The sequence below is a fragment of the Schistocerca serialis genome, chromosome 9 (genome assembly GCF_023864345.2).
Source record: "Schistocerca serialis cubense isolate TAMUIC-IGC-003099 chromosome 9, iqSchSeri2.2, whole genome shotgun sequence".
Lineage (NCBI taxonomy): Eukaryota > Metazoa > Arthropoda > Insecta > Orthoptera > Acrididae > Schistocerca > Schistocerca serialis.
Window position 1 is genome coordinate 95,406,767 of NC_064646.1, and position 144,179 is coordinate 95,550,945.

Sequence of the window (144,179 nt, forward strand, 5' to 3'; positions counted from 1 at the left end):
GCCGTTCCGCTCTTTTCGTTTTTCAAAACACTCGAAACCGCTTACTTCACTGCGGCGTCAGACCGCTTCCTTCGACCCTCACTGACAGACTTCTTTCTCAAACTTCGCATCATGCCCTAAAAACAAAGAACCCTTATCAGTCTCCCTTGAACACTATTCAAGAATCTGTCGAAACGTTGTTTTGTAAACTATTTCCTACATGCATGAATGACATTTTCGTGATATTTGCCCAGGAAAAATCTACCTGGCCTCTGCTTGTCTTAGAATTAGTTTTAAATGACCAATGAAGACTGCTCGTACTTATTACCTCCAGGTATTTTACTGTTTTTACATTTTACAGTTATTTATCGCCAGCAGTATAACCGAATTCTAATGGATATTTGCTCACGTTAAGGTTAAAGCTCACATCTGTAAACATGATTGTTCACAAAGGAATTTATTTTTGGATACGTTTCGGCTTCAGCGAGCACAGTTTTTCCTTTTCTTCACGCAGACACATTTCACAGAAATTAGAGAATCGTCAGGGGGTCTTTTATTCTCTTTCTGTTAAATGACAGGTAAACTGCTCTCTACTATCAGTATACATAGAATTTTTAGTTTCTAAGAAACGTATTCACAAATTAGCTAACATGCAAAAGTTTTTATTATATACTTTCCAGTCGATGTAAAAAGTTACTACATTAAGTTGCCTAAGACTCCAGATGAGAAACAGTGACAGGAAAACAGCTGTAATGCAAAGTACAGAAAATCATGGAATCTGCAGCACGTTGTAACAAAGTACACTGCCGTGTAAAACTTGAGGACAAAGTTAACTTTTGAATTATGTATCATTACCAGTTAACACATTACGTGCCCGCCCTATCGCCACCTGATTGTCGTCCAGTATCGTCGAACACGTTCGTATTTGTGGTCCAAGTGTTACAATGTGGACGCTCATAATGTTGCATAGGCGCACTGACCTCGAAATTTTTGAACATGGTACACTCACAGGTCAACATTATTGTGGCACTGTACTCTTTTCATACGTGTGTCTTTGCCGGGTTGCATTCGGCCCTGACCTCATTCTTGTGGATCAGAATGCGTGACTGCATCGAACTGTGCAGGTCTAGGCGCACTTGTACCGGATGGTATGCGGTGAATGGACTGGTCCATCCGTGTAGGGTCCGTTGTGGAAACGTATTGCACCACTTCAACATTACTCAACGATCATTCATCAGCTGTTAACCTCTTTGAGGGGGGGAATGGAAGAAGCTACCACAAGAACTCGGTACTAACCTTGTTACCAGCATGGGAGCACGTTCCATAGGATACACTGCCGTCTGTGGTAATCTATTAACAACCATGTCTCGTCTTCTGTAACGTCCAGGGAGCCATCATAAATCGCAGTGATTTAACTGTAATAATTGTCTTTGAATAAAAGATTCATTTCTATTCGTCTCATTGCGTATTTTTTTCAGTTACTTTCTGTACTATGCCGTAGCTGTAGTTTCTACGTATTGTTCAGGTTTCGTCGAGCTATGTCACTCGTTAGTGCCACATCATGCGAAAGTTACTTTCGTCCTTGAGATCTGCACTTCAGTATAAATTTTTGAATACGTTTAGGGTCGTAAGTTCAAAACTCACCTGGATAGCACAATTTTAATTTCTATATTCGGTTCGAGAACATTTTAGAAGCATCCACAAATGTCAAGCATCATTGTACTGGAATGTTGTGTAGCTGTATATATGTTGTATGTGTGCTGGCCAGAGGCAGTTCGCTCCGCGATCTTGTATGTGCAAGTGCTGAATAAACCTCCGTTAAGTGAAGTTAGTATTCGTCATTCATTTAATTACCCCTTCTTCTACGTGACATTATTCTGGTGGAGACGCTGGGTATTGGAACTTGTGATAGCGCACATTATCTACGACACAGTGGTTCCCATCAGGCCACGACAGAGCCGCCGTTTACGTGGCGAGAAACCCGAGATCGAGCCATATACAACGGATCGCAATCTACCGGAGACAGAAGAAGAAGAGGGCGTTACGATGACAGCAACGGTGTGCCACCACATGAGACATCCTTCCGGGTTCTCTGGTGACGATGGCCAAGATACAAACAGGTGGCTGAAGGTATATGACCGTATAGCCAAATTTAACAGATGGGATGACACCGTGTGTTTGGCTAACGTGTTTTTCTACTTGGAGGGCACTGCTAAGCAATGGTATGAGAACAATCAAGAGAAGTTCACAAGCTTGGAAGTATTCCAGGCGGAACTGCGCAAGTATTTCGGTGACACATAACGATAGAAGAGCAAGGCTGAAAATAAATTAAAGTGCAGGGCACAGCTTTCAGAAGAAACTACAGCATTCTACATTCAAGACATCTTGGAGCTGTGTAAAATAGTGGATCCTAGAATGGAGGAGGAAAATAAGGCTGCACATCTCATGAATGGTGTTGCTGAGAACATGTATCAAGCCCTACTCCTGAAGGAAGTTTCGACAGCAGACGACTTCATAAAATATTGTCAGTATATCGAGAAAATGCATCAAAAAAGAATTACACGCAAGAAGTTGGAATGGTTTCCAAACGTCGTATCGATGTCTGTGATGGAGGAAACAACTGATTTCACAAGTGTTCTTCGTCAGATAGTGAGAGAGGAAGTGCAGAAGGCACTTGGATGACACGGCGAACAAAAAACCGAGACGCTTCAAGAGGTCATAAGGGAGGAAGTGGAACAGACATTGAACCCAATCTCTCATCCTTCATTTCCCTTTAAAACGGTGAAAAAGTCGAGAACCAGCGAAGTTACGTTCCTACAATGCCGCATGAGTAACCTGTTTCGCCACCAAGGAAGACTGACGTCTGGAGGACCCTGGATAACCAGCCAGTGTGTTTCCACTGCGGACGAAAGGGACATGTGGTGCGCTATTTTCGAGAAAGGCGGCGAATACTTGATGACGCCCGCGCCAGAAGACAGAAGACCGATCTCAGCCGACCCCAACTCCGGGACGCCCCGCGGGATTAGCCGTGCGGTCTGGGGCGCTGCAGTCATGGACTGTGCGGCTGGTCCCAGCGGAGGTTCGAGTTCTCCCTCGGCCATGGGTGTGTGTGTTTGTCCTTAGGATAATTTAGGTTAAGTAGCGTGTAAGCTTAGGTAGGGATTGATGACCTTACAGTTAAGTCCCATAAGATTTCACACTCATTTGAACATTTTTTGAACTCTGGGACGACGAAGATGAACAAGGTGCAGGACGACGTAGGTCACCATCGCCGCAAGATAGCCTCTGGAGGGGATGCTCCCCAACACGCCGAGCAAGGTCTCCATCGCCGTTTAGAAGCTCCAGCCGATCACCTAGCCGCCGTAACCTGGAAAACTAAAGGGTGCGTCCATCCTTGGAGGTGAGGTCGCTAAAGAGAAAAATCCTCCGCCGTCGATCACTACAAAAATGATAGGAAACTTCGTCGATATCCTTATGAATGGCCGACCAGCCCAAGATCTTGTGGACTCTGGAGCATCATATTCAGTCATTTCGGAGAGGTACCGTCGCCAGTTGCAGAAAACCGTATTCGTCGACAGCAAAACATCTCTGCTGAATGCGCTAATGGGAAATATGTGAAATCTACAAGAAGATGTACCATTCGTGTGGGTATAAGTGGCCTTAGAATTCATCGTCTTAAGAGAGAGAGGGTGTAGTCATGACGTCATTCTCGGATGGGACTTTTTGAAAGCTTCTCAGGCAATTATAGATTGTGGTCACTCGAAGATTATGCTAGACGGGATGAGATACTGTGGGCAGGAGGATGTGCATCCGAGTGTCTGGAGACTATGTGTGCTGGATGAAGTGATCATTCCTGCAGTCTGCGCTAGAAAGGTAGCTGTCACGTGTCATGCCATGCATCAACCTATGGATTTTGTAGTGGAATGTAAGAGAAGCATACCACTGAAGAATAACTTGGACATTCCAGCCTCTGTCGTCTCGTTTAAGAACGGATACGGTGAATTGTGGATAGTTAACTGTCGCCGAGAACCGTAGATCGTTCCAAGACGCATGTGCGTAGCAAACGCTGAGCCGTTACTTGAAGAATAACTGAGCGTCACAGAAACCTCCCATGCCGAGTCTGTGGGCAAAATTAGCGCTACCACTACGAGACCAGATCTTATAGCTCGACTATCACCAGACCTCACTAAGGAACAACAGAAGAAGCTACTTGCGATTCTTCAAGAGTTCTCTGAATGTTTCAATCCACAGGTGAAGAGCAAATTAGACAAATCGACAGTGAAGCACCGGATTTGCATTGGAGATGGCTTAAATGGCTCTGAGCACTATGGGACTTAACTTCCAAGGTCATCAGTCCCCTAGAACTTATAACTAATTAAACCTAACTAACCTAAGGACATCACACACATCCATGCCCGAGGCAGGATTCGAACCTGCTACCGTAGCTGTCGCACGGTTCTAGACTGTAGCGCCTAGAACCGCTCGGTCACCCTGGCCGGCTGCATTGGAGACCATCAACCAATAAGCCAGAGAGCATACTGTGTGTCAGCAACGGAACGTCGAATAATTCGCGACGAGGTAGAGAAAATTATGAAGAATGACATCATTCCGCCTTCTCAAAGCCTATGGTTGTCACCAGTGGTCCTCGTCAGGAAAAAGGATGGCAGTTGGCGCTTTTGTGCTGATTACAGTAAGTTTAATAAGATAACTAAAAAGGACGTTCAACCTCTTCCACGAATGGATGATACACTAGATTGTCTGAAAGGGGCTAAGTTTTCTCAACCATGGACATGTACTCGTGACAGTGGCAAATCGAAGTAGATGATGTTGATCGTGAGAAAACTGCATTCACACGTCTGTGGGCCAGTATGAGTTTAAGGTAATGCCGTTTGGTTTGTGTAATGCACCAGAAACTTTTGAACAGATGATGGATCATCTTCTACGTCACCTGAAGTGGACGATGTGGCTTTGCTATTTAGATGATATAGTGTTGTCAGAGACATTTGATGAATATATGAAAAGACTGAGGGCCGTTCTTAAGTGTCTCCAACAAGGCGGACTGAAACTTAATCCAAGAAAGTGTCTCTTTGGAGCCAAAGAAATCAAAATACTTGGACACCTGGTGTCAAACGAAGGTGTGCGGCCAGACCCAGAAAAGGTGAGGTCTATAAAGGAATTTCCCATTCCTAAAAGTATCAGCCACTCCAAGAGTCGTTAAAGGCTGATGCTAAATTTATCTGGGGTGTTGCTGAACAAGATTCGTTCGATGTGCTGCGGAAAGCTCTGACGAATGACCCTATACTTGGTCTGTGAGATCTATAAAGGAATTTCCTGTTCCTAAAAGTATCAGAGATGTGAGAGGCTTCCTCGGATTATGCTCTTACTGCCGTCGCTTTATCAAAGACTTTTGTATCAAAGTCAGCCAGTCCAAGAGTTGTTAAAAGCTGATGCTAAATTTATCTGGGGTGTTGCTCAACAAGATTCTTTCGATGTGCTGCGGAAAGCTCTGACGACTGACCCTATACTTGGTCTGTATGATGAGAGAGCACCTACAGAACTATACACAGATCCCAGTGGGTATGGAATGTGCATAGGTTATAGCCTATGCTTCTAGGACACTTACAAAAGCCGAAAGAAACTACTCAACTACAGAAAGAGAACGTCTTGCTGCGATCTGGGCCATGTGCAGATTTAAACATCATCTCTATGAAAGGCCATTCACAGTTGTTACAGACAATCATTCACTGTGTTGGCTCACAGGTCTTAAGGATCCAACAGGATGACTCACCAGGTGGGCACTACGTCTTCGAGAGTATGACATTACCATAGCGTACAAAAGTGGAAGAAAATACCAAGATGCCGACTGTCTCTTAAGAAACCCTGTGCAAGACCATCAAGACTTCGATGAAGATAGTGACTGTCTCGTTGCACTCCAGGATCTCTCTGCTGAGCAGAAGAAGGGCGCCAAGATAAATTATGCTTGCCTTAAATCGGTCAGAGGATTTGAAAGGAAAATTTAAGGTAGTTAATGGATTACTTTGCAAGAAAAACTTTGATGCCTTTGGGAAGCGGTGGGTACCAGTGATTCCTAAACACATGCGCTTAGATGTTCTAAAGAAATTGCATGACACACCTGAGGCCGGACATTTAGGATTTATTAAGACATACGATGGAATCAGCAAGAGATTTTTCTGGCCAGGTTTATTTAGGAGTGTCCGTCACTATGTGTCGCACTGTCGAGAGTGCCAGAGGAGAAAGGCAGTTCCTCAGAAACCACCTGGCCGACTCATACCAATTCCACCAGCTGAAAGGCCTTTCCAGCGAGTTGGGATTGACCTCCTCAGACGATTTTCAACAGATGGATTATTGTTTGCACTGATTATCTAACACGCTATACCATTACAAAAGCCATGAATATAGCCGAAGCATTCTAGGTAGCCAAATTCATCGTGGAATACATTGTATTATAACACGGTGCCCAAGGTCGTTAATTACGGATCGGGGGAAAGTTTTGCAATCGAATCTTGTGACAGAGATAAACCATCGGTGCAACATTACTCATCACATGACGACTGCCTACCATCCGCAAACTAACGGTCTTACTGAACGCCTTAATAAGACCTTGGCAGACATGTTATCAATGTTCGTCAATGTTAACCAGAGCTGAGGAAGCTCGGCAGTTAGCACGACTCCGCACACTGCAACCTCAAGAAAACGATCGCCGAAGGTCTGACGCGAGTCACCGCCCTGTTGTTTACCAGCCTGGTGACCTCGTCTGGATCTTCACTCCTGTTCAGAAGATCGGTCTCTTTGAGAAGCTCCTCAGGCGCTACTTTGGACCTTATAAGGTTGTAAGACAGTTATCTGTTGTTACTTATGAAGTTGAAGATTTCGACCCCGACACAAGACGACGAAAGATCAGAGATACGGTCCACGTCCTTCGAATGAAGTCCTGCAAGTATCTTGCAACCCAGGGTATATTCGTAGCGACAGGCAACAAGCGGAAAGGTGACGAAGAGCGTTGCGGTAAAAGTGTTTCTAAGAGGATCACCGCCAGGGCGAGCATCAGTCATCGGGAGTCGGAGTATGCAGGACCGATGACTCGTTCCCGGACTAGGACGACGTAACACCGAGACGCTGCCATCTCAAGGAGGGAGCAATGTCGCAGTACCATGGTGTAGTGGTTATGATACTAAACTGTGGTATAGAGGGTCGTAAGTTCAAAACTCACCTGGACTGCACAATTTAATTTCTATAATTGGTTCGAGTACATTGTAGAAGCGTCCACAAATGTCAAGCATCATTGTACTGGAATGTTCTGTAGCTGTATATATACCGTAAGTGTTCCGGCCGGAGGCAGTTTGCTCCGCGCTCTTGTATGTGCTAGTGTTGAATAAACCTTCGTTAAGTGAAGTTAGTGTTTGTCATTTATCTAATTACACCGTAGCCTACGTGACAATATTCATACGCAAATATTGCTAGCTACGACAATCGTACAGTACCGCTAATAAAATTTTATATACCAACTAGCTCTACAAGTGATCTAGAGATTGAAGAAATATTTCACCAGACAAAAGAAATTATTCAGACAGTTACTTGAGACGAAAATTTAATTTTCGATGGAGCTGGACAGATAGCAGGGAAGGAAAGAGAAAGAAAAACGTTATGTGAATATAGACTGCCGAAAAGGAATGAAACAAGAAGCCGCTGGTACAATTTTGCACACAGCATTGCTAATGCTCGGTTTAGAAATCATGGAAGAAGGTTCTATAGGTGGAAGAGACCTAGAGACACCAGTTGGTTTCGGACTGCTTATATAATGGTAAGACAGAGAATTCGGAACAATATTTTAAATTATAAGACATTTTCAGCGGCATATGTGGACTCTGACCACAATTTTTTGGTTATGAACTGCAGACTAAAGCTGAAGAAATTGAAAAAAGGTAGAAAATTGAGGAGATGGGACCTGGATAATACGAATGAATCAGAGGTGCTCTTGAGTTTTAGAGGGAATATTAGGCAGCTGTTGACAAAAGTGGTAGGGAATACAGCAGAGGACGAGTGCGTAGCTTTGAGAGATGAAATACTGAATATGGCACAGGTAAAAAGACAAGGGGTAGTAAAAATCCACGGGTAACTCAGGAGATATTGAATTTAATGGATGAAAGGAGAAAATGTAAAAAAGCAGCAAGTGAAGCAGGTGAAAGGAGATAGAAACGTCTAAATATGACATTGACAAGAAGCGCAAAATGGCTAAGCAGGAGTGGCTAGAAGGCAAAAGTGAGGATTTATATGCGTAGTTCAATAGGGGGAAAAATTGATACCGCCTACAGTAAAATTAAAGAGATTTTTGCTGATAAGAGAAGCAGCTGTATGAATATCAAGAGCTCAGATTGAAAACCAGTATCAAGCAAATAAAAGAAAATCTGAAAGGTAGAAGTATGTACAGGGTCTACACAAGTGCGATGAAATTGAAGGCAATATTATAGCAGCTGAAGAGGACGTAGATGAAGATGAGATGAGAGATATGATATTGTGACAAGAATTTGACAGTGCACTGAAAAACATAAGCGGAAACAAGGCCCTTGTAGTAGACGACATTTCGTCAGAGCTGCAGACAGTCTTAGGAGAGTCTTGCATCAGGTGAGTCAGATGCATGAGATAGGCGGAATACCTTCAGACTTCAAGGAAAAATGTAATAACTGCAATTAGAAAGAAAAAGTTGGTGACAGGTGTGAAAATAGCATAACTGTCAGTTTGCAAAATACTAACACGAATCCTGTACTGAAGAATGGGAAAACTAGCAGAAGCGGACAGATTGGATTCCAGAGGAATGTAGGAATACGAGAGGTGGTACGACTAGTAAGTGGGCCCGATCGGTGCACTTGGACACAAATTACTGAACAAACAATATCGTCTACATAAAAATCAACAGCATTCACGTATAGCATGCACTAGTATAATTTAACAAAAAAATTAATTATTGAACAAAAAAGTTAAAAATCGATAACCAGGTGGCGGCAGCCAGTTTCAATAAAACCAAAAGTTCTAGATCATGAGTTTGAGTATCATTATTTTGAAATTCCTTCATACCCATATATCTCATTTTAATATTTCCATATTCAAATAAATGAAATTCCTAATCACTAATTAATTTACTGAGTCCTTTGGCAAAATACTTCTAAATTTATTATCAAGTTCCATACTAATTTTTTCACCATATCTGGTTTTCAAATATTCACAGTCAATAATGTAATATAAATTATTTACTTGTAATGCACTAATCTTTTTGAAAATATCAGAACTGTTTGCGTTATTGAGCTTCTTCAGTGTAGCCTCTGTTTATATAGATTAAAATTTTATTAAGATTAAAAATGTTCACTCAAAATTCTATGCTGGACATTATATGTTAAATTTTGCTTGTCATACATGACTATATAGGCAAGTGTATCATGCGGAGTTTTATCAATGAATGTAGGACACAGCTTCATTGTTGTTGCCTGAATAGTTCAAATGGCTCTGAGCACTATGGGACTTAACATCTGTGGTTATCAGTCCCATAGAACTTAGAACTACTTACACCTACCTAACCTAAGGACATCACACACATCGATTCCCGAGGAAGGATTCGAACCTGCGACCGCAGGGTCACGCGGTTCCAGGCTGAATCGCCTAGAACCGCACTGCCACACTGGCCGGCCTCTGAATAGTTAACATATTCACTTTGCTCGTCATGTTTATGACACAGATAGGATAATTATCAATAAAATTGAAGGGAGTTAAATGGACATCACTATTCAACAACGTGACTCTCTTAAAACATGGCTAGATTTCATATACTTTCAGATAATTATTTGGTGGATTGAGGTTCCACATTTCTTGAGGAGAAACTTCTTTTCTTCCATTCTTTAGATAGACATTCTGTAATGCAATGTGTTCGAACAAGGAAGAGTCTATCTATTTATTATTCCTTCTTCTTGTCTGTAAAACAACAATAATTAAATAAGGCGTAAAAAATTCTCCAGGATTCTAGTAACCAACATCTATGGTTTGTGGTTCAAAGAAAGATATGGGATGCTTCGAATTTATTAGTCTCTCTTGCTCTAGCTCGTGTGATTATACTGGTTCATACCTAAACACAGGAACTCGAATTTCCATCGATTCTACAACGATTTTGCCTTCCTTAGGAAGTGTAGTCACATCTTCAACGCCAGTCTGATTATGGTCAGTCCACGGAAAAATAGCATCTCTAGCACTTGAAGACCATGTAAAAATTTCAGTTAAATCTCCTTCCCATACTGTTTCTTTATAATCTTTGAAAAATCCACCAAATATTTCTAAAGGATATTTCATTTTTCTTAGTTTTTATCTCTCTTTTTATGGAGAATATGCCCCCCCCCAATTGTTAATTCATTGGCTAGAGATCAGAACAATTGCATAAGGACCGATGAAGAAATAAAAGGATGTTCCATTCTAGACAAAATATTATTTCCTTTCCCTTCGCTTCTAACCTCCAACAGCTTGGCCACATAGCTGTCTATCAATTTTTTATTGGATTTTCCATCATATGTTGCATAATCTGCACCATGAGCTCCAATAATACTGAAACTCATGTGTAGCTGAGCATGTTTAAGATGAATCCAACCATCTCCAACATTTATGTAAATCTCTGTGGTCTTGTTGGGAGTGTTTAGGTTGATTTTAGTGTTCGCTTCACGGGGAAAGAATAAAACTGGTGGCTCTCTGTTTTGTGCATTATTTGTTAAAGATAAAGTACAACACAGCACCCAATCCATGAGGAGAGAAAATCTCCGACCGAGCCATCAATCTAGCCTGTGCATCTTCTGTTCACAATCCGTTGCGATGAATGCGTAGCTGCCGAAACGGACATACTGGCAGGTATGTTCTGATTGGCTATTACACCTGCAGTGAATATTACTTTCCCTAGAACAATTGGGAACAAGTTACCAGTTGAATTTTCGGCACTTTCTATTACTCGTGTCATTATATCTGTTGTTCTTGGTAGAAAGGTTAACGCTCTGTCAGGTTTACATACATCACTCTAACATGAAGATCACTGATTTCAGGTGCTAGGGGTGGCCCTGTATTGGAAGGCACAGAATTATGTGGAATATTCATGTCTCTCACAGGTACACTCGTAGCATTGGGGGTAGTTTCAACGCGAATCCATTTTACTTGCATATCTGATTCAACATTTCTCGTTAATATGATAGCAGAGACATGTTTCATTTAGTGTAACACCCCAGTAGACGGTGGAATGGAGGCCATTCTGTTCAGTTTTTCTGCTGTATGTAGGGGAGACGGGGGCCACGTTTAATCAGAGCGCTTTTCTCGGGAACCTTCCTTGCTACAGCGCTGCCAAGAATGGAAGATTACTCGCAGTCCTGCCATCTACTGAGGGCTTTTACAAACTTCACGGTACCAGTTGCGTAAATGTCTTAGCACGAAGAATATATTTTCCTTTTTGTGCAAGGTGAGTAAATTTTGTTTCTCAAACATCGCAGCTCCTAGGGAGCATACCTTTAAGAATTGGCAATAGATAAGTATATGTTGTATATGTTCGTTTAGAGAAGCGTATTTTACTTTAAAAGGTACATTTGTGTAATATGCAAGCCTGAAAGTTACCACCGTAGCTTCGAAACTCATTCAAACAAGGCGATTGGGAACACATACGCCGTTCTGTTAGGAGATGTTCACGCACTATTTTGCAGTACCCTCCTAACCAACAACCCAGTCAACGAAACATTAAGTGAACACCAGTTGGGAACGAAATCTAAAAGTATGAAGGTACATGAGAGTAAAATGTAGAAGTTACTAAAAAATCAATTTGAACGTAATGAATCCCAAGCAGAAATAATGAGAGCAATAATGTGGCGAGGCCTTTTCTGATGTCATCATTACAGTTTTTCTAAAATTCAGCTCTGCATGGTCTCGTGTGATCCTGTTTGGGTCCGCGTACTTTCCGCTTCCCTTTACCATCTTGTATCTTCTCCCCCTTCTTAACCTCCTCTCACAAACGTCCATCCAAGGTGTCCGTTAGCAGGTACTCCCGTCTTAACGAATATCTCATCCAGTTCGTCTTCCTTTCTGTTACGACCTCCACCAGCCTCATGCAGAGTATGAAAACAGCCTTTATATTTACTGCTTGAAACTATGCAACTAAACAAAAGGAAATAAAGAATAGGTGGTTTTTGATTACGCATTTTATGTTCTGTGATATTCGTAAACGTGCCCCCTTGGGTACGTAAAAATGCCCCAGACCCGGGGCACGTTGCCGGCCGGAGTGGCCGTGCGGTTCTAGGCGCTACACTCTAGAACCGAGCGACCGCTATGGTCGCAGGTTCGAATCCTGCCTCGGGCATGGATGTGTGTGATGTCCTTAGGTTAGTTAGGTTTAATTAGTTCTAAGTTCTAGGCGACTGATGACCTCAGAAGTTAAGTCGCATAGTGCTCAGAGCCATTTGAACCATTTGAACCAGGGCACGTTAATGGACTCGACGGAGCATCAGTAAAATTCTTTTCCTCTCTTAGATGTAATGTTAAGTTATAAGTATGTACTTCAAGTTATACTACAATAACCATGTTATACGACTAAACAATTTGAAACACGAAAATATAACCAAAAATTTACAAAAATTTCGAAAAGGTATCCCCGTAAATGTGTCCACGTCTCCCTTACATCCTCTGGTACTGGTGTAACTCGTATGTGGTACTGAAGCATGTCGCCTATCACTGCCAAATCTGAGTGACACACGCGAACGACGGTGTTAATGAACTGCCAGGTGTCCGGGAGATCATTCACAGCAAGAGAAATAAACTATCACATCGTTATTTTGAACGCTAATAGACGCTTGAAAGAATAGGAAGGACCGCAAACGTCAGCTAAACGTAAACAATTCTCGACCCCTTGGAGAACACTGGCTAATACGTCGTATTTCGCAACGGACGGATGTAAAGAATGTATCTGTAGTGTGATTGACAGGAGCTAGTGCGGGCCCGTTGGATGCAGAGCTGAGTAGGGGGTCGAAGTCAGAGGCGCAGACGGTTCAGCGACCTTTTTGATTGCGCTTTCTTTGAGCTATCTTGCAGCAGTGCATAGCTCTAAGCGAAGCGGTTTTTATCCCCTTGCCGTGACCTTGCCCTAAGGTCGTGATATCCTCTGACAGCAGTTATTACGTGAGCCGATAAAGACCTCTTTTATACACGAATGGCGGATGGGAAGAACGACTATAGGAAATTCCACCTTATGGGCTCAAATTTTTCTGAAGTTTTCGTCGTGGTTATTTTGCGTGACGTACGTTGGAGTTAGGAACATGTAGCGTCTCTCTTCTTGGTACGTAAGCTCTCGAAATTTCATCCTAAAACGTCCCCGTGACGAACGACGTCACTGTTAGAGCGTCTCCCATTGAAGTTAATTCAGTAAGCATGTCAAGTGTTTTGACAGCTACGGATTTGCGCTGCGATCAGCATGAGGACAGGAAACATATACGATTTATTGAGGGACGGCTTCTAGCTAGAAAAGTCCATGGACATTCTTTTGTTATTCATAATGTAATTAAGAATTTTATCATATAGTCTACCCTACGTAGGTTAACAAAAGGGTTAAGTGCTTTTGGGTCTTCTGTATGTTAATTGTCTGGCACCTGGGGAAGTGAATTTATATTCACGAAACTAGTTGAGAACAATGAATCTTCTTACGGATAGTAAGAACAATAAAAGCTAAGAACTCAGTGTAGAACTGACAAAGTAATCACCACGTATTGCAAAAATAAAAATATTTAATGAATATGTTCTCCAAAGTGGTTATATACCTGAAGAAAGGATTGCACCGTAGGCATTTTCTGTCTGTAAGAAAGAAAACAGATATGGCTGTCTCAACCATGGAGGTATTAGCCTTCTAAATGCAAGTTATACACTATACGCTAGAACTGTAAAGAAACGACTGTTGCCAGTCCTTGGGACTATTTTATCAGATGCCCAACATGGTACTCGCAAAAGAAGATAATGCACGGACCGTATCTTCACTGTGAAACAACTAATAGAAAAGCAGCACGAATTCTGTGGTGTCACCGCCAGACACCACACTTGCTAGGTGGTAGCCTGTAAATCGGCCGTGGTCCGTTAGTATACGTCGGACCCGCGTGTCGGCACTTGCAGACCGAGCGCCGCCACACGGCAGGTCTAGTCTAGAGAGACTCCCTAGCACTCGCCCCAGTTGTACAGCCGACTTTGCTAGCGATGGTTCACTGTCTACATACGCTCTCATTTGCAGAGACGACAGTTTAGCATAGCTTTCAGCTACGTCATTTGCTACGACCTAGCAAGGCGCCCCATTCAGTTACTATAAGAACTATCTTCAAGAATGTATTCTGTTCAGATAATATTGTGAATCATGTACCGTCAAGAGCGACGTTCATCATTAATGGATTAAAGTTAAGTATCAAACTAATTACGTCCGTTTTCTGAGTTCTCATTCCTTGTCATGTTCCAGACCTCACGTCAGTATAGTTCTTCCCTCCTCACGCTAGCCTGCTTGAGCTAAAACGCGTGCATTTCGGCCTCCACTCGTAACACGGTGTTGGCTCTTCTGCTAACACAAAAAATTCAGTTTACCAACTTTTCTTGCCTCCATTGACTACGAAATGGGATTTCATAAAGTAAATCGAAATAAAAAGTATGGAAAATCGTAAGAAACAGAGAGATCCCATCTCATGTTATAATAACTGTATTAGATATATACACTCCTGGAAATGGAAAAAAGAACACATTGACACCGGTGTGTCAGACCCACCATACTTGCTCCGGACACTGCGAGAGGGCTGTACAAGCAATGATCACACGCACGGCACAGCGGACACACCAGGAACCGTGGTGTTGGCCGTCGAATGGCGCTAGCTGCGCAGCATTTGTGCACCGCCGCCGTCAGTGTCAGCCAGTTTGCCGTGGCATACGGAGCTCCATCGCAGTCTTTAACACTGGTAGCATGCCGCGACAGCGTGGACGTGAACCGTATGTGCAGTTGACGGACTTTGAGCGAGGGCGTATAGTGGGCATGCGGGAGGCCGGGTGGACGTACCGCCGAATTGCTCAACACGTGGGGCGTGAGGTCTCCACAGTACATCGATGTTGTCGCCAGTGGTCGGCGGAAGGTGCACGTGCCCGTCGACCTGGGACCGGACCGCAGCGACGCACAGATGCACGCCAAGACCGTAGGATCCTACGCAGTGCCGTAGGGGACCGCACCGCCACTTCCCAGCAAATTAGGGACACTGTTGCTCCTGGGGTATCGGCGAGGACCATTCGCAACCGTCTCCATGAAGCTGGGCTATGGTCCCGCACACCGTTAGGTCGTCTTCCGCTCACGCCCCAACATCGTGCAGCCCGCCTCCAGTGGTGTCGCGACAGGCGTGAATGGAGGGACGAATGGAGACGTGTCGTCTTCAGCGATGAGAGTCGCTTCTGCCTTGGTGCCAATGATGGTCGTATGCGTGTTTGGCGCCGTGCAGGTGAGCGCCACAATCAGGACTGCATACGACCGAGGCACACAGGGCCAACACCCGGCATCATGGTGTGGGGAGCGATCTCCTACACTGGCCGTACACCACTGGTGATCGTCGAGGGGACACTGAATAGTGCACGGTACATCCAAACCGTCATCGAACCCATCGTTCTACCATTCCTAGACCGGCAAGGGAACTTGCTGTTCCAACAGGAAAATGCACGTCCGCATGTATCCCGTGCCACCCAACGTGCTCTAGAAGGTGTAAGTCAACTACCCTGGCCAGCAAGATCTCCGGATCTGTCCCCCATTGAGCATGTTTGGGACTGGATGAAGCGTCGTCTTACGCGGTCTGCACGTCCAGCACGAACGCTGGTCCAACTGAGGCGCCAGGTGGAAATGGCATGGCAAGCCGTTCCACAGGACTACATCCAGCATCTCTACGATCGTCTCCATGGGAGAATAGCAGCCTGCATTGCTGCGAAAGGTGGATATACACTGTACTAGTGCCAACATTGTGCATGCTCTGTTGCCTGTGTCTATGTGCCTGTGGTTCTGTCAGTGTGATCATGTGATGTATCTGACCCCAGGAATGTGTCAATAAAGTTTCCCCTTCCTGGGACAATGAATTCACGGTGTTCTTATTTCAATTTCCAGGAGTGTATATGAATAACAAAATGCAAATAAAAGGAATGAGCAGTGAGTATAACATGGCGGAAATAAGGCCAGAAGTTGGACGAGGATGATCCCTTTCAACTACACTTTTTAATATAGAAGGTGGTTGAGCTACCCGGGTTTTTGCAACCTGCAACGCCTTCAGAAAGCACGCGTGAAATTTCCATATTCTCTCAACCGCTACGCGCAAACTATTTATCCCACACAAAAAATAAACAGAAAGTTTTTGTAGGAAACAATTTTCATGTTACTCAAGAAATACGCGTTTGAAGGTTACTTTCGTTGGTTTTTCTTGAATAATTCGTAAACTGCGGTCTCTAACGAAAACATATCCCCCGTACAAAATTTAACTACCTCAAATTTCCTACAAGATATACTTTTTATATAGGACTAATAGTTTGCACCTTGGGTATAGACAATAAAACATATTAAAGCTAAAAATGGTGACGTCAACACACTACTTTCTGGCATTGTGTAGAACATTATGCGACTTAAGATCGAAATTAATAAGCAGATCGCTGAGCAATTTAATACATTTAAGTACTTCGGGTGTGGAATCACATATGGCGTAAATAGTGAAATACGAAATGAGTTAGACCTACTCAACTATTACGGTGGAACTATACGCAGAACGCTGGGGAAGAAAGCCCAGAGTGATACTGTGATAAAGTTCTATAAGGTTATAGCTATACCAACACTACTCAATGGATGCGACAGCTAGAAGCTTATGCAAGCAGATGAAAACAGAACAGAATCATTTGAAATGAACATATTTAGATACGTGGCCGGATATAATTTAGTGCATAAAAAGAGAAAAGGCGACATTCGAGCAGAACTGAATATGCAAAACGTAACAGACACAACAGAGCACATAAGCTGTGTGTGCATGTAATAAAATGATAGTAAAATATAAATCAAGAGGTGAAAGATCTTTAGGAAGACCAATAAAGAGACGGTTTCACCAATTTTGAACTCAAAATAGCAGATATATATATATATATATATATATATATATATATATATATATATATATATATATATATATATATATATATGTGTGTGTGTGTGTGTGTGTGTACATATTGCTACTCACTATATTCGGTGTCCCATTTATCTTGACCACCCTAAATAACTGTCTGTCCAGACGCAAATTATAAAATGTTTCAAGCAAATGTTCTTTAGCCGTCAGGGTGACATCAATCAGCATGACTGCCTTCGTTGTAGCTTTGTTTTTTTCAAAAATATGAACACCGGTATGACATCTTTAATGGCCCCCTGCATTTTTTATTCGGTAATTCATTTCCTCTCCCAAAAACCTATTCAAAAATATGACACAGTGTACCATTCACAGAAATACAACGTTATTAATTACATAACACAACATTCACTTTGAGCCCGGGATCAGTCGTCCACCTGCTGGAGTTGTCAGAAAAGGAATGAAAACCAAGTAAAAACATTACACAAAATTGGCTTTCACTCTCCTGTAGAATTGCCCAGGAGTAGAACATTCAAAGTTGCTCCCAGTGGTGATCCTGGACACCGATACACTGATGCACACGTTGAATGAAAGAATTATTTACTGCTTCCAGTGTTGCCTGTTGAAGAGAATTAAAAGTAAGCACGATAGGTTTCTGCATGTCCTCTGGAGTTGTTGGAATATCGCTATAGACAACATCTTTAATGCACCCCCAAAGAAAAAAGTTAAGATGATTTAAACCAGGAGACCTAGCAGGCCATTAACTGTTCCTCCTCGACCAATCCATCTAGCAGGATACCTTCGGTTCAGAGAACACGACGTGCACGAAAGGCATTATGTGCTGGACATCCATCGTGTTGATACCACATAAACATTCTGACTCTTAGCGGCACTTCATCTAGAAGAGCAGGAAGAATTCGTCTCAGGAAGTTGGCATTCGCTGTGCCGTTTAGACTACCATTGATGAAATAAGGGCTAATAATTGTAGTACCAAGCATCCCACACCAGACGTTAACTCACCATTGACGCTGATGTTCCACCTGTCTAAGCCATGATGGATTGTCGCTGGCAAGAAATGCGTGTTCCTTGTATTTACCTGTCCTTTGTTTGAGAAGGAACATTCGTCGGTAAATAGAACATCGGAGAAGAAGATCGGGTTGGCTAGGATTTGCTGCTGTGCCCACTGACAGAATTGTACACCATTCTGGAAATCATTCCGCGCAGTTCTTGATGTAGGTGTACATGGTAAGGATAGATCCGGTGACGTGTGACGCGTGAGAATACGATGTACACTGGTTTTAGGAATTCCAATCTTGTGTTCAAGCTGTCGTGTGCCCACATGTGGATTCATAGCAACGGAAGCGAGAACAGTATCTTCGGCAGCTTCGTCTGTGCGAGTGTTACGACGATTGCGTTGTCGTGGGTTGAAACTTCCCGTATCCTGAAGCATCGCATCAAGACGAGAAAACATCTGTCGGGAAGGTAGGTTCTTGTCAGCATATCGTTCTCTGTACAGTTCGGCTGCCTGCGTAGCATTTCACCTACTTTCAACAACAACAACAATAACAACAACTATAAAAGGAACGTCATGTCGATGCAGTTTGTAGAAAGGACAGTCTTTACTGTATGCCTATTCTACACACCAGCGTTTAAAAGAACTAAGCTACTGTACTAAATGTACCCATATATAAGAAAACTGTGTTGCAATTACTGTTCTGCTAAGTTACATTCTACCTGGTTTTCGTTGGTGTACATTCTATTCATACAACTCTCCAACTGACGATGGTTGACAGAATGACGGGTGTGCATTCTACTTATGTTTACACTTGCCCTCTGTCAACGTCAGCACGTGGATGTGTTCCATTACCCCGAGTACCTGCACTAAGCGCTGGGACCGCAACGTCAATGCTGTGTTAAGTAATTAACAATGGTTGTGTTTCAGTGAGTGGTAAACTGTGATACGTTTTTGAATAGGTCTTTAGGAAAGGACGAATAAAAAATACAGGGTGCATTTTATAAAATCATACCGCTGTTCATATCTTTGTAAAAAACAAAGCTACAACGAAGGCAATCATGCTGATTGATGTCACCCTGACGGCTGAAGAACATTTGCTTGAAACGTTTTGTAATTTGCATCTGAACAGACAGTTATTTAGGGTGGTAAAGATAAATGGGGCAACCTGTATATATACACTACTGGCCATTAAAATTGCTACACCACGAAGATGACGTGCTACAGACGCGAAATTTAACCGACAGGAAGAAGATGCTGCGATATGCAAATGATTAGCTTTTCAGAGCATTCACACGAGGTTGGCGACGGTGGCGACACCTACAACGTGCTGACATGAGGAAAGTTTCCAACCGATTTCTCACACACAAACAGCAGTTAACCGGCGTTGCCTGGTGAAGCGTTGTTGTGATGCCTCGTGTAAGGAGGAGAAATGCATACCATCACGATTCCGACTTTGATAAAGGTCGGATTGTACCCTATCGCGATTGCAGTTTATCGTATCGCGACATTGCTGCTCGCGTTGGTCGAGATCCCATGACTGTTAGCAGAATATGGAATCGGTGGGTTCAGGAGTGTGATACGGAACGCCGTGCTGGATCCCAACTGCCTCGTATCACTAGCAGTCGAGATGACAGGCATATTACCCACATGGCTGTAACGGATCGTGCAGCCACGTCTCGATCCCTGAGTCAATAGATGCGGACGTTTGCAAGACAACAACCATCTGCACGAACAGTTCGACGACGTTTGCAGCAGCAAGGACTATCAGCTCGGTGCCCATGGCTGCGGTTACCCTTGACGCTGCAACACAGACAAGAGCGCCTGCGATGGTGTACTCAACGACGAACCTGGGTGCACGAATGGAAAAACGTCATTTTTTCGGATGAATCCAGGTTCTGTTTACAGCATCATGATGGTCGCATCCGTGTTTGGCTACATCGCGGTGAACACACATTGGAAGCGTGTATTCGTCATCGCCATACTGGCATATCATCTGGCGTGATGGCATGGGGTGCCATTGGTTACACGTCTCGGTCACCTCTTGTTCGCAATGACGGCACTTTGAACAGTGGACGTTACATTTCAAATGTGTTACGACCCGTGGCTCTACCCCTCATTCGATCCCTGCGAAACCCTACATTTCAGCAGCATAATGCACGACCGGGCCTTTCTGGATACCGAAAATGTTCGACTGCTGCCCTGGCCAGCACATTCTCAAGATCTCTCACCAACTGAAAACGTCTGGTCAATGGTGGCCGAGCAACTGGCTCGTCACAATACGCCAGTCACTACTCTTGATGAACTGTGGTATTGTGTTGAAGCTGCATGGGCAACTGTACCTGTATACGCCATTCAAGCTCTGTTTCACTCAATGCGCACGCGTATCATGGCCGTTGTCACGGCCAGAGGTGGTTGTTCTGGGTACTGATTTCTCAGGATCTGTGCACCCAAATTGCGTGAAAATGTAATCACATGTCAGTTCTAGTATGGTATATTTGTCCATTGAATACCCGTTTATCATCTGCATTTCTTCTTTGTGTAGCAATTTTAATGGCCACTAGTATATGTACATACTCACAAAATTACGTTTTGATTTCTCCATTACATCCTCGAAAAAACAAACTGTTTTTAATCGGCTACGAAATACTGAATGTAGTCACCGTCTGATACGCAGCAAGCTCCTGTTTTGTTCTCTAAATGACAGAGCAGAGCCAGCAAATGATCCTAAGTAATGACGTCCGAACTCTGTAGTATTTCTAAAACGGAAGTGTAGTAACTCAAAATCTTCAACAGCTTTTACTTTCTGGTGGCCCCTGATTAGTACTCCGACACTCATCTAAATCGGGCCGTTTCGGTCTTAGTGTTCACACTATGCCTGTTTATAGGCAGGTATAGCAAGCGTTTGATCGCGTATAGAACTGGCACACGAGAACGCCTTAGAGAAGGATATCGTGATGCGATCTGAATGGCAGTTTGCTCTTGTTGACGTTCAGCCTGCGTGATAACACGAGGAAACTGTGCCGCGCGTGACAAATTGCTGCATCTGTACTCTCCACGCCTGCGGGGAAGCACACATGCCCCATGCACTTGTTTTGTGTATTTCCCTGCGTGCAATATGTAGCGTGCTGGGTCACAGTCCCGCGTATATAAGACGGCGACAGGGGACCGCTGAAGTATCATTCGCACAGCGCGACATGGCGAAACTACTGGCCCTCTTCCTGGTGCTGCTGATTGCTGCCCTGGTCTGCGAGCAGGCTTTAGGTGAGTGGTGTTTGAACAGAGCTCTCAGTCAACTCGACTTTGGGATTCGGTATTTAGCTAGGGAAGTGAGTTGTTACAAAACGTTTTTGAATACCATATATAACGTAGAGTTTGCTAAATATGGACAAACTGAACGAATGATAGGATAAGGGACAAAAACAGGCGATAAGGACAGTACATGGGCGGAAATGCGTCCCAAGGTACGGCCACTTGAAGGTGGAGGTAAAAGATTTTTGAAAATGACCGCTGCGTCAGCTTCAGACAGGTGGCCCGCCAGCGTGGGATTAGCCAGACGACGGTGTGGGGCAGCTGCCACTGTCTGTATGACTTACGACGTGTGCAGGCATTATTGGATTTACACTTGCATCTGGTGCGACGGTTTTGTAGCTGGTTTACTGCCCGCGCCATCATGGGTCTGGGATTTCTGTTAACCGCCCTATTAGCAGATGAGGCAGTATTTACAAGGAGTGACTTCGTCAGTCCCTCCACAAACACCTTTGGGCTGCGGAGAATCCGCGTGGTATGCTGGCAGCGAACTAACACCACAGGTTTAACTTCAATGAGTGGGCGGAGCTACTGTCGACCACCGTGTGGAACAAGCAATCCTCCCACAAAGCCCCTCACAAGCGTGGTATGGACAATAATGCAGATGCCACACGACGGTGCTCCACCTCCCTGCTCTCTTGAGTGCTTAGCTAACAAACAAAACATTCCTACTTAAATCTTGTGTAGCCAGCCGCGGTGGACGTGCGGTTCTAGCGCTGCAGTCCGGAACCGCGGGGCTGCTACGGTCGCAGGTTCGAATCCTGCCTCGGGCATGGATGTGTGATGTCCTTAGGTTAGTTAGGTTTAAGTAGTTCTAAGTTCTAGAGGACCGATGACCTAAGATGTTAAGTCCCATAGTGCTCAGAGCCATTTGAATCATTTTTTTAAATCTTGTGTCATCTATTTTCAGTAACTAAAACCTACAGTGTCAAAGATCTACATCTACATGTACATAAATACTTCGAAATCCACCATACGGTGCGTGGCGGAGGGTACCTCGTACCACAACTAGCATCTTCTCTCCCAGTTCCACTCCCTAACAAAACGGGGGAAAAATGACTGCCTATATGCCTCTGTACGAGCCCTAATCTCTCTTATCTTATCTTTGTGGTCTTTCCGCGAAATGTAAGTTGGTGGCAGTAAAATTGTACTGCAGTCAGCCTCAAATGCTGGTTCTCTAAAATTCCTCAGTAGCGATTCACGAAAAGAACGACTCCTTTCCTCTAGAGACTCCCACCCGAGTTCCTGAAGCATTTCCGTGACACTTGCATGATGATCAAACCTACCAGTAACAAATCTAGCTGCCCGCCCCTGAATTGCTTCTATGTCCTCCCTCAATCCGACCTGGTAGGGATCCCAAACGCTCGAGCAGTACTCAAGAATAGGTCGTATTAGTGTTTTATAAGCGGTCTCCTTTACAGATGAACCACATCTTCCTAAAATTCTACCAATGAACCGAAGGCGACCATCCGCCTTCCCCACAACTGCCATTACATGCTTGTCCCACTTCACATCGCTCTGCAATATTGCGTCCAAATATTTAATCGACGTCACTGTGTGAAGCGCTACACTACTAATGGAGTATTCAAACATTACAGGATTCTTTTTCCTATTCATCTGCATTAATTTACATTTATCTATAGTTATAGTTAGCTGCCATTCTTTACACCAAACACAAATCCTGTCCAAGTCATCTTGTATCCTCCTACAGTCACTCAACGACGACACCTTCCCGTACACCACAGCATCATCAGCAAACAGCCGCACATTGCTATCCACCCTATCCAAAAGATCTTTTATCTCCACCCCTATATGGTTGTACCTCCCACGCAAGCAGGTCTGGCCATTCGCTCACGAAATCTTTCTTGCTGCTTATTCTCTAAGGAACTGTTCCTGTAGAAGGTCACAAACTAACACAAAGCTGACTTTGAATGTCCTGTGGCAGCTCGCAGTGATGGCACCTGGGGATAACGATGCTCATACACTTGCTGGAGCTCAGAGTAAACAAATAGAAGTACAAGGAAAATGCACACTGGTGATTCGGTCAACCGCCTTCAGCTGAAAGTTTGTCAGAGTACAGCGTGCAGCAACGAAAAGTAAGTGGAAGGGCTACTAATCTGTGGACAGTGCAGGTTAATAGAACAGTAACTGCAGTAATGTTTTGCTAACTTACAAGAGACGTTCAGTAACCAGTGGAACACGTTTCTTTTTCGGACAGTATCGGTTGAGATAATGCGGAATGTGGGACGACGTGGAATATTTACGCTTCAGCTACTAGAAAGTTCCGATAGGTGGTGCCGCTATCCGTAGCCTCAAAATGGCGTCTGTAACGGAGGCACGTTCCAGGCAGAGAACTGTGACTGATTTTCTTTTGGTGGAAAACCAGAGCATCGTAGCTGTTCACAGGCGCCTTCAGTACGTCTATGGAGTCCTGGCAGTGATAAAAACCGCGGAACGTCGTTGGGCGAGGCGTCCGCCATAATCGCAACAAGGTCGCCCAAACCTGCCACATCGTCCGCACCGTGGCCGGTTGCATACAGTTGTGACTCCTGCAATATTAGAACGTGCGAACACTCGCATTCGACATGATCGACGAATCATAATCAAATAGCTCTCCTCTCAACTGGGACTTCTGTGTTGGTAGTGCTGACTCCAGTTGGGTTACACGAAGCTGTCTGCCCGATGAGTTCCGCGCCGCTTAATAGAAGAACACGAAGACCATCTGGATGGAATTCCTTATGCGTTAGAAGACGAATGGAGAAAATCGTCGCGGCGATGAAACATGGGTTCATCCCTTGAAAACGGAAATAAAATGGTAATCCATGGAGTGGAACCACACAACCTCCCCTCCGAAGAAAGAGTTCAAAGCCGCTCCCTCAGATGGTAAAGTCGGGGCGACAGTCTTCTGGGACTGTGAGGGGGTAATTCTGTTTTCTGTTCTTCCTCATGGTGCAACGCTCAACTCTGAAATGTGTTGTGCTAGCACCAGGAAACTGAAGAAACGACATCAGTGTGTTCGTCGCCACAGAAACACAAACGAACTTCTCCTTCTCCATGAGAACGCAAGGCCTCGCACAAGTCTGGCCACCCGAGAAAAGCTCACTAAACTTCGCTGGACTGTTTGTGGTCTTCGACCATACAGCCCGAATTTCGCATCTTCCCACTTCCATCTGTTCGGCCCAATGAAGCATGCTCTTCGCAGGCTACTGATGCGGCAAGACGGTGCTTTCGACGTCGACCAGTAGAGTAGAACCGTGCGAGCTCACAGGCCTTCAGAGTAAGGTGGCGTAAGCTCGTAGCACTGAACGTAGATTATGTTGAAAGATGGCGTTTTTTAACTATAAAAGAGGGGAGTGATATTGTTTATTGGAATGCTGAAGAAAACCAACCTGCTTTCAGAAGAAAAATATGTTTTATTAGTTATTGGACACACTCGTACATTCGGCGAAACTACATTCTCCACAGATCAGTCTTATTTCTACCTTTTCTTCACTTGTGTACATACTACTCACATAAACCTTCAGTAGAGGATCATGTATTTTCCTTGTGTGTACAACTGTTTTTTGTCAACTCCAGCAAGTGAACGAATTACGCTACCTTGGTTAGCTACATTGTATACTGATACAGCAGACTCAAGGTCACTTCGGCACTACGTTTCTAAAGTCAAGAAAAATGGGGCCACCCGGTATTATTTTGCTGACAAACTGCTAGCGATCCAAGGCAACTTATTCCAAAATTATTAAGGCTTTCGTGGCCACTTGTTGACAAACTGCCTATTGGCTACTGTCTTGGGTTCTTCGGCCGACGTTCATCTTGATTTTACTGACGTTTCGCCAGCACGAGTGGCTGGCATTGTGAAAGTTTCACCCTCCATTGCCGGTGGCGACTGGAGCCGAGCTCGCGGCCGCTGAATGATGAACGTCGGCCGAAGAACCCGAGACAGAAGCGAATAGGCAGTTTGTCAACTTATTCCATTTCCAATTTAAAATTCGATGTATGATGCGGAAAATGGACTGTCGAAAACAAAAGGTCTCCTGTGAAGTCTAGCTATTGCTATAAAACTTTCTGACACGATTGAAGTGGCCTGCAACGTATTCCTCTTTTGTGCTAACCTTTTCATCTCGAAGTACCAGTTGCAGCCTACATCCTCAATTCTTTACTGGATATATTCCAGTCTCTGGCTCCCTCTACAACTTACCATCCATAGCCACCTCTAGTACATTGGAAGTTATTCCCTGACGTCTTAACAAATCATGTTATCGTCATGTCCCTCCTTTTTTCCAGCGTTTTTTTCGTATATTTTATTTTCATCACCGATTCTGCATAGGATCTTGTCATTCCTTATCAATCCACCTATTTTTCAACATTCTTCTTCAACGTTCTTCTGTGGCACCACATCTCAAATGCTTCGATCCTCTTCTGTTCCAGTTCTGCCAAAGAAGATGTTTTATTACCATACAACGCTCTGCTCCAAACGTACATTATCAGAAATTTCTTTCTCAAATTAAGATCTATGTTTGATACTTCTTTATGCCGGGAACGCCAGTGATAGTCTACTTTTTATGTCATCCTTGCTGCGTCCAACATGGGCTAATTTCCTGCATAGGTAGCACAATTCCTTCGTGATCAGCAATTTTGATGTTAAGTTTCTCGCTGTTATCATTTTTTCCATTTCATATTACTTTCATTTCTCTTAGTTTTGCTATCAACTCATCTTCTCTATTCATTAGACTGTTCGTTCCACTCAACAGGTCTTGTAATTTTCCTTCACTTTCTCTGAGGATAGCAATGTCCTCAGCGAATCTTACCATTGATACCCTTTCACCTTAAATTTTAATCCCAGTTTTCACCCCCCGTTTTCTTTCCATCATAGGGGCGAAAGCCTACACTCTCTCTTGCACCATTTCTACCCCAGGCACTCACTCATGCTACCGTAGACCACGGGTGGATCATCCTGACCACATAAAAGCACCTTTACTCGTAAGTGAACAAAAGTGTTTACGTAATATTTTATCATAGTCTATACCCAGTAAGTTTACATACACTACTGGCCATTACAATTGCTATACCACGAAGATAACGTGCTACAGACGCGAAATTTAAGCGACAGGAAGAAGATGCTGTTTTATGCAGATGATTAGCTTTCCAGGGCATTCACACAAGGTTGGCGCCAGTGGCGACACCTACAACGTACTGACATGAGGAAAGTTTCCAACCGATCTCTCATACACAAACAGCAGCTGACCGGCGTTGCCTGGTGAAACGTTGTTGTGATGCCTCGTGTAAGGAGGAGACATGCATACCATTACGTTTCAGACTTTGATAAAAGTCGGATTGTAGCCTATCGCGATTGCGGATTATCGTATCGCGACATTGCTGCTTGCATTGGTCGAGATCCAATGACTGTTAGCAGAATATGGAATCGATGGGTTTAGGTTGGTAATACGGAACGCCGTGCTGGATCCCAACGGCCTCGTATCACTAGCTGTCGAGATGACAGGCATCTTATCCACATGGCTGTAACGGATCGTGCAGCCACGTCTCGATCCCTGAGTCAACAGTTGCGGACGTTTGCAAGACAACTATCATCTGCACGAGCAGTTCGACGACGTTTGCAGCAGCATGGACTATGAGCTCGGAGACCATAGCTGCGGTTACCCTTGACGCTGCATCACAGACAGGAGCGCCTGCGATGGTGTACTCAACGACGAACCTGGGTGCACGAATGGCAAAACGTCATTTTTTTCGGATGAATCCAGGTTCTGTTTACAGCATCATGATGGTCGCATCCGTGTTTGGCGACATCGCGGTGAACGCACATTGGAGATATACTGGCGTAACACCCGGCCTGATGGTATGGGGTGCCATTGGGTACACGTCTCAGTCACCTCTTGTTCCCATTGACGGCACTTTGAACAGTGGACGTTACATTTCAGATGTGTTACGACCCGTGGCTCTACGCTTCATTCGATCCCTGCAAAACCTGACATTTCGGCAGGATAATGCACGACCGCATGTTGCAGGTCCCGTACGGGCCTCTCTGGATACAGAAAATGTTTGACTGCTGCCCTGGCAAGCACATTCTCCAGCTCTCTCACCAACTGAAAACGTCTGGGCAATGGTGGCCGAGCAATTGGCTCGTCACAATACGCCAGTCACTACTCCTGATGAACTGTGGTATCGCGTTGAAGCTGCATGGGCAGCTGTACCTGTACACGCCATCCAAGCTCTGTTTGACTCAATGCGCACGCGTATCAAGGCCGTTATCACGGCCAAATGTGGTTGTTCTGGGTACTGATTTCTCAGGATCGATGCCCCCAAATTGCGTGAAAATGTAATCACAGGTCAGTTCTAGTATAATATACACTCCTGGAAATGGAAAAAAGAACACATTGACACCGGTGTGTCAGACCCACCATACTTGCTCCGGACACTGCGAGAGGGCTGTACAAGCAATGATCACACGCACGGCACAGCGGACACACCAGGAACCGCGGTGTTGGCCGTCGAATGGCGCTAGCTGCGCAGCATTTGTGCACCGCCGCCGTCAGTGTCAGCCAGTTTGCCGTGGCATACGGAGCTCCATCGCAGTCTTTAACACTGGTAGCATGCCGCGACAGCGTGGACGTGAACCGTATGTGCAGTTGACGGACTTTGAGCGAGGGCGTATAGTGGGCATGCGGGAGGCCGGGTGGACGTACCGCCGAATTGCTCAACACGTGGGGCGTGAGGTCTCCACAGTACATCGATGTTGTCGCCAGTGGTCGGCGGAAGGTGCACGTGCCCGTCGACCTGGGACCGGACCGCAGCGACGCACGGATGCACGCCAAGACCGTAGGATCCTACGCAGTGCCGTAGGGGACCGCACCGCCACTTCCCAGCAAATTAGGGACACTGTTGCTCCTGGGGTATCGGCGAGGACCATTCGCAACCGTCTCCATGAAGCTGGGCTACGGTCCCGCACACCGTTAGGCCGTCTTCCGCTCACGCCCCAACATCGTGCAGCCCGCCTCCAGTGGTGTCGCGACAGGTGTGAATGGAGGGACGAATGGAGACGTGTCGTCTTCAGCGATGAGAGTCGCTTCTGCCTTGGTGCCAATGATGGTCGTATGCGTGTTTGGCGCCGTGCAGGTGAGCGCCACAATCAGGACTGCATACGACCGAGGCACACAGGGCCAACACCCGGCATCATGGTGTGGGGAGCGATCTCCTACACTGGCCGTACACCACTGGTGATCGTCGAGGGGACACTGAATAGTGCACGGTACATCCAAACCGTCATCGAACCCATCGTTCTACCATTCCTAGACCGGCAAGGGAACTTGCTGTTCCAACAGGACAATGCACGTCCGCATGTATCCCGTGCCACCCAACGTGCTCTAGAAGGTGTAAGTCAACTACCCTGGCCAGCAAGATCTCCGGATCTGTCCCCCATTGAGCATGTTTGGGACTGAATGAAGCGTCGTCTCACGCGGTCTGCACGTCCAGCACGAACGCTGGTCCAACTGAGCCGCCAGGTGGAAATGGCATGGCAAGCCGTTCCACAGGACTACATCCAGCATCTCTACGATCGTCTCCATGGGAGAATAGCAGCCTGCATTGCTGCGAAAGGTGGATATACACTGTACTAGTGCCGACATTGTGCATGCTCTGTTGCCTGTGTCTATGTGCCTGTGGTTCTGTCAGTGTGATCATGTGATGTATCTGACCCCAGGAATGTGTCAATAAAGTTTCCCCTTCCTGGGACAATGAATTCACGGTGTTCTTATTTCAATTTCCAGGAGTGTACTTGTCCAATGAATACCCGTTTATCATTTGCATTTCTTTTTGGTGTAACAATTTTAATGGCCAGTAGTGTAGTTATTGGGAAGTTTCTGTAATTATCTCATGTAAGTGGACTGACACGAAAGAATAGTTCGTGTAGCGAGTGCCGGGGAACGGGTCCATCAACATTACGGCACGTTTAGTACGCGAGCCGTGTATTAGATTACATGAGCTGCTGTGTGTGTGTGTGTGTGTGTGTGTGAGGTGCCAAGTGGCGGAGAAGTGTGACAGCAGTGCTGTGTGTGCTGTTGCAGCCTGCACGCCGGGCTCCCGGAAGTACGACGGCTGCAACTGGTGCACGTGCTCCAGTGGCGGCGCCTGGATCTGCACGCTCAAGTACTGCCCGCCCTCCAGCGGTGAGTGCCCAACACGACTTGATACGATATCGCAATGCCTGTGTTATTCCGATTACGATGCTAAGTTTCTTTCGACATGCACGCATATTTACGACATATGGAAGTTTGGGTCTGGCAGAGGGTGGTACACGGATAGCCAAATGGTGGGGCGACCGCTTGCGATAAGCTGAAAATCCGGGTTCTAGCTCTGGCCGGATACAAGTTTTCATTGTCGTCATTCCATTCTACAGCTGATGAATTCATTTAATGTATAACACCACTCAAGGGCTGCATTCCAAACTCTTTCTCATTCAGCATTAAGGTTCCATTTTGTTGTGTCTCTGCAAACGTTTGTACCCTATTCTCGATACTGCAACTAAAGTGTGTTGCTCATGAGTTCGCATGTTTCTTAGTCAGAGAAGCAACGTTAATTATTCTGCAAATCACACACAGTTACATAATAGACTTTAGAAGGCCTGATTTTCAACTGACATCTCTGTCTCTCGACCCGACATCAGCAAGTGGAAAAAATTGATGCGTAAATCTTTTCGTGCAGGCTAAATATTTCCGATTTTACGTCAATAGTCATTCCAACCTAGCACTTATCTTATTTATCCTAACATGATTAATGTCACCAGGACCTGTCTTACATCTAACCAGACAATTTACGTTAAACTCACACAATGACACAGCTCTTAGAAAGAGAATTAAAATTAGAGTTGTAGCACACACAAGTGTCTAAGAGTTTCGCTTAAGTATACAGTGCTTAACTAAATTTGATTATTATATGTTTCACATTCGTATTGTGTGACGAAGTTCTTTCATTTATATTTCTGATATATAAGAGCAGATATATATCGCTTAACAATTGTCAAATGGTATAGTAAATTATGGGAAATAGCGACGAGAAACACCAGTAATAAACTGACGAAACTAGAAAACTATGTAATTATTGTATCACTGATATGCAGTCTGAATCTAACACTTTCATGTTCCAGGTGGTGGTCTTACATTCGCGTGACCTGTATCCCGTGGCCAGGTCAGCTGCCGCTGAAGACTTGACCCGGAGAAATGGTCTGCTGCTTCATAAATGTTGATATTTGAATGTATGTGCAGCGAATATACTCAAAATGGCTACGAATAAAGCTTGAAATACTCAAGTTCATTTATAAAAAACTTCCACGAAATGCTGATAGTAGCTAATACCTTCATCCTTTTTCTCTAATTCCGCTTGTAGAGCCTTCCATCTTCCACGTCTACACCTATAGTCTGCGAACTCACGTGAAGTGCTTGGCGTAGGGATAGAAATTACTGTTGGCTACATAACAACTGTTCTTTGTAAAGCTTCCTGAAAAATCAAGCTTATCCGTTACAGATGTTGTAGATCATGTGACTACGAACTGAATATAAATACAGAAACCTGCAATCATCCAGTTTTTTGAAATGTTCATTTATTCCATCAATTAATTAGTTTACTAACTTTTCGAGTCTCATCTTCCAATGGTACTCTTGGTACTTACGTGTTTGTTTCCACAGCGTACCCAGCATCACACACTAGAAATAAACATGTGATTTCCATATACACCATCTGAAGATGAGGCTGAATGGGTTAGAAAATTAATTAATGAAATAAACTAACATTTTATAAAACTGACTGACGTTTTCTTAATTTATATGTATCACAGGCAGTGATGTACTATAAATAAGACTCATTTTCTTTGAAATATACCATTGTGATGCAGTAATATTAAGCTACCAATAACATATAGACAGAACGTGTGTGATATAAGTGCAGCGGCAGCAGATTTTTTTTAAAGCACCAGCCGTGCCACTTTATTAAATTTAGCTGCCATAAGAATGAATAACATTAAGCTGTATATTAGCACTGTGCTTTGGGAGAAAAGTTTCTGTTACATTCTCTAGTCGACGAAACAAGTTACACTACTACTCTAAATACACACTCGATGCCCCCTGTTAATCCAGCCATATGATGGCCACATGGCATGTGGATGGTATTCAACAGTGGTTGGTGTAATACGTAAAGACACACACAATCAAACAGTTGCAGTGAAATCAGTCGTGGATATGGACAGCAGAACTAATACCGAAAAATTTAACAAAATTTGATGTGGATTACAACGAGTCTACGGGTTCAGTGGATAAATACGACACGATACTTAGCTCAGCGCAATGTGTACACAACCACTGAAATGGTACAAAAAGCTCTTTATTTACCACTTGGACATTTGCGTGCTAAATACCCATGTCATTTACAAGCCGCATTCCGGAAAGAATAATTCTGTCACCGATTTTCTTCTCAGCTTCATTCGAGAGACTTAGAGACATCATCATCATCATAAACTAAAGGCTATGACTTGTCGATTTAGCCACGTCCCTCTCTCCCTTGTCATCCTCTTCAATTCTTCATACGATTTTATCCCCATATCTTCTTTGATGTTATTAAAATACGTATCACTTGACCTGCTTCTTGGTTTTTTCCCTAAAACTTTTCCTTTAAATACATTCTTTAGGAACTGGTTGCGTTTCAATATGTGCCCTTTCATTTTTGATTTTCTTCTTCCGATGTGATTTAGCAGCGTTCTGTTCGCATTCACTTCTCTTAAGACTTGTTCATTACTTTTTCTGTGTACCCCGCTTGTTTCCGTCATCCTTCTCCACATCCACATTTCCATTGCTTGCAGTCTCTTTTTCTCTGCCTTTCCCAGAGTCCACGCTTCACATCCGTATGTTAAGACACTGCAGACAAAAGTTTTCGCAAACTTTTTCCTACTTTCTATGCTTATATAATTGCCTGTTAGTAAATTCCTTTTATTTTGGAAGGCTTGCTTTGCCAAGGCTATTCTTGTCTTTATATCTGTGATACATTTATTGTCGTCAGTGGTTCTGCTCCCCAAATAACAGAAGTTCTCAACCTGCTCTAGAAGATCATTTTCTAGTTTTATATTAAGTTTACCATTTTCTTTTGTCTTCCCTACTATCATAGTTTTTGTTTTATTCTTATTTATTTTTAGATTGTATTCTCTTAGAATTTTGGCAGATTTTAGCAACTTAAACTCCATTTCCTTTACTGAGTCAGCAAGTACTACTATATCATCTGCCATGCGAATACAGTGTATTCGTTCCCCGTTAATTTTAATTCCTTTGGTTATTCTTTTCAGTTTTTCAGTGGTTTTTTCAATAAATAAGTTGAACAAATATGGTGACAATGGGCATCCTTGCCTTACTCCCCTCCTTATTTTTGCGTTCTTCTTCACACCATTCACTTCTATCTCTGCTTCCTGCCTTTCATACAGGTTCCAGATTAATCTTCTGTCCCTCCAATCAAGATTTATTTCCTACATTGTTCGGAGTAACAATTTCCGATTAACCATGTCAAATGCTTTTTGTAAATCTATAAAGCTCAAGTAGGTTTTTCTATTAACTCCAATTCGTCTTTCTAATCTTTCGCATACATCCTCTAATTCGAAAAGTAGGTCACCGTTTTTATTCTTGACCATATTTGTTTTTGTTCTTGGATTTATCTGCATTGATCAAATTTTAGAGAAAGATCTATCAATTTGACCTCTACTTAGATCTTGTTGAATTTCCTTATGTTTGTCGTGCATCCACTTTTCTTTTTCAAATCTACATTTCTCTGTAATTGCATTTTTTACACTTTTGTACTTATCGAAATCTTTTTTCTTTGGCCTGTTTCGTTCTTCAGTAAGGTCTAGTATTTCCTTGGTCATCCATGGTTTCCTCGGTTCTAGTTTCCTTAATCCTAATAGTCTTTTAGCCTTTACTTCTACGGTCTCTTTGAATCCTTCCCCTTCCCTGTTACCTATCACGTTATCGGTCAATTCTTTCATGTCCGCAGTTACTTGCTTTTCCGTAAGTTTTTCTACAAACCATCTGTGTTGCTTAGTTCCTAAATCTGTTACTATAGTCTTTTATTAGTAGAACATGGTCACTGTCTATGTCATATCCAGGGTATGAGTGGATAGACTTTATTTGATTCATAAATTTCTTCTTGACTAGGATATAATCTATCTGATACCTCGTGTCATCTGCTAGACTTTTTCATGTATATCTTCTTCTCTTGGGCATTTCAAAACACGTTTTGGTGACTGTCATCTCATACTGTTCACAGAAATCTAGCAACCTTTGTCCTCTAGCATTCATTTTTCCTAGCCCGAACTTGCCATTCTATAATCCTTTGTTATCTTCACCAATCGATGCATTGAAAGCACCAATTATGGTAAGATTGTCGGTTTCTTTAACCAGTTTCATTAAGTCATCAATTTGCTCATATACTACTTCTACTTCCTTATCCTTGCTTTTTGTTGTTGGTAAGTAAATTGCAATTACACACAAATCCGTGGGTTGTGCTTTAATTTGAATCATCATTATCCTATCACTGCAGTGGTATGTGTTCAGCACGCTGTTCTTCCATTTTCCTCTCAAAATTATAGCGACGCCATTGCTTCCTGTTCGAGCACAACCACTGCGAATGATCCTGAAATCCCCCGACATAAAATCACCGTTGCCGCCCCATCTAGTTTCACGGACTCCTAGTATGTCCAGCTGTGACTTTTCCATTAGCATCTTAACCTCTTCTAGTTTCCCAGCTTTTAATAGGGTTCTGACCTTCCATGTTCCAATTTTCATCTGTTCTTTTATTCCAGAATGAAATTTTCACTTTTCATTTTAGAGCACTTGCCCGCGAAAGGCATAGTTCGAGTCTCGGTCCGGCACACAGTTTTAATCTGCCAGGAAGTGTTCCTTCATTCCTTTACTCCTTGCAGCCTTTCGCAAGACATTCCCCCCACCCACCACCTCCCCCCCACCCCCCGGAGATCCGAGATCCGAATGTGGGAATTGAAACTCCGGAAAATTTTGAATTGGATATACCCATATTTCTATTTGGGAATCCTGTATGGGATCGTTAATGCAGTAGTTTCCCGTTGCCTTCTGCATCCTCCTGCTGTTTACCATGTTAATGGTTCCTCCGCCTTTAGGGACAATTGCTCATCCCTGGGACAAGGGGGCGCCCCTTCCTTACCCGCTCATCCGCCCCTTACTGGCTGTTGGTTCTTGGTAAGGTCGGTCTCCTTGTACGGGGAGTCATTCGGTTATAGCCAGAAAAGAAAATGAAAATGAAAGACACTCTCGAGTCTCGCAACCTAATAGCGTCGGGGTCGAAGAAGCAAGAGTTGACCAAGAGAGGCCGACAGGAAAGATGAAAGCAGAAGTCTGACACAAGTAAGTGGAAGCAATGCCAGACTTAGCTAAAGCCGTCGGCACACGGACTGTCCATCCGAACGTTGAGCGTTGAGCGTGCCGAGTTTCTGACGTCATAGCGTGGAATAGCATGTTAGGGAGTCTTTCCGAACGTGCAGAGCAATATCTGGCATGTCAGATATTCTGAGCGTGCGTCTGAGCGTTGACCAATGAGATGGCACAACGCCACCTACGTCACACGCACGCCATCTCCCTTCAGTACAGAGTTGTGAGGCGCTATATTGGCATTCATTTCAAGCCTATATGTATATATGCCGTTTCTGACCACCAGCAAATTGAGAATCACTGGAGAACTCGTTGTTAGTTGTGTGATTCGATCCAATAAATTAATGAGAAACATCATATTCGAAGCCAAAGAATTATTGTAACTTGCGTATTATGAGAGTAAGCTATTTGAAGGCAGCGACACATTGAAGATCCACCCAAAATGCATTGTTCTTGGTACAATTTGTTATAATTAAATTTCAATTAGTAACATAATTACCTACGATTAACGCTTTTACCAATGGCTAAGATAACATGACGCAGTGCAGGGCTATTGTAGGTTGAGCGTAGTGAGTAGCGTCTCTGGCCAATAATGAGTTTTTGATGGGGCGGTGGTTCGCGTCGTAACACTTCCAAATTTTTTTTCCTAACATTCGCGTTTTTATTAGGTTCTGATACTTTATTATTAGTTTGATATAAGTATATACTATAATATTTGATGTTATGTAAATATAAGTTCACCTTTTTTTTTGAGGGGTGACTTTGTCCGATTGGCTTAATCTACGGGACACCTTGCGCTACTTGTATAAAGATATTTTGCTCCTTTTACGCTTCGTAATTCACATGTCGCAAAGATTCTGCTACTGGGTAGGAACAGTGATCAAGTAAGACTGACCCTGGGGTTTTACTAAAATGTGGGAATGACGAAACCACGTTGGGGCCCACGTACCGTATGCACAAGTCGCATCGTTTCTGAGCGTTCAGCAGCACGTTGAACTTGGCACGCTCAACGTTGACGTTCGACAGCACGGTCCGTGTGCCGACGGCTTAAGGGCCGGTGTGGTTGCCACCCACATACTGCCAAGAAGGGAGCCCCCTGCGGTAGTTAGAGACATAGAAGCAAGAAAGGAAAGCATCTGGAGGTCGTTAATCTGGTGGGGAACGCCCATTGCGGAACGGCAGTTTCCAAGAAACGCTGAAACGTCAGCAAACCGACACGGACTAGTAGGGAGACGCGTAACGTGCATCAAGAACAAATGAGGGAAGCAGTCGCGTAAGTGACGTGAACACTGCGATGTGGGATTGCGTGTTGTTCCTTCTTTCAGAATATGTCAAGCAACAGTTCATTCTGAAATCTACATCTGCATCTATATACATACTACGCAATCCTCCATACGGTACGAAGCGGAGGGTACCTCGAACCACAACTAGGATCTTCTCTCCCCGTTCCACTCCCAAACAGAACGAGGGAAAAAACGACTGCCTATATGCCTCTGTACGAGCCCTGATCTCTCTTATCTTATCTTTGTGGTCTTTCCGCGAAATGTAAGTTGGCGGCAGTAAAATTGTACTGCAGTCAGCCTCAAATGCTGGTTCTCTAGAGACTCCCACCCGAGTTTCTGAAGCATTTCCGTAACACTCGCGTGATGAACAAACCTACCAGTAACAAATCTAGCAGCCCGCCTCTGAATTGCATCTACGTACTCCCTCAATCCGACCTGATAGGGATCTCAAACGCTCGAGCAGTACTCAAGAATAGGTCGTATTAGTGTTTTATAAGCGGTCTCCTTTACAGATGAACCACATCTTTCCAAAATTCTACCAATGAACCGAAGACGACTATCCGCCTTCCTCACAACTGCCATTACATGCTTGTCCCACTTCATATCGTTCTGTAATGTTATGCCCAAATATTTCATCGACGTGACTGTGTGAAGCGCTACACTACTAATGGAATATTCAAACATTACAGGATTCTTTTTCCTATCCATCTGAATTAATTTACATTTATCTATATTTAGAGTTAGCTGCCATTCTTTACACCAATCACAAATCCTGTCCAAATCGTCTTGTATCCTCCTACAGTCAATCAACGACGACACCTTCCCGTACACCACAGCATCATCAGCAAACAGCCGCACATTGCTATCCACCCTATCCAAAACATCATTTATGTAGATAGAAAACAACAGCGGACCTACCACACTTCCCTGCGGCACTCCAGATGATACCCTCACCTCTGATGAACACTCACCATCGAGGACAACGTACTGGGTTGTATTACTTAAGAAGTCTTCGAGCCACTCACATACTTGGGAACCAATCCCATATGCTCTTACCTTAGTTAGCAGTCTGCAGTGGGGCACCGAGTCACACGCTTTCCGGAAGTCAAGGAATATGGCATCCGTCTGATACCCTTCATCCATGGTTCGCAAGATATCATGTGAAAAAAGGGCGAGTTGCGTTTCGCAGGAGCGATGCTTTCTGAAGCCGTGCTGATGCATGGACGGCAACTTCTCTGTGTCAAGGAAATTCATTATATTCGAACTGAGAATATGCTCGAGAATCCTGCAACAAACCGATGTTAAGGATATTGGTCTGTAATTTTGAGGATCCGTCCTTCTACCCTTCTTATATATGTTATATTATGTGCTTCTTTGTCATGTTAACTAGTTACGGGAGCTCCAAAAATACACAATATTCAGAACTGTATTTAATTTGAGGGTTTATTGGTGAGAATAAATATAGAAATGTTTGCGCGGTGCTCAGAGCCGTGTCGTGTCCAGCACGGCGTGCGCTGCCGTGTGGAGCGTCCCGACAGCACACACATGTGGGCACCGCTGTAGAGCAGTTCTCAGCTGCGAAACGGATGATCCAGAGTGTGATGAGAATAATTTTTTGCCCCTGAAAGTGAGGCTGCAGCAAGGGTCTATGCTGGCAACTTATTAACTACTTCATACACTAAAGAAAAAGCAATAATAAAGCACCTGCTACACAGGAAATAAAACAGAATCCCACTGTTTGCATGCTACTCGAAGGCAAACTCTCCTAGAGAATACCAAACGATTTTAGGCTGCACAATATTAATGGAAAAATAATAGATGATTATAGACTTGCGGAAAGGAATGAAACAGGAAGCCACAAGAAAGAATTTTGCACAGAGCATAATTTAATCGTCGCTAACACTTGATTTAAGAATCATGAAAGAAGTTTCTATACATGGAAGAGACCTGGACACACCATAAGGTTTCGGGCATTATATAATCATAAGACAGAGGTTTTGGAACGGTATTTTTCATTGTAAGACATTTCCAGGGGCAGATGTCGACTCTGATCACAATTTATTGGTTATGAACTCTAGATTAAAACCGACGAAATTCCAAAAAGGTATGAAATTAAGTAATTTGTGCGTGAATACGTTGAAAGAACCAGAGGTTGTGGAGAGTTTCAGAGCGTGCATTAGACAACATGACTAGAGGAGGGAAAAGGAATGCAGTACAAAACGAATGGGAAACTTTAACAGATGATATAGTGAAGTCAGTAGAGGATCAAACAGGTAAAAAGACTAGGGCTGGTAGAAATCTGTGTATAACACAAGAAATAGCGAATTTAACTGATGAAAGACGAAAATTTAAAAATGTATCAAATGAAGCAGGAAAAGGGAATAAAAACGTTTAAAAAATGAGACTGACATGAAATACAAGGTGTTAAGCGGGAATGGCTAGGGGCGAGATGTAGGTATTTAGAAGTATTTTCACTAGAATAAGGTAGACACCGCCTACAGGAAAATTAAACAGACCTTTGGTGAAGAGAGAAGCAGCTGTATGAACACCAGCAGCTCAGATGGTAAAACAGTCTTAAGCAAAGAAGAGAAAGTTGAAAGTTGGAAGGGGTGTATAGAGGGTCTATACAAGGGAGATGAACTTTAATGCAATATTACAGAAAACGAAGTGGATGTAGATGGAGATGAGATGGGGGATATGATAAGTCGAGGAGAATTTGACAGAGATCTGAGGGACCTACGTCGAAACAAGGCTCTGGGAATAGATGACATCCCCTAGAACTACTGATAGCCTTGGGAGAGTCAGTCATGACAAAACTCTTCCATCTGGTGTCCGAGATGTATGAGACACGCTAAATATCCTTAGTTTTCATGAAGAATACATTAATTCAAATTCCAAAGAAAGCAGTTAGTAATATGTGTGAAAGTTACCGAACTATCAGTTAAATAAGTCATGGTTGCAAAATACCAACACGATTTCTTTACAGAAGATTGGAAAAACTGGTAGAAGCCGATCTCGGGCAAGATCAGTTTGAATTCCGGACAAATGTTGGAACACGCGAACTTGTTTACAAGATACACTCCTGGAAATTGAAATAAGAACACCGTGAATTCATTGTCCCAGGAAGGGGAAACTTTATTGACACATTCCTGGGGTCAGATACATCACATGATCACACTGACAGAACCACAGGCACATAGACACAGGCAACAGAGCATGCACAATGTCGGCACTAGTACAGTGTATATCCACCTTTCGCAGCAATGCAGGCTGCTATTCTCCCATGGAGACGATCGTAGAGATGCTGGATGTAGTCCTGTGGAACGGCTTGCCATGCCATTTCCACCTGGCGCCTCAGTTGGACCAGCGATCGTGCTGGACGTGCAGACCGCGTGAGACGACGCTTCATCCAGTCCCAAACATGCTCAATGGGGGACAGATCCGGAGATCTTGCTGGCCAGGGTAGTTGACTTATACCTTCTAGAGCACGTTGGGTGGCACGGGATACATGCGGACGTGCATTGTCCTGTTGGAACAGCAAGTTCCCTTGCCGGTCTAGGAATGGTAGAACGATGGGTTCGATGACGGTTTGGATGTACCATGCACTATTCAGTGTCCCCTCGACGATCACCAGTGGTGTACGGCCAGTGTAGGAGATCGCTCCCCACACCATGATGCCGGGTGTTGGCCCTGTGTGCCTCGGTCGTATGCAGTCCTGATTGTGCGCTCACCTGCACGGCGCCAAACACGCATACGACCATCACGGCACCAAGGCAGAAGCGACTCTCATCGCTGAAGACGACACGTCTCCATTCGTCCCTCCATTCACGCCTGTCGCGACACCACTGGAGGCGGGCTGCACGATATTGGGGCGTGAGCGGAAGACGGCTTAACGGTGTGCGGGACCGTAGCCCAGCTTCATGGAGACGGTTGCGAATGGTCCTCGCCGATACCCCAGGAGCAACAGTGTCCCTAATTTGCTGGGAAGTGGCGGTGTGGTCCCCTACGGCACTGCGTAGGATCCTACGGTCTTGGCGTGCATCCGTGCGTCGCTGCGGTTCGGTCCCAGGTCGACGGGCACGTGCACCTTCCGCCGACCACTGGCGACAACATCGATGTACTGTGGAGACCTCACGCCCCACGTGTTGAGCAATTCGGCGGTACGTCCACCCGGCCTCCCGCATTCCCACTATACGCCCTCGCTCAAAGTCCGTCAACTGCACATACGGTTCACGTCCACGCTGTCGCGGCATGCTACCAGTGTCAAAGACTGCGATGGAGCTCCGTATGCCACGGCAAACTGGCTGACACTGACGGCGGCGGTGCACAAATGCTGCGCAGCTAGCGCCATTCGGCGGCCAACACCGCGGTTCCTGGTGTGTCCGCTGTGCCGTGCGTGTGATCAATGCTTGTACAGCCCTCTCGCAGTGGCCGGAGCAAGTATGGTGGGTCTGACACACCGGTGTCAATGTGTTCTTTTTTCCATTTCCAGGAGTGTAGTTTAAGGAAAGAGAAACGTACGGTTATTACATTTGTAGACTTAGCAAAAGCTTTTGACAAAGATGACTAGGATTACCCTTCTCTGAAATTCTAAATGTAGCAGAGGTAATATATAGGGAGCGAAGGGCTATCTACAACTTGTGTAGAAACCAGACGGTAGTTACAAGAGACGAGGTGTAGGTATGAAGGGGTAGAAGTGGTGGAGGGGGGAGTGTGACAGGGTTATAACCTGTCCCTGGTGTTATTCAATAAGTACACTGAGCAAGCATTAAAGGAAATCAAAGAAAATTTTGGAGTAAAAACTAAAGTTCAGGAAGAAGAGAAAAAAAGTTGAGTTTCGCTGATGAGGCAGAAAGTCTGTCAGAGACGGCAAAGAACTTGTAAGAGCAGTTGAACGGAGTGGATAGTGTCTTAAAACTAGGATATAAAATGAACGTTAACAAAAGCAAAACAGTGACAATAGAATATCGTCAAATTAAAATAGGTGATGCTAAGGGAATTGGATTAGGAAGCGAGACACTTAAAGTAGTAGATAAGTTTTGCTATCTGGGCAGCAAAATAACTGACGATTGCTAAAGTAGAGAGGATGTAATATATAGGCTAGTAATGGGAAAAAAAGCATTTCTGTAGAAGATAAATTTGTTGTCGACTGTAGGCTTTAGTGTTAGCTATGATTTTCTGACGGTATATGTCTGGAGTCTAGCCATGTATGGAAGTGAAGCATTGACTACAAAAACTGAATCTTTTGAAATGTGATGCTACAGAAGAATGTTGAAGGTTACATGATTAGAACACGAAGCTAATGAGGAGGTGCTGAATAGATCTGGGGAGAAAATAAATGTTTGACACGACTTGACCAAAAGAACGGATCAGTTGATAAGATATATTCTGAGATATCAAGGGGTCATGAATTTAGTACTGGAGGGAAGTGTGGTCGGTAAAAATTTTAGAGGGAGACCAAGAGATGAATACAGTTAGCAGATGCCGAAGAATGCAGGTTGCAGTAGGTATTCGGAGATGAAGAGGTACGCACAGGATTACTCTAGCATGGAGAACAGCTTCAAACCATTCTTTAGAATGAAGAAAACAACACCAACTGTGGATCGTCTCTAGGTCTTGCTAAATTTCACTACAGTCTTTTAGACTCACAGCAAATTTACACAACGGCGTCTTTCAGGAACAGTGTCACAGAGCTTTCGATGTTACCAAAAACGTCATGTATACTAGAACATATTGTAAAGTGAAGTCTACTGCCGCCTTTCTCTCAGGAACTACTATAGGGATTTTGATACGGTTTTCAGTAATAGGTAGATGATTTAGAAGGAAGATTCAGATGTGCAGTTGATAGCTATTTCGTGCATGTTGCTCGTCTATGAGGCACTGAAGTCCGCTACCGCTTTTATCTGTCTGTATGTGAAGGGTAATATACAATATGTAAAAGAATCAAGAGGGACGATCAAGAATGGAATGCTCGGATTAAAAAGGATGTAAGACAGATATGTAGTCTTTCGCCCTTCTTATCAATCTGTACATCGAAGAAGGAATGACGGAAACAAAAGAAATGTTGAGAAGTTGAATTAAAATTCAAGATCAAAGGATATCAATGATGCGATCCGCTGATGACATTGCTATCCTGAGTGAAAGTGAAGAAGAGTTACATGAATGAGATTTTCACTCTGCAGCGGAGTGTGCGCTTATATGAAACTTACTGGCAGATTAAAACTGTGTGCCGGACCGAGACTCGAACTCAGGACCTTTGCCTTTCGTGGGCAAGTGCTCTACCAACTGAGCTACCCAAGTACGACTCACGCCCCGGCCTCACAGCTTTACTTCCGCCAGTACCTCGTCTCCTACCTTCCAAACTTTACAGATGCTCTCCTGCGAACCATGCAGGACTAGCAATCCTGAAAGAAAGGATACTGCGGAGACATGGCTTAGCGACAGTCTAGGGGATGTTTCCAGAATGAGATTATCACTCTGCAGCGGAGTGTGCGCTGATATGAAACTTCTTGGCAGATTAAAACTGTGTGCTGGACCGAGACTCGAACACAGGACCTTTGCCATTCGCGGGCAAGTGCTCAACCTCTCGCAGGAGAGATTTTTGTAAAGTTTGGAAGGTAGGAGACGAGGTACTGGCGGAAGTAAAGCTGTGAGGCCGGGGCGTGAGTCGTGCTTGGGTAACTCAGTTGGTAGAGCACTTGCCCGCGGAAGGCAAAGGTCCCGAGTTCTAGTCTCGGTCTGGCACACAGTTTCAATCAGCCAGGAAGTTTCAAAAATTACATGATCTGCTGAATGACTGTACTGTCTAATGAGTACAGAATAGGGATTGAGAGTAAATCGAAGAAATACGAAAGTAATGAAAAGTAGCAGAAATGAGAACAGCGAGAAAATTAACATCAGGATTGATGGTCACGAAGTAAATGAAGTTAAGGAATTCTGATACGTAGGCAGCAAAATAACCAATGACGGACGAAGCAAGGAGGACATCAAAAGCAGACGAGCACTGGCGAAAAGGGCACTCCTCGCCAAGAAAATTCTACTAGTATCAAACATAGGTCTTGAGGATGATATATCTGACAATATGTGGTTGGGGCACAGCATTGTACGGTAGTGAAACATGGAGTGTGGAAAAACCGGAACAGAAGAGAATCGAAGCGTTTGAGGGTGGGTGCTACAGACGAGTGTTGAAAACTAGGTGGCCTGATAACGTAAGGAATGAGGAGGTTTTGCGCAGAATTGGAGAGGAAAGGAATATGTGGAAAACACTGACAAGGAGACGGGACAGGATGATAGGACATCTCTTAAGCATCAGGCACTGACTTCCACTGTACTAGAAGGAGCTCTAGCGGACACAAACTGTAGAGGAAGACAGAGATTGGAATACATCCAGCAGATAATTGTGCACGTGGGCTAAAAGTGCTACTCTGAGATGAAAAGGTTGGCAATGGAGAAGAGAAATTCATGGCGGGCCGCATGAAAACAGTTAGAAGACTGATGATTAAAAAAAAGAAGAAAGGTAAGAAACAAAGAAAAGTGAAGTCTTATCTCAGGAACGACAGTAAAGGTTTTATTTGAATATTGTTTTCATTAATAGACAGACTGATTCACGAGGAAGGTTCTTGTATGTAAATCATTACTGCCACCCCAGAAGAACCATCCAACAGTTGATACTTAGTGTTACCAGTGCGAATCCGGAGTGGGTGGCTAATTTATCTACATGTTGTTGCAGATAGTAGGGTTCTCCAAATTTTACTTTTAGGTTTGTCGATTCGCCCTATAAAGATCTAATTGCTTCTGACTCGAATTCTGGACGGTGACGGTTGAAGTCTCTGTCCCATTGTAACCTCCCCCTTCCTAATCGGCCTACTGGATTGCGATATAACTGACTGTGATCGCATATGCCATGCGAAATTTTACAGTGAGTAAGGCTATCGTTACCGAAGGAAAATAACACCGGTTAGTTGTAGGATAGTGCACAACAGACTCTTCTGAAGGAAGCATCTGTTCTAAACTTAAACTAAATACTGATGATAATTTTGAAATTCTTGGATTATAGTACAATCGCTCACGAACCACACAGGGCAAAATGGGTACCATGTAATATTCACAACAAAAATCACTGATAACACAAAGAAAACACTGATTGACTAAAAAGTGAATAATCAGCGGTCGCCAGTCCGCTAGGGTAATGAATCTCAAGCATCTTGAGAAAGGTAATAGCAAAGAAATTTAAGCAAATAATTATTTACTGGCGTGGCAACAGAAGTTTGTCACTCTTTTCCACGACACAACAGCTCACGAGATAATAAATGAATGTGGAAGCACTGAGTTTGATGTTACTTATTCTTAAAAACTAAATTTTGAAAGCAAAAATATATGGTATTACTGGTTAAATGAATGACTGGCTTAACTTAAACTCTGGTAGTGGTAACTGGGTGAATTGAGCGCACTCGCAGATAATTTACCAATAGGTTCCATCTACAATGAATTTGTTTGAATTTATCCAGAATAACAATAGCATTGCTTATAAGAATGAAGATGTGTTTGTGATAACTGATAAAGAGAATAATCCATGGTTTAAAGCAGTTAGTCAGTCAGTTGGTTAGTTACTCAGTTATTCAATTAGTTAGTCAGTTAATTTGTTTGTTAGTCAGTCAGTTAGTCATTTAGTTGTACAGTCAGTTTGTTTAACGTTTGATTGTTTTATTGTCTTTTGTAATTTAATTAATCTTTGCACCAAGTTTAATTCATCTTCCTTTCGAACGTAATTAACTTATCTTCGTTTCGAGTTTATTGGTCGATTTTCTGGCCACTGCATTGCATAAAAATCGATGTCTTCCTTTTTTAAGGAAAGTCATTATGGAATTCCAGAGATTAAAAATTTAGTCCTTGCAGATGTTAAATAAAACAAATTAAAGAATGTAAAGCAGATAGATAAAAATAGCTGATTTTTCATTATCGCTTTAAGTTCTAATACATTTTTTGATGTTTTACTCTAACATTGAATTGCGAATTAACTACTTTAATCGCGACTGATGACCTCAGAAGTTAAGTCGCATAGTGCTCAGAGCCATTTGAACCATTTTGAACTACTTTAATCTCTTCCTCCAACCAATGATTGGAATAAAAATTTATAAAACATTTGGTAGCACTAAAACAGTGCTACCTAAAAATACACAAAACCTTAAATCCGTCTTCTGTAAATTCGACCACGTGCACTTTTACAACTTCTTAATATGGAAAATCGCCTTTATAATATTCATCGATATCTGTTACGCTTTCTTCGCTTGAATCCGAACCATTTTCTTCCAAATAACATTTATTAATTGCCTTAAGAATCTTTTTAATATATTTGTTTCTACTTAGTTTATTTAAATCTTTTAATTTTACAAAAGATCGTCTTCCTTGTCGTTTACCGTAATTTTTGCACAACCATTTTTAAGTGAAACTAAATCCAAACATTCTATTTGGTATTCTTTGTCCAACAAACTACTGATTTTTTCTCGCATATCTTCGAAATGGATTTTATTCTTAAAAAATAGATCTATAATTTTAGCGTTTCTGTCTTCTGCCCTTTATTACTACAGATTATTAGGAATTTATAAATACGCTTAATTAGATTAAATGGAGAAACTAATTGTTCTAAAGATAACACACCTAGGAAAACAGATGTATTTGTTTACATAACCAAGGTAACTATAGAAAGATAATGGTAACTACTATTGTTTAGTTGTTTAGGGTATAATGTTTACCATATTTACTGTGCAGAAGGTGGAATTTAATTCGTCCATATTACATTTTTTGAGATTATTATATTCATAAATACATTGCACGTTTAGTTGGACTTATTACGAATATCCACCATTAATGCTAGATTTTTTTAAACAGCAAAATATAGTTACTCCTGAGAAAATCAAAACAGTTAAAATAGATACATAAACATGTACAGCAAATTATGTATTGGTCATTCATTGCCTGTTAAAGGGTGCGTTTTCCTCCACTTTGAAGTTTCTAATGTTTCAGTGCACTCACAAAAACACAACACTTTTTTTATTCTTATTTGGCATTGTTTCGATTTTATCGAGTTTAACTTTAAAACAGTATAAGTACTTGGCTGCATGTTTAAAGGGGTGGGTGATTTACTCACCCCTAGTTTTCCATAAATATTACAGTGTTTTTCAGGGGTGAATTTTTTTCACTCCTGATAAATATTGAAGATTTTTCATTGCGTCTTAATGGGGACTCAGAGTCCCCCCTTTAAATTTTCATAATTATTTGTGTCATCAACAATCTACATTATTTCTAATTACTTTATCAATGTCTTTATATTCTAAAATTTCTGCAATATCGTTTCCTTTAAACCATGGATTATTCAGTTACAAACAACATTTTGTGCTTTATTCAAGAATTTTTTCATTATAAGTTAACCCTGTCTGGGGGATGGGTTTTAAATCTTCAAATATTTTACAGTCATCTACATCTACATTTTTTGTAATTGCTTGGTTTGTATCTTTATATTCTAATATTTCAGTAACATATTTTGCCTTAAACCATGGATTATTCTCTGTATCAATTATCACGAACACATCTTTATTGTTACAAAAATTACTATTGTTGTTCTGCATAAATTCAGACAAGTTCATTGTATATGGAAAATGTTGGCAAATTGTCTGTGAATGCGCTCAGTCCACCCAATTACTTCTTGTGTTAGGTAAAAAAAATTACGTTCAGTAACGTCAGTGTAATGTCTCTCTCTCTCTATTCATTTAGTCGGTTCCGACTCTTCGTGACCCCATGAACCAAATATCGCCACTTTCTCCTGTCTCTCACTTTCTCCTGTAGACCTTCCAGGTGGGAACACATTACTTCTGTGATGCCATCGATCCATCTCATCCTCTGACGTCCTCTGCTTCTAGTTCCTTCAATCTTCCCCAGCATTAATGTTTTTTTCCAGCGAGGCATGCCTTCGCATTGTGTGTCCAAAGTAGGTCAGCTTTTGTTTTAACATTAGACCATCCAGGGATAAATCTGGTTTTATTTGCTCCAATATTGATCTGTTGGTTCTCTTTGCAGTCCATGGAACTCTAAGACATTTCCTCCAACACCACAATTCGAATGAGTCAATTCTTCGCCGTTCAGCCTTTCTAATGATCCAGGTCTCACATCCATACATCACAACTGGAAAGACCAGAGCCCTCACAATACGGATCTTTGTTGCTAGTGTTATATCTCTGGACCTTATAACCTTGTCAAGGTTTGACATTGCCTGTCTACCGAGCAACAGGCGTGTCCGGATTTCATGGCTGCAGTCGCCATCAGCAGAGATCTGGGAACAGAGATAACTGAATGTGGTCACTACCTCCATGGTTTCTCCTGCTGTATCCCACGAATTGGTGGGTGTAGCTGCCATAATTTTCGTTTTCTTCACATTCAGCATAAGACCGGCCTTTTCACTTTCGTCTTTCACCTTCAGTACGAGTGGTCTCAATTCTTCTTCACTTTCTACCAACAGGACCGTATCATGCGCGTACCTGAGGTTGTTTACATTTATTCCAGCTATTTTAATTCCTGTTTCTCCTTCATCTAGCCTCGCATTCCTCATAACATGTTCTGCATACAGATTGAATAAGTACGGTGACAGTATGCAGCCTTGCCGGACCGCTTTCTGAATCTTTATCCATTTCGTTGTTCCATACATAGTTCTCACCGTGGCTTCTTGGTCAAGGTATAAACTCCGTATCAGATGAATGAGGTGATCTGGTACACCTATGTTTTTCAGTACGTTCCATAATTTCTTGTGATCGACGCAGTCAAAGACTTTGGCGTAGTCAATAAAGCAGAGGTACACATCTTTCTGGAATTCTCTCGCTTTTTCCATTATCCACCGAATGTTAGCAATTTGATCTCTAGTTCCTCTTACTTTCCTAAATCCAGCTTGTTCTTCTGGTGGCTCTCGATCTAGATATTGGCAAAGTCTATTTTGTAAGATTTTCAACATAACTTTGCTAGCATGTGAAATAAGTGCGATTGTTCGGTAATCTGAGCATTGTTTAGAATTTCTCTTCTTTGGAATGGGGATGAATACTGATCTTTTCCAGTCTTCTGGCCACTGTTGCGTGATCCATATTTTTTGACATAATGAGTGCAGCACCTTCACTGCATCCTTTCCAGTGACTTTAAACAATTCTGCTGGTATTTCATCATGTCCACTAGATTTGTTATCAGCCATATTTTCAAGGGCCCACTGGATTTCGCTCTCCAACATATCTGGCTCTAGTTTTAAATTAACATTAACATCAGCAGTAGGAGCCCTGTCATTATGCAGTTCTTTCTTGTATAGGTCTTCTACATATTCTGCCCATCTTTCCCTAACATCCTCTGCTTCGCTCAGATCTTTCCCGTTTTTATCTTTTATCATTCCAAGTTTTGCCTGGAATTTTCCTTTAATTTCTTTAATTTTCTTATAAAGATCTCTTGTCTTCCCCATTCCGTTACTATCTTCAACTTCCTTGCACTGTTCATTAAAGAATATATTGTATCTCTTCTAGCTAATTTCTGAAAATCTTTATTTAATTCAAACATAGCTGATCTATCTCCCTTGATTTTTGCTTTCCTTCGTTCTTCTGCAACTTGCAGTGCCTCAACTGATAGCCATCTAGCCTTCTTACTGTTCCTTTTCTTGGGAATGTGTTTCTCTGCGGCCTCCTTGACAGTATTAGCTACTTCTGTCCACATCTCTTGCGAGCTTTTGTCCTCCAGCTGTAATACATTAAATCTGTTCTGTACCTCTACAGCGCAGTCGGAGGATATAGAGTTAAGGTCGTATCTGCAAGTTGGGATAATTTTTGCTACATTCTGAAGTTTCAGCCGAAATTTTGCAATCAGGAGCTCATGATCTGATCCACAGTCAGCCCCAGGTTTTGTTGTAGCTGACTGAACCGCGTTCTTCCACCTCTGATTACAAAGTATGTAATCAATTTGGTTCCGGTGCTGGCCATCTGGCGAAGTCCAGGTATATAGGCGTCGTTTTGGTAGTTGAAACAGTGTATTAGTAATTATCAATGAATTTTCTTGGCAGAATTCTAGGAGTCTCTGTCCAGCTTCATTTGTTGTACCAAGACCATATTTCCCTGTTATACCTTCTACAGCTTGATTTCCCACTTTTGCATTCCAATCTCCAACTATGAAGACGATATCCTTTTTTGGTGTTGACAGTAGTAATTCTTGTAAATCTCCATAGAACTGGTCAATAATTTCCTTTTCAGCATCGGTTGTTGGTGCATAAACTTGAATTACTCTGATGTCGAGGGGCTGACCTTGGAGTCTGATGGACATCATTCTATCATTTTTATATTTGCATCCCATTACAGCTTTTCTCACTGTATCACTAACTATGAAGGCTAATCCATTACTTCTGTTGCTTTCGTGCCCAGAATAATACACCATATGGCCATCCGAAGCAAATTCTCCCATGCCAGTCCACCTCATTTCACTTATTCCCAATATGTCGATGTTAATTTTCTCCATTTCTCTTTTCACTATGTCTAGTTTTCCTTGATACACGGATCTTACATTCCATGTTCCTATGCAGTGCTTCTCTTTGCACCATCTTACTCTTCGTGAAGCTCCTCTCAACCTGGTTCCCCCCGGAGATCCGATCGAGGAACTTGAAACTCCGGAACATTTTGAGCTGAGCGAAGCCATGGGGTTTTCTTGGGATAGTTCAGTGGTGGTTTCCCGTTGCCTTCCACTGTCCTCCAACTCCTGTCTGCTCACCGACTCAGTTTCCCGCTGGGGTTGGTTACCCAACCCTCCGCTGAGTTGCTCGGCTTAACAGGGGCACCACGTGTAGGTAGGAAGTTGGAGAATTGAGGTGACAGAGGCTATGAGAACTCTCTTGCTGAGTTCTTGTAATCGCGTATCACCCCCATTTTATGCCAGAGTCTCATGAAGTCTGCAGAGACCCCCCCAAATCATTTCCTGGGCCCCAGTGTAATGTAGTGCAAAATTTCGAAGAAGGCAGCAATTGAAATAAGACAACCCGTCTGTTTTACATTCCTGTTTTGGAAGTTCCGTAATTCCAATTGTACCTATCAAGTGGTTTTGCATAATACATTAAATCTCATAAATTTGTTCTTCCATTTGTTTACTAGTAGGTAATATTTTGCATTTACAGATGAAGCTATAATTAAGAAAATTTAGGTTAGCATTTTTATCTTTCAGTATTTTATATAGTAAAGGGTGGCGCAGATGGATCGGGTGGTTTTAAAATACTTGTCAAACTGTCAATTGTAAAGTTATTGGATTGAAATAAAGTGCAAAACGTGTAGTTACAATGGAAGTTTGTTAACAAAAAAATAGTAATGTTAGTTTTTAAAAATTACATCCATCAAGTGCCCTCCTTCTCGAGCGACGCATTCTTGGAGTCGGTCCTTAACGTTCCGCATTGCCCGCTCAAGCACATCACCAGGAATTGATGTGATTTCGGTTTGAATTGCTGCCTTCAACTCCTGAATGGTCCGGGGTTTGTTCATGTAGACCCTTGCTTTTAAATAGCCCCATAAGAAAAAGTCACATACCGTGAGGTCCGGCGAGCGAGGGGGCCAATGGACATCTCCATTACGGGAAATCAAACGGCCAGGGAACAGAGCGCGTACAGCTTGCATTGATATCCTAGCGGTATGTGCAGTTGCCCTGTCTTGTTGGAACCACATATTGCCCATGTCGTAATTGTTCTCTTCAAGTTGTGGGAGAAGAAAATCTTCAATCATGTTCACATAACGCTGCGAATTAACAGTAACCGCCTGCTCCCTTTCATTTTCAAAAAAGTAAGGACCAATTATCCCTACCTTAGAAACCCCACACCAAACCGTCACTTTGTCACTATGGAGAGGCCGTTGGTGTAGATCTCTTGGGTTAGTGTCGGCCCAGTAACGGCAATTTTGCTTGTTTACGTATCCGTTAATGTGAAAGTGAGCCTCGTCAGACATCATGATAATCAGGTTTACATCTTCCAATAACTCCAACATCTGTTGGCTAAACTGAAGCCTTTGAAGATGGTCTGTTGGGAGAATCTTCTGTACCAACAGGATTTTATAGGGGTGGAATTTCAGTTCTTCGTTAAGAATCCTTTGAAGGCTCCGACGTGACATTCCAAGAGCTTGAGCACGACGTCTCGTTGATCGACGTGGGCTCGCAGTGACATCGCGTCTCACACGCTCCACGTTCTCAGGCGTTGTTATTGTTGGCGGTCTAGGCGTCCATTTTGGAGCACATGAACCAGTAGTGCGGAAATTATGCACCCAACTCAATATCGTATCTCGCTTAGGAACACTACCGCGAGGTGGGATGTTGAAACGCCGGCGAAAGGCACGCGTCACAGCAACAATTGACTCGTTATTGCGTATGAACTCTTCCACTGCGAAAACACGATGCTCAACGGACCACGTAGCCATCGCGACTGACTGACTGCCAGCCTGCAACTGAAACTTCCCGTCCCCCCCCACCACAGGACGAAGTCGCCGAACACCTGGCTCCCCCCCTCCAGATGTACAGTCCACTTCAAAACCACCCGATCCATCTGCGCCACCCTGTATGATGTATATCTTATGTAAAATTCTTTTTTAATTGTATACTCCAGTTTCAGCATAAAATAAGCAAGGTTTTGTGGATAGTTACTCATAAAAATGTTAAAATTTTAATCGTTAATTTAATAAATTAGCACTGCAGTTTTGTTGACTTGACTGTTAAAAAAAAACTTATAAATCGGAGGAGCACAAGGATCAAGAATGGACAGTCGGAGACAGTTTTGAGACAAAACCACTGTGTCGCAGGTCTGTGCAATAATCCAAAAGAGGAAAAGGAAATTGCTAATATCTGTAAACAAAATCAAGATGAAGAATGGAAATCTGTAAAGAGTTACATGGGTGAAAAGGGGCATGAAAAAGTGAAACTATATTATCATGTTTTTAAACCAACTTGGGCAGTTGGAAAGTATGTTGGCCCAGACAACACACAGATACATTAATTAAAAAATACACAACAGTTATGGACACTGTGGCGTAAGGAAATGTGTACAAAAACTGAAGGAAAATGTATATTTCAACGATATCTCTAGGAGACCCAGGAATTGTCTGTTAATCTGTGACTGATGTCAGAAAGTTAAAGTCTCCAATCAAAAGCATCAGGGTGTTACACAAAATATGCATAATACATTAAATCGCATAAAATTTGTTCTTCCATTTGTTTACTAGTAGGTCATGCTTGTTCAATATATGTTCACAATATTTTTCATTTGCAAATGAAGCCACAATTAAGACAATTCAGGTTAGCATTGTTATCTTTCAGTATTTTATATAATATGGTGTATATCCTATGTAAAAGTCTTTTTTATTGTATACGCCAGTTTCAACGTAAAATAAGCAAGGTTTTGTGAATAGTTACTCACAAAAGCGTTACACTTTTAATTGTTAATTTAATAAATTTGACCTGTAGTTTTGTTGACTTGCTTGTTAAAAAAACGTATAAATAGGAGGAGCACAAGGCTCAAGAACGGACAGTTGGAGAGTTGTAGACAGTTTTGCAGGCAACCACTGTGTCGCACGTCTGTGCAGTAATCTAATTGTTGTAATACAGTATTGTGACTATGTAGTCTGTTATGTGGAATGAGCTCCCACTAAGAAGAAATGGTGCATGTCATAAATAAATCACTATAAAACGACTTGGTACCTGGATTATTTCATGGAGTTCACGTAACTTGTCCAGTTAGCAGATGAAATGGACCGAGGAAACGACTACTTCAGCAGCAGCAGCAGCAGGAGGCAGATTACTCCGAGTTACACCGAACTAAGATACATATAAGAAATTAACTGAACTATATATGTGTCACTGCAGAACTAATTACTAGGTGTAATGTTTTGGAAACTGTTCTAGCTGTAAACACTTGCATTTGTCTCAAAGTAAGTCTTTGAGTGGTGGAGGACAATGTGATCAGTAAGAACCGCCCCCCCCCCCCCCCCCCCATGATCCCATGATCACACGTTTCTTGAGATCTATAGAACACAAGAATAACGACAAATTTTTGAGGTTTTTTTGTTTAAATCAAATAATCTCTTTTCTATGCTGAAAACTGTCGCCCCACAAAATTTCACTGTCTCCCGGCGTAACAGTTTGGTCACACAATTTACTTTCGATTACTCAAAGACTGGACTGAATTTACTTTAAGTAAATGAAAAGTTGATTTTACTTTAAAATAACAACAATAAAATACCTACCAAGCCAGCAGAAGTCACTCGCTAAGCTAAATACAGAATAAATGAAGGAGCGCGCTCTATTTGCGTTCTATCTTTAGTTATTACTTTTGCCAGTGAAATTTTACTTTACTTTGAGTAGCGTCTCTCATGTAATACAAGAATGAACAATTACTGAGGCAGGAAATCTATAGTGAAACTCGTCATTAGCAAACATACAAAACTGGCAGTAAATGTTTAATCAATTTTCATATTTCACGACACTACGTGATTGCATGGAAAGGAAAACGGTCCTGCTTGGTAATAATGTCTGGGAACAATGACAACCCAGTTGCCCTACAAGTTTTAACTATTGCAGGTTATTTCAGTTTAACCATACTTTGTGAAAGAAATGCTGCTGGGCAATGCCAACGTGAGTTTAAAATTTTTCTCTTAACAGTCTTACGATGTTGTAGCTGCGCGGACGGGGAAGAATGTAACCGACGACAATACTGAGAAGCCGTTTTTGCTGCTGCTGCTGTTCGATGAGAACCCTGAGTCGTCTCCAGAGCCACGGATAATTATGGGACAGGCGATAGTTGGAAGTGCAGCTTCCTCCGCCTGTCCACTCCTACCGTGAGCTCAATACTCGCGGTTAACGAATCGGGCACGTGTACATTGGAGCGAGCATGGCTGCACAGCGCGTGTACGGGAGCACCCAACAAACACTTCCGCACTCTTTCATGACTCAAGCTGCTCTGCTTCCCCTCTGCACGCAACGCGACAGAGACTCTCCATACGCAAAGATGAACAACGGCACAGCTACTGCCACTTCTTCATTGCTGTCGTTAGTTAAAATACAGCTTCCTTGGCTATTAGCCGCGCGGGATTAGCCGAGCGGTCCAAGGCGCTGCAGTCATGGACTGTGCGGCTGGTCCCGGCGGAGGTTCGAGTCATCCCTCGGACGTGGGTGTGTGTGTTTGTCCTTAGGATAATTTAGGTTAAGTAGTGTGTGTGCTTAGGGACTGTCCCATAAGATTGCAAACACATTTGAACATTTTTTTGGCTATTGCCCAGAAATTTTCAATATTTACACTGTAATTACAATCAATTCTGTACAGTACTGCGTGAAGAGTTTGACAGAGTACTGAAAGACCTGAGTCGAAACAAGGCCCCGGGAGTAGACAACATTCCATTAGAACTATTGATGGCCTTGGGAGAGCCAGTCCTGACAAAACTCTACCATCTGGTGAGCAAGATGTATGAGACAGGCGAAATACCCTCAGACTTCAAGAAGAATGTAATAATTCCAATCCCAAAGAAAGCAGGTGTTGACAGATGTGAAAATTACCGAACTATCAGTTTAATAAGTCACAGCTGCAAAATACTAACGCGAATTCTCTACAGACGAATGGAAAAACTGGTAGAAGCCGACCTCGGGGAAATGTTGGAACACGTGAGGCAATACTAATCTTACGACTTATTTTTTTTTGATTTTCGGTAATTTAATTGATTTATTCTAGCTAAAATATTATTTTTGCCATGAGTGAGAAGTGCCTGACGTGCCGTAGAATTGTTAGTTCCGGGGTTTGGTGTGATGGATGCAGTAGTTTTTTCACTGGGGGGACTGCAGTGGCGTGGGTGTTGGGAAAGTGGATCAGGCTCATCAGTGGTTATGTAGGATTTGCAGCAGAGATAGGAAGATAGTGGAACAGGAGGGGAAATTGCTGCCCTTCAGGCTGAGCTAGATCAGGCTAGGGAAGATCTGGACAGGTTAAGGAGGGAGAAGGGCAAAGAGTGGTGGGAAGTGGCAACAGGTAGCAGAAGGAACAGGCCTAGAACTAAGTCTGACAGTTTTGTGGTGAATGTCAAAAATAAGTTTGACCTGTTGCTTCAGTTAGAAACTGATGAGCCTCAAGCAGAGGTAGGTGTAGACAGAACACAACAAACTTTCAATAGGAAATTGAAAAAGAATGTAGGAAAGTCATCGAAAAGGAAGAAAGTTTTGTTGTTAGGCAGTTCTCATGCCAGAGGTGTAGGCCAACTTCTGCAGGAGGAATTAGGACCAGAATACCAGGTCACAAATTTTTTCAAACCAAGTGCTAGTCTGGATCAGGTGACAGAGGATTTAGGCTCACTCTGTAAAGGATTTACCAGGGAAGACACCATGGTTATTGTGGGAGGGCCAGGGAACAGCATCGACAGAGATCCTGGGTACAGTATAGAGTGTGACCTGGTAAAGATTGCGTCGGCATCGAGACACACCAATGTTGAATTTGTATCTGTCCTGAGACGCCATGACCGGCCTCATTTGAACTCTTCTGTTGGGAGAGTTAATTTGGAGTTCGAACGGCTGCTTGTGTCAGGTGCGGGGGCTCATATTGGTGTGGTTCCTGTTGATTATCTCAGTAGGTGGGACTATACCAGGCACGGCCTACATCTCAACAGGAAGGGGAAGGGGAAACTGGCTGGGGTAATAGCAGGAAATTTAAGGGGGGAGGCACTGCCATGAATGGTAAAATACCAGTGGTTACAGGTGTTGGAGCAGCACCTTTTTTAGGATAGGTAAGACAGAAAGATGTCAAGTTCTACGAGAGGTCAGGATTGAAACAAATCTTCAGTTTAGGAAAGCAATTCAACAGCACAATTCTAGCACATTGGATCACCAATCACAGCTATCAATTATAAATTTTCACCAATCACCAGAAATTTTATCTCCACCAAGTTGTATCTCAGTCGTAGGTAATTGCATTGATGAACTAAAGTCACCCAACCCAATTGACATAATCTGCCTCTCTGAACACCATGTGAGCACTGGTATAGGAACTAGGCCTAAGCACAATGAGAAACTCAGACAGGAGAGTACTGCAAATGTTAGAATAAGGAAAGGTTCTCATAAAAGTATAATTAAAAATAATGTAAGTATATTTCATCAAAATATCGGGAGTTTAAAGAATAAAGTAGATGAGCTTCTGGTTTGTTTGGCAGATTTAGAAGCTGAGAATGAAATAGATATACTATGCCTGTCTGAGCATCACATTGTTACTGATATGGATAAGGTAAATGTAAGTGGTTATAAGCTCTCTGCACATGTAATGAGAGAAATTGTGGAGAAAGGAGGAGTTGCCATATATGTCAAATGTTATCATTGTGCAAAAAGTATAGAAACAAAAAGGTTTTGTGTAGAGAAACATATAGAAGCATGTGCCTGTGAGCTTAAATTAAATAAAGGCACATTTATAATTGTAACTGTATATAGGTCCCCATCAGGAAATTTTCATCTATTTCTGAAAAATTTGGACTCCTTGTTGTGCTATCTGTCAGACAGGGGGAAGCAAATTATTATTTGTGGGGACTTCAATGTAGATTCTCTGAAAGAGGGTAATGGGAAAAATGACCTTGAAGTATTATTCGGTTCTTTCAATTTGACACCTGTTATTGATTTTCCTACTCGGGTGGTAAAGGATAGCAGCTCACTGATAGATAACTTCTTTATAGACCAAGATAAGTTTAACCAGATAAATGCTCAGCCTGTTGAGAATGGTCTTTCTGATCATGGTGCACAGCTAGTTACAATATATGAGATAGCTCCATTCAGCAATACTAAACAGTCCTCCAAAGTAGTACGTTCAGTCAACAATTTAACAATTGCAAATTTCAGGGAAAGCCTACAGCAGTTAGACTGGGATGAGGTGTACCGTGAACCTGATGCCAATTTAAAATATAATTTATTTCATGACATTTTTGTAAATGCATTTGAAAACTGCTTCCCCAAGAAAATAGTTAAATATACTCGTAAGAAACCTTGTAACAAACCAAGGCTTACTAAGGGTATAAAAATATCTTGTAACTGGAAAAGGGAAATGTATCTGACAGCAAGAAAGAGTAATGACCCAGAAACTATCAAAAATTATAAAAACTACTGTGTTATATTAAGAAAAGTTATTAAAAAATCCAGAAGTATGTGTATCATGTCTGAAATCAGCAACTCTGATAATAAAATTAAAACAATTTGGAATATTATTAAAAGAGAAACAGGTCAACCAAGAGCAGAGGAAGACAGTATTACCATCAAATTGAATGAAAACTTTACGAACAAAAAGTCAGAAATTGAAAATATTTTTAATAATCATTTTCTAAATGTTGTGGATATAGTAGGATCCAGGTGTTCATTAGAAGATGCTAGGCTGTTAATGGAAGAGGCCATACCTATGCAATTTGATACAATTGAAATCTCACCCACTTCTCCCTCTGAAATTAGGAAAATAATAAACTTGCTTAAAAGCAAAACTCGCATGGAATTGATGGCATTTCCAGCAAAATACTAAAAGCTTGTTCTCAACAGATAAGTAAGATTCTCAGCCACCTGTGTAATAGCTCTCTGGAACAGGGCATTTTCCCTGATAGACTGAAATATGCTATTGTTATACCTTTGCATAAAAAGGGGGATAGATCTGATGTCAACAATTACCGTCCAATCGCCCTTCTAACAGCTTTATCCAAAATTTTTGAGAAAGTAATGTATTCAAGAGTAGCTTCACATATCTGTAAAAATGAAGTACTAACAAAATGTCAGTTTGGTTTCCAGAACGGTTTTTCAACAGAAAATGCCATATATGCTTTCACCAGTCAAATTTTGAATGATCTGAATAACCGAACACCACCCATTGGGATTTTTTGTGATCTCTCAAAGGCTTTTGATTGTGTAAATCATGAAATTCTGCTAGACAAGCTCAAGTATTGTGGCATGAGTGCGACAGTGCACAAATGGTTTAATTCATACCTAACTGGAAGAGTGCAGAAAGTTCAAATAAGTAGTTCTCGTAACATGCAATGATCAGCACATTCCTCAAACTGGGGAACTATCAAGAATGGGGTTCCACAAGGGTCAGTCTTGGGTCCTTTGTTGTTCTTATTATATATTAATGATTTGCCATTCTATATTCATGAAGAGGCAAAGTTAGTTCTCTCCGCTGATGATACAAGTATAGTAATCACACCTGAGAAACAAGAATTAACTGATGAAATTGTCAATACTGTCTTTCAGAAAATTACTAAGTGGTTCCTTGTAAACGGACTCTCACTGAATTTTGATAAGACACAGCACATACAGTTCCGTACAGTGAATGGTATGACGCCATTAATAAATATAGACCTTAATCAGAAGCATATAGCTAAGGTAGAATATTCCAAATTTTTAGGTATGTCCATTGATGAGAGATTAAATTGGAAGAGACACATTGATGATCTGCTGAAACGTTTGAGTTCAGCTACTTATGCAATAAGGGTCATTGCAAATTTTGGTGATAAACATCTTAGTAAATTAGCTTACTACGCCTATTTTCACTCATTGCTTTCATATGGCATCATATTTTGGGGTAATTCATCACTGAGGAATAAAGTATTTATTGCACAAAAGCGTGTAATCAGAATAATAGCTGGAGTCCACCCAAGATCATCCTGCAGACATTTATTTAAGGATCTAGGGATAGTCACAGTAGCTTCTCAGTATATATACTCCCTTATGAAATTTGTTATTAACAACCAAACCCAATTCAAAAGTAATAGCAGTGTGCATAACTACAATACTAGGAGAAAGGACGATCTTCACTATTCAAGATTAAATCTAACTTTGGCACAGAAAGGGGTGAATTATACTGGCACTAAAGTCTTTGATCACAGAACAAATAGTATCAAAAGTCTGACAGATAACCAACAAGTATTTAAGAAGAAATTAAAAGAATTTCTGAATGACAACTCCTTCTACTCCATAGAGGAATTTTTAGATATAAATTAAGAAAAAAAAAGAAAAAAAACAAAAATATTAAAAAAAATAAAAAAATTAAAATAAAAAATAAAGAAAAACAAAAAACACAAAAAATAAAGTTGTTATATTAACTTAAGTATGTTGTTAAATTAACCTAATTATGTCATGTATTGGAAAATTCGACTCGTTCCACATCATTACGAAATATCGTATTCATGATCTATGGAACTAGTATTAATCTAATCTAATCTTAGAAGAAAGATTAAGAAAAGGCAAACCTACGTTTCTAGAATTTGTAGAGTTAGAGAAAGCTTTCGACAATGTTAACTGGAATACTCTCTTTCAAATTCTGAAGGTGGCAGGTATAAAATACAGGGAGCGAAAGGCTATTTACAATTTGTACAGAAATCAGATGGCAGTTATAAGAGTCGAGGGGCATGAAAGGGAAGCAGTGGTTTGGAAAGGAGTGAGACAGGGTTGTAGCCTCTCCCCGATGATATTCAATCTGTATATTGAGCAAGCAGTAAAGGAAACAAAAGAAAAATTCGGAGTAGGTATTAAAATTCATGGAGAAGATGTAAAAACTTTGAGGTTCGCCGATGACATTGTAATTCTGTCAGAGACAGCAAAGGACTTCGAAGAGCAGTTGAACGGAATGGACAGTGTCTTGAAAGGAGGATATAAGATGAACATCAACAAAAGCAAAACGAGGATAATGGAATGTAGTCAAATTAAATCGGGTGATGCTGAGGGAATTAGATTAGGAAATGAGACACTTAAAGTAGTAAAGGAGTTTTGCTATTTAGGGAGTAAAATAACTGATGATGGTCGAAGTAGAGAGGATATAAACTGTAGACTGGCAATGGCAAGGAAATCGTTTCTGAAGAAGAGAAATTTGTTAACATCGAGTATAGATTTAAGTGTCAGGAAGACGTTTCTGAAAGTATTTGTATGGAGTGTAGCCATGTATGGAAGTGAAACATGGACGATAAATAGTTTGGACAAGAGACAATAGAAGCTTTCGAAATGTGGTGCTACAGAAGAATGCTGAAGATAAGGTGGGTAGATCACGTAACTAATGAGGAGGTATTGAATAGGATTGGGGAGAAGAGAAGTTTGTGGCACAACTTGACTAGAAGAAGGGATCGGTTGGTAGGACATGTTTTGAGGCATCAAGGGATCACAAATTTAGCATTGGAGGGCAGCATGGAGGATAAAAATCGTAGAGTGAGACCAAGAGATGAATACACTAAGCAGATTCAGAAGGATGTAGGTTGCAGTAGGTACTGGGAGATGAAGAAGCTTGCACAGGATAGAGTAGCATGGAGAACTGCATCAAACCAGTCTCAGGACTGAAGACCACAACAACAACAACAACGATTACACATTAAATACACTTTCTGTATTACAGCTTATAGCTTCAGAATCAAAAGTACAGTGCAAGTTATCAACGGATATCAAACGGCGAAAATTTTGAATAGTGCAGAAGGTATTTTATCTGCATTTTCTGTGTTACACCGTCAATCAGATTTATGTTTTCCGTGATTCTGCTAAATCACTCCAGGTAAATGCCGGTATGCTCCCGTCGCAAGGGCACGGCTAATTCACATAGCTATCTTTTCTTAATCCGGCTCGTACACCGTGTCTAATGACAAAGCAGTCGACAGAACATTATATCTTAACCTTTCATCTTTCCTTCCGATACTCGCTAAGCTCCTATTTTGTTCACAAAACGACACTGCTGAACTGCACTGGCGATCACAATGGTCCTACGTGATAACCTTCGACCTTCGTTTTGTTGTCTAAGACGGCACTACAGTCACGTCAAGTCATCCGCAAGTTCTGCTTTCGAGCGCTCGTCTGCCTTTACCATCCTAGCGTTCACACTGCGCCTGTTTTTAGACAGGAATGGCAGGTGTTTCACCGTGTATAGGATAAGGAGCGAGCGCATCTCGTGGAAGGATGTCGTGATGCGATCTGAATGGCAGGTGTTCAGTGCTGACGTTCACTCCGCTAACAATACGAGGAAAGTGTGTTACCCGTAGCGAGTTGCAACAGCTCTGTTTACTTCACGCCCGTGGGTAACCACCTGTGCATCTGTGCACTGGTCTTCGCTGTCTCCCCGTGTCCAAAACGTGGCGTACTACGCCGCAGGCTCGCGTATATAAGACGGAGGCGAGGGACCGGAGAAGTGTCACTTGCCAGCGCGACATGGCGAAACTACTGGCCGTCTATCTGCTGCTGCTGGTTGCTGCCCTGCTCTGCGAACAGGCCCTCGGTGAGTGATGTGCGCACCACTCTCGTTCTAGCAGAGCTTTTCCTGTATTGTTTGCAATATGGTTTCCCCTGACACATTGTGGAATTTACAACATGCTGAAAATTTCTTTTGACGCGTTTATTCAATGGGTCTTTAGCGTTAGTCATTCAGCCAGAGAAGTGGAGTAACCCTGGAATGTTATTCAGTAATATATATATATATATATATATATATATATATATATATATACACAGGGTGAGTCACCTAACGTTACCGCTGGATATATTTCATAAACCACATCAAACACTGACGAACCGATACCACAGACCGAACGTGAGGAGAGGGGCTAGCGTAATTGGTTAATACAAACCATACAAAAATGCACGGAAGTATGTTTTTTAACACAAACCTACGTTTTTTTAAATGGAACCACGTTAATTTTGTTAGCAGATATGAACATATAAACAAATACGTAATCAGTGCCGTTTGTTGCATCGTAAAATGTTAATTACATCCGGAGATATTGTAGCCTAAAGTTGACGCTTGAGTACTGTTCCTCCGCTGTTCGATCGTGTGTATCGGAGAGCACCGAATTACGTAGGGATCCAAAGGGAACGGTTATGGACCTTAGGTACAGAAGAGATTGGAACAGCACATTACGTCCACATGCTAACACCTTTTTATTGGTCTTTTTCACTGACGCACATGTACATTACCATGAGGGGTGAGGTACACGTACACGCGTGGTTTCCGTGGTTTTCAATTACGGAGTGGAATAGAGTGTGTCCCGACATGTCAGGCCAGTCGATGTTCAATGTGGTGGCCATCATTTGCTGCACACAATTGCAAACTCTGGCGTAATGAATGTCGTACACGCCGCAGTACATCCGGTGTAATGTCGCCGCAGGCTGCCACAATACGTTGTTTCATATCCTCTGGGGTTGTAGGCACATCACGGTACACAGTCTCCTTTAACGTACCCCACAGAAAGAAGTCCAGAGGTGTAAGATCAGGAGAACGGGCTGGCCAATTTATGCGTCCTCCACGTCCTATGAAACGCCCGTCGAACATCCTGTCAAGGGTCAGCCTAGTGTTAATTGCGGAATGTGCAGGTGCACCATCATGCTGATACCACATACGTCGACGCGTTTCCAGTGGGACATTTTCGAGCAACGTTGGCAGATCATTCTGTAGAAACGCGATGTATGTTGCAGTGCTCTCCAATACACACGATCGAACAACGGAGGAGTGGTACTCAAGCGTCAACTTTAGGTTACAATATCTACGGATGTAATTAACATTTTACAATGCAACAAACGGCACTGATTACGTATTTGTTTATATGTTCAGATGTGCTAACGAAACTAACGGGGTTCCATTTAAAAAAACGTAGGTTTGTGTTAAAAAACATACTTCCGTGCATTTTTTTATGGTTTGTATTAACCAACTACACTAGCCCCTCTCCTCACGTTCGGTCTGTTGAATCGATTCGTCAGTATTTGATATATATATATATATATATATATATATATATATATATATATATATATATATGTATATATATATATATAACTCCTAGCTACTTTATCTCCATAGTGTCCGCCCCTGGTAGCTGAGTGGTCAGTGCGACAGAATGTCAGTCCGAAGGATCACGGTTCGATTCCCGGCTGGGTCGGAGATTTTCCCCGTTCAGGGACTGGGTGTTGTATAGTCCTAATCATCATCATTTCATCCCCTTCGACGCGCAATTCGCCGAAGTGGCGTCAAATCGACAAACTTGCACCCGGCGAACGGTCTACCCGGCAGGAGGACCTGGTCACACGACATTTACATTTATCTCCATTGTCGTCGATCCGACTTAGACGTTTGTCGTAGCGTTGTACCAACTTTCCAATACCCTCGTTATAAAAGGCAGCTGCCCGTGCTTTCCTCCAATTCTCTACGCTGGCCTACAGCTCGTTGTCTGTGCCAAAATTTTGTCTTCAAAGCCAGCGCTTCAAATGAGCAGATATGAAACTCAGAGGGAGACAATTACGGGCTGTATTGTGGGGATTCAAACATTTCCAACTGAAAACGATGCAGGAGCATCTTCATTGCCCCTGCAGAATACGGCTGAGACTTGTAGTGAAGAAGAAAACTCACGACAGTTACGTAATGTTGGTAGCTTAGCTTCAGGCGAAATTCCTCATCAGGCCCTCGTACTTGGCGGGAGACGCTGTTGTTCCATGTATCTTTATGTGCGCCCTGTGTGTTCAGAATTAAAAAGAACGACGTAACGCGATCGACGGGCATACTAGAGACATTGCCCAACACACCTGTGGAAAACTTCATCGGATTTTCACTGTGGTTTCAATTTCGCGACCGATCGTCCCTTATTTTCCAAATATTCGGAATATGTTTTGCACAGGTAACCGTCATATATATATATATATATATATATATATATATATATATATATATACGACGGTCATTCGGAGGGAATGGTGAGAAATTTTGCCTTCACTACAATTCTCAGCCGCATTCTGCTACAGCCCATGTATATATATATATATATATATATATATATATATAGGGTGAGTAACCTAACGTTACCGCTGGATATATTTCGTAAACCACATCAAATACTGACGAACCGATTCCACAGACCGAACGTGAGGAGAGGGGCTAGTGTAATAGTTTAATACAAACCATACAAAAATGCACGGAAGTATGTTTCTTAACACAAACCTACGTTTTTTTTTTAATGGAACCACGTTAGTTTTGTTAGCACATTTGAACATATAAACAAATACGTAATCAGTGCCGTTTGTTGCATTGTAAAATGTTAATTACATCCGGAGATTTGTAACCTAAAGTTGATGCTTGAAACCTCCGACGTTCAGTTGCGTGTTGTAACAAACACGGGCCACGGTCGGCGAGCAGCATCTGCAGGGACATGTTTACGATGACGACCGTGTTTACGAGTGTGGCTGTAGTGCACTGTTGTCGTTTGGTCTAGCTGTCGCAGTGTCCGCATGTAGCGCTTGCTGCTATTGTTATTCTGCATTCGTCTCCGCACGCACACCAACTGTAGTACACCGTGTTACCAGACGTCTGTGATAGTGTAGCGTTGTAGGAACTGTGACCATGCTGTATTCGAACTCTGAAAAGACGGAGATGATACTCATCTATGGCGAGTGTCGACGAAATGCAGCTGAAGCCTGCAGGGTGTATGCAGAACGGTACCCGGACAGAGAGCATCCAACGTGCCGCACATTGCAAAACATCTACCGCCAACTGTATGTAACAAGTATGGTCGTAGCACGCAAACGGGTCCGTAACAGGCCCGTCACAGGAGAAGCGGGTGCAGTTGGTGTGTTAGCTGCTGTTGCCATGAACCCTCGCATGAGTACACGGGACATTGCGAGAGCCGGTGGACTGAGTCAAAGTAGTGTCATGCGCATACTGCATCGTCACCGCTTTCACCCGTTTCATGTGTCGCTACATCAGCAATTACATGGTGATGACTTTAATCACCGAGTGCAATTCTGTCAATGGGATTAACAGAGAATGCGTTGCAGTTCTATCTGTTTACCGATGAAGCGGGTTTCACAAACCACGGGGCAGTGAATCTACGGTCGACGTATGTGGTATCAGCATGATGGTGCACCTGCACATTCCGCAATTAACACTAGGCTGACCCTTGACAGGATGTTCGACGGGCGTTTCATAGGACGTGGAGGACGCATAAATTGGCCAGCCCGTTCTCCTGATCTTACACATCTGGACTTCTTTCTGTGGGGTACGTTAAAGGAGAGTGTGTACCGTGATGTGCCTACAACCCCAGAGGATATGAAACAACGTATTGTGGCAGCCTGCGGCGACATTACACCAAATGTACTGCGGCGTGTACGACATTCATTACGCCAGAGATTGCAACTGTGTGCAGCAAATGATGGCCACCACATTGAACATCTATTGGCCTGACATGTCGGGACACACTCTATTCCACTCCATAATTGAAAACCACGGAAACCACGTGTGTACGTGTACCTCACCCCTCATGGTAATGTACATATGCGTCAGTGAAAAAGACCAGTAAAAAGGTGTTAGCATGTGGACGTAATGTGCTGTTCCAGTCTCTTCTGTACCTGAGGTCCATCCTTTGGATCCCTATGTAATTCGGTGCTCTCCGATACACACGATCGAACAGCGGATGAGTGGTACTCAAGCGTCAACGTTAGGTTACAATATCTCCGGATGTAATCAACATTTTACAATGCAACAAACGCCACTGATTACGTATTTGTTTATATGTTCAGATGTGCTAACAAAACTAACGTGGTTCCATTTAAAAAAACGTAGGTTTGTGTTAAAAAGTTTACTTCCGTGCATTTTTGTATGGTTTGTATTAACCAATTACACTAGCCCCTCTCCTCACGTTATATATATATATATATATATATATATATATATATATATATATATATATATATATATATAGCTTGAAGGGGGAAACCAGATGGCGCTGTGGTTGGCTCGCTAGATGGCGTTGCCATAGGTCAGACGGATATCAACTGCGTTTTTTTAAATGGGAACCCACATTTTTATTACATATTCGTGTAGTACGTAAAGAAATGTGAATGTTTTAGTTGGACCACGTTTTTCGCTTTGTGATAGATGGCGCTGTGATAGTCACAAACGTATAAGTACGTGGTATCACGTAACATTCCGCCAGTGCGGACGGTATTTGCTTCGTGATACATTACCCGTGTTATGACGATGCCCAAGTAGGTCTTTTAGCTGCTCACGCGGCTAATCCGCACATCAGTAGCAGACAAATTGCGCTAGAATCGGGAATCTCAAAAACGTCGGTGTTGAGAATGCTACATCAACATCGATTGCACCTGTACCATATTTCTATGCACCAGGAATTGCATGGCGACAGCTATGAACGTCTTGTACAATTCTGCCACTGGGAACAAGAGAAATTACGGAACGATGACAGATTTTTTGCTGGCGTTCTACTTAGCGACAAAGCGTCATTCAGCAACAGCGGTAACGTAAACCGGCATAATATGCACTATTGGGCAACGGAAAATCCACGATGGCTGCAACAAGTGGAACATCAGCGACCTTGGCGGGTTAATGTATGGTGCGGCTTTATGGGAGATAGGATAACTGGCCCCCATTTTATCGATGGCAATCTAAAAGGTGCAATGTATGCCGATTTCCTACGTAATGTTCTACCGATGTTACTACAAGATGTTTCACTGCATGACTGAATGGCGATGTACTTCCAACATGATGGATGTCTGACACATAGCTCGCGTGCCGTTGAAGCGGTATTGAATAGCATATTTCATGACAGGTGGATTGGTCGTCGAAGCACGTTCACCGGATCTGACGTCCCCGGATTTGTTTCTGTGGGGAAAGTTGAAGGATATTTGCTGTCGTGATCCACCGACAACGCCTGATAACATGCGTCAGCGCCTTGTCAATGCATGTGCGAACATTACGGAAGGCGAACTACTCGCTGTTGAGAGGAATGTCTTTACACGTATTGCCAAATGCATTGAGGTTGACGGACATCATTTTGAGCATTTATTGCATTAATGTGTTGTATTTTACTGGTAATCACGCTGTAACAGCATGCGTTCTCAGAAATGATAAGTTCACAAAGGTACATGTATCACATTGGAACAACCGAAATGAAAAGTTCAAACGTAGCTACGTTCTGTATTTTAATTTAAAAAACCTACCTGTTACCAACTGTTCGTCTAAAATTGTGAGCCATATGTTTGTGACTATTACAGCGCCATCTATCACAAAGCGAAAAAAGTGGTCCAACTAAAACATTCATATTTCTTTACGTGCTACACGAATACGTAATAAAAATGGGGGTTCCTATTTTAAAAAAACGCAGTTGATATTCGTTTGACCTATGGCAGCGCCATCTAGCGGGCCACCCATAGCGCCATCTGGTTTCCCCCTTCAAGCTAGACAAGTTTCGTTCTTTGTATGTGTATGTGTGTGTGTGTGTGTGTGTGGCGATTTTTCTGAATGGGAGCAGACTGTAAAACTCAATTGCTGAGAGAATACGGAGCAAAAAAGATCATAATACGAGGTGTGATCAAAAAGTAACGGAAAATATTTTTTTCCTTAAATTATCTTTATTTAATCATCAACACAAACTTTGTCCTTTTCAGAGTAGTCCTCCTCAGATAAAATACACTTCTACTAGTGGTTGGAAGCACTTACGCAATTCACTTTTCATTACGGTGTTCATCTCCTTCACCGGCAAAACGGCGTCATTTTATCGTTCTCTTCAGGGCTGGGAATACATGGAAGTCACAGGGGACCATGTCTGCCGAATACGGTGGCTGATTCAACATAACGCCTTTGTTTTCTGGCAATTGGAAATGAGCGTACGGCATTGTGGGCCGGGAGTCCACCATTCGGGGAAGTTCGGCCGCCGTCGGCAAGTACTTATTACATTCGGCGCCACATTGTGCGAATAGCACGTCGTAGATGGGGATGAAATGATGATGAGGACAACACAACACACTGTCCCTGAGCGGAGAAAATCTCCTGCCCCAGCCGGGAATCGAGCCCGAGCCCCTTGTCGTGGCATTCCGCCGCGCTGGCCACTCACTACCGGGGGCAGACTGTTTTTTGCCAAAAAATCACAAACAAGCTTAGAGGTGTGAGCGGGAGCATCACCGTGATGCAGTTTCCGCGTGTGGTTTCTTCACGCAAACGGCTGATAACTACTAGTAAGTATTCCTTATTGAGCGCACCACCACAAAGCAGGAAGTCACGACGTACTACCCCATTGTAACTGAGATGAGAACCACCTTCACATGCACTCGAACTTGTCGAATTTTTTTCGGTCTTGACTCTTCAGGCAGTTTTCATTGGGACGAATGGGTCTTCGTTTGGACGTCATACCCATATACCAATGCTTCGTGGTCTGTTACAACCTTCCTTAGATGTTCTGGATCGTTGTCGACTTCACACAGCAATTCCTGAGCGATGTTTACGTAACGTCGTTTTTTGTTGAAATTCGACAATTTCATAACAAACTTTGCTGCTACACGTTTCATGCCCAAAACATCCGAAAAGAACGCTTTTCATGTGTCAGAGGATACGCCGACTTCATCAGCATCCTCTTTGATGGTGATTCGGTGATATTCCAGAACCATTTTCTTTGCGTCTTCGACATTATCGTCAGTAAGTGATGTGCTAGGACGTCCAGGGCGGTCGTCCATTTCAACGTCTTCCCTACCCTCTTTGAAATGTTTATACCACTCGTAAACTCTCGTCTTACTTGTAGTAGATTCTCCAAAAGCCACAGTAAACATACTGAATGCGGTGTTGCACTTTATTTCATTTTGAAGCAAAATTTAATGCAAATTCTTTTATCCATTCATCTTCGTAAGTAAAAATACGCCGAGCACTCGAAAACACGTATAACGTTCTCGATTTTCAGCAATAAACTAAGTGTTCAAAACAGCTGATAATGTGAACATCCATCAGAAACACGTGTACCAGCAGGATAAAGAATTTGAAAAACGCGCTATAAAGACCGCGAAATTAAAAAATTACCGTTACCTTTTTGGCCTGAATTGCGTTCCAAGTGAGGTACACCAACTTGAAAGTGGTGAAAAAAACTTTGACAGTGATTCCAATATCAGCACCACGCAGATGGATCCCTAGCATGGGATATGCAAGACAACAATGTGAAACATTCTCCACTACCATTGCCACTGACCGTATCTGTTGCAACGCCTGGAGGCCTCAGTATCTACGCACTTGGATCCGCGGCGACGGTTTTGTCGCTAGCTCGTCGCACAGGCCACCAAGTTGCTGGGATTTCTCTCATCCATCCCGCTAAGAGATGAGGCTACGTCCACCTTCACAAGACCCACCTGTGGGTTGCTGAGAATCTCCATGGCACAGTGGAAGTGAACTATCAGCACCGCTTCAGCCTCAACGTGTGGGCGGGCGTTACTAGTGACCATCTCGTGGGACCAACCAGCCTTCCACAGTGGCTCACAGGTGAGGCATATCTGCACTTCCTGTGGGTGACTGTGTGTCTTCTGTTGGATGACATGCCGTTGGCGGTACGAGGAGTAATGTGACTGCTACACGATGGTGCTAGAACTCACTGCCATCTTGAGCTGAAACAATTTACCCACGGAACATTTCCACATGCCTTGTGTGTTCTCATGAGTGCTTTCAGTCACTTACAACTACACTGTCAAACATCTTTTGTCTCCAACTTCACGTTGGTGTAACTCTGTTGGAATGCATTTCCGGCCATTTCTGCACATGACCAATTTTCCTTCTTACCTTGTCAGTGATAGTTACCTGAAGTTCGTTTCAAATCTAACACGTAACTGACTTTGAATCTCCTGTCCTACCACACAGTCCACGCATCCGGGGTAACGTAACTCGTTGACCTGCTGCAGTTAACAGTAAACAAATGAAAGCACAAAGGAATGTACTCATTAGGTCAAACGTCTTCAATTAAAAAGTTGTAGGAGTGCAATGTTCACCAAGTAGAAGAAGCTAGAAATGTTAACCTTCTAACGAGAGTGTAATTTAAGAGAACAGTAACTACAATAAACATTCATTAACTTACGTTCTGCTAATTTACATTCTCCGTAGAGGAGTAGCATCTGTACCTTCTTCTCGTTGGCTTAAATTGTAGCCACGTGAACCTTCTACTGAGGACAGTGCATTTTCCGTCTTTTTTGCTGTCATCTCCAGCAAGTGGACGATTTATCTCTTCCCTTCTACCGGCACTGTGCGTTAATACAGGACGGTGTAGTGTTGCGTTTTTAATAACGTCTTGTTTACGTGAATTTTACGGTGTATTGTGCTTTCTAACAAGTCCTGAGGAGAGGAAGCGGTTTGCCTAATGGAAAAAGTGGTGAGCTATTTTTAAAACACGAACTGCTGTTAACATCTTCGGAACGAACGAAGTTACAAAAAGGGTAGTCATCTTGGTTAATGTCCCCGCGATAGCTGACCAACAGTTGCTTTATAAATTTTTCGTTTTGCTGCTGAACAAAAATATTTAGGGTGGACAAGATAAAGAGGACACCCTCTGTTACGCTAGAATGATTCTTGAAATTTTCCCACCGTATTCCAAGAAGTTCCTGGATTGCAGCAGGATAACGTCGCCGTCTTGTCGCGATATTTCGGCTGACAACCATGCAGCTATTTTCAGGAGTGTGTTTTGCACTGGAGATTGCTAGCTCACATCGCTAACTTTATAACATAACTTGGGACTGAAACGCATGCGCAAAACGCAGCCGCTACGTGAGTGACTTCTGTCGAGTTCCGCGCCCTGTTCGAATATTCCTCCAGCTGTGGCGTGCTTGTTGTGTCCACTGGAGACAGCCTTGCAAAGGACCTCAAACACCTACAATCTGTGTTCAGAGATAATGGATATTTTCCACATCAGATCAGCACAGCTTTAAAGAAGAATAAACAATACAACCCATAAGATCAAGAGGAAAATGAGCGATTCAAGTCCAGGGCGATCCTCACGCGTGTCAGCAATATTTCGTCGAAATCAGGCAGAACCTTAAAGATACATGATGTCAAACTAACCTTCCGTCCGCCATCAAAGACACACTCTTCTCTATTCTGCAAGGGATGAGCTAGGTTTGCGGAAGGCTCCAATGCACAGAATATCTTGGCAGTATAAGCAAACCCTACATTGGTCAGACGAAGAGCACAGTACGTGAAAGACCGTCGAAGATGATCGCCACAATCGCTTTTCGCAAGCCAAGTCAGACATAGGCGAGCGTTGTACTTCAACAGGACATTCCATGGATTACTCTACCGTGGAGATCTTGACCTCGACCAGATCCTTCTGGGATTCAATTATTGAGAAAACGGTGAAAGTAAGTCTTGCAGAAGGTCTTATTAATCGTGATGGTGGCTTTCAACTGCTTAAGGAATCGGATCCCGTGATTTATTTAATTTCTTGAGAAAGAAAACATTTTACACTACTGGCCATTAAAATTGCTACACCAAGACGAAATGCAGATGATAAACGGGTATTCAATAGACAAATATATTATACTGGAACTGACATGTGATTACATTTTCACGCAATTTGGGTGCATAGAGCTTGAGAAATCAGTACCCAGAACAACCACCTCTGGCCGTAATAGCCGGCCGGAGTGGCCGTGCGGTTCTAAGGCGCTACAGTCTGGAGCCGAGCGACCGCTACGGTCGCAGGTTCGAACTCTGCCTCGGGCATGGATGTGTGTGATGTCCTTAGTTTAGTTAGGTTTAATTAGTTCTAAGTTCTAGGCGACTGATGACCTCAGAAGTGACGTCGCATAGTGCTCAGAGCCATTTGAACCATTTTGGCCGTAATAACGGCCTTGATACGCCTGGGCATTGAGTCAAACAGAGCTTAGATGACGTGTACAGGTACAGCTGCCCATGCAGCTTCAACACGATACCACAGTTCATCAAGAGTAGTGACTGGCGTATTGTGACGAGCCAGTTGCTCGGCCACCATTGACCAGACGTTTTCAGTTGGTGAGAGATCTGGAGAATGTGCTGGCCAGGGCAGCAGTCGAACATTTTCTGTATCCAGAGAGGCCCGTACAGGACCTGCATCATGCGGTCGTGCATTATCCTGCTGAAATGTAGGGTTTCGCAGAGATCGAATGAAAGGTAGAGCCACGGGTCGTAGCACATCTGAAATGTAACGTCCACTGTTCAAAGTGCCGTCAATGCGATAAAGAGGTGACCGGGAGGTGTAACCAATGGCACCCCATACCAACACGCCGGGTGATACGCCAGTATGACGATTACGAATACACACTTCCAATGTGCGTTCACCGCCATGTCGCCAAACACGGATGCGACCATCATGATGCTGATAACAGAACCTGGATTCATCCGAAAAAGATGACGTTTTGGCATTCGTGCACCCAGGTTCGTCGTTGAGTACACCATCTCAGGCGCTCCTGTTATGCAGCGTAAAGGGTAACCGCATCCATGGTCTCCGAGCTGATAGTCCATGCTGCTACAAACGTCGTCGAACTGTTCGTGCAGATGGTTGTTGTCTTGCAAACGTCCCCATCTGTTGACTCAGGGATCGAGACGTGGCTGCACGATCCGTTACAGCCATGCGGATAAGCTGCCTGTCATCTCGACTGCTAGTGATACGAGGCCGTTGGGGTCTAGTACGGCGTTCCGTATTACGCTCCTGAGCCCACGGATTCCATATTCTGCTAACAGTCATTGGATCTCGACAAACGCGAGCAGCAATGTCGCGATACGATAAACCGCAATCGCGGTAGGCTACAATCCGACCTTTATCAAAGTCGGAAACGTGATGGTACGCATTTCTTCTCCTTACACGACGCATCACAACGTTTCACCAGGCAACGCCGGTCAACTTCTGTTTGTGTATGAGAAATCGGTTGGAAACTTTCCTCATGTCAGCACGTTGTAGGTGTCGCCACCGGCGCCAGCCTTGTGTGAATGCTCTGAAAAGCTAATCATTTGCATATCACAGCATCTTCTTCGTGTCGGTTAAATTTGGCGTCTGTAGAACGTCATCTTCGTGGTGCAGCAATTTTAATGGCCTATGCATGAGCTGCAGTATGTGAGGTGACGAGTGTCGGTACAGCGTGATGACGCAGTCTGTCGTGTTGCAGCCTGCACGCCGGGCACCCGGAAATACGACGGCTGCAACTGGTGCAGGTGTTCCAGCGGCGGGGCCTGGACGTGCACGCTCCGCTACTGTCCTCCATCCAGGGGTGAGTACCCAGCACGCCTTTGGTGGACGTTCCACACACACATCGCCACCGAGCGCTTCATGTCTGTTTCACGACTCTGTACAAACGTCTTCACCCTATTCTCAGTATTACAACCTATGATTGTCGCTCTTGATGTTGGATTTACGACGTGTCATGAGCAGGAAGCAACTTTCACATGTACAATGTGTTTCAGTATTATTAGTGCAAACGATAGGGGCGACACAGGACGATGAATCCAGAAAATAATCCTAGTAAACAAACGTCCGGAAACCAACGGGTTTTTCACGACACGACGCGTGCAGAAGTGCAGGTTCGCCAATGTTACAATACTGTTAGCGTCTAAGGTTATGTTTATTTTGAAACAGCGCATGTGAGGCTCAAATTACTTGTTTATAAACTCCTATCGTTAGATTTTATCATCATTCCCGCTACCTAAGTACTGGTAAGCATTCGACAACCAGTGTATCGGTCGTGGCGTGCAAGTTCCATGGCCTTCCAGGTCCCATCACTTGAGGCCGCTGGATTTTTTTTCTGTGGCGATTTTGAACGCTTTGATCAATTATAGCTCTGGGAACACATTGTGGATGGCTGTCAGCGTACTCAGAACAACGCCTCCGATTTTGAAAGGTGCAGAAGCATCGACGAGAAGATGTGCTGAAGCGTGCAAGTGGAACGGTTGCAATAATGTGTTTCTCCTCAATTGCATACCTGCAGTTGTGATTCTCAGGGACTGTGTTATGAGGTTTTAGTTGTAATCAGTGTTTACTGGGATTATTGTCCTCTGAGCGGAGCAGTTTGATTCCCAGAACCACCAGGGATTTTTCCGTGGTGAGACCACTCGAACAAGGTGCACTCAGCCTCATGATGACAATTGATGAACTACTTGACTGAGAAGTATTTTGGCTCCAAGGTCAGGAAGGCCGACAACGACTGTGCGAGTGGTGTGCTGATCCCATGCACCTTCATACCACGTCCAGATTGCGCCGTTGACATTGGGTGACATGGTAGATGGTCAGTTCCGATTGGGTCGGCTGGGCCATAGCACAGAGCTTTGGTTTACTTTACATTATCCTCTGCTCAGCCTTTTCGATTGTACTTGTCCTAGTTGAACACCATGTATATTATTAATCTGCAGCTCACACTTACGTTGTGGTAGAGGTTGGAAGGCTTCATTTACATCTCACGTATCTCTCTATTGCTCCATTCTACAATAGCATGTGGAATAAATTAACCCTTAATTTTTTCCATGGAGACTCAAATATCTCTGATATCATTGCAATATTTTTGTCACCCTATATATTTACTTTATTTATCCTGACAATATTTGGGCTACCAGGGCCTCTCTTATGTCTAGCCAGGCAACCTGCATGTTTTATATCACATTCATATAACGATATAGATTTTATGGAAAGACGTACAACGAATATGCTATACAGTATTTAGAAGTAACAGTACTATATGTATGACATCACATCAGAAAATTGAAATAAATGTAGATGGTTATGTTTCATCATGAAGTATGGGACATTCTGTAACGGGTATGACAAGAGATTTGCATGGTAATAATTAAAAGAGAGTAAATTTTCATTTCGACCACCTCTTTTCTCAAACTTCATCAATCACTTTCTCCCCAAACGCAAAAATTTATTGGTGTCTTCCACATAAGTAGTAGTAGCTTTACTGAAAAGAAGTAGAATTTATATTATTTCATGAAAAGTAGGATAAGAAAAGCAGATAATGATCAGGAAACTAGCAGCAATGGACGTGAGGGAAAGAGTGCTCAAGTGTAGGTGCACACTGAAATGGAAGCAGTTTACTTAGCATATCACAGTTTGGATTCCAAAAGGACTACTCGACTGAGAATGCTATTTATGCATTCAGTCATCAAATAGTACAAGCCTTAAATAATAATGTATATCCTCTTGGTATTTTTTGTGATTTCTCCAAAGCCTTCATCTGTGTGTATCAGGAAACTCTCATAGAAAAACTCAAGCTTTGTGTAACTGATGGATTTACACACAACTGGTTTGAATCCTAGTTGAAATTTCCGCTCAATAATATCGTACGGAATAACTTTCTGGGGTAACTCATCACTGAGAAAGAAAGTATTGATTGCACGAAAGCGAGCGATAAGAATAATATGTGATGTACTCCCACGGACGTCGTGTAGGTATCTCTTCAAAGAACAAGGCACTTCAACTGCGCCGTCAAGATACATATTTTTGCAAATGAAGTTCGTCATGTACAACTCATCACAATTTGAGAAGAACAGTGATACACATACCTCCAATACTAGAGGGAAAAATGACATTTACTACCCATTGTTAAAGATGTCAGTGGCTCAGAGAGGTGTTCAATGTGTGGCATTAAAATGTTTTGATCATTTGCCCAATAACACAAAATGTCTGACAGGTAGGGAAGCAAAATTTAATCTAATTAAAAAAATTTCGCTTGGTAAGCTTCTTCTATTACAATGACGAAATTATACTTAAAAACTGGCAGCCGGAAAAAACCTTGCTTTCGTTAATGTTAACGCTAGTCATGTTTAAATAACCTTTAAACTGACTCGTTTCACATCATTTCGTTCAAATGGTCCCTGGAACGTGTAACTAACTACGAGAAAGAGGAGCATCATAGAGAAACGAATGCTAAAGGCTCTTGAACTGTGCGCAGAGTGCAGGATACCTCGTTCCGGAGACAACCAGAAGCAACAGAGAACGCATTTGGGAAAGTTTTTGTCCAACGGATGAACACAGCTAGGACGCTACATAAGCGAAACCTTGAATTTCAACTATGGTGAGGCGTATGTGGAAGGCTACAATAAATCTTGGCATTCGGTGGGCGAAGATTTTGGTGAAGTTGGACAAGAGATTCCACCGAAATGGAAAGTTATTATGTTTCAGTTACTGCCGTCCCTACTCTATTGTCATATCCGCTACAGTCTTCCCTACTAATTAATGAAGCGCAACCACCTACTCTTCTTTGAACCTTTATGTTTGTTCAGTCAATCCTGTCTGGTAAGGATCTCGTACTGCCAACACTATTCTCGAAGAGGATGGGTTAGAGAGGTATAAGCAGTTTCCTTACTGGATTCTCCGCATCTTGTAAGTGTAGTGCCGACAAAAGCCGTCGTCTTCTTTACAGCGTTTTCTACACTGAAGCGCTGAAGAAACAGGTATAGGCATGAGTATTTCAAATACAGAGTTTCGTAAATAGGCAGAATACGACGCCGCGGTCGGCAACACCCGTACAAGAAAAAAGGTGTCTCTCGCAGTTGTTAGATCGGTTACTGCTGCTACAATGTCAGGTTATCAAGATTTAAGTGTGTTTGAACGTGGTGTTACAGTCGGCGCACGGGGCGTGGGATACAGCATCTCCGAGGTAGCGATGAAGTGGGGATTTTCCCGTACGACCATTACACGAACTTACCGTGAATATCAGGAATTCGGTGAAACATCAAACCTCTGACATCGCTGCGGCCGGAAAAAGATACTAGAAGGACGACTGAAGAGAATCGTTGAGCGTGACAGAAGTGCAACCCTTCCGTAAAATGCTGCAGATTTCAATACTGGGCCATCAACAAGTGTCAGCGTGCGAAACATTCAACGAAACATCATCGATGTGGGCTTTCGGAGCCGAAGGTCCTCTCGTATACCCTTGATGACCGCACGATACAAAGCTTTACGCCTCGCCTGGACTGTTGATGTCTAGAAACATGTTGCCTGTTGTATCGAGCGGATGGACGTGTACGGATATGGAGACAACCCCATGAATCCACGGACCCTGCATGCCAGCAGGGGACTGTTCAAGTTGATGGAGGCTCTGTAATGGTGTGGGGCGTGTGCAGCTGGAGTGATATGGGACCCCTGATACGTCTAGGTACGACTGTGACAGGTGACATGTACGTAAGCATCCTGCTTAATCACCTACATCCATACATGTCCATTGTGCATTCCGATGGACTTGGCCAATTTCAGCAGGAGAATGCGACACTCCTCACGTCCAGCATTGCTACAGAGTGGCTCCCAGAACACTCTTCTGAGTTCAAACACTTCCGCTGGCCACCAAACACCCCTGAAAAGAACATTATTGAGCATATCTGGTATGCCTTACAACGTGTTTTTTTAGAAGTGATATCCGCCCCCACGTACACCTACGGATTTATGGACAGCCCTATAGGATTCATGATGTCAGTTCCCTCGAGCGCTATATCAGACATTAGCCAAGTCCATGCCACCTTATGTTGCAGCCCTTTAGCATTCTCGCAGGGGCTCTACATGATATTACGCAGGTGAACCAGTTTCTTTGGCTCTTCAGTGTTTATGATCTTACGAGTTTTAATTTTTCCTAACAACAGCCCCTATGTGTTCATGTGAATCGACAACAACTAAATTAGTGTTATTTATTACGGAAAAAAATTAACGAAATTTTCTTGGTAGGCATGTGTAGGAGCTAACATTGTCTTACTGTTCTAGCTGAATTTCCACCTTCCACCCATTCGGATACCTATAACGGCTTGATCTCGTGCAGGCGTCGATAGTCGGTAAACGACGCAACCATTTGCAATAAATCTAGTGGAGTTGTAACGACAATCTCTAAATCGTTTGCATAGGTACAGAAAAGCAAAGGGCGAATCATACTTTCTTCTGAAAAATTTCTGTTTCACTAGATGAGCTATATCAGTTACTACCTTTTGTGTACTTTCAAGCAGTATACCGTGAATATTTTCCCGTGGATAAAACGATATTCCGTAGTTATGCAACTTGAATGCGCTTGTGACGAACGATGTCAAAAACGATCTGGAAATGTAGGAATATGGGATGAGCTTTAGATGCTCTGTCAATAATACTCTTTACGTAGTGCGAACAGAGAGAGCCAGCTGCGTTTCGCAAGAACGATATTTTCTGCATCCGTGGCAGTTTACGTCAACAGACTGTTTTCTTCGATGTATCTCAAACTGTTTGATCACAATACATGTTACCAAAATCCTACAGCAAATCGATGTTAATAAGATTTGGCGGTTTGTTTCTATTTCCTTTTTTTCTGTGTTTGTTCTCACCTCCGCGGCCGTTCACCCTTTAGACAAAAATTTAAGTCGAGCCAGCGGCAATAAATGGTTATTGTACGACGGTCACTCCAAAAGAAATGCACACTATTTTTTTAAAATCCATCTTTTATTCTACATGTTTGAAAGTTTTACAGTGTGTGGATACATCCTTTAGGAGCAATATTTTCATTTCTCCACATAATTTCCATCCCTCTCAACTGCCTTACGCCATCTTGGAACCAGTGCCCGTATACCCGCACGGTAACATTCTGGACCAACCTGTTGGAGCCACTGTTTGGCAGCGTGCACAAGGGAGTCGCCATCTTCAATCTTTGTTCCACGAGGAGAGTCTTTCAGTTTCCCAAAGAGATCATAGTCACATGGAGCCAGGTCAGGAGTGTAAGGCGGGCGTTTCAGTGTTGTCCATCCGAGTTTTGTGATCGCTTCCATGGTTTTCTGACTGACATGTGGCCGTGCATTGTCGTGCACCAGCAAAACATCCCGCTTTTGCCGACGTGGTCGAACACGACTCAGTCGAGCTTTAAGTTTCTTCAGTGTCGTCACATAAGCATCAGAATTTATGGAGGTTCCACTTGGCATGATGTCCACGAGCAAGAGTCGTTCAGAACCGAAAAACACCGTAGCCATACCTTTTCCAGCAGAAGGTGTGGTTTTGAATTTTTTTCTTGGGTGAATTTGCATGATGCCACTCCATTGATTGCCTCTTCGTCTCTGGTGAAAAATGATGGAGCCATGTTTCATCACCTGTCACAATTCTTCCAAGAAATTCGTCTCCACCATTCTCGTACTGTTCCAGAAGTTCGCTACATACCGTTTTTCTTGTTTCTTTGTGAGCCACTGTCAACATCCTGGGAACCCACCTGGCACAAACCTTTTTTAACGCCAACACTTTCAGCATTCTGCAAATACTTCCTTCCCCTATCCCAACTTCGCGTGACAATTCGTTCACTGTGATGCGTCTGTCAGCAGTCACCAATTCGTTAACTCCCTGAACATTGTCTGGAGTGTGTGCAGTACGAGGCCAGCCGCTGTGAGGATACTTCTCAATATTGTTGTGCCCGCTTTCATCACGTAACCTGCTTGCCCACCGACTAACTGTACTGCGGTCGACAGCAGTATCTCCATACACCTTTTTTAACCTCTTGTGGATGTTTCTCACTGTCTCGTTTTCACAGTACAGGAATTCTATGACAGCACGTTGCTTCTGACGAACGTCAAGTGCAGCAGCCATCTTGAAGACATGCTGTGACGGCGCCATTCACGGGAACAGGTTGAACTAAGTTTGAAAACAAGCGGGAAGGATGTATCTACACACTGTAAAACTTTCACACTGTATTTTTACAAAAATAGTGTGCATTTCTTTTGGAGTGACCCTCGTATGTTGAATTACTTTGATATCTTATTCTGAGAGGATCCTAATTGGTACAGAATATGAATTTGAAAATTTTCCTTTATCGATTTCAATTTGCTTCGATGTACTGGTGATTATAATTAAGTTGCAGTTATTCACAGTGCTTAAATCGGTTCCGCATTAACTTATTAGAATATTAATCAAGTTTCGTTGTCAGACAATAATTACAGCCCACACTCGATCTCTGTGCTTAGCTACACTTTAATCTAGATCTACATAGTCCAATTGTTAGGTTCTAAGATTGGACACATAGAGATGGCGTGGTGCATTAAGATGGGTTTACACTAGCAAGTCGCTTGCAGAAGTTATTGCTGCAAGGTATTGCGATCCGCTTGCAGCTGTGTTTACACAGCACCGCAAGTACTAAGCAAGATTCTTCCGCAAGTTCTTTGGCAAGAAACTTGCGTCAACAACTTGCTAATACTGTTTACGTATGCTTCCAGTACCACTACGAGTGTCAGCCGAAGTATAAAATTACAAGTAGGTGGGTGACATATGCTGCAGCTCTTGTAATTGTAATGAAAAACGTGTAAAAGAAAAAGAGAAGTATTTGGGTTATAGAGTGGATAATGAGAAGATTTCAAAATGGTGCCTATAATAATCTTTTGCAAGAACTTAGTATCGAGAGCATGGATACTTTTGAAAACGTTTGCAGAATGTCCTCAAATGATATGGAGTATTTGTTGATGTTAATAGCGCCCGTCATATCAAAACGAGACACAAACTCCCGTACTGCTATTTCAGCAAAGGACCGTTTGCTGGTCACTCTACGATCTATAGCTACAGGTGAGCTACGAATAAAATAGGCATTTCATTTATTTACGTGAAACATACAACCAAAACAAGTTTGAATTTTGAAATCTTTTCGTTGTAGGAGACTCATACAAGTCCCTAATGTACTTGTTTCATATTCCCATCAGCACGATTTCTCTGATCCTACCCGATGTATGTAGAGCCATTTTTCACGTCTTGAAAAGAGAAAATTATTTGAAGGTATGTGAAAACACAACAATGAAATTAAATTTTTATTGAAATAAACTGCTTTTTTACAGAATGATATGCTTATAAAAATGTTTTTTTTTCTAATGCTCATAAAATGGAAAGTGACAAGCTAATTAAATAAACATGTAATAATTACACATCGTCTTTTTCTAGACTCCGAAAACCTCGAGCGAGTGGATGCAGTTGGCAAAGGGGTTGTGTCTTCAAGTTATGCTACTTTCTCTGTACTTCTTTCACAGATGTGTCGAATATCGACGAGATTTCATTTAATATGCTCATCTTCTTCACTCTATCCTGGTTATACACGTTCCATATTTCGGGGTAGCTCTCCACGGTTTCAGTAAAATGTTCTGTATCCTGCTTCTCGTTTCTCCTCCATTTCTGAAGTTTGTATGCATATAATACGTAAGATGGTTGCATAAAATTAAGTCACCACATTAAGTAAAATGTTAAATATGAGTGTTATGCAGACGACATACATATTATAACTTGCGCTTCCTACTTGCAGGAAATAGAAATAAATCCTAAAAGCTGCAAGTTACTTGCAGATACTTCATGCGTGGTGTTCACACTGGAAGCGGAAAACGTGCAGCAAGTCACTTCCGCAATAAATTGCTACGGTCGCAAGTCGACTAGGCGATATGTTTACACTCGCAAATCGCGCGGCAGATTCCTCCGCGCAAGTAAATTGCTGCAATAACTTGCTAGTGTAAACCGAACTTTATAGCGCCGTGGGATGAAACCTTTGAATTAGTCTCTCGTCTCAGCAACAGACAAAACAGAGCATGCCTTGTAAGCACAGCTACGGTCGTTTTTGTGACTTCGATTCGATTTCACGCGTCCAAACTGAAGTATGTCGCAATTGGAACAACAGACAAACATCACGTTTTGACAGACATTAGGAGTAACCGCTACCGAAAGGTTTTAAGATGGGTAGGACATCAAAAATGTAACAATCATTCGACTTTTCAAGAATTTTGTAGCGCCTGTCTTCCTGAACAGTTTGATGTATAAAACACATATATTTGAGAGATCATGAGGCACGTTATTTGGTATTAAGTGTGCCACACTCCTTTGCATAGCATTCTTCTGTCTTACGTAAGTGAAGAATATCACCACAGGAATTCCTTACCAACTGTTGTAATAGACGCCATCAAACCTATATACAGGCACCTTGCAAATGAAAACTTGTTGAAGAAATGTCTTCATGGCGGTACCTAAAACCCAATTGGAAGTTTTAACCCATGTGTATGGGAAATAGTCCCAAAAACCATTTATGTGGGAAAAATGCACTTGTCACTGGCGTTTATTATGCAGTTTCATGTTTTAATGATGGTGAGCAAAGCAGGGAATATGTTTGAGAGAAAATGGAATTAAGCCCGGAATGAACTGCATCAAAGCTTTGTATGCGATGGACAGAGAACGTGTAGTGAAAGCAGACGAATCATTTTTGGAGGTGATAAAAGCAAGAAGAATGGATCATAGGAATGTGAAAAGGAAAAAAAAACTGATTTAGAAAATTGAAAAGAACCTGCCTATGGTGCTGGACAGTTCAGAATGCCAAATACAAGCAGAAACTTTAACGGCCATTTTCCGCAAAACGCAAATTTCTGTACTTAGGTACATGTAACATCCAGAATAAATATCGTATTACTTTCAAACTTGGTATGCTTATTAAACACAAACTCCTTAATGCAAAACTTAAGAATTTTCCAAATCTATCAAAAACTGTGGTAAAAATTGAGATAATTAACCATAAAATTTGAGTTTTTTCAAAACAAGAAGTTTAAAATTTAACAGCTCATTCATTTTTTCATAAATTAAATAAATTGTAGAGTTTCATACGCCTGTAAGTATGGTTTGTTTGCTGTGCAAAATACATCGAAGAATCTCTCTCTCTTCTGAAGAGAAGTGTACGCATAGCACGAAATGCAGCCAATAGTAAGTGAAAAAATGATGACATTTCCTGTGTAAAAAAAAATTATTCTGTTTTTGAACTTACACTACAATGAGTGTGAATCCTGAGTACTTCCTGGTCATGCTGACAAAGTTTTATGAATTATTTGTAAAAGTGTAGACAGTGGAAATTAAAATGTCCTGTGGTACCTCTCCTGCTCCAAGTCGGCCAGTTTGACTTCGTACCCCCCTTAATTGGTGCGGCAAGTTGACGGTGACGAAGCATTGAGTCGCAGTGCTGTGTTTAGGTAGCAGCGACCTTTTTAGCAAGCAAGAGACAGTTCGGAGGAAGATGTGCTTACACGTCGCCCACAAACGGTTCGAACTGAACGCAAGATCGAGGAGGTTGCGATGATGGTGCGTTTCAACCACTCCCAAAAGGTAGACGATCTCGCAGCAACAGTCAGCCGTGACAGGTGCTACATAATTCTGGCTAATGACCTGAGCGCGCCATATGCTACCCACTATGGTGTACGCCGCGTTGAGCGGCAACCTGTATGACATGTGGGTTCTTGCGGGTGCCTACTCTGTAGGCGCCAGTAGAAGTGGTATTCGAAAAAGAAAACAAGACTATTACAAAAGGCTACATTGCTTATGGCGCTTTTCGCACGGTTGCCACGTCTTCAAATTATCTGTAAGTAACAAAAATGTTGTTGTTACATGAAAGTACGTGAACCTATCTAGCACCGACAATCATCAAGATCGAGCGAACAGAGAAATTATTGTACTTGCCTTGAAACAGTGGAAAGCACATTAACAAAATAAGAGAAGTCTTAATAACGTGAGGTTAAAACGAAATACGCAGTCGTCAAGTCTGGACCAGGTAGATGGCCTAGAACGGCAAGATGAGTAAAGTATACTAAAACGTTAAAATTTACTATTGATCTCGGAATCAGTATAAAAACCGCGCGAGAGAAGGTACAATAATAAAACGAAAATAAACACTCACCAAACTGAAGTGGAAAGCGGAACGAAGACAGAAAGGCGATCAGAATCATATCACGACATGTCAATAAGCAGTACAGCAGGTCCACGTAAACACCAGAGTGAGTGGATCCGTAGGTAAAGTCAGAGGAACTTGTGAATTCTAAGAAAACGCCGAATGGCGGCGCCGTGAGCAGAGAAGAAGTGTATAGGCACACGAATAGAACAGGAAACGGATAAAAAGAAATACAAGTAAAATAATAAAGAATACGCAATTGGAGTTTTGCATAGTCTGTCGTAAAGGTAAAGGTAAAATCAAAACTCTACATTACTTAAAAAGATGGAATACACCAAGAAAGGGTAAATGAGTATATACACTAAGGTCCATTAAAATTGCTACACCACGAAGATGACGTGCTACAGACGGGAAACTTAACCGACACGAAGAAGATGCTGTGATATGCAAATGATTAGCTTTTCAGAGCATTCACATAAGGGTGGCGCCGGTGGCGACACCTACAACGAGCTGACATGAGGAAAGTTTCCAACCGATTTCTCATACACAAACAGCAGTTGACCGGCGTTGTCTGGTGAAACGTTGTGGTGGTGCCTCGTGTAAGGAGGAGAAATGCATACCATCACGTTTCCGACTTTGATAAAGGTCGGATTGTAGCCTATCGCGATTGCGGTTTATCGTATCGCGACATCGCTGCTGGTGTTGTCGAGATCCAATGACTGTTAGCAGAATATGGAATCCGTGGTTCGGGGGGGGGGGGGGGGGTAATACGGAACGCCGTGCTGGATCCCAACGGCCTCGTATCACTAGCAGTCGAGATAACAGGCATCTTATCCGCATGGCTGTAATGGATCGTGCAGCCACGTCTCGATCCCTGAGTCAACAGATGGGGACGTTTGCAAGACAACAACCATCTGCACGAACAGTTCGACGACGTTTGCAGCAGCATGGACTATCAGCTCGGAGACCATGGCTGCGGTTACCCTTAACGTTGGATCACAGACAGGATGGTGTACTGCCGGCCGAAGTGGCCGTGCGGTTAAAGGCGCTGCAGTCTGGAACCGCAAGACCGCTACGGTCGCAGGTTCGAATCCTGCCTCGGGCATGGACGTTTGTGATGTCCTTAGGTTAGTTAGGTTTAACTAGTTCTAAGTTCTAGGGGACTAATGACCTCAGCAGTTGAGTCCCATAGTGCTCAGAGCCATTTGAACCATTTGATGGTGTACTCAACGACGAACCTGGGTGCACGAATGGGAAAACGTCATTTTTTTTCGGATGAATCCAGGTTCTTTTTACATCATCATGATGGTCGCATCCGTGTTTGACGACAGTGCGGTGAACGCACATTGGAAGTGTGTATTCGTCATTTCCATACTGGCGTATCAGCTGGCGTATGGTATTGGGTGCCATTGGTTACACGTCTCGGCCACCTCTTGTTCGCATTGACGGCACTTTGAACAGGGGACGTTACATTTCAGATGTGTTACGACCAGTGGCTCTGCCCTTCTTTCTATCCCTACGAAACTCAACATTTCAGCAGGATAATGCACGACCGCATGTTACAGGTCCTGTACAGGCCTTTCTGGTTACAGAAAATGTTCGACTGCTGCCCTGGCCAGCACATTCTCCAGATCTCTCACCAATTGAAAACGTCTGGTCAATGGTGGCCGAGCAACTGGCTCGCCACAATACGCCAGTCACTACTCTTGATGAACTGTGGTATGGTGTTGAAGATGCATGGGCAGCTGTACCTGTACACGCCATCCAAGCTCTGTTTGACTCAATGCCCAGGCGTATCATGGCCGTTATTACGGCAAGACGTGGTTGTTCTGGGTACTGATTTCTCAGGATCTATGCACCCAAATTGCGTGAAAATGTAATCACATGTAAGTTCTAGTACAATATATTTGTCCAATGAATACCCTTTTAGCATCTGCATTTCTTCTTGGTGTAGCAATTTTAATGGCCAGTTGTGTAATAAGAATGTTATGAAGTAAGCAGAGAGAAATGCTCCGAGGCTGGAGCTAACGGTAGCATAAGAAAAGTTTTGAATAACAAAGTAAAAATTTTAATGCCGAAAAGAAAGAATACAGGGAGAAATAATGGATTTGGTGGTGGTGGTGGGGGGGGGGGGGGGGGGATAGAAGTAATAAATGGAAGGAAAAAAGAAATTGGAAATCATCCGAGTCATGTCACTAGACTGCTATGTGTCACACTAAATGTTTGCTGGAGCGAATGTCACGCGTGTCTTATTTTAAAGTTCTACATCGAAGTGGTGCAGTATTGGGCTCTCGCCTTCAGTTACGCGTTGTAACTGTTGATATCTGTGGGTGAGATGCGCACTGTACTAGACAAGAGCCTTATGATTCAACAATCCTTTATGTCACTATGTGATTTTACGAGTCTATTTTCCCTCTGAAGAAGTCACATTTATTTTTACCGAAAATATCCTAAAGGGTTGATAAACCTTTAATTCTGCAGCTGGTTGGCTGTTATTTTTCGATCCCACCGAGTTTCTAGGTGCAACGTAGTCGAAACAGCTACGTTTAAAATTTTAGGAAGGACATAACATTTATTCGGACTTTCGGCCAGTTACTCACAGTAAAACTTTCCCTACTCAAATTCTGCCTACCATAGTTCAAGAGTGAAGATTCATTTTCTACATTTTTTCCCTGCCAAAGTTGACCATGAAGAAGAAGGAGAGCGATCCTACCAGGGCCTCAAGGAGACGGAAAAGAGATACCTGGGTAAATGAAATGCAGACGTTACGGCTGACTACTGTTTCATGCTGAGGGTGGATGCCGCTGATGAAGGAAGATAATCAGCGAAGAGACGATTCGCCCCACGTTAGACAGAACTCAACGCAATGAACTCAGCGAAGGGACATTAAATTGTCTTATGTTTCTCTAGTAATTGTTAGCATTTTTAAGTGAACATGGACCATTGTCTGTTTTAATGTAGTGTGTGGTGATCCTACACAAGGTTACGAGATAAATAATTTATTGTTAATGCAATTAAAAATTCTGCGTAGAAAGAAAAATATTATTTCAGCTGAAACGTCAGATCTCATCTTTACAAAAATGTGACGTGATACAGAAAAATCATAATAAGACTTGAAATCTGAGTGAATAATAATTTAAATATCACTTTAGGGTAACAAAATATCGTTCATAAAGTTTTAAAATGTAGAATAGCGTAATGGATTTAATTTTTTGTTTCATTTGCATATCTCCTGGCAGGTTCAGTCATTTCAGTTCCCCTTACGTCGAGTGCCACATTATGGTGAACAGCGATACGAAACACTTGTAGAAATTGAAAAAGTACATAATTAAAGATTGCTTTAGTGCTATACTGCCTAAAACTGACACCTTTATGTTCCAGGTGGCGGTGGTGGTACTATATTGGTGTGACCTCTATGTGATGCCCAGGTCAGCTGCCCATGGAGCCTAACTGAGCAGTGATCTACTCCTTCAGTAGTGTTAAAATTTTAATGAATGCCTAACAAATGGCTACAAATAAAGTTTGATATAGGGTCAGTTTCACTCAATCTTATTTGAAAAACACTTTAATAAAATTTAGTGAGTAGCTAAAACGTAGTATTCTTTCTTCCCAACCCTGATTCTCGAAGCTCTCAGCAAATTGATTTGAAGTACGCGGCATAGGGATGACAGTAGCAGTGTCGTAAAAGTGGGCAAACAGTGATAATGTACAATAAAAGTGACTAATTGTCTTTGGAAATAGCACTGTATTCAAGTACTGACCGATAAATAATACATATTCATCATTTTGTTTTGTTGCTCTAGCATTAGCCATTTTTTCAACCAGTTATTGGACTTCAGGTCCGAGTATTATGCAAACAACTGTTTTTTATATAAGCCCAAACATGTTTCAGTACCTACTTAACTGCTTTTAGCGCCTCCTTTTATTCCATTTCGTAACACGTATAAACGTTTAAGGTAATAATTACTCTAATGTAATAAAGATGGGCTCAATGTGTCAGTGGCAAAGTGCCAGATTGCAAATCTAAAGGTGTCCATTCGATCCCCGATCAGTCGTAAGATTTTTTACAGTCACATCATTCAACTCTGGCAATATCTGTTGATCTGAAAGAATCTGGGTTGCACAGTTGTTCAGAATCCACATTAAACTGTAGGTCGTCATATAGCTGGCTAGATAAGTCGTGTGTTGAAAGGCCGGAAGAAGACGATAGCATACCACCTCCAACATTACGCTGCCTGTGAGAGTACTGTGACCTACAAAACACTCACCGAATTCATAACTGCTTTACTTCAATGAAATTACGTCTAAAAACTGTTTGCGTCTGCTGTTATTATTACCTTAATTTTTCTGCGTTGTTCAGTTCTGTAGGACTCTCTTTATATTACTGTGCCTTGTTAGCTTGTCATCTGAGTTTACATGATAATATTGTGAGTTTGGTTAGCGAACTGACAAATCACTTTACCTAAAAATTTCTTTTTTGTTGCACGAGATCACCTTCACGAATATATTCTACTCTTTCTTATACACTCATGATTTCTACACTGCAGGAAAAAGCTCGCAACACTAAAACGTAATTAATGTAGAACAATGTAATTTCGGGATTACATTCGTCTAGGTAACATTGTAAGCTGACTGGTTAATGCACGGGCGAGATAAGCCATTACAATTGTGATATGCTAATACACGAAAATCCGGTGGCCGGCCGCTGTGGCCGAGTAGTTCTAGACGCTTCAGTCCCGAACCGCCCTGCTGCTACGGTCGCGGGTTCGAATACTGCCTCGGGCATGGATGTGTGTGATGTCCTTATGTCAGTTACGTTTAAGTAGTTCTAAGTCTAGCGGATAGGTGACCTCAGATGTTAAGTCCCGTAGTGCTTAGAGCCATTTGAACTATTTTTGAATGACCGGTCTAATCGCCAGAATATTGAATTCAGGCATACAACCGTGCACGCATTGTGCTGTACAGGTGCCGAATGTCAGTTTGTAGGATGGTGCTCCATGCCTGTTGCACTTGATCAGGCAGTACAGGGACGGTTAACGCTGTTTGTGGATGACGCTGGAGTTGTCGTTCGATGATGTGACATACGTGAGCGATTGGAGACAAATTTGGTGGTAGAGCAGGCCAAGGCAACATGTAGACTCCCTGTATAGGAAGCTGGGCTGCGACAACGGTATGTGGATGAGCGTTATCTTGTTGGAAATCATGTCGTGGAATTTTGTTCATGAATGGCACCACGACAGAGAAAAATCACCAGACTGACTTACAAATTTGCAGCCAGGGCACGTGGGATAACCACGATACTGCTACTGCTGTGATGCGAAATAGCAAGCCAGATCACAACTCCAGTGTGTCTAGCACGCAGACATGTTGGTTGCAGGCTCTCAACTGGCCTCCATCTAACCAACACACGGCCATCACTGGCACCGATGCAGAACCAGCTTCCATCAGAAAACGCAACAGACCTCCAACCTACCCTACAATAAGCTCCCACTTAAGATTGCTGAAGTCGCAAGTGGCGGTGGTCGGTGGCGGTGTAATGCACGCTACAGGACATCTGGCTCAGAGCTGTCCTTGAAGTAACCCATTTGTACCAGTTCGTTGTGTCACTGTGGCGCCAGCTGCTGCTCAGATTGCTGTCACCGATGATCTACGATGCGCCAAACACGATTGTTTTCTCTCTCCCTAGTACCACGTGGCCATCCGGAGACTGGTGTTGTGACCATACATTTTCATGACTTCGGCGTCCAGCAGTCCTGAACAGTGGTGACATTCTGGCTAAGTCTTTTTTTTGCAGTATCGCTGGAGGAATGTCCATCTTCTCGTAGCCTTATTACACGACTTGGTTCGAATTCAGTAAAATGTTAATAATGGCGTCTTTCTCGCTCTGAAGACATTCTTGAATATCATCAACTGACCACGTCCAATCTGAAAGGCAACCAACACTAACGACCGTTACAGCGTGTATTTAAAGGAAACCTGATTTGCACCCTCATAGTGTCACTACTAGTGCCAGTCTTATGCGACTGGTGCGATATATGGATATACATCCAACTTTTACGTCGCACAGCTCCTTCTTCGTGCTGCAGTTCTTTTCCGTCAGAAGTCAGCATTCTCATCCGTCTTGAAGATGCTAAGACAAGCACATTATATGTTTTTGCAGAACTCACATTGAATTTATACATTTTCTGTTCACAAAACACAGTGTTTATGTTCTTGCTATGTCCAGTCCCTGTTGATGTTCAATTGTTTTTCTATCATTGGCGGCGTCCAGTTTCTATGCCTTCCTTGTCCTATTCTCAAGGATTCTTTGACTCAATCCACATTCCTGACGGCTTCTCCTTCTTAATGGGATACACAGAACACGATGAGTGAATGAACCTATGGGAGCTGGGTTGTTTACCTAATGTCATCTGCATCGTCCCCACGGGATACCTACGTAGGTGGCTGCGTAATATTCATAGCCTCTGATCTGTGTGGCTGTGTTTGAAGTATTTTGATCAGATTCGTACGAGTCGTGTACCGTCTTTCTTTGACAGAATGCCGTTTAACATTTTTCGAGTTTTCTGGCAGGTTCTCTCGCCAATTGAGCAAGTCAAGCTACAATTCTTGTATACCCGATGACCTCAAGTAGTCTAACATGATCAGGTCCTTATTACATTTCACAGTGTTCAGGTATGGTTATAGAAACTGTTTTGCACACTGTCTCTCTTTAATTGGTGCTAGCATATTGCCACCACGGACGTCACCCACTCCAAATTTTCACAGCGTGAACTACAATATAGATACTCGACTATCGAATACAGAACCAAAGGCGATGGTAACACCTTGTAGGACATTCTTTTACCTTAACCTTAACTTATTTGTCATATGTAAGACATGTTGTCAACGACCGCATTTTGGTACCTCTGTAAGAAATCCATATTTCGAATGCCAACACGTTTTGCTATCATGTATTGAGATTCAGGAACAATTAAATATTATAATAGGGCAATAGCTTCCGTTGGGGAGATACACTACTGGCCATTATAATTGCTACACCACGAGGATGACGCGCTGCAGACGCGAAATTTAACCGACAGGAAGAAGATGCTGTGATACGCAAATGATTAGCTTTTCAGAGAATTCACGCAAGGTTGGCGCCGGTGGCGACGCCTACAACGTGCTGACATGAAGAAAGTTTCCAACCGATTTCTTAAACACAAACAGAAGTTGACCGGCGTTACCTGGTGAAACGTTGTTGTGATGCCTCGTGTAAGGAGGAGAAATGCGTACCATTACGTTTCCGACTTTGATAAAGGTCGGATTGTAGCCTATCGCTATTGCGGTTTATCGTATCGCGACATTGCTGCTCGCGTTGGTAGAGATCCAGTGACTGTTAGCAGAACATGGAATCGGTGGGTTCAGGATGGTAATGCGGAACACCGCGCTGGATCCCAACGACCTCGTATCACTAGCAGTCGAGATGACAGGCATCTTATCTGCATGGCTGTAACGGATCGTGCAGCCACGTCTCGATCCCTAAGTCAACAGATGGGGACGTTTGCAAGGCAACAACCATCTGCAAAAACAGTTCGACGACGTTTGAGCAGCATGGACTATCAGCTCGGTGCCCATGGCTGTGGTTACCCTTGACGCTGCATCACAGACAGGAGCGCCTGCGATGGTGTACTCAACGACGAACCTGGGTGCACCAATGGCAAAACGTCATTTTTTCGGATGAATCCAGATTCTGTTTACAGCATAATGATGTTCGCATCCGTATTTGACGACATCGCGGTGAACGCACATTGGAATGTGTATTCGTCATTGCCATTCTGGTGTATCACCAGGCGGGATGGCAGGGGGCGCCATTGGTTACACGTCTCGGTCGCCTCTTGTTCGTATTGACGCCACTTTGAACAGTGGACGTTACATTTCAGATGTGTTACGACCCGTGGCTCTACCCTTCATTCGATCCCTGCGGAACCCTACATTTCAGCAGGATAATGCACGACCGCATGTTGCAGGTCCTGTACGGGCCTTTCTGGTTACAGAAAATGTTAGACTGGTGCTCTGGCCAGCACATTCTCCAGATCTCTCTCCAATTGAAAACGTCTGGTTAATGGTGGTCGAGTAACTGACTCGTCACAATACGCCGGTCACTACTCTTGATGAACTGGGGTGTCGTGTTGAAGCTGCATGGGCAGCTGTACCTGTACACGCCAATGCCCAGGCGTATCAAGGCCGTTATTACGGCCACAAATGGTTATTCTGGGTACTGATTTCTCAGGATCCGTTGTTGTTGTTGTGGCCTTCAGTCCTGAGACTGGTTTGATGCAGCTCTCCATGCTACTCTATCCTGTGCAAGCTTCTTCATCTCCCAGTAACTACTGCAACCTACATCCTTCTGAATCTGCTTAGTGTATTCAACTCTTGGACTCCCTCTACGATTTTTACCCTCCACGCTGCCCTCCAATACTAAATTGATGATCCCTTGATGCCTCAGAACGTGTCCTACCAACCGATCCCTTCTTCTAGTCAAGTTGTGCCACAAACTTCTCCCCAATCCTATTCAATACCTCCTCATTAGTCATGTGATCTACCCATGTAATCTTCAGCATTCTTCTGTAGCACCACATTTCGAAAGTTTCTATTGTCTTCTTGTATAAACTATATATCGTCCATGTTTCACTTCCATACAAATACTGTCAGAAACGACTTCGTGACACTTAAATCTATACTCGATGTTAACAACTTTCTCTTCTTCACAAACGCGTTCGTTGCCATTGCCAGTCTACATTTTATATCCTCTCTACTTCGACCATCATCAGTTATTTTGCTCCCCAAATAGCAAAACTCCTTTACTACTTTAAGTGTCTCATTTCCTAATCTAATTCCCTTAGAATTACCCGACTTAATTCGACTACATTCCATTATCCTCTTTTTGCTTTTGTTGATGTTCATCTTATATCCTCCTTTCAAGACACTATCCATTCCGTTCAACTGCTCTTCCAGGACCTTTGCTGTCTCTGACAGAATTACAATGTCATCGGCGAACCTCAAATTTTTTATTTCTTTTCCATGGATTTTAATACCTACTCCGAATTTTTCTTTTGTTTCCTTTACTGCTTGCTCAATATACAGATTGAATAACATAGGGGAGAGGCTACAACCCTGTCTCAGTACCTTCCCAGCCACTGCTTCTCTTTCGTGTGCCTCGACTCTCATAGCTGCCATCTGGTTTCTGTACAAATTATAAATAGCCTTTCGCTCCCTGTATTTTACCCCTGCCACCTTCAAAATTTGAAAGAGAGTATTCCAGTCAACATTGTCAAAAGCTTTCTCTAAGTCTACAAATGCTAGAAACGTAGGTTTGCCTTTCCTTAATCTCTCTTCTAAGATAAGTCGTAGGGTCAATATTGCCTCACGTGTTCCAATATTTCTATGGAATCCAAACTGAACTTCCCCGTGGTCGGCTTCTACTAGTTTTTCCAATCCTCTATAAAGAATTTGCGTCAGTATTTTGGAGCCGTGACTTATTAAACTGACAGTTCGGTAATTTTCGCATCTGTCAATACCTGCTTTCTTTGGGTTTGGAATTATTATGTTCTTCTTAAAGTCTGAGGGTATTTCGCCTGTCTCATATATTTCAGGATCTATGCAATCAAATTTCGTGAAAATGTAATCACATGTCAGTTCTAGTATAATATATTTGTCCAATGAATACTCGTTTATCACCTGCATTTCTTCTTAGTGTAGCAATTTTAATGGCCAGTAGTGTACATTTATCCCACTGTGAGACAAGACTGTCACTCCCCCCACGGAAAAACGTTTTCGGTTGTCTACGGAACTATAATTGTACCCAGGCGTTCACCTCTTTGTCCGGAGCAAATCGACGCCGCAAATGTCTTTCTTCAAGGCTGCAGAAATATGGAAATCGTATGGGGAGAGATCGGGAATGTATGGAGACTGTGTAAGGGCTTCCCGTGCGGAACGTCCGCAGCTTAGCCGAAGGAACAGGCGGTGCTTACTCCAACGAAAGTCGTGATGACCTTTTTCGTTGACTGCTTACTGACTTCTTGGAACGCGGCATCACAATTAATACACAGCGGCACGTGGACGCTTTCCAAAACTGAAACGCGCCATCAAGCCCAAACTCCCATGAATGTTGACGTATGACATCATTCTGTTGCAGGGTTATTCCCGCCAACATATTGCCAAGGTTGAAGTTTCGTTGGGAAGCCCTGCTCGATACAGTCCCGATCTCTCCCCATGAGTTTCCGTATTTTAGGCGCCCCGAATAAAGGCATTCGTGGCAGTTGAAATGCATCGAACGAAGAGGTGCAAGGCTGGATTTAGTCTTGGTTCCGTAGGCAGCAGCAAACTTTTTCCATGAAGGCGCTGACCGTCTTATCTCACAGGGGGTAAATGTATTAACACTTATGGCGATTACTTTTGAAATAATAAACAGTTTACTTATTTTTTCCCATGTGTCTCGTTTTCATTTGTCTGTCACCCCATGCACATCTTCCGTTGGTGTGTAAAGTAGGAAAAAACAACGTTGAAAACGTTTGTAAGTAGGCTGTTTAGGTTTTATTATTGGTAACGCCACGTAGCGCTTTGTGTGAGAATCACTGGCTGTGCTGTGTGCAGTCTGTGGCTAGTTTGCATTGTTGTCTGCCATTGTAGTGTTGGGCAGCGGCGGCTGGATGTGAACAGCGCGTAGCGTTGCGCAGTTGGAGGTGAGCCGCCAGCAGTGGTGGATGTGGGGAGAGAGATGGCGGAGTTTTGTAATGAACTGCTATATATATTATGACTATCAAGGTAAATGCATTGTTTGTTCTCTATTAATATCATTCATTTGCTAACTATGCCTATCAGCAGTTAGTGCCTTCCGTGGTTTGAATCTTTTATTTAGCTGGCAGTAGTGGCGCTAGCTATATTGCAGTAGTACGAGTAACCAAGATTTTTGTGAGGTAAGTGATTTGTGAAACGCATAGGTTAATGTTAGTCAGGGCCATTCTTTTGTAGGGATTTCTGAAAGTCCGATTGCGTTGCGCTAAAAATATTGTATGTCAGGTTAAGGACAGTCATGTATAATTGTTCAAAGGGGACGTTTCACGTTTAACAAGATACTGCACTCGATTTACCGCACTCTGGTGTCAACTCTGTTAAGTAACACAAATTGATGCACAGTACTGTATTATATGTTCACCTCCGTGGCTGAGTCGTCAGCACGGCCGGTCTCGATTCCCGTTTCCTCCGCAAATTTTTCCTTGTTGTGGCGAGGGGAGGGGGGAGAAGGATGGGGGGGGGGGGGGTCAGGAACAGTCTGCACTCAGCCTCGTGATGCCAATTGAGGAGCTACTTGACCGAGAAGCAGCGGCTCCGGGTCACGAAAAGTGAGGTGTGCTCACCACGTGTCCCTCCATGCCGCTTCCAGTACGTCATTGGCAGAGGACGACAAGGCCGTCGCTTGGTACCGATGGAGCTGACAGCGCCTTTGGGCGCAATTTACACTTTTAGTGCTCTCTCTCTCCCTCTCTCTCTCTCTCTCTCTCTCTCTCTGCCTACATTTCTTCATTTGAATTCGGCAATAAAAGTTCACATATAACAATTATCTGTGTCAGTCACTCTTTTTACTTTATCAAACGACGCGTTTCGAGAACTTACACTTTCATCTGCAGGTGGAATAATGATTTTATGTTACATTTTTGTTAGCTTGATACAGCCAGTTATTTGTTGCGGTTTCATTTTCGTACAAAAACGTATAACAGGCACTTGTTAGCGCCATATGGCACTAAGACTCTTTTGGCAGTCTCCGGCCTCCTGACTGGATTGATGCTGCCTGCCAAGAATTCCTCTCCTGTGCCAATCTCTTCATCTCGCAGTACCAGTTGTAACCTACATCCTCATTTATTTGCTGGATGTATTCCAAGTCTTCCTCTATAGTTTTTGCCTTCTACAGCTCCCTCTAGTATCGTGGAAGTCACTGGCTCTGAGCACTATGGGACTTAACTTCTGAGGTCATCAGTCCCCTAGAACTACTTAAACCTAACTAACCTAAGGACATTACACACATTCATGCCCGAGGCAGGATTCGAACCTGCGACCGTAGCGGTCGCGTGGTTCCAGACTGTAGCGCCTAGAACCGCTCGGCCACTCCGGCCGGCGTGGAAGTCATTCCCTGAAGTCTTAACAGATATTCTATCATCCTTGTCCCTTCTGCATGTCACTTGTTTCCCACATATTCCTTTCCTCTCCGATTCTGCGCAGAACCTCCTGATTCATCATCTTAGCCGCGCGGGATGAGCCGAGCGGTCTAGGGGCGCTGCTGTCGTGGACTGTGCGGTTGGTCCCGGCGGAGTTCGAGTCCTCCCTCGGGCATGGGTGTGTGTGTGTGTATGTCCTTAGGATAATTTAGGTTAAATAGTGTGTAAGCTTAGGGACTGATGACCTTAGCAGTTAAGTCCCATAAGATTTCACACACATTTGAACGTCCTCACCTTATTGGTCCATCTAATTTTCAGCATTCGTCTGTAGCACCACATCTCAAATGCTTCTATTCTCTTCTGCACCGGTTTTCACACAGTCCATGTTTCACTACCATACAACACAGTGCTTCAGACATATATTTTGAGAAATTTTTTCCTCAGATTAAAGCCTATTTTTGATACTAGTAGACTTCTCTTGGCCAGGAATGCTCTTTTTGCCAGTGACAGTCTGCTTCTGATGTCGTCCTTGCTCGGTCCATCACTCGTTATTTTGCTGCCTAGGTAGTAGAATTCCTTAACTTTATCTACTTCGTGACCATCAATCCTGATTTTAAGTTTCTCGCTGTTCTCATTTCTGCTACATCTCCTTAATTTCGTCTTTCTTCGATTTACTCTCTACCCGTACTCTGTACTCATTACACTGTTCATTCCATCCAGCATATGGTGCAATTTTTCCTCACTTTCATTCAGGATAACAATCGTATCATTGACATCCTTTCACCTTGAATTTTAATTCCACTCCTGAATATTTATTTTATTTTCACCATTGCTTCTTCAGTGTGCAGACTGAACAGTCTGGGAAAATTTACATCCCTGTCTTACACCCTTTTTAATCAGAACATTTCATCTTGGTCATCCACTCTTATTATTCCCTCTTGGCTCCTGTACATGTTGCATATTACCCGTCTCTTTCTATTGCTTACCCCTGCTTTTCTCAGAATTTCGAACATCTTGCTCCAGTTTACATTGTCTAACACTTTCTCCAGGTCGACAAATCCTATGAACGTGCCTTGATTTTTCTTTACTCTTGCTTCCATTATCAATCGCAACGTCAGAATTGCCTCTCTGGTGCCTTTACCTTTCCTTCAACCAAACTAATTATCACCTAATATATTCTCAATTTTCTTTTCCATTCTTCTGTATATTATTCTCGTAAGAAACTTCGAAGCATGAACTGTTAAGCTGTTGGCGCTATAATTCTCACACTTGTCGGCTGATGCAGTCTTCGGAATTGTGTGAATGATATTTTTCTGAAAGTCCGATAGTATGTCGACAGACTCACACATTGTACACAGCAACGTGAATAGTTGTGTTCTTGCCACTTCCCGGAATGACTTTAGGAATTCTGTTGGAATGTTATCTATCCCTTCTGGCTTATTTTATCTTAAGTCCTCCAAAGCTCCTTTATATTCTGATTCTAATTCAGGATCCTCTATCCCTTCTATATCGACTCCTGTTTCTTCTTCTATCACATCAGACAAATCTTCGCCGTTGTAGAGGCCTTCAGTGTACTCTTTCCACCTATCTGCTCTCTCCTCTGCATTTAACAGTGGAATTTCCGTTGCACTCTTAACGTTACCACCGTTGCATTTAATTTCGTCGGAGGTTGTTTTGCTTTCCCATATACTGAATCAGTCCTTCCGACAATCATTTCTTCTGCGATTTCTTTACATTTTTCCTGCAGCCATTTCGTCTTAGCTTCCCTGCACTTCCTATTTGTATCATTCCTCAGGAATTTGTATTTCTGTACTCCTGAATTTCCCTGAACGTTGTTGTACTTTCTTCTTTCATCAATCAACTGAAGTATTTCTTCTGTTATCCACGGCTTCTTCGCAATTACCTTCTTTGTACCTATGTTTTTCTTTTCAACTTCTGTGATCGCCCTGTTTGGATATGTCCATTCCTCTTCAACTGTAAAGCCTACTGGGATATTCTTTATTGCTGTAGCCACAGACTTAGAGAACTTCAAGCATACCGCGTCATTCCTTAATACTTCCGTATCCCACTTCTTTGCTTAATGATTCTTCCTGACTGATCCCTTAAACTTGACCCTATTCCTCATTACTACTACATTATGATCTAAGTATATACCTGTTACGCCTTTCAATCCAGTATCTGATTTCGGAATCTCTGCCTGACCATGATATAATCTAACTGAAATCTTCCCTTATCACCCGGCCCTTTCCAAGTATACCTCCGCCTCTTGTAGTTCTTGAACAGAGTATTCGCTATTACTACCTGAAATTTATTACGGAACTCAATTAGTCTTTCTCCTCTCTCATTCCTTGTGCCAAGCCCATATTGTCTCGTAACCTTTTCTTCTACTCCTTCCCCGATAACTGCATTCCAGTTGCCCATAACTGTTAGATTTTCATCTTTCTTTACATACTGTATTAGCCTTTCAGTATCCTCTTATACTTTCTCTAGCTAGATTTTAAATTTTAAACGGTAATAGAGTTACTTCCAATCTGTTCCAGTTCACAGAAGCCTGCGGTGCATCATAAATACAGAATCCAACATGGATGATATAAGGTTAGGATTCAGTCCAACAGTTCATTTAAGATGAGACATTTAGAAAGCATTTCGCAGTTATCCTAAGGTTCGTAAAAATTGCATTTATTTCATTTTGCAAACGTGGCACATCGAGTGATAGAAGGAATAACAGACTCAAATACTCTAACTAGCACGTTTGTACACATTCTAACTGGTTCAATACACAAAAGACAAAATAGTTTACGTGAAAACTAATCAAAATTAAAAAAGGCAGCCTAATTCTTCTGTGAAGTACGTTTTTATACTTGGTTTTTGTGACGTAATATCCCTCAAACGTTTGGGGAGCGGCACGTCTTTACATAGTTTAAGGGACGCCACGAGTAGTTCTAAGTGATTAATAGAATAAAAAATGAGCTACAGTTGACAATAATTTCTCATTTATTCCACGACCGGTTCCGAAGCCAGAAGCTTCATCATTAGGGCCACAGTTTAATTATGGGAGCACAAGTATGTGGCAGTCGGGCTAGTTGTTCTTGGGAGTGACACTCACGTCAAAGAAATGCATGGGAGCGTAGGACCAGCAAACGCGGCGCCCGCCTAGACAGTTCGATACGTAAGTGAGGGACTGCCAGAAGTAAGTTGACAACATGCAAAAGCATGGCCGATGGTTATTGTTATCGTGAATTGAGATCTCTATGAACTTTTTTTTTTTACTAAAAACCACGTGATAACTAATGAGAAGCAACTGCCTCGAACGGGAAGGAAAGGAAATAGTGGGATAACTTAACGAAAAGCGGGGGTCGGTTGATTGGCTTAAAATCCTCAGTTTGTTAATGGAGGGAAGAATGAGAGGAGGGGGGGCGGCGAAAATTGTAGAGTGAGACTTAGTGCCGGCCGGAGTGGCCGATCGGTTCTAGGGGCTACAGTCTGGAACCGCGCGACCGCTACTGTCGCAGGTTCGAATCCTGCCTCGGGTATGGGTGTGTGTGATGTCCTTAGGTTAGTTAGGTTTAAGTAGTTCTAGGTTCTAGGGGACTGATGACCTCAGCAGTTAAGTCCCATAGTGCTGAGAGCCATTTGAACCATTTTTTTTAGTGAGACTTAGTGTTGTCTACGGGATGGAGGCTCAGTGGGATGTAGGCTAAAGTGGCGATGCAGAAATGAAAAGGCTCTCACAGGATAGATAGACTACAATGGAAATTTGCATCACGCAGATTTTGGGCTGAAAACCGCAACAACATTATGATCCTTCCCTTGTTAGTACAATGTCACAAATGATAAGAAACTGACTAAGAAATCCAAATCACACACACTCCTGACAGAACACAAGCATTTAAAAAACTGTTTAAAAAGTAATGTATGAACCTCAAGACCTGTGTAGTTTTGTGTGAAGTGTTTGTCTTTCAGGTGGAAGACAGTGTTAGTTTTCGGTTCTAATCTCGCTGGAGACAAAATTTTTACTTCTTCTGTGAAAGAGGCACTATCAGGATGATTGGCAGTCAGTAATGAAGACGACTTATTCCTCATACGTTTTGTCACGACCTTGATTCTGTACCCTGTAGATCTAAAGGTGAGAAAGTTACTGAATTGCACATTTATCAGTGCCCGCTTTTCCTGCTTCTGTCAGTCGTATTGACGTGATTGTAGCACGGAATGGTTTGTTAACTGCACTTTGTTTTGTATTACCTCTACTTCTCTGTTTGCTTATTTCCGTGTTAGTCTTCTAACGCTACTTCAGTATCACTGTAGACTGAACACTGACACTGACCGTATCGTAACCGAAAGTGAATAGCCTACTATGTTGCTAATTCTTGGCAATTTGGGGTACTTCGTTTTATTAAAAATGACATTGTTTTTTGCGTTATCATGGTAAGCTGTAATTCATTTTTATTAGTACATTGTATATACCAAACAGATTTTTTTCTTTAGCTTATTGAACACGGCAGATAAACCTTATTATTATTAATCGCTTTCACAATCTAACATTTTACATCTTCCGGTACTCCAAGGTAACACATCAAATTTCATTTTCATTCTCCATTTTTGTCTATCTCTCCACAAATTTTCTTCAATATTTCTTCATATGCTTGTGGTCGGAAGTCTCCCTCTTTTCTTTCTTCTTGGTGGGTCCTATTCCATAACTCTCTGTGGTAATCTTTCCTTTGACATGCTTCTTGTACGTCCATACCTCAACAGTTGTTTATCTTCTATAAAATCTGCAACTGAATTTGTAACGTTAGTTTTCTTCCTGATGACTTCATTTCTGATTCTTTCTCGCTTAGATATCCCTGCGGACCGCCTCCGAAAGTCCATCTCCGTTGCCACCAACCTTTTCACTATTTGCAAATTAACTGTCCATACTTCTGTTCCGTGTGTCATAATTTTTCTCATATCTGTGTTGAAGATTTTTCTTTTTGTTTCCTTTACAATCTGTTGGTCCCATAAAATATCATTTACTGTTCCAATAGTAAATTTCCCAGCATTTGTTCTTGAATTAATTTCCTCGTTTTCCATCTTGCGTGATATTGACTCCTAGATACTTATAATCTTCAGTGTGCTTAATAGTTCGCATCTCATCTTCAAGTGTCATACAATGAAGAGCCAAAGAAACTGGTACACCTGCCTAATACCCTGCCGGCCGCGGTTGCCGAGCAGTTCTAGACGCTACAGGTTCGAATCCTGCCTCGGGCATGGATGTGTGTGATGTCCTTAGGTTAGTTAGGTTTAAGTAGTTCTAAGTTCTAGGGGACTGATGACCTCAGAAGTTAAGTCCCATAGTGCTCAGAGCCATTTGAACCTAATATCTTGTAGGACCCCCGCGAACACGCCAAGTGCCGCAACACGACGTGGTATGGACTCCACTAATGTCTGAAGTAGTTCTGGAAGGAATTGACACTATCATTACTGCAGGGCTGTCCATAAATACGTAAGAATGGCTTGGTTCAAATGGCTCTGAGCGCTATGGGACTTAACATCTACGGTCATCAGTCCCCTAGAACTTAGAACTACTTCAATCTAACTAACCTAAGGCCATCACACAACACCCAGTCATCACGAGGCAGAGAAAATCCCTGACCCCGCTGGGAATCGAACCCGGGCGCGGGAAGCTAGAACGCTACCGCACGACCACGAACTGTGGACTAAATACGTATGAGTACGAGGGGTGGAGATCTCTTCTGAACAGCACGTTGCGAGGCATCCCAGGTATGCACAATAATGTTCATGTCTGGGGAATTTGGTGGTCAGCGGAAGTGTTTACAGCCACAAGAGTGTTCCTTGAGCTACTCTGTAGCAATTCTGGGCGTCTTGCTGGACAGTGGACATGATAAATGGATGCAGGTGATCAGACAGGAGGCCTACGTGTGCCTCACCTGTCAGAGTCCTATCGAGATTTGTCAGGGGTCCCATATCACTCCAACTCCACATGCCCCACGCAATTACGCGGGACTTTCGCTGGTTATAGTTAAGCCATATGCGACCGCAATATCAGTAAGGCTCAATGTTTGAAGTTAATTGACTGGTAAATACGTACTATTCGGCTGTTGTACCTTAACTAACCCAATGTGTTCTGAAACTCTTTCAGTGTGCGACGGCCCATTACAACTGACAGTTGCCCACATAACTGAAGTGACGACGAAGGATTACCCTTACTCCCATACACAGTTAACTTTGGCACAGTCAGTGACGAAATCTGCGCTACCACTCGTATCCTTGTTATGCTGGACTACACAGCTCTACGTTAACACAGAATAGCGCGCAAGGGGACGAAGTACCGCTAACATATCGTTTACAAGCGTGAAGTAAAAAGTTATCTGAGCAATATCAGGCTGTTTCAGATGATATGGGAGAAGTGTAGTATAAAAAGTGGGGATATCAGGTCAACAGGAATAAAACAAAATACAGTGAACCGCCAAAGAAACTGGTATAGGCATGCGTATTCAAATACACAGATATATAGGGTGTTACAAAAAGGTACGGCCAAACTTTCAGGAAACATTCCTCACACACAAAGAAAGAAAATATGTTATGTGGACATGTGTCCGGAAACGCTTGCTTTCCATGTTAGAGCTCATTTTATTACTTCTCTTCAATTCACATTAATCATCGAATGGAAACACACAGCAACAGAACGTACCAGCGTGACTTCAAACACTTTGTTACAGGAAATGTTCAAAATGTCCTCCGTTAGCGAGGATACATGCATCCACCCTCCGTCGCATGGAATCCCTGATGCGCTGATGCAGCCCTGGAGAATGGCGTATTGTATCACAGCCGTCTACAATACGAGCACGAATAGTCCCTACATTTGGTACCGCGGTTGTGTAGACAAGAGCTTTCAAATGCCCCCATAAATGAAAGTCAAGAGGGTTGAGGTCAAGAGAGTGTGGGGGCCATGGAATTGGTCCACCTCTACCAATCCATCGGTCACCGAATCTGTTGTTGAGAAGCGTACGAACACTTCGACTGAAATGTGCAGGAGCTCCATCGTGCATGGACCACATGTTGTGTCGTACTTGTAAAGGCACGTGTTCTAGCAGCACAGGTAGAGTATCCCGTATGAAATCATGATAACGTGCTCCATTGAGCGTAGGTGGAAGAACATGGGGCCCAATCAAGACATCACCAATAATGCCTGCCCAAACGTTCACAGAAAATCTGTGTTGATGACGTGATAGCACAATTGCGTGCGGATTCTCGTCAGACCACACATGTTGATTGTAAAATTTACAATTTGATCACGTTGGAACGAAGCCTCACCCGTAAAGAGAACATTTGCACTGAAATGAGGATTGACACATTGTTGGATGAACCATTCGCAGAAGTGTACCCGTAAAGGCCAATCAGCTGCTGATAGTGCCTGCACACGCTGTACATGGTACGGAAACAACTGGTTCTCCCGAGCACTCTCTATACAGTGACGTGGTCAACGTTACCTTGTACAGCAGCAACTTCTCTGACGCTGACATTAGGGTTATCGTCAACTGCACGAAGAATTGCCTCGTCCATTGCAGGTGTCCTCGTCGTTCTAGGTCTTCCCCGTCGCGAGTCATAGGCTGCAATCTTACGAGCTCCCTAAGACGCCGATCAATTGCTGCGAACGTCTTCCTGTCGGGACACCTTCGTTCTGGAAATCTGTCTCGATACAAACGTACCGCGCCACGGTTATTGCCCGTTGCTAATCCATACATCAAATGGGCATCTGTCAACTCCGCATTTGTAAACATTGCACTGACTGTAAAACCACGTTCGTGATGAACACTAACCTGTTGATGCTACGTACTGATGTGCTTGATGCTAGTACTGTGGAGCAATGAGTCGTATGTCAACACAAGCACCGAAGTCAACATTACCTTCCTTCAATTGGGCCAACTGGCGGTGAATCGAGGAAGTACAGTACATACTGACGAAACTAAAATGAGCTCTAACATGGAAATTAAGCGTTTCCGGACACATGTCCACATAACATCTTTTCTTTATTTGTGTGTGAGGAATGTTTCCTGAAAGTTTGGCCGTACCTTTTTGTAACACCCTGTATACTTATTGCTACGTTGTGACGTAGTCCTAATGGAATTGCGCGAGTAGGTTTGCTCCTGCTAATTCTCATAACAGCTTCTCCTAGCTCGCTCTGCACTGAGAATGGATTGATAGACCCAGTGAGTTTCTTGGTAGGACATAAGTGCCCAGGTTACAAATTGTTATTTCTCTCTTGGTCGCACTGTGTCAGTTTTTCCATGCACCCCACCATTGATTCCTGCTGTAGGCCACTGTCTGCACAGTGTGTTTCGTCTTAATATCAACAGCACTGTCCAGTGACTTACTTGATTAGCACATCGCCCGGGCTGGCCTCTATTGGCTGGGCGCGGTAGCAAAATTTACAATTTGTGCATTGAACTTTTCTGAGTGTAGCAATATATGTTTTGAAAAATGACTCGTCCCACATCATTTCGATCATGTGACCACATCACCTCGTGAACACTTTCCGCCAGGAGGCAATACTTGGCCAAATGGAATGGCCTGTGATACCTGCCAACGTGAGCCTTGTTGAGCATGTTTGGGACCAGATGAACGTAGCAGCTCATATGACCTGCATGAAACCTAATGCCCCAATACTCCGGAACCATCGAAAGCTTCATAAATAAAATACCCCTGTGAGACCCGTCTTGAACTACAGAACAGCTCCGACATACGACCTCACTAGGCATATGCTAAACATACGCAACAGTATAAAACACAAAATAACAGAACAGTGAAAAACACAGAAGAACCAATAAATCACGTAAAACACTTATATATTCCAGACGCAGCTATGTTGATCTCATTTGACGTAGAGAACACGTACCCCTCAATCCTAGTCAAAGAAACAATCAAAATAATAGAACTAGACCTAGATACAATCAGTTGTCACAAAAACACATAACAGAGATAAGCACTCTCTTGCACCCCATCAGTGGCCACAATTAGTTTGAATTCAACGAAGAATTCCACCTACAAAAATAAGGATTGCCAGGGAGATCCCTAATTTCAGGAACAAATCAGAAGAAAGAATTTTCCAGAAAATAATACCAGAAAAATACAACGACATCCTCTGCTTGGTGGATAACCAGAAAATAAAAAGTACAACAACTGCATGCAGAGACAACCGCCTTGCGCAAAAACGTGAAGTTCACCTTAGAGACCGAACAAACAGGCCACATAAATTTCCTGGATATATACATCACTAAGAAAAATAACCAACACTCATTCAGGATTTACAGGCGAAACACCACAACAGAGAAATATTACATCAATCATCTGACCACCCATAGGTCTAAAAAGAATTTACCCTCAGATACCTGATCCACAGATTAAACACATTACCACTTAACAAACGTAGCTACAGTGAAGAATTGGACATAATCGTTCAGACAGGGAAAAAAAAGGATACCAAGAATCCCTAGTTACAAAACTGTACAAAAACTCCAGAGAAATATAAAAATAAGAAAAAAGACAACACAAATCCAGAGACCCACATAACCCACCACGAGCACACACACCAACATCACTACCTCCACACAATATACAGGGTGTTTCAAAAATGACCAGTATATTTGAAACGGCAATAAAAACTAAACGAGCAGCGATAGAAATACACCGTTTGTTGCAATATGCTTGGGACAACAGTACATTTTCAGGCGGACAAACTTTCGAAATTACAGTAGTTACAATTTTCAACAACAGATGGCGCTGCAAGTGATGTGAAAGATATAGAAGACAACGCAGTCTGTGGGTGCGCCATTCTGTACGTCGTCTTTCTGCTGTAAGCGTGTGCTGTTCACAACGTGCAAGTGTGCTGTAGACAACATGATTTATTCCTTAGAACAGAGGATTTTTCTGGTGTTGGAATTCCACCGCCTAGAACACAGTGTTGTTGCAACGAGACGAAGTTTTCAACGGAGGTTTAATGTAACCAAAGGACCGAAAAGCGATACAATAAAGGATCTGTTTGAAAAATTTCAACGGACTGGGAACGTGACGGATGAACGTGCTGGAAAGGTAGGGCGACTGCGTACGGCAACCACAGAGGGCAACGCGCAGCTAGTGCAGCAGGTGATCCAACAGCGGCCTCGGGTTTCCGTTCGCCGTGTTGCAGCTGCGGTCCAAATGACGCCAACGTCCACGTATCGTCTCATGCGCCAGAGTTTACACCTCTATCCATACAAAATTCAAACGCAGCAACCCCTCAGCGCCGCTACCATTGCTGCACGAGAGACATTCGGTAACGATATAGTGCACAGGATTGATGACGGCGATATGCATGTGGGCAGCATTTGGTTTACTGACGAAGCTTATTTTTACCTGGACGGCTTCGTCAATAAACAGAACTGGCGCATATGGGGAACCGAAAAGCCCCATGTTGCAGTCCCATCGTCCCTGCATCCTCAAAAAGTACTGGTCTGGGCCGCCATTTCTTCCAAAGGAATCATTGGCCCATTTTTCAGATCCGAAACGATTACTGCATCACGCTATCTGGACATTCTTCGTGAATTTGTGGCGGTACAAACTGCCTTAGACGACACTGCGAACACCTTGTGGTTTATGCAAGATGGTGCCCGGACACATCGAACGGCCGACGTCTTTAATTTCCTGAATGAATATTTCGATGATCGTGTGATTGCTTTGGGCTATCCGAAACATACAGGAGGCGGCGTGGATTGGCCTCCCTATTCGCCAGACATGAACCCCTGTGACTTCTTTCTGTGGGGACACTTGAAAGACCAGGTGTACCGCCAGAATCCAGAAACAATTGAACAGCTGAAGCAGTACATCTCATCTGCATGTGAAGCCATTCCGCCAGACACGTTGTCAAAGGTTTCGGGTAATTTCATTCAGAGACTACGCCATATTATTGCTACGCATGGTGGATATGGGGAAAATATCGTACTATAGAGTTTCCCAGACCGCAGCGCCATCTGTTGTTGAAAATTGTAACTACTGTAATTTTGAAAGTTTGTCTGCCTGAAAATGTACTATTGTCCCAAGCATATTGCAACAAACGGTGTATTTCTATCGCTGCTCGTTTAGTTTTTATTGCCGTTTCAAATATACCGGTCATTTTTGAAACACCCTGTAGAAACTCAACAGACAAGCTGCTACACACTCACAAACGAAACAAAAACCGACGCACAGAAATGGGAACATTCTCAAGAAACAATGAATAAAAATAACATACCAAAGCAACAACTATATACAGAAATTTCTAAAAAAAGGAAGATCAAATGGACATCTACCAAAAATCTGATATTTACCAACTCCATTGTAACAGCTGTGATGCTCTGAACCTGGGAGAGACAGGCATGAAAATTGTCACATTCAGCAACAAGAAACATCTCCTACCCCTACAAGAAAACTTACAAATTCAATAAGCAATCATAGAGAAGAAATACATAATAAATGACCCCACAAATATCAGAAAGCAGACGCTGTTTAAACGAATAAAATGTAATGTTGAGGAAGGACAAGCCCCATAGACCAACACAAAATAACGTCACAAAGTAGGCAATATCCCCAGCCTAGATCATCCACCCACGTACCATAGTTAAGCAATAACATACACATGCGGTATCCAGGATAGGATATGTTAGATTCCTTCACACACACACAAACACACACACACACACACACACACACACACACACACACACAGCACAAACACGCTCGCTGTTTCTCTCTCTTCCTAGTCTGAAAATACAGTATAAACACTCACAGAGCGATAGCAGACACCTCCAGCACTACCAAAACGAAGAAAACAGGAACGCATCCCACAACAGCTAAACAAAACACCCAACATGGAAAGAGGGCAGCGTTACTTCCCAACACAGAAGTGTAAATATGTTAAATGCAGTGAAAGTGCTGTGTGCAGATACTGAACACATACACGTGGAAGACGAAGAAGAAGAATGGAATAAACAACGAAAAATAACCGTGAATAATGAAAAGAATAAAAACAGTTGACAGTAATAAGTAAAGCATGCGAACTGTTAGTGACCATATCAAACACAATATAAGAGAAAAAACCTTATTGTTACAGTGACCACTGGAGATGTTTTAAAACAAAGTGAAACGCGTCTCGTCTTAATGAGACGTTTATTAAAGTTGCTATTGGCGGCAATTAATCTATACGACTTGGAAATGTATACATTTCAATATTTACAAAATAATATCATTTTGTACATATGACAGTAGAAACGCAAGGTTGCTTACAAGCTGTGAATGTCCCCATTAAATTACGTGTATGACAGTTATAAAATCTCTACAATGAGAAAACTGATGTGGATGTGGAAATGCTAGGAGCCTGTGGATATGTAATTGGACACTGCTGGAAGTGGCCCATTCGGGGCTCAGTAAGCAAGAGCTCACACCTAGATAGACAAGGAACAAAAACTCTATTAATAACAAAATAAAACCACACTTCAGTGTTCTGTAGTAAACTGCTGTTTGAGTTAAACACAAGAATGCCACAGCAAATTCTGTTTGTGAATATAACTGCCTCTAATCAAGCACTTCAGTACTGTAATAAATAATGGTAGCCGTTCCATAGCAGACTACTTCATTTACGCGAAACAGGCGAAACTCTGTGTACGGAAATACCACAATTAAGGACGTTGCTCCACAAACATAACACAGCAACAACGGCTGAGTACCAAAGTCCTGTGATAGAGCTCTTTGACGCCAACGCGCAGGGTACCGTAAAAGAAGACGGGTGGCGGCTCGAGGTAGACTCCACAGGCGGCTTTCTCCGCGCTACTGAGCAGGTATAGACTGACGGACACTTCTTTTTTATTTATTTCTCTTTATTGGCACGACGTAGGTCTAAGCTTCGTCGTCGAAGCGGTGTGTAAAGTGCAGAGGTGCAGGGAATCACTTTATTAATACAGATTTGGGGCCAAATTATCAGGGCCCTTTTGTCGGCCTATAAGATGCGACCAATCAGTGGAATGGCGTCATGGCGCTAGTGTATCAAGTAACGTGGCACTTTATACGTTTACCATGGGAAAAGAAAACTGCGGCCAAGAGTTTGTATGTTGTGTATAGAATCTCGCAGGATATTAATCTTGTGGTGGATTCCTTTGTCCGTTTACGTACTGGTCCCATGATCGTGTCCAGTCGGAGTTCTGCATGTAGACGATGCTTCTGTACCGACAGGCACCCAACATCCACCGGATGACTTTATTTAGGAGAACCAGCAGGTGGCTTACCTGATCTGTGCTGACTAGCCCCTAAACCGAGCTAACACATAGGATCGTGGAGAGCACCGTCGCTTTGTATAGCCGACGTTTCGCTGTGGTGCTCACTTCAGAACTCTTAAGGTTCAAAATGGCTCTGAGCAGTATGGGACTCAACATCTTAGGTCATAAGTCCCCTAGAACTTAGAACTACTTAAACCTAACTAACCTAAGGACATCACACACACCCATGCCCGAGGCAGGATTCGAACCTGCGACCGTAGCAGTCCCGCGGTTCCGGACTGCAGCGCCAGAACCGCTAGACCACCGCGGCCGGCGAACTCTTAAGGAATGGGACGGCCGGACACTGCCCGGACGGCGTCTTAATCACAGTGCTGAAGGAGGAACCTGTCGCGGACATTTCGCTGCCACGTGATGGGGCAAAAGTAAATACGTCCCCACAGACTGCGCCTCGTATTCACGATGTGAATGACCTCTGTCGAGCTCCATGGGTCGCAGCGGTGGCGTCCTGACTTACTCTCAACAACACGCCGTGATTGTTGTCGCCATTTGGCTCTCGAGCTGTTTTGGCTCTCGTTGCCGTGGCCCCTAAGCGCTATTGTGTCGTTTACTCACGGTGCTTTCCAGCTACGTCGGTGGACAACATGTACAGACACAGCGTTATTCTCACGGAATGAAAACGTCGAGCCACCAGTTAGGGTAAAGAGCGCCCTGTCCAATGTGACCAGGAAGTTCGGCTGTTTAATGATTGCCAGCTGTAACATGTATCCACGACTATATGTGTGCGGCAAACATGGGGCAGAGGATGCATGCTATCATGGTAGCAGTGCGAATTGATATCCACGGGGTTCTATGTTTTCTAGATGCGCATCAGTATTGACATCATAAAGATATTTAATTAACGTGCACGTCAGTTGATAGGGACGTGCACAATATACAGGGTGGTCCATTGATCGTGACCGGGCCAAATATCTCACGAAATAAGTGTCAAACGAAAAAACTACAAAGAACGAAACTTTTCTAGCTTGAACGGGGAAACCAGATAGCGCTATGATTGGCCCGCTAGATGGCGCTGCCATAGGTCAAACGGATATCAACTGCGTTTTCTTAAATAGGTACCCCCAGTTTCATTACGTATTCGTTTGGTACGTAAAGAAATGTTTTAGTTGCACCACTTTTTTCTCTTTGTGATAGGTGGTGCTGTAATAGTCACAAACATATGGCTCACAATTTTAGACGAACAGTTGGTAACAGGTAGGTATTTTTAAACTAAAATACGGAACGTAGGTACGTTTGAACATTTTATTTCGGTTTTTACAATGTGATACATGAACCTTTGTGAACCTATCATGTCTCAGAACGCATGCTGTTACAGCGTGATTACCTGTAAATACCACATTAATGCAATAAATGCTGAAAATGATGTCCGTCAACCTCAATCATTTGGCAATACGTGTAACGACATTCCTCTCAACAGCGAGTAGTTCGCCTTCCGTACTGTTCGCAAATGTATTGACAATGCGCTGACGCATGTTGTCAGGCGTTGTCGGTGGATCACGATAGCAAATATCCTTCAACTTTCCCCACAGAAAGAAATCCGGGGACGTCAGAACCGGTGAACGTGCGAGTCATGGTATGGTGATTCGACGACCAATCCACCTGTCATGAAACATGCTATTCAATACCGCTTCAACCGCACGCGAGTTATGTGCCGGACATCCATCATGTTGGAAGTACATCGCCATTCTGTCATGCAGTGAAGCATCTTGTAGTAACATCGGTAGAAATCAGCATACATTGCACCATTTAGATTGCCGTAATGCCGCATCATAATGCCGCACCATACATTAACCCGCCAAGTTCGCTGATGTTCCACTTGTCGCAGCCATCGTGGATTTTCCGTTGCCCAATTGTGCATATTATGCCGGTTTACGTTACCGCTGTTGGTGAATGACGCTTCGTGGCTAAATAGAACGCGTGCAAAACATCTGTCAACGTCCCGTAATTTCTCTTGTGCCCAGTGTCAGAACTGTACACGACGTTCAAAGTCGTCGCCATGCAATTCCTGGTGCATAGAAATATGGTACGGGTGCAATCGATGTTGATGTAGCATTCTCAACACCGACGTTTATGAGATTCCCGATTCTCGCGCAATTTGACTGCTACTGATGTGCGGATTAGCCGCGACAGCAGCTAAAACACCTACTTGGGCATCATCATTTGTTGCAGGCCGTGGTTGACGTTTCACGTGTGGCTGAACACTTCCTGTTTCCTTAAACAACGTTAACTATTCGGCGAACGGTCCGGACACTTGGATGATGTCGAAAAACGGTTCAAATGGCTCTGAGCACTATGGGACTCAACTGCTGAGGTCATTAGTCCCCTAGAACTTAGAACCAGTTAAACCTAACTAACCTAAGGACATCACAAACATCCATGCCCGAGGCAGGATTCGAACCTGTGACCGTAGCGGTCTTGCGGTTCCAGACTGCAGCGCCTTTAGCCCCACGGCCACTTCGGCCGGCCTGGATGATGTCGTCCAGGATACCGAGCAGCATACAGATCACACGCCCGTTGGGCATTTTGATCAAAATAGCCATACATCAACACGATATCGACCTTTTCCGCAATTGGTAAAAGGTCCATTTTAACACCGTAATGTATCGCGAAGAAAATACCGCCCGCACTGGCGGAATGTTACGTGATACCACGTAGTTATACGTTTGTGACCATTACAGTGCCATCTATCACAAAGCGAAAAAAGTGGTCCAAGTAGAACATTCATAATTCTTTACATACTATACGAATGTGTAATAAAAAATGGGGGTTCCTATTTTTAAAAACGCTGTTGATATCCGTTTGACCTATGGCAGCGCCATCTAGCGGGCCAACCATAGCGCCATCTGGTTTCCCCCTTCAAGCTAGAGGAGTTTCGTTCTTTGTACTTTTTTCGTTTGATGCTTATTTCGTGAGATATTTGGCCCGGTCACTATCAATAGACCACCCTGTATAACTTATGTCTCTATCGTAATGTACAGCAAATGATATATTTTGTATGTGTAGACAGGCATATTATGCGGACACTAAATCGTGGCAGTTTTAGGTGGGCAGTATTTTTTACTACGGTTACATAAGATACCGGCTTAGGTCGGACCTGAACTACCACTGTCAACCGTTGCAAACAATTTCACTGCAGCCACTTCCAAATACTTCGTTACTTCACTTTATTTTGTGTTGTGGATTGCTTGTTCTTTTTCTTATCCTGAAATGAGTGAAGAGACTAATCCCGGTATATAAAGGCATTCTAATGCGACACTCACCACAAGGAAAGGAATCAGCGATCCCTATGACCATTATATCAATTATGCTTTCATGGATGCACGGAACGCGGGCTTGACCGTATGCCATGACATACTGTCTGCATAAAATTGTTTGTTGGTCATCTGTAGTGTCACCGACGATGAGCTGTTTTTAGATGCAGCTCATAGTGTCACCTAACATACGCAAGTTCACGATTAGACGTGCTTGTGGCAGTCCAGCTGAACCGAATAAGTGAAGTACATGAAGTGCACTCCGAAGAAAGAGCACTGCTACTGCAAGCACAAAAGACACCATTTTATGATGTAGTGAGAATGAAGGCTAATCATACATTACAGCTTTGAAAAGAAAAGAAGTAAAATAGATTAGGGAAACAATTGGCAAGCCTCTGGATGATGCTAGAAATCATGTACTGCAGTTGGGATGCTCACACGCCGGTGACGTAAGGAGACCACTCATTGAAATTGCACCAGACTATTACTCCTTCAGATTCCAATATTCTAAGCTAAACACTGAACTTAAAGTTCTCAATTATCAACTCATATGCTGCACGTGGTTTCAGCTTCACTCAAAGGCGTTTCAAATGTTTCCCTAATGTTTTTATTTCTTTTAGATAAACCATCTCACAAAACGTATGACTGTTTCTTCCAAATTTGTATTTTATTTCCAGGTTTAGTTCAGAGAGCATGCATATAATGCATTTACTCGTAAATATCGATCACTATTCTATTACTCTACTATTGTTAAGAGCATGTACATGGATCCCAGAACGAATGGTCAATATTCAAGGATGTGGCAGGAACGACATCGCGAGCAAAAAAATTTATGAAACTTGAGTTCTAAAATCCATATGACATAAAAAGCACTGAGATTCCTGAAAAACTTCCGCATCATGAATGACGGTTAAATTTATTATTTCTTTGCTACTAACTCTATTTTCAACATATTCCGCTGACGTTATCCACATACGTATTATCGTATGCCGCTGAATGCATCCCTCCCTCCCCCCTCCCTCCCCCCCCCCACACACACACACGTTATTCTTGTTATTCTTTCGAGACAGTTGATGCAGAATCGCACATCCCCGGGAACACTGCAGTGAGAATACGCTCGCGGAACCTTGTCGCACTGACTCTAGAAATACACTATGTGACCAAAAGTCTTCGGACACCCCCAAAAACATACGTCTTTCGTATTAAGTGCATTGTGCTGCCACCTACAGCAAGGTACTTCATATCACCGTCATATCTCCTGAACTATGTATGGTACCATGATATATTTTTGTAGGTGCATTTAGCAGCATGTGCGGATACAGCTTGCGAAATTTATTAATAAAACAGTAAGGGAAATCAATCAGCATGAGTGCTTTCGTTGTAGCTTTGTTTTTTTTTCAAAGATATGAACAGTGGTATGGCTTTTTTAAATGTCACCCTGTATTTTTTATATGGTGATTCATTTCCTCACCTAAAGGCCAATTCAAAACTGTATCACAGTGTACCATTCACTGAAACACAACGTTATTAATTACATAACACAACATTGACGTTGACGCTCCCAGCGCATAGTGCAGGTACTCGGGGTAATAGAACACATCCACGTGCTGACGTTGACAGAGGACAAATGTAAACATAAGTAGACTGCACACCCGTCATTCCGTCAACCATCATCAGTTGAAGAGTTGTGTGAGTAGAATGTTCACCAACGAAGAGAAGGTAGAAATGCTACTGATCTATGGGGAATGTAAGTTAGCAGTAGTTGCAATACTGTTTTCTTATGTACGGGTACATTTTTAAATACTGTTGTGTAGAGTAGGCTTACAGTAAAGGCTGTCCTTTCTACAAACTGCATCGACGTAACGTTCCTTTTATTGTTGTTGTTGAAAGTAGGTGAAATGCTACGCAGGCAGCGGAACTGTGCATAGAGCGATACCCTGACAAGAACCCACCTACCCGAAGGATGTTTTCTCGTCTTGTTGCAACGCTTCTGGAAACGGGAAGTTTCAACCCACGACAACGCAATCGTCGTAGCACTCGCACAGACGAAGCTGTCGAAGTTACTGTTCTCGCTTCCGTTGCTATGAATCCACACATGAGCACACTACAGCTTGAACATGAGATTGGCATTCCTAAAACCAGTGTATGTCGCATTCTTGCACGTCACCGGTTCCATCCTTATCATGAACACCTACATCAAGAACTGCGTGGGAATGATTTCCAGAACCGTGTACAGTTCTGTCAGTGGGCACAACAGCAAATCCTCGTCAACCAGATCTTCTTCTCCAATGTTCCATTTACCGATGAATGTTCCTTTTCAAACAAAGGACAGGTAAATACAAGGACGATGCATTATTGTTCCAGCCACAACCCACGATGGCTTAGACAGGTGGAACATCAGGGTCAGTGGAGACTTTACGTCTGGTATGGGATGCTTGGTACTACAATTACTGGCCCTTATTTCATCAATAGTAGTCTAAACTGCACAGCGTATGCCAACTTCCTCAGACGAATTCTTCCTCCTCTTCTGGATGATGTGCCGCTAAGAACCAGAATGCTTATGTGGTATCAACACGATGGATGTCCAGCACATAATGCCTTGCGGGCACGTCGTGTTCTGAATCGAATGTATCCTGTGAGATGGATTGGTCGAGGAAGAACAGTTACTTGGCCTGCCAGCTCTCCTGATTTAAATCCGCTGGACTTTTTTCTTTGGGGATGCATTAAAGACGTTGTCTATCGCGATATTCCAGCAACTGCAGAGGACATGCAGGAACGTCTCGTGCTTGCTTGTAATTCTCTTCAGCAGGCAACAATGGAAGCAGTAAATAATTCTTTCATTCAACGAGTGCACCAGTGTATCGGTGTCCAGGGTCACCACATTGAGCACCTTTGAATGTTCCACTCCTGGGCAGTGGTACAGGAGAGTCAAAGTCCATGTTGTGTTATGTTTTTACTTGGTTTTCATTTGTTTTCTGACAACTCAAGCAAGTGGACGAGTTTGTGATCCCGGGCTTAAAGTCAGTGTTGTGTTATGTAATTAATAAGGGTTGTGTTTCAGTGAATGGTACACTGTGATACATTTTTGAATAGATCTTTGGGAGAGGAAATGAATTACCGAATAAAAATTACAGGGTGTCATTTAAAAAAAAGTCATACCACTGTTCATATCTTTGTAAAAAACAATGCTACAGCGAAGGAAATCATGCTGATTGATGTCGCCCTGACAGCTAAAGAACATTTGCTTGAAACATTTTCTAATTTACATCTGAGCAAACAGTTATTTGGGGCGGTCAAGATAAATGGGACACCATATATATATATATATATATATATATATATATATATATTTTGTAACCTCCCCACAAAAATAATAATTAAATGAACCAAGTGTAATCTCGCCACGAAAATAATATTTAAATCTTAATAATTGAACGTAACCTCTGAACAAAATTTGCTCCCATTTATAATCTGCGTGCAGAAATGTATTCACATTTGATGTACTCACAAAATTCAATTCCTAAACCCCGAAATAATAAAAAAAAGGAAAATTCAGTAACCTGGTAAATTTTTTTGACGACAGCAGCGCTGCGCCACGGCCCTGTATTCTGAATAAAAAAAGCAAAAATTCTTACCTCAATAAAAACTGCGAATATATCTGCTCTCACCTAAAAAATTTTCGGCACAGCTTCGTGCAATGCTGGCCTATGCTTTGTGATTCGTGAAAGGAATAATTATCCATTGGATATATTCTTTAAATTGAAATGAATGCTTTTTTCTTAAAAAAATACTTTATATTATAAAAATTATTATTGGGGCATTTTTTAAAAGAAATTGAATGACAGTTAACATACATTACTAGATATGCGCAAGGCTGATTCTTTATCTTCTACAATAATACTCATCCTCCAGAGTCCCGACCAGAGCACACTGCACACAAGCGCAGACACGCGCAGACTACTGTCGACTACTGCCGACTCACGCAGACTACTACAGACTACTGAAGACTAATGCCGACTAGCGACAAGCAACAACTAACTACATACTGCTCTCTGGTCAGAGACTCTCCTATGCCTTGCCTATTGCAGGCAGCGCATATAGCGCATACCTCTTACAATATATATATATATATATATATATATATATATATATATATATATATATATGACGTTCAAAATTAAAGCAACAAAGCGCTATTCCCCGTACTGTATTTAATTCACGATAAAATCATACAAACTGTCAACAGATGTACGGACTATCGTGTTCTGCACGGAAGATGGCATTTCGGTCAACGGGAAACGGCGCCAACGGTGACGTCAGGGCACTTATAAAGCGGAGTAGTGTTTGTTGAGTAGTCACTCACCCAAGCTCGCAGAGTACACACTCATAGCCGGTGCAGTATGGCACGGACAAGACGCCCACAGGGTCTCTGATGTGGAGGGCCACTGGAAGAATGGTAGGAGGAGAGTCACAAAGGATGGCTTAACGTGAATCTTTCTGTTGCTTCTCGAATGTGGCGACAGTTTATAGAGACCCAGACTGTATCCCGAAGACCAGCGCAGGGCCGACTACGTGAGAGGACCGTTATTCGGCTGTAAGGGCACGACCGTATCGCCTTAGTACTGCGCAGCATCTACTGGAGGCAAACGGTGTAGAGAAGTCTTCAACAGAGTGGTCTTTATTGTCGGAGACCCGTTGTATGAGTGCCTCTGACGCTTCTTCACAGAAGGGAAGGTCTAGATTTTAGCCGTCAACATGCCACCTGGACAATCGAACGGTAGGCCAATGTTCTTTTCACAGATGAGTACCGATTTGGTCTGGAGAATGATTTTCGACGGTTTCGCATGTGGTGGGAATACTGAACACGATTTCCAGATCCGAATATTGCACAAAGAGACCGACATCGAGGTGGATCGCTAATGGTGGGGGTAGGGGCTATGTTGACTACTAGGACACCTCTTCTTGAAATTGTACATGTGAATCTGAAAGGCTTAACTGCTGTCAGGTACCGTGACGAGGTCTTCGGTCCACATTTACGATTGTTGCTAGGTGCTGTGCACCCAGACTTCGTACTGATGGTCGATAATGCTCAACCTCATAGAGTACAATGGCTGATGTTTATTTGGAAACGGAAGATACTGTACACATGGCGTGGCCTGCTCGCTCTCCCGCTTTGAATCCCATAGAGCATGCCTGGAATGCACTAGGGACACGGGTTACATCACGTTAACATCCACCAACCACACTTCAAGATTTGCAAGCAACTCAGCAGGAAGAATGGTCGTTATTGCCTCAACATAAGATTGATGACGTTATTCACAGCATACTCCAAGGCTGTCAGGCCTGTATTGCTGCCAGAGCTGGTCAGACCACATAGTGAGCACATTTACCGATTGTCGGAGTGTGTGTGCAAATCTGTTAAGTTGGAAACAAACGAAGAACACTTTCGTCTACTGTTCTGCATGTTGCAGTTGTTTACCTTCTATGCTCTTTATATTGTTTCTACTTTGGTGACACCTATTTTTTGTGGAAAAATAAACGCATCTTGTAAAATTTACTTTTATGCTTTAACTTTGGACACCTATGTAAATATAACTGTACAACACAATTTCAAGAGATATGACGTCATAAAGAATGAGATACGTGAAAAATTCCGTATCTTGTATTAAGTTTTAATACATTATGCATATTTCTTTGCCGGCCGGAGTGGCCGACCGGTTCTAGGCGCTTCAGTCTGGACATGTGTGATGTCCTTAGGATAGTTAGGTTTAAGTAGTTCTAAGTTCTAGGGGACTGATGACCTCACAAGTTAAGTCCCATAGTGCTCAGAGCCATTTGAACCATATTTCTTTGTACGGCTGTTTTATAATTTCAAAGGTGTTTGCACGAATACATGGAAATGAATTTTTCTCGATACTTCACTACCAACTCAGTTCACTTTTCGTTTCAGTTTCTGACAGAAAACTGGTAAAATAAGTACTAGAACAGTGCCGGGTTTGTCTGTTAATTTTTGACTAGAAACCAGATGACAGTTCTTGCCCATCTGCTGCACAGGCTGAACAGATCGGCGTGACTTCTTCCTCTTGCCGCACATGAAAATTAAGTTCTGTACAGTGGGGGAGATCGAAACGTAACTGGAGAGGGGACGAAACACACTAACAAAGGAAGACTTGCAGCATAAATTTAAAAATGAAGGTAACATTCGGATCCGTGTTTCCGCTCCCAAAGAGGCCTCTTTGGTGGTGATGGAGCAGAACAAGAGCTGCGCGAGACGCAATAACTTTAATGAATATTTTTAGGGAAATTGTGGATGCCATTCGTATTTTAGTGTCCGCCTCCGTAGTTGAATGCTCAGTGTGTCTAGCTGCTACGCGGAGGGCCCGCTTTAGATTTCTGATATTTCCATGCTCCCAACCAGGTGATACCAGATTAGGAACTGGCTGGGTCAGAAGTGGCGGCTGCAAGGTCAAGAAAGTCGGCAACAGCCGAGAGAGCGCGATGCTGAACCGACACCCCTCCACTCCGCATCCAGTTCACGCTAGGGTCAGTGGATGACACGGCGGCCGGTCGGTGCCAACTGGCCCATCGGGGCTAGAACACGGAGCTATGTTTTAATTCAAGTCAAGGTTAAACTCTCCCATAGTGTCTGTTTTGCGATCTAGAGGTTGATGTGGAAAAATTTTTAATTTATGCATATTATCAAAAACCAAGGCAGGGTACTCTAGAACTTTATAGGCTTGAGAGTCCGCGAGTAACAGAGAGCAACGCAAACTGAGAACAGTGACAGCGAGTACGATCTTTCTAACGAAACAGGTGGGCGGACTGTGTACTCGGACGCAACGTCCGCTTCTCTCGTTGGAGTCCACCACACACGTAAAGTGACACGTATGGTGCAACGCATTCGTTTTTGGACCCATTTGTGGTGAAAGTATCAGTTACATTGCTCTGGTTCAGACTCTTCTCCCTGTAATATACGTACGAGTCAAGTCAGGCAAAGAAATATGTTTGTTATTTGATGTGATGATGCCGATTCCGCGTAATTTGTGACTGTTCAGTATTTAACTGCCACCTTCACTGGAAGCAAGGCTGGATAAAAGTATGTAAGAGTACCCGCTGATTCAATCAAAGTTATTCTCGTTCTTGATGTGAAAGACAGGTATCGCACGCTACTCGGCAAGAAACAAGCAACGCCGCAGTTTCAGCAAAGAGTGCTGACAGTTACGTGAAAGGATGATATAGACTGACCTATTCTTCCACTCATCGATCGGTTCAGAATGTGCAGTGTTAGTATCATAGAGGGTTCGTGTATTAAGGAATGATAATAGCAGTGCTAGGCACTAGTAACTTAAAATATCCCATCCAATAAAAAGGGAAAAAAAGAGTAGCGGTAATGTTCCAGTAAGATACAGAGGATCATATATTTGCAGTACTGCGGGTCAACTTCTACAACGTCAGTGTCACTAGCTAACTTTTTCTGCTGACATTTACCAGCAAATTATTTTTTGCTATTTCATGCGTCTGTCAGCGCAATATAAAATGCCTGATAAGAAACATGAAGCACCCAGAATGGGAACAGGAAAAAAATAAAACGTATGCAATGTTATTTCAATGATGACAAATTTAAGTCAAATTTACAAAGGACTTGGAAGTATTCAGTACATGGAGTAAGAAAATAGCGTAGGATGCTACAAATTTTTGTGTTTTTGTATCCATGAAATCTTGAACTAGAAATACGTATTACTGAGCTTCCCAAGCAGTTAACTTCCGCTACTTTTGCGCTTCGTATAATTGCTAGTCTTGGCAACAAACGAATGAATCTCATGATCTATTTTGCATATTTCCACTAAATAATGTTTTATGGAACAGTTTTCTGCGGCAGCTTATTAACATCGAAAATGTAGATAAAATACCTTCTGCACCATCCACAATTTTCCGCCGTTTAATACCCGTTGGTAACTTGTACCGTACTTCTGATTCTGAATCTGTAAACTTTTTGCAGGAAATATAGTTAATATCTAATGGTGCCCTCTACAGTTCCCTCTGGTACCATGGAAGTCATTCCCTCATGTCTTAACAGATGTCCTATCTTCCTGTCCCTTCTCCTTATCAGTGTTTTCCACATATTCCTTTCCTCTCCGATTCTGTGCAGAACCTCCCCATTCCTTATCAGTCCACCTAATTTTCAACATTGGTCTGTAGCACCACATATCAGAGGCTTCTATTCTCTTCTGTTCCGGTTTTCCCACAGTCCATGTTTCACTACCATACAATTCTGTACTCCAGACGTACATTCTCAGAAATTTCTTCCTCGAATTAAGGCCGGTATTTGATATTAGTAGACTTGTCTTGGCCAGGAATGCTCTTTTTGCCATTGCTAGTCTGGTTTTGATGTCCTCCTTGCTCCGTCCGTCATTGGTTATTTTTCTGCCTAGGAAGCAGAATTCCTTGACTTCATCTACTTCGTGAACATCAGTCCTGATGTTAAGTTTCTTATTGTTTTAATTTCTACTACTTCTTATTACCTTCGTCTTTCTTCTACTTATTCTCAGTCCATACAATGTACTCGTTAGACTGATCATTCCGTTCAACAGATCATGTAATTCTTCTTCACTTTCACTTAGGTTAGCAATGTCATCAGCGAATCGTATCATTGATATCCTTTCACCTTGAATTTTAATTCCACTCCTGAACCTTTCTTTTATTTCCATCTTTGCTACCTCGATGTACAGATTGAACAGTAGGGGCGAAAGACTACATCCTTGTCTTACACCATTTTTAATACGAGCACGTTGTTCTTGATCGTCCACTCTTATCATTCCCTCTTGGTTGTTGTACATATTGTATATGACCCGTCTCTCCCTACAGCTTACCCTTAACTTTCTCAGAATTTCGAACATCTTGCACCATTTAACATTGTCGAACGCGTTTTTCAAGTCGACAAATCCTATGAAAATGTTTTGATTTTTCTTTAGTCTTGGTCAATTATTAACAGCAACGTCAGAATTGCCTCTCTCTTGCCTTTACATTTCCTAAAGCCAAACTGATCGTCATCTAGCGCATCCTCAATTTTCTTTTTCATTCATCTGTATATTATTCTTGTAAGCAACTTGGATGCATGATCTGTTAAGTCGATTGTGCGGTAATTCTCGCACTTGTCAGCCCTTGCCATCTTCGAAATTGTGTGGATGATGCTTTTCCGAGAGTCGGATGGTATGTCGCCAGACTCGTACATTCTACACACTAGCGTGAATAGTCGCTTTGTTACCACTTCTCCCAATGATTTTAGATATTCTGAAGAAATGTTATCTATCCCTTCTGCCTTATTTTATCTTAAGTCCTCCAATTCTTTTTTAAATTCTGATTCTAATACTGGATCCCCTATCTCTTCTAATTGACCCTTGTTTCTTCTTCTATCACATCAGACAAATTTTCCCCCTCATACAGGCTTTCCACCTATCCGCTTTCTCCTCTACATTTAACAGTGGAATTCCCATTGCACTCTTTATGTTATCACCCTTCCTTTTAATGTCATCGAAGGTTGTTTTGATTTTCCTGTATGGTGCGTCTGTCCTTCCGACAATCATTTCTTTTTCGATGTCTTTACATTTTTCCTGCTGCCATTTCGTCTTAGCCCCGCTGCACTTCCTATTTGTTTCGCTCCTCAGCGACTTGTATTTCTGTATTCTTGAGTTTCCTCGAACATTTTTGTACTCCCTACTTCATCGATCAATTGAAGTATTTCTTCTGTTACCCATGGTTTCTTCGCATTTACCTTCTTTGTACCTATATCTTCCTTCCCAACTACTGCGGTGGCCCTTTTTAGAGATGTCCATTCCTCTTCAACTTTAGTGTCTACTGTGCTATTCCTTATGGCAGTATCTACAGCCTTAGAGAACTTCATCCGTACCTCGTCATTCCTTAGTACTTCAGTATCCCACTTCTTTGCGTATTGATTCTTCCTGACTAATGTCTTAAACTTCAGCCTACTCTTCATCATTACTATATTGTGATCTGAGTTTATGTCTGCTACTGGGTACGCCTTACAATCCAGTATCTGATTTCGCAATCTCTGTCTGCCATGATGTAATCTAACAAATCTTCCCGTATCACCTGGCCTTTTACAAATATACCTCCTGCTCTTGTGAATCTTGAACTGAGTATACGCTATTACTAGCTGAAGTTTATTACAAAAGTCAGTTAGTCTTTCTCTTCTCTCATTCCTTGTCCCAAGCCCATATTGTCCTGTAACCTTTTCTTCTACTCCTTTCCCTACAACTGCATTCCAGTTTCCCATGACTATTGCCGGCCGGTGTGGCCGTGCGGTTCTAGGCGCTTCAGTCTGGAACCGCGTGACCACTACGGTCGCAGGTTCGAATCCTGCCTCGGGCATGGATGTGTGTGATGTCCTTAGGTTAGTTAGATTTAAGTAGTTCTAAGTTCTAGGGGACTGATGACCATAGATGTTAAATCCCATAGTGCTCAGAGCCATTTGAACCATTTTGAACCCATGACTATTAGATTTTCATATCCCTTTATATACTGTGTTACTCTTTCAGTATCCTCATACACTTTCTCTATGTCTTCATCTTGAGCTTGCGACGTCGGAATGTATACCTGAACTATCGTTCTCGGTGTTGGTTTGCTGCTGATTCTGATAAGAACATCCCTATCGCTGAACTGTTCACAGTAACACACTCTCTGCCCTACCTTCCTATTCATAACGAATCCTACTCCCGTTATACAAATTTCTGCTGCTGTCGATATTACCCTATACTCATCTGACGAGAAATCCTTGTCTTCTTTCCACTTCACTTCACTGACCCCTACTATATCTAGATTGAGCCTTTGCATTTCCCTTTTCTGATTTTCTAGCTTCCCTACCACGTTCAAGCTTCTGACATCCACGCCCCAAATAGGAGAACTTTATCCTTCCATTTGTTATTCAATCTTTTCCCCGCTTGGCAGTCCCCCTGCCGGAGATCCGAATGTAGGACTATATCGCAATCTTTTGGCAATGGATAGACCATCATGACACTTTTTCAGTTACAGGTCACACGTCTTGTGGATACACGTTATGTGTCTTTAATGCAGTGGTTTCCATTGCCTTCTACATCCTCATGCTGTTGTTCATTGCGCCAGTGTAGGCGCACCTAATTCGTTAACTCGAGAGCAGGGTAGGAGTGAACAGGCGTTTGAAGCTGCAGTTCTAACTGCTGCGTGTCCCATAATTATCTGTGGCTGTGGAGACGACTTGTGGTTTTCAACCAACAGCAGCAGCAAAAGAGGTAGCTCAGCATTGTCATCGGCTACGTTCTTCGTCGGTCGTACAGCTGCAACATCGTAAGACTGTTAACGAATATTGTACAGACATTACCTAGTGGCACTTCTTTCACAAAATGTAATAACTTCCTTCCATAATAACCTACAATACTTAAGACTTGTAGGGCACCTGCTTTGTCATTGTCCTCAGACATTATTACCAAGCAGAGTCCCTTTCCTTTCCGTTTAATCACCGAGTGCCGCAAAAATATAAAAATGGATTTACTGCTTCTGCCAGTTTTTCTTGTTTCCTAATGACCAGTTTGTATCTAAATTTTGGGCCACAGTAACTGCTCATTCTTGTATTCTTGTACTGGATAACAGAGGCCTAACTAATTTGTAATTTTGAGTTAAAATAACGTAAAATTTCACTGGGAAAGCTAACAACTAAAGATACAGCATGAATTAAGAGTGCGAAATTTTAATTTATTCTGTATTTACCTTAGCGAGTAGCTTATGCTGGCTTGGTAAATACCGTATTGTCATATTAAAAGTAATCAGTTGCTCATTTGCTTAAAGTAAATTAAAAGCATTCTTTCAATAATTAAAAGTAAATTACATTCCTTTTTCTACGTTTTGCATTAGGTACGAAAAAATTTCAGTTACAGTCACTCATTTATTTAACTAGCAACATGAACCATAGACCTTGCCATTGGTGGGGAGGCTTGCGTGCCTCAGTGATACAGATGGCCGTACCGTAGGTGCAACCACAACGGAGGAGTATCTGTTGAGAGGCCAGACAAACGTGTGGTTCCTGAAGAGGGGCAGCAGCCTTTTCAGTAGTTGCAGGGGCAACAGTCTGGATGATTGACTGATCTGGCCCTGTAACACTAACCAAAACGGACTTGCTGTGCTGGTACTGCGAACGGCTGAAACCAAGGGGGAATTACAGTCGTAATTTTTCCCAAGGACATGCAGCTTTACTGTATGGTTAAATGATGATGGTGTCCTCTTGGGAAAATTATTTCGGAGGTGAAATAGTCCCCCATTCGGATCTCCGGGCGGGGACTACTCAAGAGGACGTCGTTATCAGGAGAAAGAAAACTGCTCTTCTGCGGATCGGAGCGTGGAATGTCAGATCCCTTAATCGGACAGGTAGGTTAGAAAGCTTAAAAATGGAAATGGTTAGGTTAAAGTTAGATATAGTGGGAATTAGTGAAGTTCGGTGGCAGGAGGAACAAGACTTTTGGTCAGGTGAATACAGGGTTATAAATACAAAATCAAATAGGGGTAATGCAGGAGTAGGTATAATAACGAATAAAAAAAATTGGAATGCGGGTAAGCTACTACAAACAGCATGGTGAAAGCATTATTGTGGCCAAGATAGGCACGAATCCCACACCTACTACAGTAGTACAAGTTTATATGCCAACTAGCTCTGCAGATGATGAAGAAATTGATGAAATAAAAGAAATTATTCAGGTAATGAAGGGAGACGAAAATTTATTAGTCATGGGTGACTGGAATTCGAGAGTAGGAAAAGGGAGAGAAGGAAACATTGTAGGTGAATATGGATTGGGGGAAAGAAATGAAAGAGGAAGCCGCCTGGTAGAATTTTGCACAGAGCATAACTTAATCATAGCTAACACTTGGTTCAAGAATCATGAAAGAAGGTTGTATACATGGAAGAACCCTGGGGATACTAAAAGGTTTCAGATAGATTGTATAATGGTAAGACACAGATTCAGGAACCAGATTTCAAATTGTAAGACATTTCCAGGGGCAGATGTGGACCCTGACCACAATCTATTGGTTATGAACTGTAGATTAAAACTGAAGAAACTGCAAAAGGGTGGGAATTTAAGGAGATGGGACCTGGATAAACTGAAAGAACCAGAGGTTGTACTGAGTTTCATGGAGAGCATAAGGGAACAATTGTCACAAATTGGGGAAAGAAATACAGAAGAAGATGAATGGGTAGTTCTGGGGGATGAAGTAGTGCAGGCAGCAGAGGATCAAGTAGGTAAAAAGACGAGGGCTAGTAGAAATCATTCGGTAACAGAAGAAAATTGAATGCAATTGATGAAAGGAAAAAATATAAAAATGCAGTAAATGAAGCAGGCAAAAAGGAATACAAGCGTCTCAAAAATGAGATCGACAGGAAGTGCAAAATGGCTGAGCAGGGATGGCTAGAGGACAAATGTAAGGATGTAGAGGCTTATCTCACTAGGGGTAAGATAGATACTGCCTACAGGAAAATTAAAGAGACCTTTGGGGAAAAGAGAACCACTTGTATGAAAATCAAGAGCTCAGATGGAAACCCAGTTCTAAGCAAAGAAGGGAAAGCAGAAAGGTGGAAGGAGTATATAGAGGGTCTATACAAGGGCGACGTACTTGAGGACAATATTCTGGAAATAGAAGAGAATGTAGATAAAGACGAAATGGGAGATACAATACTGCGTGAAGAGTTTGACAGAGCACTGAAAGACCTGAGTCGAAACAAGGCCCCAGGAGTAGACAACATTCCATTAGAACTACTGACGACCTTGGGAGAGCCAGTCCTGACAAAACTCTACCATCTGGTGAGCAAGATGTATGAAACAGATGAAACATCCTCAGACTTCAAGAAGAATATAATAATTACAATCCCAAAGAAAGCAGGTGTTGACAGATGTGAAAATTACCGAACTATCAGTTTAATAAGCCACAGCTGCAAAATACTGACGTGATTTCTTTACAGACGAATGGAAAAAACTAGTAGAAGCCGAACATGGGGAAGATCAGTTTGGATTCCGTAAAAATATTGGAACACGTGAGCAATACTGAACTTACGACTTAACTTAGAAGAAAGATTAAGGAAAGGCAAATGTACGTTTCTAGCATTTGTAGACTTAGAGAAAGCTTTTGACGATGTTGACTGGAATACTCTCTTTCAAATTCTAAAGGTGGCAGGGATAAAATACAGGGAGCAATTTGTACAGAAACCAGATGGCAGTTTTAAGAGTCGAGGGACATGAAAGGGGAGCAGCGGTTGGGAAAGGAGTGAGACAGGGTTGTAGCCTCTCCCTGATGTTATTCAATCTGTATATTGAGCAAGCAGTAAAGGAAACAAAAGAAAAATTCGGAGTAGGTATTAAAATCCTTGGGGGAGAAATAAAAACTTTGAGGTTCGCCGATGACATTATAATTCTGTCAGAGACAGCAAAGGACTTGGAAGAGCAGTTGAACGGAATGGACAGTGTCTTGAAAGGAGGATATAAGATGAACATCAACAAAAGCAAAACTTGGATAATGGAATATAGTCGAATTAAGTCGGGTGATGCTGAGGGAATTAGATTAGGAAATGAGACACTTAAAGTAGTAAAGGAGTTTTGCTACTGTGGGAGCAAAATAACTGATGATGGTCGAAGTAGAGAGGATATAAAATGTAGACTGGCAATGGCAAGGAAATCGTTTCTGAAGAAGAGAAATTTGTTAACATCGAGTGTGGATTTAAGTGTCATGAAGTCGTTGGAGTGTAGCCATGTATGGAAGTGAAACATGGACGATAAATTGTTTGGACAAGAGACAATGAGGAGGTATTGAATAGAATTGGGGAAAAGAGGAGTTTGTGGCACAACTTGACTAGAAGAAGGGATCGGTTGGTAGGACATGTTCTGAGGCACCAAGGGATCACCAATTTAGTATTGGAGGGCAGCATGGAGGGTAAAAATCGTACAGGGAGACCAAGAGATGAATACACTAAGCAGATTCAGAAGGATGTAGGTTGCAGTAAGTACTGGGAGATGAAGAAGCTTGCACAGGATAAAGTAGCATGGAGAGCTGCATCAAACCAGTCTCAGGACTGAAGACCACAACAACAACAACTTCATTTAACTTTACTTTCAAAGTTAAGTATTTCAGATTAAGTAACTGAAAACTCACTACTTTCTGATTCATTTATTCTCTCCTGAGATGGGACGCCGGACGACGGCGCTGAGGATGCAGAAAAGCCCGTAGTCCAGTGTCTATAAGGACCCGTATGAGAAGTAAACCCCACGCTCCGCCTGACGAGGATGAGTAAGAAACTTGCTGAAACGTTGCTGGAGAACGATTTTATAATCGAGATTTGCCGAGAAAGCCTGCGTTCTCAGACAATAATGTATTCCGGTAGACCTGTCAAACATAATTTCAACTCTACTCGTGGTGTGTACGTGTACGCAACTACACTGACATCCAGCCGTGTGTTCTGGGTGCTTCGCACTTTTTGTCTATTTATAAGTTAAGTTCATAGCAACATTCGATGATGAATGTAGGACGAACAGAACTGTAGTTCCTAAGTTGTACCAAATATTTAAAGTATCTAGCTGCTTTGCTGCGTAATGGAGGATAATGCTGCTGACATAATATTGTGTAAAGGTTCCCGACTGAGCCAGATGTTATACACTGTAGATGCGTTAGCTCACACTGGAAGTAATGGGGTTCGCCGACATCTAAAAGCCAGAACCTGGCAAAAGCTGGGAAGAATTCTGGAGTACTGTAAATTCTTGGAACAGCTTTGAAAAGACTTCACGCAGTGTTTCAGTTGCTGAACTATCATAGCCATGTCTGCACTACAACTACTTGCACTGAGTTCGCATGGATTATCAGAATGAGGGGGGAATATACGATTTAGCTTAAATTTACGAGACGGCACATAATATTAACGTCTGGACGCTGCTTTGGGTGCATCCTACGAATTTGCATGAGAACAGTCTTTCCAGTTGCTTTATTATTGGATGGTTCTATGTAATGTGTCCTTTCGTTAGAAATATGTTTGACAGTAAAATCCAATAGGGAAAGGTTTTTTATTTTCTCAGCGTCCGCGACAAGTGTTGCATCGAGGCACGACCTCATACAGCTGCGTCTAAATTTTTATTCAGTTTGGAAATAGCATTTTGTGGCTTATGGTGAGAAGAAGCATATAATTATTGTCAGTTCTTGTGCTTTTGATTTATTCGAAGCTTCGTTGTCGTCCTGTGTAATATAATCAAAGAAACAAGCAGTTAGGGTTTAGTGAGGTTGCCGTGTCATATGAAACATAAAAATGTTCCTTTTTGACAATTTTAAGTTCTAAAACAGTCTGTGATTTAGATCAACAGGAAAAGTGCCTTAGTCCACATGATTACCCCGTGCGCGGTAGAGCGGAAACTCAAGGACGTTTCGAAGTAAATCAGTCAGTTGGGTCGAGTGCAGTAAAAGAAGTCGTAAAGAAAAGTGGACTTCAACTGTCCGTTTGTTTAGCGACATGACACCACAAGATTTACTCGTTTTCACAGTTTCGATATATCGTGTCTGTACAGGGTTCCCCCTGCTCTCTTAGCACTGAACTGTTGTCGTCATGCTGTCAACAAAGACGCATTGCCTCTATCTTTATATCTTGTCATAATCTGCAGCCTTGGTGCAGACAGCAGCTGTGGGTAACACGGCCGCCCTGTAGACCGAGACACTGAGATTAAATATGACCACCTCTGTTCCGACGAATTACTGAATCATAAATTTTGGAGGGAAAAGTCCTACTGCAGCTCAGCAGCTTGAATATGTTCAGTAAAGGCAGTTAATGATATAATTTATCAGCCGATGTTGATTAATTTGAGTCTCTCAGGTTTGGAGATGTATCTACACTAAGGTGACGAAAGTCATAGTATGGCGATATGAACATATACCGATGGCGATAGGGTCTCGTACAAATGGTATACAAGGGCAGTGCATTGGCGGACCTGTTATTTGTTCTCAGGTGATTCATTTGTATGACCGCACGACGGAAAAAAACAGATTTTGAATGCGGAATGGTATTTGGAGCTAGACACAGGGAACATTTCATTTCGGAAACTGTTAGGGATTTCAGCATTCCGAGATCCATAGTGCCAAATGTGTGGTGAGAATACAAAATTTGAGGCCTTACCTCTCACCACAGACAAAACAGTGGCCGACGGCCTTAACTTCACGACTGAAATCAGTGGTGTTTGAGAAAGGTTGTCAGTAGTAACAGACAAGCAACACTGCGTGAAATGACCGCGGGAATTAATGTGGGATGTACGGCGAACGTACCTGTCAGCACAGGGCGGAAAGACATGGCGTTAATGGGCTATGGCGAAGCAATTGTTTATGCTAACAGTTCGACATCGCCTGCAGCACCTCTGCTGGGCTCGTGACCATAATACAGGGCTATTACAAATGATTGAAGCGATTTCACAGCTCTACGATAACTTTATTATTTGAGATATTTTCACAATGCTTTGCACACACATATAAAAACTCAAAAAGTTTTTTTAGGCATTCACAAATGTTCGATATGTGCCCCTTTAGTGATTCGGCAGACATCAAGCCGATAATCAAGTTCCTCCCACACTCGGCGCAGCATGTCCCCATCAATGAGTTCGAAAGCATCGTTGATGCCAGCTCGCAGTTCTGGCACGTTTCTTGGTAGAGGAGGTTTAAACACTGAATCTTTCACATAACCCCACAGAAAGAAATCGCATGGGGTTAAGTCGGGAGAGCGTGGAGGCCATGTTCATGAATTGCTGATCATGATCTACACCACGACCGATCCATCGGTTTTCCAATCTCCTGTTTAAGAAATGCCGAACATCATGATGGAAGTGCGGTGGAGCACCATCCTGTTGAAAGATGAAGTCGGCGCTGTCGGTCTCCAGTTGTGGCATGAGCCAATTTTCCAGCATGTCCAGATACACGTGTCCTGTAACGTTTTTTCCGCAGAAGAAAAAGGGGCCGTAAACTTTAAACCGTGAGATTGCACAAAACACGTTAACTTTTGGTGAATTGCGAATTGCTGCACGAATGCGTGAGGATTCTCTACCGCCCAGATTTGCGCATTGTGTCTGTTCACTTCACCATTAAGAAAAAATGTTGCTTCATCACTGAAAACAAGTTTCGCACTGAACCCGTCCTCTTCCATGAGCTGTTGCAACCGCGCCGAAAATTCAAAGCATTTGACTTTGTCATCGGGTGTCAGGGCTTGTAGCAATTGTAAACGGTAAGGCTTCTGCTTTAGCCTTTTCCGTAAGATTTTCCAAACCGTCGGCTGTGGTACGTTTAGCTCCCTGCTTGCTTTATTCGTCGACTTCCGCGGGCTACGCGTGAAACTTGGCCGCACGCGTTCAACCGTTTCTTCGCTCACTGCAGGCCGACCCGTTGATTTCCCCTTACAGAGGCATCCAGAAGCTTTAAACTGCGCATACCATCGCCGAATGGAGTTAGCAGTTGATGGATCTTTGTTGAACTTCGTCCTGAAGTGTCGTTGCACTGTTATGACTGACTGATGTGAGTGCATTTCAAGCACGACATACGCTTTCTCGGTTCCTGTCGCCATTTTGTCTCACTGCGCTCTCGACCGCTCTGGCGGCAGAAACCAGAAGTGCGGCTTCAGCCGAACAAAACTTTATGAGTTTTTCTACGTATCTGTAGTGTGTCGTGACCATATGTCAATGAATGGAGCTACAATGAATTTATGAAATCGCTTCAATCATTTGTAATAGCCCTGTATCGCTTGGACCATAGACGACTGGAAAACTGCGGCCTGGTCGCACAAGTCCCGAATTCAGTCGGTAAGAGCTGACAGTGGAGTTCATTTATGACGCAGACCCCACGAAACTATGGACCCAAGTACAACAAGGCATTGGCAAGTTGGTGGTGGCTCAACAATTGTTCAAATGTTCAAATGTGTGTGAAATCTTATGGGACTTAACTGCTAAGGTCATCAGTCCCTAAGCTTACACACTACTTAACCAAAAGTATCCTAAGGACAAACACACACACACCCATGCCCGAGGGAGGACTCGAATCTCCGCCGGGACCAGCCGCACAGTCCATGACTGCAGCGCCCTAGACCGCTCGGCTAATCCCGCGCGGCTCAACAATTGTGCAGCCTGCGTTCGCATCGGGTGGACTGTGTCCTTTGGTCCAAATAAACCGCTCACTGACTGGAAATGGTGATGCTGACCTACTTAGAGACCAACTGCAGCCATTCATGAACCTCATTGCCCCAAACAACGGTGGAAATTTTACGGATGATAATGCACCATGTCACCAGGGCCCCAACTGTTCGCGATTGGTTTGAAGACCATTCTGGACAATCTGAGCGAATGATTTGGCCACACACATCGCCCGACATGAAATCCATCGAACTTTTATAGGACATAATCCTCCCGATTACGTTCGAGCACAACATCCACACTTTCGCAATTATGGGCAGCTATAGAGGCAGCGTGGCTCAGTATGTCTGCAGGAGACTTCCAACGACAAAACAAGGTCCGACGCGATGTTGAAAGTATGTGTGTGAGTGTGTATGTGTGTCTGTGAATTCCTAAGGGACCAAACTGCTGAGGTCATCGGTCCCTAGACTTAAACACGACTTAAACTAACTTCAACTAACTTATGCTAAGAACAACACATACACCCATGCCCGAGGGAGGACTCGAACCTCCGGCAGGAGGGGCCGCGCAATCAGTGACGTGGGGCCTGTAACCGCGCGGCCTTAAAACAGTAAGTACTGCCAGCACAGTGAAGCGTTAGGTGGCGTCTATTTCGTCACGGGCGACCGTCTATTGCGCAGTCCGGCGGCCTCCAGCTGTACATATCAATCTCCGGCCTCCAGCTCTGCATATCAATCACCAAAGTGCTCTCACGAGCGTCGAAGATATGCACTAAGGAGTCACATCCCAGCTCCACCTTAATACTCACTGACATGCAAGGGTCAACTCTCAGGGCCCATTTAGGAGACAGAAGCCAGAAGCCAGAAGTAGTGTTTGCCACAGAAACGGGATGAGCACCATCAGCGCCTATCCACTCAGGTGACACACAGTGTCCAGGCCAAACAAGTCAAGCGTCTAGCAGACCTGCAGCGTGTTGGCAGTCTCTACGCCCCATCAGTGTTGCCTTGGAAGGTGGCAGTGCAACTGGCAGAAGCAACATCCTTTCAGTTGGACTCGTGGTTCTATAGATGCCTGAAGACAGCTAGGTGCGCTCACGTTCAACCTCCATAACCTCTCCTCTTGTCAGATAGCTGCAACCGACACGAGGGCTGAGACTATTTACTGGACAGTTAGCAGTGAACACTTAGCAATCGGCAGTGACATTTGTCAGAAGCGGTGGGCTATTTATGTTGGCGCTTCCTGTGCGGTCTGGCGACGGTTTACCCTCACTGTCAGTTCGCATAGTGACTTCAGACTTCCGCAGCTTCACCTTCCAGATCCCCGTTTCTACTGGATCGACACCTGAAACTTAAAAGTTGCTTTGTCACTAGTATGACGGTATCTCTCTGCTTCCATGATCTCATTATGCTTCACTTGTAGACGTGGGCTCTTGGCCGTTCCCCCATGCTGAGGTAGCTTCCATATTTGCCGCAACTCGCTCAGTATTTCCCCCTAGCCTAATGATTGCTAAGACGGAACTTGGACGAATTTTTAGTTCCGTTGGGGATACTATCCTGGGGCATAACAGTACTCTTTCCACCTCTCCACTCTCTCCTCTCTATATGCTGAATCAGTCCTCCCGACGGTTATTTCTTCTTCGGCTTTTTCACTTTCTTCCTACAGAATTTCAGCTTGGCGTCCCTACATTTCCTATTTGTTTCTTTTGCATGGGATTTATATTCCTGTATGAAATTATGGTAGTAGCTAGGGTAAAATACAGTAAGCAAAGGGCTATTTACAACTTGTACAGAAAACAGACGGCAGTTTCAAGAGTAGAGGGACATGAAAGGGAGGCATTGGTTGAAAATGGAGTGAGACAGGGTTGTAATCTATCACCAGTGTATTTCAGTCTACAATGAACAAGTAGTAAAGGAAACCAGAGTTCAGGGAGAAGAAGTAAAATTTTTGAGGTTTGCTGATGAATTGTAAATCTGTCAGAGACAGCAAAGAGCAGTTGAATGGAATGGACAGAGTCTTGAAAGGAGGATATAAGATGAGTATCAACAAAAGAAAACCAAGGATAAAAGAAGGTAGTCGAACTATAATGATAAACATTGTGATCACTGCCCATCGCGACGTTGAATGCCACCTCGTGGCTTTGCGGGAACGTGACGCGGTAACAAAAGTATGTAAGCGGAGCAGAGACGGATCGGTGATCACCCATGGGAAGATATGGGTTGCGAACGGGGAAATCCATTGAGATAAGTGACTTTGACAAAGGGCAGATCATTTTTATGCAGAGCCTGAGGACGTGTATCCCGAAAACGGCGGAGCTGGTCGAAATTTCAAGTGCTACTGTCGTGAGCATCTCATCTATGAAAAGGGTTAGGACAGTGAAAGTAGCACTAGGTGCTAAATGGTTAGATGTCAACGACTGTTAACAGAATGTAGGGTTTTGGATGCTTGTCTGCTTCAGTAAACCTACTAACAAGGTCCCGTATGTGTGATATTCAGAATCAGAGATATATTTCGTTCCAAAGACGGACAAACAAGCTATTAAGCAGGTGGTCATAACGTTTTGGCTCATCAGTATAAATCTGGTGATGGTAAGGAGATCATATTAGGAAAAGAGACACTTGAAGTAGTAAACGAGTGTTTCTATTTGAGCAGCAAAATAACTAATGATGGCGAAGTAGAGAGGATATAAAATGTAGACTGGCAATGTCAAGAAAAGCATTTATGAAGAAGAGAAATTTGTTACCACCGAATATAGATTTAAGTGTTAGCAAAACTTTTCTGAAAGTATTTGTGTGGAGTGTAGTCATGTATGGAACTGAAACATGAATGATAAACAGTTTAAGTAAAAGGAGAATAGAAGCTTTCGAATTGTGGTGCTACAGAAAAATGCTGAAGATTAGATGGTTCGATCACGTAACTAATGAGAAAGTGCTGAATACAACTGAGGGGACAAAAAATTTGTGGCGCAACTTGACCAAAGGAAGGGATCGGTTGATAGGACACACTCGGAGACATCAAGGGAACACCAATTTACCATAGAAGGAAAGTGTGTGTTTGGGGGGAGGGAGGGGGGAGGTGTGTGGCAGGTAACAATCGTAGAGGGAAACCAAGAGATGAATACAGGGAGCAGATTTAGAAAGACGTAGGTTGCACTAGTTATTTGGAGATGAAGAAGTCCTCACAGGATAGAGTAGCATGGAGAGCTGCGTCAGGCCAGTCTTCAGATTGGAAACTACAGCAGCTAACATCCGTGTCTTGCTCCTAACATTTTTTGTATTTCCTTCTTTCGTCGATAAGTATTCCTTCCGTTACCCAAGTTTTTTTCGGAGTTACCTTGACTGTTCAACATTTGCTTGACTGACTGCTTGACTGTTCAACATTTGTGTGTGTCTTTTTCAAAGACGTCCACTCCCCTTCAACTGCCCTGCCTACTGTGATATTCCTTATCGCGTTATTCACATCCTTAACCGAACTTAAAACGCGTCTCGTCGTTTCTGAGTATTTCAGTATCCAACTTCTTTCCATAGTAATTCTTCTCGACGATTCTCTTAAACTTCAGCCTACTCTTTGTCGTTACCAAATTGTGATCTGAGTCTATTATAACACTAGCTACTCGCTTGCAATGACACAAACTAGTGTTACCCTCTGGGAGGATTTTGGGTTGTGACCGTATGTTTTTCTCATGGAAAAAAAAGGGTATCGGACAGTAATTTTGTAGATATTGCAATTAACAGAAAACTAAACAGGCTTTACTTTGGGCACAATGAAAGTAGAAAAGTTCATACGAATGAAACAATAAACGGTCGCCAGCTTAATTCGGCATATTAATTTGAAACATTAGATCAAGGAAATTGAACATTAGTAGTTGTAGTGACTTTCATTAAGATTCCCTTTGAGTAGTACACTGGATATACAAGACTACAGGGCGATCTAAGATGTTGGTAGCAGTAGTTACCACTAACGCAGAAACCAGTTATTATAGAAAGCAATATTGTACTCCACGCATAATAATAACAGTTACGATCCCAATCATTATGTAACACAGTACTGAGATGTTACTACAGGAAACAGTGAACAAAAGCTGAGGATGAAAAAAAGAGTTCTGGATTAACTGACAAATAAATACCACAAATAAAGTTAAATAATACTACATATACACTTTGTATATTCCCATTTATGTAAAAGTATCACATTTATTTAGTAGAAATAAATATCCTAATTGTCTTTCTGATACGAGAAAAAATATAGTGTGGACCCATAGACTGATACTGTCTCTCTACGCAAACTCTATGATTATTTCAGAAGCAAAGTTCAATTCAATCAACGATAATTCTTATCCCCACTTGGAATAATTTATGTTTTCATCCTTTAAAGCAAATTACTCAACACTGAGCTCGACTGACCCAAAAAAAATCGTTCATGATTGCAATCAAGACTAAATTACGTTTCAAATAAGTTTAATTTAAGAGCCTTTTTCATCACCTGTGAAGCAGGTATTCTAGACAGTAACATTTACACTCTCTGGCACTGAATTTTTTTTTTGCACATTTAATACACAGAAACTAATCACTAGTCAGTTAGCAACAGGATACTCGGTGTTCTGCACACTTAGGAGAGGATCCTGTTTCGGTTCATGATTTGGGATAAAATTAGGGTTCAAAATAGGGGTTTACAGCACTTAGATTATTATTGAAAAACACTCACACAAATTTACTGGTCAGTGCTATAACACATATTTGTGTGCCTGAAGTTGGTAGAGCAGTGGCGAAGTAGTGGCGGCAAGCGACGTGGCGGCTAACTGTACTCACGTCTCTTGATGTTGAATGCTCTTTACAATTTCTTCTTGGCGACGGTTTTTTATCGTGTTAGAGCCATTCCGTCTTGCCAAGAGTACTATGCAACTGCGAAATCCACATCTGAGGCTATTTTCCATGCAAAACGACTTCCAAATGCCTCCCTCGGCACCCTCGATGTTTACCGTGCAACGGCTAGCCATTGACTGCGTATCGTTCCCACCAAGTAGCCGCCCAGTTCGACCACCAAAGCCACCTTTAACATCGCGCCAAGCCACTTCCGTTGCGGAGGGACGTCCCTACAGCTTTTACCTTTCTCAATACAAGTTCCCTAACCATGACCCAGCTTCCAATATACAAATTTTTCTTTATGAACATACATATAAATTTTTATTAAAAATGAAACTCCTCCAGCTGTACTTAAGATGTCATACTTACACTCCTGGAAATTGAAATAAGAACACCGTGCATTCTTTGTCCCAGGAAGGGGAAACTTTATTGACACATTCCTGGGGTCAGATACATCACATGATCACACTGACAGAACCACAGGCACATAGACACAGGCAACAGAGCATGCACAATGTCGGCAGTGTATATCCACCCTTCTAAGCTATGCAGGCTGCTATTCTCCCATGGAGACGATCGTAGAGATGCTGGATGTAGTCCTGTGGAACGGCTTGCCATGCCATTTCCACCTGGCGCCTCAGTTGGACCAGCGTTCGTGCTGGACGTGCAGACCGCGTGAGACGACGCTTCATCCAGTCCCAAACATGCTCAATGGGGGACAGATCCGGAGATCTTGCTGGCCAGGGTAGTTGACTTACACCTTCTAGAGCACGTTGGGTGGCACGGGATACATGCGGACGTGCATTGTCCTGTTGGAACAGAAAGTTCCCTTGCCGGTCTAGGAATGGTAGAACGATGGGTTCGATGACGGTTTGGATGTACCGTGCACTATTCAGTGTCCCCTCGACGATCACCAGTGGTGTACGGCCAGTGTAGGAGATCGCTCCCCACACCATGATGCCGGGTGTTGGCCCTGTGTGCCTCGGTCGTATGCAGTCCTGATTGTGGCGCTCACCTGCACGGCGCCAAACACGCATACGACCATCATTGGCACCAAGGCAGAAGCGACTCTCATCGCTGAAGACGACACGTCTCCATTCGTCCCTCCATTCACGCCTGTCGCGACACCACTGGAGGCGGGCTGCACGATGTTGGGGCGTGAGCGGAAGACGGCCTAACGGTGTGCGGGACCGTAGCCCAGCTTCATGGAGACGGTTGCGAATGGTCCTCGCCGATACCCCAGGAGCAACAGTGTCCCTAATTTGCTGGGAAGTGGCGGTGCGGTCCCCTACGGCACTGCGTAGGATCCTACGGTCTTGGCGTGCATCCGTGCGTCGCTGCGGTCCGGTCCCAGGTCGACGGGCACGTGCACCTTCCGCCGACCACTGGCGACAACATCGATGTACTGTGGAGACCTCACGCCCCACGTGTTGAGCAATTCGGCGGTACGTCCACCCGGCTTCCCGCATGTCCACTATACGCCCTCGCTCAAAGTCCGTCAACTGCACATACGGTTCACGTCCACGCTGTCGCGGCATGCTACCAGTGTTAAAGACTGCGATGGAGCTCCGTATGCCACGGCAAACTAGCTGACACTGACGGCGGCGGTGCACAAATGCTGCGCAGCTAGCGCCATTCGACGGCCAACACCGCGGTTCCTGGTGTGTCCGCTGTGCCGTGCGTGTGATCATTGCTTGTACAGCCCTCTCGCAGTGTCCGGAGCAAGTATGGTGGGTCTGACACACCGGTGTCAATGTGTTCTTTTTTCCATTTCCAGGAGTGTATTTCGCTACTAGTTTCGACGTTGCGTCAATGCCATCTTCAGGCCAGTACACTTTGATGATATCAATTGTGTGTGGCTGAGTACGCATAGGTTTCACCGCGGACCTCTAGTACTCAGCCACACACAATTGATATCATCAAAGTGTACTGGCCTGAAGATGGCGTTGACGCAACGTCGAAACTAGTAGCGAAATAAGTATGACATCTTAAGTACAGCTGCAAGAGTTTAATTTTTAATAAAAATTATACCAGCTGATGTCCCACTATCATCCAATTTAAATATGGATGTTGTTGTTGTTGTCTTCAGTCCTGAAACTGGTTTGATGCAGCTCTCCATGCTACTCTACCCTGTGCAAGCTTCTTCATCTCCCAGTACTTACTGCAACCTACATCCTTCTGAATCTGCTTAGTGTATTCATCTCTTGGTCTCCCTCTACTATTTTTACCCCACACGCTGCCCTCCAACGCTAAATTTGTGATCCCTTTATGCTTCAGAACATGTCCTACTAACCGGTCCCTTCTTCTTGTCAAGTTGTGCCACAAACTCCTCTTCTCCCCAATTCTATTCAATACCTCCTCATTAGTTATGTGATCTACCCATCTAATCTTCAGCATTCTTCTGTAGCACCACATTTCGAAAGCTTCTATTCTCTTCTTGTCCAAACTATTTATCGTCCATGTTTCACTTCCATACATGGCTACACTCCATACAAATACTTTCAGAAACGACTTCCTGACATTTAAATCTACACTCGATGTTAACAAATTTCTCTTCTTCAGAAACGCTTTCCTTGCCATTGCCAGTCTACATTTGATATCCTCTCTACTTCGAACATCATCAGTTGTCTTGCTCCCCAAATAGCAAATCTCCCTTACTACTTTAAGTGTCTCATTTCCTAATCTAATTCCCTCAGCATCACCCGACTTAATTCGACTACATTCCATTATCCTCGTTTTGCTTTTGTTGATGTTCATCTTATATCCTCCTTTCAAGACACAATCCATTCCGTTCAACTGCTTTTCCAAGTCCTTTGCTTCTCTGACAGAATTACAATGTCATCGGCGAATCTCAAAGTTTTTATTTCTTCTCCATGGATTTTAATACCTACTCCGAATTTTTCTTTTGTTTCCTTTACTGCTTGCTCAATATACAGATTGAATAACATCGGGGACAGACTACAACCCTGTCTCACTCCCTTCCCAACCGCTGCTTCCCTTTCATGCCCCTCGACTATTATAAATGCCATCTGGTTTCTGTACAAATTGTAAATAGCCTTTCGCTCCCAGTATTTTACCCCTGCCACCTTTAGAATTTGAAAGAGAGTATTCCAGTCAACATTGTCAAAAGCTTTTTCTAAGTCTACAAATGCTAGAAATGTAGGTTTGCCTTTCCTTAATCTATTTTCTAAGATAAGTAGTAGGGTCAGTATTGCCTCACGTGTTCCAGTATTTCTACGGAATCCAAACTGATCTTCGCCGAGTTCGGCTTCTACCAATTTTTCCAATCGTCTGTAAAGTATTCGCGTTAGTATTTTGCAGCTGTGATTTATTAAACTGATAGTTCGGTAATTTTCACATCTGTCAGCACCTGCTTTCTTTGGGATTGTAATTATTATATCCTTCTTGAAGTCTGAAGGTATTTCGCCTGTCTCAATCATTTTGCTCACCAGATGGTAGAGTTTTGTCAGGACTGGCTCTCCCAAGGCCGTTAGTAGTTCCAATGGAATGTTGTCTACTCCTGGGGTGCCGGCCGCGGTGGTCTAGCGGTTCTAGGCGCTCAGTCCGGAACCGCGCGACTGCTACGGTCGCAGGATCGAATCCTGCCTTGGGCATGGATGTGTGTGATGTCCTTAGGTTAGTTAGGTTTAAGTAGTTCTAAGTTCTAGGGGACTGATGACCACAGATGTTAAGTCCCATAGTGCTCGGAGCCATAGTGCTCAGAGCCATACTCCTGGGGCCTTGTTTCGACTCAGGTCTTTCAGTCCTCTGTCAAACTCTTCACGCAGTATCGTATCTCCCATTTCATCTTTACCTACATCCTCTATCATTTCCATAATATTGTCCTCAAGTACATCGCCCTTGTATAGACACTCTATATACTCCTTCCACCTTTCTGCTTTCCCTTCTTTGCTTAGAACCGGGTTTCCATCTGAGCTCTTGATATTCATGCAAGTGGCTCTCTTTTCTCCAAAGGTCTCTTTAATTTTCCTGTAGGCAGTATCTATCTTACCCCTAGTGAAATAAGCCTCTACATCCTTACATTTGTCCTCGAGCCATCCCTGCTTAGCCATTTTGCCCTTCCTGTCGATCTCATTTTTGTGACATTTGTATTCCATTTTGCCTGCTTCATTTACTGCGTTTTTATATTTTCTCCTTTCATCAATTACATCCAATATTTCTTCTGTTACCCAAGGATTTCTACTAACCCCCGTCTTTTTACGTGCTTGATCCTCTGCTGCCTTCACTACTTCATCCCTCAGAGCTACACATTCTTCTTCTACTGTATTTCTTTCCCCCATTCCTGTCAATTGTTCCCTTATGCTCTCCCTGAAACTCTGTTCAACCCCTGGTTCTTTCAGTTTATCCAGGTCCCATCTCCTTAAATTCCCACCCTTTTGCAGTTTCTTCAGTTTTAATCTACAGTTCATAACCAATAGATTGTGGTCAGGGTCCATATGTGCCCCTGGAAATGTCTTACAATTTGAAATCTGTTTCCTAAATCTCTGTCTTACCATTATATAATCTATCTGATACCATCTAGTATCTCTAGGATTCTTCCACGTATACAACCTTCTTGCATGATTCTTGAACCAAGTGTTGGCTATGATTAAGTTATGCTCTGTGCAAAATTCTACCAGACGGCTTCCTCTTTCGTTTCTCTCCCCCAATCCATATTCGCCCACTATGTTTCCTTCTCTCCATTTTCCTACTCTCGAATTCCAGTCACCCATGACTAATAAATTTTCGTCTCCCTTCACTACCTGAATAATTTCTTTTATCTCATCATACATTTCATCAATTTCTTTATCATCTGCAGAGCTAGTTGGCATATAAACTTGTACTATTGTAGTAGGCATGGGCTCCGTGTCTATCTTGGCCACAATAATGCGGTCACTATGCTGTTGGTAGTCATTTACCCGCACTCCTATTTTTTTATTCATTATTAAACCTACTCCTGCATTACCCCTATTTGATTTTGTATTTGTAACCCTGTATTCACCTGACCAAAAGTCTTGTTCCTCCTGCCACCAAACTTCACTAATTCCCACTATATCTAACTTCAACCTATCCATTTCCCTTTTTAAATTTTCTAACCTACCTGCAAGATTAAGGGATCTGACATTCCACGCTCAGATCCGTAGAATGCCAGTTTTCTTTCTCCTGATAACGACGTCCTCCTGAGTAGTCCCCGCCCGGAGATCCGAATGGAGGACTATTTTACCTCCGGAAAATTTTACCCATGAGGACGCCATCATCATTTATCCATACAGTAAAGCTGCATGCCCTCGGGAAAAATTACGGCTGTAGTTTCTCCTTGCTTTCAGCCGTTCGCAGTACCAGCACAGCAAGGCCGTTTTGGTTAGTGTTGCAAGGCCAGATCAGTCAATCATCCAGACTGTTGCCCCTGCGACTACTGAAAATGCTGCTGCCCCTCTTCAGGAACCACACGTTTGTCTGGCCTCTCAACAGATACCCTTCCGTTGTGGTTGCACCTACGGTACAGCCATCTGTATCACTGAGGCACGCAAGTCTCCCCACCAACGGCAAGGTCCATGGTTCATGGGGGTAGGAAATATGGATGTACGAAGATATATTATAAAATTTCATTATTTTTAAACATAATTTAGCTTTTACAGTATATATATTTTACAAACTTTAACTTTCCTGTCACAAATCAATGACGTTAACTAACAAAGAAATAACACTTCATAATCACAGATACATAGTTACATAGAATAAATCTGTTTCTAATTGATATTCTTGTTACACTATATTTGCTCGTGTTTACGCCTTACTATGCAAAATCTGATTTCGGAATCTCTGTCTGACAATAATGTCATCGAGCTGGAATCTTCTGCATATGCGGTATTTTCCAAGTTGACCTCATCCCGTTAAGACTCTTCAGCAGAGTATTCGCTACTACAACTGAAATTTATTGCAGAACTCAATTACACTTTCTCGTCTCTCATTCCTACTGCCAAGCCCCTACTCTCCCTCAACCCTTTCTTCTATTCCTGCCCCTTCAGACATGTTCCAATCTCTCATGATTATTAGATTTCCATCTCTCTTTACCAACTAAATGACCCATTCAGTATCCTAAAACATTTCTGATTGCGACGTTGGTATGTATACCTCAACGATTGTTGTCAGCGTTGGTTTGCTGTGGAATCTGATAAGGGCTATCCTATCACTTAATTGTTCATAATAACTCACTCTTGTCCATACTTTCGTGTTTGTAAAGCGTCCTACTCCCTTATTTGATTTTCTGCTGCTACTGATAACGCACTGTGTCAATCCAATCGGAAATAGTTATCGTCTTTCCATTTCGCTTTACTGACCTCTCACACCTCCTTTTCCTTTCCCAGATATTCTAGCTTTACTATTACGCTCAAACATGCGACATTCCATGCTTCCACTCGTAGACTGTTATCCCGTCATTCATTATTCCATCTTTTCCCCATGATCACCTTCCCCTCGGCATTCCCATCCCGGACGTCCGAATGGGGAACTAAACCACAATCTATTGCCAATAGAGAGAACATCATGACACGTTTTGAATTACAAGTCACTTGTCCTATGGATACACGTTATATGTTTTTAATACAGCGATTTCCATTCTGTTTTGCGTCCTCACACCGTTGATCACTGATTATTCCGCCGCCTTTTACGCACATTTTCCACTCGAAGGGCAACGAAGTGCTCTGAACCGTTTTAACAACTTCTAATGCTGGAAATCTTCAGCCACCATTGCTGATGATTTTTATTCAAAATTTAGGCAGTTGCTCGGTTTGAAAGTGGGGCCCAGGACTACTAGTCAAAGACGTTATGCCTATACCACTGGATCATTTATATATAGTAGCAACATTAACGGCACTACAGTAAAAAGGCAGAGCACTAAAAAAATTACCATCAGATTCGTCGATACGTCCTGTTAAGAGCAAATTTATTTCTGTCTCCTGGGAAATCCTGAATCTATTTACAGAGCCGGTTGTGTATTCAGTAAACTCCTATTTTCTCGGTAAATGGCAGTATTGACCTGCACTGGTGAAAGAAACTGGTCTTACGTCGTAATCTTTGACCTGCCTCTTTATTTTTTCTAGAATGGCAGCATAATATCCTAAACCACGCTGAGGATCCACTTTCAAGTGCTCGTCAACTAGTACACGAAAATTCGTCGAATTTGAGAACTCGTGATGACTGCCACTTCCCTCATAGCATTAACACTGCGCCCATTTATACAGTGTTGTGCAAAATGTAAGGGCGAAGGTAACTGCCAAGTAACATATTTCGATGAAACCTAGGACCACACACAGAGAGAACTGCTACAGTGCAATACATAACGTTACTGGAATAAATACGCAATGAAACGAAGAGAAATGGCACTTTTATACTGAAATCCCCACTATTTATGGTAGTCCTTTCATAATACAAAGAGTGGGGCATAGTTCTTAATTGGGTGTGTGATCACCACGGACAGCAGTGGGTGCACGGCGACATACACCCATGTTGGTCACGGAGTTGATAAAGAGATCTTTGGCAGGACATTCCACTATTTCTCCCACTCCACTCATCTTGCCATTCAGATGTGAGTTAAAAGTTGACAGTCACTGTAACTCACTGAGTAAGGTAACTGTTTCTTAAGCAGAAGCCGAATTACTGTTCTCCAATAAACTATATAAGCTGTAGTGACTAACTATTTTCAAATAGCATTGAAGCGAGGCAGCTGCTGGGCATAAAAGCAGATGTGTCTGACTC

At 42.9% G+C, this 144,179-nt stretch overlaps 1 protein-coding gene and 1 long non-coding RNA gene across 2 annotated transcripts; both read left to right on the forward strand.

Moving 5' to 3' along the window:
* The first annotated feature begins 21,285 nt into the window (after window positions 1–21,285).
* On the forward strand, window positions 21,286–30,790 carry LOC126418891 (uncharacterized). Its single transcript, XR_007575906.1, has 3 exons — window positions 21,286–21,426; window positions 29,550–29,651; window positions 30,629–30,790. It is a non-coding gene; the product is annotated as an uncharacterized LOC126418891 (long non-coding RNA).
* Window positions 30,791–44,682: 13,892 nt separating this feature from the next.
* LOC126419393 (uncharacterized) lies at window positions 44,683–87,200 on the forward strand. Its single transcript, XM_050086582.1, has 4 exons — window positions 44,683–44,800; window positions 61,240–61,472; window positions 73,130–73,231; window positions 86,990–87,200. Exons 1-4 carry the CDS (start codon window positions 44,683–44,685, stop codon window positions 87,056–87,058), a joined length of 522 nt encoding a protein of 173 aa, XP_049942539.1. The 3' UTR covers window positions 87,059–87,200.
* Window positions 87,201–144,179: the final 56,979 nt, after the last annotated feature.

Bases quoted from the DNA above. Each gene is read 5' to 3' on its own strand.
- LOC126419393 (XM_050086582.1), top strand. From the start codon at position 44,683: ATGAATTTGTTTGAATTTATCCAGAATAACAATAGCATTGCTTATAAG. The intron at 44,801-61,239 runs GTTAGTTACTCA...TGTTACCCGTAG, and splicing joins AGCAGTTAGTCAGTCAGTTG to CGAGTTGCAACAGCTCTGTT. The intron at 73,232-86,989 runs GTGAGTACCCAG...TTTATGTTCCAG, and splicing joins CTACTGTCCTCCATCCAGGG to GTGGCGGTGGTGGTACTATA.